At 43.9% G+C, this 144,179-nt stretch overlaps 1 protein-coding gene across 1 annotated transcript; it reads left to right on the forward strand.

Annotated features, from left to right (window-relative positions):
* The first annotated feature begins 23,584 nt into the window (after positions 1-23,584).
* On the forward strand, positions 23,585-113,179 carry LOC114910915 (transcription factor Maf-like). Its single transcript, XM_029253304.1, has 3 exons — positions 23,585-25,022; positions 32,615-32,683; positions 112,971-113,179. Exons 1-2 carry the CDS (start codon positions 24,049-24,051, stop codon positions 32,640-32,642), a joined length of 1,002 nt encoding a protein of 333 aa, XP_029109137.1. The 5' UTR covers positions 23,585-24,048; the 3' UTR covers positions 32,643-32,683; positions 112,971-113,179.
* Positions 113,180-144,179: the final 31,000 nt, after the last annotated feature.

Below are 144,179 nucleotides of genomic sequence, written 5' to 3' on the forward strand. Positions count from 1 at the left end.
GAAAGACTACAATTGTGCATCTCTGCACAAAAAAGGTGCAACATGGAAACACATCTGTTTTGTTTAGAAATATATGCTTGGAAATATATGCTTGCTCTTAGTCAGTTTCAAAATATAATTTGACAAGGATTTTGTTTTTCCATTCAATAGTCTCATCTTTAAACCGCCACTTGCCACAAGCATCTGGTTCATAATCGGAGCAGTGTTTAGACTTGTCTGTATCCTTCTGCACGAGTTTAACTCTCTTCTGTGAAGAATGCCCCCAGTTTGTCTTATAGAGACATTTAATCAAATAAAGAGTAATTGTCATGTAAGCCTACTATGGCAAACCCTATTTTGTCTTAGCAGACCAACCATACCTGTAAAGAATATCTTTCTGCGACAGTGTTTTTGCGCAATGAGCAGTTCATAATGACTTTTTAATATGCAAAGAAGACAGAATCTGTTCTGAACCTGGGTGAGGGAAAATCTTGAAGAGAATCTGCAATCTAATGGAAAACTAGCTTAATGTTGACTGTCTCAGCAGGTAATTGCGGTCGTAAAGAGACACAAATTGACTTAATTGTGTTACCGATGTTCTAATTACTCTGCATTAGATATATAGCGTTGGGTGTTTTCCAATTAACTCTCTGGCACTGTGCGAGGATTACTACGATGCTGATAAACAATGCTGAGACCCAAGTGGGTAGAGCATTATTTGAAAAAAACATGGCTTGTCAGTTAAGAAGCTGATTAAATTATAGTTATGGTAGAAAAAAAAGCTGAAAAACTGTATATTGAGACATGTGTTATGTGTCAAAACAATGGAACTCAGCACCTTCTATGTTTGATTTTTAATTTTCATTCTAAGATTGTTCTTACAGTTTTTCATTACTTATATGGCACTGTTATGTGCGTGAAGTCAGTAGTACTGTATACAGCCAATGATGCATTCATCTTAAATAGGGTTATTATTTTTATTTATTTTTTTTATTTATTATTATTTTTGTTAGGTTAACAGTTATAAAGGCACTCTTAATACTCTGGTGTGAAGTTCTGCCATATTGGTGTTTGAAAGTGAGTTTGCGTACAAGGTGTCATGAGAAATTGTAGCATTTCCTTTATGCATCTATTTTTAATTAACATTGGAAGTAGCTATGTATTTAGTCATACTTTCTAAAATTGTACACTATCAAAAAAAATGTTTTCCTATCGTGTCTGAACACAACCTTAAAAGCTGATCTTTCTCTGAATGGGATATGGGCCACCTATACAAAGCAGGTGAGTGAATTAGATTACAGTGTAAACAGTGTAGCTTTAGTTATAGTTTTAGATTTGAATGCTGTGTCTAAATAACCCTCTTACCCTCCCTATTTTTCCTAACAAGTAAAACTTAACCCCTGTGTCTTAAACACATGTTTTTCTTCAGTTTAACTGAGAAGAGTCTCAAAATGTGGGATGTCTCAGTAAGTCCGTAATGATTGCATAAGTGCCAAAATGATAACATACTACAGTGATTAGCTAACAGTATAATTATGAAGTTGTTCAGCTCATTTTCCCTCTGGCCCATGGGAAAATACTTGGGTCACTGTTTATTATTATTTTTTTCAGTGCAGTTTTGGCCTTATGGACCGTGGAACTCTCACTGCTGTCTTTGTCCGGCCTGGTCGCATTTCTCCAAGTGTCCACATTCTTCAGAGGCCTCTCTCCTGTGTTTTCTCAATTATGTATTTGTTTACTTTATAATGATCCATTTTCTGGTAACCCACAGCTCAATGGGAAATGTATGGACTTTGCCCTTCGCATATCTGCTGCTGCTGAATTGTGCTATTGAATTGTTTTCTCTCAGTGTCCCACAAGTAAATCTTAGAATATCAATGACTCTGAGTGCTGGGCTCACACCTCACACATAGCAGCTGCTCCCTTTGGTGAAGCTCTTCTGTTGCGTGATCACCCGTCATGTTTGGATTCACAGAACGCAATATCCCTAGAATGTTCTCACATGGATGATCCCATTCTCCCAGAATTTCTTGGCAGTACGTTAGGAAGTGTTTGTGAGGTCATGAGCTGTGCAAGCAGGTCGGATGACAACCCACTGCATTAAATGTGCATTATATCAAAGCTGGAGATAGCTATCACCAGACACTGCCAAACCCGATACAAACAAGGGTGCAGATAATCTGTTTTGATAAAACTAGTCTTTTCAATGAAGCCATTGAAGCCCCGTGAGCCTCCCTGCTAAAAATGGGCCATGTCTTTCCCCCTTCTGGCCTGTCATTTCCTCATGGAAAGAACGAGTATTCTGCTGGTTAAGCCCCCGTTTTGTGGCTGTAATCAGGTTGATCTGAGTCACCGCACGTCTGTCTCACTGCTAATTCACGTCCTGATGATGCTTAGTCAAGGGGAGATAGGGGATTAAAAAAAAAGAAAGAAAAAACAGGTATGCTCAATGGATTTATTGGAATGTTCAGACAAGACCATTACAACAACCCTGCATGGCAGTCTGGGTATCCATCTCTTACTGTTCAGAACTGGTTTTCTGTGGTCCAACACCCAACCAATTAGGACCCCAGAAAACTCATTTTCCCTTTATTTTTCCTGCATGCAATACTTTGCAGGCTCGTACAATAATCATTATGTTACCTAAAGGCTTTCAAAGAGCTTCCCAGATGGTTGACTGATAGAATTTTCCTTTTACTCATCTAAGCTTCCTTTAAGGTTCCTGCAAGTAACTGTGAGGCTAAAGCAAAGTTCTGTTTGCATGTTGGTTTCAGTGCATTGAACCGTTGCCCCATAATTTCCTTGCTCGGCTACCGGTACAGCAGTGTGGCCTCAGACAGCCTGATCATGTCATAGTTCTGGATGTCAGCAAGAGCTCTCTCTGTTTACCCCAGTGTCTATATACATACACCAGCTGTAATCCAAGGAAATGCACCTTCACCTGTGTCACCATTCAACAGAAATGTCCAGTTGTTCAGTTATGGCCGGAACAACCAACCAACATAAGCAACTGCTTGTCCCAAGCAGGGGTGCAGCAAGCTGGAGCCTATCCCGGAAAAACAGGGTACAAGGCTGAAGGGGGAGGGGAAACACCCTTGACGTGACTCCAGTCCACTGCAAGGCACCCCACGCATGGCCAAAACCACTGCGCCACGGTGGTAACAGTAACAAGCATTTTCTGCACCAAGGAATGTATCTTAGAGAAGACAAAATGGATATATTGCTGCTGTAATATTGCTCCATTTAACAAAAGAAGCAGGAATGTCTGAGGTGCTCTCCACTTTATGGTGGCACAACTGACTTTTAAAAGAACACACCACTTTTACACATGGGGGTTAGCACTAATAAATCCTTATTTAAAAACAACATAAACTGTAGATGATTAAAGACAAACTACAGACCTCCAAAGCAGTCAAGTCAGAAGCACAACCGCATCTATGGGCCTTGAACTAGTCCAGCTACCAAGCAAGGTGTCTGGTGCAAAGAGAGGTCTGGTCCCTCCTTTCTTTAAACATGAATGAGTACTTATCTGTAAACTGTTTTTGTAATTGTTTTTATTATTTCTTTAACTGCAGCTGTTATTATTGCCAAGATTACAGGTCACTTACTGTCCATGTGTTCAGTGATTTATATGATGTCCACCGTTTAATAACTGTATCCTTTTCAGTCATCTAATTGTCCAAAAATTATGACACCATGATTTGTAACATTCTATGGGCCTTGAACTACACACACACACACATTTTCAGAACCACTTGTCCCATACGGAGTCGCGGGAAACCAGAGCCTACCCAGTAACAGAGGGCATAAGGCCAGGGGGGGAGGGGACACACCCAGGGCAGGACGCCAGTCCATCACAAGGCACCCCAAGCAGGACTTGAACCCCAGACCCACTGGAGAGCAGGACTGTGGTCCAACCCACTGCACCACTGCACCCCCCTGGCCTTGAACTAGTCCAGTATATCCGTTTCTCGATATTTTGCATGCGCATGTTGATGAAGACATTTAGCCGAAGTGTGTTTGTGGACTGTGCTGATTAAAATAGTTTTTTTACATTCAGAGTGTGCTGCCTAATGTTTATCTCAGTATAAGCATATTGTACACCTTGCACATCCCTTCAACTAGGTTTTAATTTTTTAGAGCAAATATCAGTAAAACATTTAGGGACTCCAAGGTTTCTTCTGTACTCCACAGAGTTTCATTATCCCTTTGCTGTACTTTCCACCCTCTCTGCTATACCATAAAATTCCTCCCTGAGGACTTGAAAAACACAGGTGACTCAGACATCTGAATTTTGCTTCCTTAGCTGGTATTTGAGAAAAAAAAAAAACACTACCGGAACAAAAATAACGCAATATAAACCCCTGATAGTTTTTATTGACACTGTTATTTCGCCCAGCACTGTACACTCACTTGTTTAGCAATTATTCATCTACAAAAGGTACACATATCTTAATTATCACATTAGTGTAATTGACTTATGCATCAAAGAAAACAGAGCAAGATGAGCAGGTGAAACTATAAAAGCTAAATTAGATTTTCAGTATGATAATGACCCACATTTTCTTGGGTTTTCACTTAACAGCAACATGTTACATACTGTAATATGTACATCGCTTTGCAGAAAAGCATCTGCTAAATAAATGAACGCGTAAATGCAGAGGTTAGGGCCCCTAGTCAATATTTCAGTGGAATCCTTGTATCGGCCCTTCGTAAGTCATGCATCATTTATGTGTGTATGTGTAGTGGATCTTACATAAAACCCTCCTAAAGTTATCTACAACCTATGGTAGCTAAAATAATCAATAATCATCACTGTTTGTGTAATACTTACTTTATAATTACGTACTGGAATATCATGAGGGACTTTTGTTTCCATCTGTTCTTTATTAATCAAATGAATTAGTATTATTTTGTGTGCGTACATGTGTGCATGAATTCCCCACCCTCTCTTCACAAGTTCCTGTGAGTGCCTTTTTTCACTTTTTTACATGTATATACATAAGTTGTAACTGGCTAAACTCAGAATAAACTGTTTCATATTTATTCCACAATAATTTTAATTTGAATCATTCTGCCGATCTATAAGTTCTCTGAATGCATTTCGGCTCAGTTCTATGCTGCTAGAAAGCATTAGTCAAAGCAGTATGCTCAAGCGTTATTTCAGCATTTCCAAGAAAATCACACGACATTTATGGAGCCTGCTTGAAATTGTTGTACAGCCATATGTTGAAATTATAAGCACAACCATGTATCCTGTACCTTTACAGAAACAGGGCACTGTTTAATTACATTTGGCCATTGAATATTCTACATAATTATGCTCCTTTTAAAATATAGCAATGTAGATGCAGTTTAAGTATCCATGGGTGCTGGATAATTTTTTGCAGTACATATCTATTACAGTACCACTTATACTGTATTCATATAGTGTTAACAAAAAAGTGTAAGAGATTGCTTTTATTATCTTGGACAAGTCTTATCTCTTGTGAAACTGTGAAGCTGTTTTAGTTCAACACATTCTGCGTTTGGTGTAATTTCCCTTATGATATATGTTGTCAGCAGAAAATATAATTTTCTGTTGCAGTTATCATTTCTGATTTCAGCTTTTAAAAGCTTATTCACTCAACTATTGTTTCATATATGGTTTTTGCATTTATGGATTTATTTGACACAAAATACAAACTTTTTATTATTAGAACTTCTAATGGATAGCAGGGTCCATAATGTAGATTCCACAAAAAAGATTGTGTAAAATTTAAAGTTATTTAATTCTGAAGTTAATATGAGCTTTTTACATAGGATACCTTTTGTTAATGTTTACTTCAGTTTAGTGGGCACAGCAAATAGCGCTGCTGTCTCACAGTAGCTGGGTGGTGTGAGAGGAGGTGGGTTCGATCCCCACCCAGTCTGTGTGGAGTTTACATGTTCTCCCTGTGTCTCTGTAGGTTTCCGCCAGGTGCTCCAGTTTCCTCCCACAGTCCAAAGACATACTGTTCAGGTTCCCCCATAATGTGTGAGTGACAGCATGTGTTCCACTGATATATGGATGAGTGACCCATTGTAAGTAGTGTATCTAGCAGTGTAAGTCACCTTGGTGAATAAGGTGTGTGGGCTGATAACACTACATAGAGTTTGTTGGAAGTCACTTTGGAGGAAAGTGTCTGGTAAATAAATAAATGTAAATGTACTGTGAAAGAGATCCTTGTATCTGGTTAAGAACTTGCACTGAAAACTGCCAGTGCTCTGGAATGGTTAACTAATATGCAATATTACTGGTTGAACCTTCTCATTAAATATCTCAAGCAAAATTAAATTAGTTTTTCTCTGCCTTCATGATTTGCCCTGCATATGCTTTCATTTGCCATCGATACTTGTATGTATTTTTAAAACTTTGAAAATAAAAGAAGTAAAGGGTTATTCAGATGTTGATACTTACCTTTTCATTGACCGTTAAATATATATTGCTCTGGTTAAGTTGCTATACCTAATTGGGGAAAAAGGGGTAAAAAAAGATCCAATGGATGTTGTATGGAACAGATAACAGTAACCATTTGTTTTCATTGTCTCAAGAATCTTATATGCAGAAAATTACTTATACAAAGTTGAAGTCTCGGTGGAAAGCTCAGGTATGTCAGATACATTCAGCTGAATATCAGAAAAAAGTAAAGTTTGATATAGATAAATGCCATAAAAGCTTTGAATCACAGCTGTAATGATTGTGCTTCATGCCAAAGGGAAGCTGTGACACGTTATGAGCCTCTTGTGTTAGAGAGGATCAGCTGTGCGACACAAGTAGCACCAGTGCTTTGGAGCCACCTGGTCCCTCAGATGGAGGCCGCTGGGGTTCTCCGGTCAGACCATTCCCGCCATCACTCCATTCAGGCATGTCGGCTCCAAATGTGTGAATGCGCTGCACGTGGAGACTGTTAATTACTCACTTGTGACTGTGTGGATGCCAGCGCAACTTCAGTGGAGCCAAATGGGCCTGACTGTGGCCAAAAAAAGCAGGCGATACAACACAAGCAAAACATTTGACAATCACTTAGGCTATTAAATAATTTACAAGTACAACCCAGACCCTGAACTGTGTGAACTTGGTTAGTAGTACAGCGGCACAGCTATAGTGGTATAATGTCAAAACTCCTTTTTATATACAGTAAATTATTTGTCAGGCCTTTTTTTTTTGGTTGAGTTGGTCCTTTGGACTATACCATTGCTGCCTCTTCATTCTTTCCTTTTCTGAAGCAAAGCTTAAATCTTGCTCACATACAAATGTGCACAAACCCATCCAAAGTTAATTCAAAATAGTTTTTGGCAGCAGGTGGCGTAGTTTTTAGAGCCACTAGCTGTGGCCTGGGGGTGTGGTGGCGCAGTGGGCTTGACCGGGTCCTGCTCTCTAGTGGGTCTGGGGTTCGAGTCCCGCTTGGGGTGCCTTGTGACAGGCTGGCGTCCTGTCCTGGGTGTGTCTGCTGCCGGATTAGGATCCAGATCCCTGCAACCCCATATGGGACAAGCGCCTCAGATTGTCTGTGGGTGGGTGTGTGTGTGTGTGTGTGTGTGTGTGGGTGGGTGTGGTCTTGAAGGGCCTGGGTTTAAATCCCACTTTCTGCTGTAGTGTCCTTGATCAAAGTGCTTACCCTGATTGATACAATAAACTTTCCCAACTGTATAAATGGGTAAATCATTGTAGACAGCTTAATATTCTAAGTTGCTTTAGAGAAAAACATCAGCTGCATGAATAAAAGTAAATTATATAGTCTTGTCTCAGAACACAAGGGGTTAATAATAATAGTCAGTTTCTTGGCAGCCACACTTTGACTCAGATGATTATAAGAGATAAACTGTACCAATATGAAACATCTGTGCAGCAGGAGAGAAGCACACGGCAGCCGTGTCCTGGAAGCTTCTTTATCAACCTCGGTTTCAGTGTCTTTCGCCTGTGTTTGAAAAGCCGAGACAGCAGAAAGAAGAGCAGCTTGGCCAAAATTATTAAACCTTTCCGAGTGCCTGTGTCTGCTTTGCACAAGCAAAACACATGGTCTCATTAAAAGCTACACTTACAGCACCATCTTTTCCTTACTACAAAATGTGTTATGTAACTTCCTCTTGATGGTTAAAACAGCTGTATCCTACCAAAGCCATCCACCAACCATTAACTAATAATATTTTATGCTTCTCCTGGGGAGTTCAGTCTGGCTTAGGATGACATTGGAAGACAAAAAAGAGAGGCATCGTATGAGATGAAATATAGTAAAAATGAATTGAAAACCTTTTTGCAGATGTGCGAGACACTCAACACTGTGACATGCAACACAGAGATTACACATGTTCACCCTACATGGTTGGTGAAAAACAAAATCAGTCTGTCCCTCTGCTGCAAAGATTGAGCGTCTGGAACGCATATTGTGTTCCTGTTGGAAGACTCTGGGTAGTTACCAGTTAATTCCCCACCCGAAAGACTGAGGGTTTATCACAAAGGCCCATTGTGTTCGCCCTATGAGCCAGGCACATGAGCAAAGCGTGACTTCGGTCGGAACAATGTAAAGAGAGGGTGGGTGGCTGAGCCACACTGCGAAGCCTTTTACACCGCCCTACACCGGCTGCTGCGAGGACGCGGATAAAGCAGGGGCACCGGTTCCCTGCGGCCACCTGGAGCTTAGCACCACGTACGCTCTTGCACAAGCGCATGGCCGCAAATCCATTTGGCCGAGTTTAAAGAGACACCTGGTTAGTTGGTAAAAGGCAGAAAAGGCCCGGCTGTAGGCCATGGTGTCCGTTGTGACACAGGGATTTCCTTCTGCACGCTCTCTGACACACTGCGCTGCACTTGCGGTATGCTGACTTGAAGTTTGAGGTCAGCATGCTTTCTCACTTGACATAGTTGGTGAATTTAACCTGGTGGAACAATAACCAAAAGGAAATTTTATGCAGAGACACAGACGTATCATACATTTACATTTACAGTATTCATTTAGCAGACGCATTTCTCCAAAGCGACATACATCTCAGAGAAATACAATTTGTGCATTACATTAGGTGAAAGAGAGACGTAGTTACAGACACGTGATTCTTAAGTGATCATAAACTAATAAACTGAGTGAATATTTCAGGATTTAGTGTATTTAATGGATTTGGTGTGTCCAGGTTTATGATGTGCATATAGTTTTGGTCGCCTTATCTAGGATTAATGACCTTTTCTTGTTTGGGTCATTAAAGATTGTACTGGGAAACTCAGTGAAAATAGCTGTCTTGTGTGAAAACAGGAATAGTTGTCTTTCACTTGAGTGAAAAAGAAAAATAAAACAAACAGCAATGCGGTTCTGACTCACACATAATAAATAATACATGTGCCTGCTCTGCTTGGAAGGTAGCCATAATTGTATAGTTGTGTAATTTAAATTGAATGGTTGGTCCCAGTCAAAAAAATTATTTCCCTGCATTGTATGGACAGATTTAGATATTTATTTCCCCTTAGAGGAGCACGCAGAACATTGCATCATCTGTTACAGAAGTTTTCTGTTTATTTAGGAAAATATATATTTTTTAGAGATGTGGTTTGAAACAGTGCAGAAAACAGATGTTTCTCATTAGCTACAAAGTAAAGAAATGGGCAAATTTCTGCGTTCACTGGTTGAATGTGTCCAGGAGTCACTGAAGAAATCAGTGTTGTTATGGCATGAAGTGACATGGATGAAAACCATAATTACCCACCCTGCCTTCCAACACCGATCTTAAGCACTGAAATACTGTACAGCATGTGAGATGTGATGTATTTGGCCAGTTGATGTGAGACATGGGGTGCACTGTAGGTTTGTGACATTTCGCTCCTCTGAGCTTCTAACAATGCCTTCACTGTGGAGGCGTGAGGTGTCTTTTGTTCTTGGGGGATGGACAGAGGAGGCACGTTCAAAGCCAGAGTGATTATAGGGGAGCAGGGGGCGGAGAGGTGCCGCAGGCGGAGGGCATCTCACTTATTACCCACAGGTGTGTGCCCCTGCTGAGGCAGTCCTCACGGGAAGCAGCCATATTACCTGTAAGTTAGACCTGCTGGATAACTGTAAATCACCCCCGCTGGGATTTTTGGTGAACGGTTGGTGCTGAAGCATTCCATGTGTTTGTGAGAGTGGCTAAGCAAACTGGAGAGGCCTGCTATTTTTCTCAGTTCTCAGAAGAACGGTCCCTTATATACATGACATATCTTCTCAGCCACAGCAGTCAAAGTATATATTATACAAACTATTAACATCATTAAACAAAACATGCCAAAATGTTGTTATATCTGCTGAACTGAATCTGCTTGCAATATATAAAGAGGCAGAACATTAATAAAGTAACATTACATTTATGTTACAGTACCAGTCAGAAGTTTTGAGTACCCTTGTTGGAAACTAATTTATTCATAATTGACAAATTTTAAATCCAGGCCATTAGTTTGAGTAGTCCTTCATTTGCTTTTTACACACCTTCGATGTGTGTTGCAGGTAGCAACTTGAAGAATGAAGGGACTGCCAAACTAGCTGTAATCCTGATGGAAAGGCATACCTCTGAAATGATAGCTATGATAACTATGCTAGTTAGGATTGCCATAGGCTTGCTAAAGGTCACCAATTCTCGCACCAGAAAAATAGCCCCACGGCATGACCCTGCCACCTACACAATGGACAGCAGGAACCACACAGGCACAATTCATCCATGCACCCTTGCTGCATGCTAAAAATAGTCAACAACTGGACCAAAAGTACCATTTTGACACACTGGTCCAAAAGACCAACATTCATTCCTCAGACATCTATATTCTGTGTTTTCTGACTTATGCAAGTCTGGTTTCAGGCAGATTTAATCAAATGTTTCACTGGTGCTGTATATCACTGGAGAGATTTTGTGCTGCACATCAAAAATTTAGTCATTCCTGAGTACTAAAAAGTTTTTTTCAATGATGCCCGAGTGTCTTGAAGAACGAAATTAAGCGATCATTTACATGAAGTGTATAACTGGAATATATATTTATAACTTGCTCTATGAAACAAGAACCACAATGTATCACTGACTCACTTGTTGTCTTTCATTAGTTATATATCCAATATAATCTCCAAGTTTACTTAGATTTCATGCCGACAACATGTAATGAATGAAAAGCAGCAATTACCCTTACAGTGGGAAAATATGGTTAAATCGCATCTCTTCTCTCAGCTGAGCTTAGTGTACTATTGGATCATTTGGCATATACAGTAAAGCTGTTTCTGACAAATATTGAGGTTTTGTGGCCTAGGAAGCTGAGATGTTTATGTGGGATAATGTAGAACTGTCTCTAATGAATAAGAAAGTCATAATGAATGCAGTGGTATGTTACTGTGAGGAAGAATACAGTGACTAATGTAGGCCACCCAGGATGAAGAGTGGTTTTAGAGGACAGAGCTGAGCGACGCGCTGCCTTTGAGCTCTTATGATTGTGGCCAAGGATACGGCGCGGGAATCCCCAACGCCACTGCTGACTCTCGACTCTCAGTGTCAGAAATGATATCACATCCTTCTTTCCCCTCGCTGTGCAACTTCCTTGCAGAGGCCACAACCTCCTGTCCCGTCACTTTACGAAATGCAGAGTCACATTATCTTGCACGGATGGGTACCTAGCTCTGGAAATTCTTTGCTTCCCTCACAGATTTTCACACACATACATGTACCTCATTGCCAAGTCTTGTTTTTTCAGCTCTCACTGAATTTGTGTGCATGCTCATTTATAGTATTATTATATTATTTATTTTTTTTCATTTAGTTATTGCCAAGACAGCTTACAATTATTTACCTCTTTACACAGCAGGGTAATTTTTATTGTCACAATTTAGAGTACCGCGGGTCCTTTTGATTACAGGGGCATGGGAAGGCTCTAATCACTAGGCCACCTATTCTGTACTTTAAATGTATTTGCTGCAGGCCTCTGTTGCTTAAACGGAGGGCTCCTCAAATCTCAGATTTGAAGGCTGGTGTGTATATGAGTCTCCCAGTCCAAAGTAAAACCTGACAATGTTATGACTATTAATTCAGTGAGAAATGACTCAGTTCAATCAAGTCCTTAATTGTTGAGGCACCATCAATAGCCTGAATAAATTACCAGGCTGACATTAGCGAAGACCAATGATCATCTCAAACTTTGTGGCACTTTCCTGTGTTCTAGGTCTGGGTTCATTTTACTTAGCAACACTCATAACAGTACAGTGAGCTTTTTAAGGTAAACAACATAAGCTGTGCCTTGTTTCCCTCAAACGTCTATAGTCTGCGGGCTCTGGGTGCTCAGGATCATGTGCCACAGTCCACTATTTACCAGGGGATCAGAGCAGAATTTAAACACAAGCTGTGCCATCAGTTACACGGTTGCCAAAATGAAGAGGAAGTGAGGAATAATTTGTTCATGACAGACTTTGAAGGAGAGTTATCATTCACTTTGTCAGCTTAAAAACTTCTCCTCACCTATAATACATCCAAACACGATTTAACTCAATCCACAGAGAAACGGCAACATTGTGCAGTCGACTACTTGCTGATCACCCATGGAAAAAAAATCCTCTCCACTTCTCCTTCATTAGGCTACTTTTAATACTGACAATTGAGAGAGTGTGACTGTGACAAGAGATTAGTGCAATTTTAATCGCTGAAGGACTTTGTGTTGCTGCTGTAGTGCGCTGGTGGTGCGGTCAGGGATGTTTTTACCCTGGGAGCTGCCGAGTGGCAGTAGCAGAAGCCCCTTGTACAGCAATATGCAGAGCGGTGCACATCTACGCATGAATATATATGCTTTCTGCGCTTGGCCCCCAACCGGAGGCCTAATTTGATGATACTTGTAACTGTTCTAAAACGTAATTGGTGTCTGAACACAGCAACAGAAAAAGAAAATCCACTTGTTAAACCATTTTTAATTTTCCCGTGTGCCAAGTGCTTTACATGGGGAAAGGCTTTGATATACTGAGTAGATGGTAAATCCTGTTACTGATTACTCTCCAGCTTCAAGGTGAACCAATTTTCATTCAGTCTCCTGATGGGAAGAATAACATGCTGTGTAATAATTATTAAGGTGTGATTGGGTTCAGGATTTAAATCCCTCTCACTCATGTCTTTGCTGAGACAAGGAAGGGGAAAAAATAGACCAGACGTTTTAATTAAAGCAGCTCATTCATAATGTTTGTGGAAGTACTAATTATGTCCTCCCTGAAGATTAGGTTTCTTGCGAGAGTCTTCCAGATTGCATGTGGAATGATATAAAGTGCCGGCTAAAAGGTAGAACTACTGCCAGTATGGCAGAAATAATGATTATACAGTAAAGGCGGGTAAAGGTCAGTGTAGTGTGTGTGTGTGTGTGTGTGTGTGTGTGTGTGTGTGTGTGTGTGTGTAGCTGCTGCTGGCTGTAAGAATTCAGATTACGTTGTGATTGTATTAAACATTTTTTTGTTTGTTTATTATACTATTCTGTGCATTATTATCCCTGGTAAAATGCTTGGCCTTAAAAGTACCTCATTAAGTAATCTGAATTCACCTTCTGTCTTTCAATGACACTTTGACTTTTAACGGCTGCCCTACAGATGCTCTACTGTGGCTGTCCCTTGTGCTCTCTGTTCCATCACTGGTTAAACTGCAGACTAATGAACCAAATCACCTGACACTGTCTAGTTAATATGGATATCTTTTCACGTGGTCAGACTTTGGATGGCTCAGCTACTTATTAAAACACAGGGACTTGTCCAGATTTAAGTGTAATATGTTCCCCCCATTGACTTCTGGTAAATTCACTACTCATCTCAGTCCAGTGCCTGGAGCAAAGTTTAAACTCTTTATGTTGTTTCTTTGTCTGTTAAGGAAGTAGAGAAAAACTTGCTAGGTTAGTTTTTACACTTTGTTTAGAAGAGATGTGCATTTTAGAGGATGCTTGAGTGAGCCATCCTCATTTGCCTTAAAGAAGCATCTCCAGGTTTTGCCTGATTTTTCTCAAGCCAACATATGAGCTCATTAGACAGTTAAGTAATGTTGCTATGGTGTTCAGACCAAACAGATTTACCCACCTCTGATGCATGCCTTATCCGAAGCTGAACCTTGTCCGTTAGACAATGAAAAATACTAAGTTACGGTGCTAGAGAAAACAAAAATATACATGAATGTCAAAGTACTCTGTTTGACAGCTGTTCTCATAGCATCTTTCTCTGGTCCACATTTCTTCCAAACAAAGATTATTTTTCCTTTCCACAAATCCTTACCTAGATGTTTGAAAATAACTCCGGAAATGTGTGTACAAAAACCAGCACTACAGAGGTATCCAAATAAAAAAATAAATAACTTTTGGATTTTATACATATATAAATAATTATATAAAGGAATTTAGTACTAATATTATCAGTAAGGGCAAAAAGAATTACCACACTAGAAATTTTTCTGTGAAAAGCAAATGATTCATAGCAACTTCTTTTGGCATGTTTTGTAACACGCTGCACTTCCCTGTACTCTGCTGAGCTGACAAATGTTTATATAAGGCACTTTTCAGTTGTAACATGAGACATTGACATAGTATGTTGTTTACTTCTCATCTGTGCTTTGTAACTGACGGAAGAAGTAAAAAAATAAATACGTTTTCAGATTAAGCCGTGGAAGCATTTTGACACATTAGTAGTAGAGATGGCAGTTGAGCTAATGTAAGAAACACTTAGTGCTACCAGTGTTTCCAACTCATAAAGTCTCATAAGCATCATTTAGATTATACAGACAACATTCATTTCTATAAAGAGTGCTCGATGTTTATTAGTCTAGACTATCTCTTACTAAGCACTACTTATTATTTTGCATGGGAATCTGATAGGGGGGCGTGGTGGTGCAGTGGGTTGGACCACAGTCCTGCTCTCCAGTGGGCCTGGGGTTCGAGTCCCGCTTGGGGTGCCTTACGATGGACTGGCGTCCCGTCCTGGGTGTGTCCCCTCCCCCTCCGGCCTTACGCCCTGTGTTGCCGGGTAGGCTCCGGTTCCCCCGCGACCCCCTATGGGACAAGCGGTTCTGAAAATGTGTGTGTGTGTGTGTGAGAATCTGATATAAAACAGTTGACATTCAATTTTATTAACACTACCAACTGTGTCTTGTTCTTCCATAGAAGCTCATATAAGTGCAGTATTTTGCTGAACTTAAAACCCAAGATTTCTGGCTTGGCTCTCAGCACAATGGTGACTCATATTGTTTACTGTTTACATTTTTCTTATATCCCCATCGTCAAGGAGAAATATTGATTTGCTTTCAGTGCTTAGAAATCTTACAATGATTACAAATCCAGTCCAGGTTTTCAGATTTATACAATTCTCACAGCAGAATCGTCATAGTAGGACTAAAGAGCTTAACTAATTGTAACTATCTCTTTTCACTGAGCAAATGCAGTATTATCAAGCTTTCTATGCTTTGGAGGAGCTGAAAAAGCATAGGTCAGACTAAATCTGATTCATTCAAAATATTGAAAAGTTTTAAATCCTGTTCCAGACACACATGCTATACAGTTCTTGATGTCTCTGTTATTGTAAGCTACTCTATCAAAGGAAAAGGACAGTGAACTTTCTCCTCTTTGGACTTTTCTGGACTGCCAAGTAATTCTGCAGACTCCTCAGAAATGATTTACAGGGAGTTATAAATAAGAATTATCATCCTCTGACTTACAATCTGCTTTTGGAGAAAATGGCATAATTACCGACTGTACCTTTAAATTGTACAGCATAGAAAGACAGTCCTTTCAGAATTCAGGTACTGCATTAATTGGAAGAAAAACAAATAGTACGATGCAAACACAAGCCCTCAATAAATAAACAAACACGATAACACTGGTGGAATTCAATTTTACAGAATCAAGCCTGTGTTTTCTAGAACTGGAATTTTTAGCATAGACTCTTGTACGAAGTTATAATTGCAAAGGGGTAAATTAACCTAGCTGAGATTAGTGTTATCGGTTTTCCTGTTCCCGAACCTGTCTTTTTACATGTAATATAATAAATGCTCATGTCAGAAGTCGCTTGAGGCTCACACACAAAAGTACACTCTTGAGCCAGATGTCTCACTTGTATAACAGTCTCTTCAGACCCCTGCGCTTCATGCGGAGGGCAGCAGGGTCCCAAGCTTAGCTGTGCTGGGGTGCTTAATGGATATGCCTCCCTCCCCCCCACATATGGTGGAGCCTGGCTGACTTTGTGCCAGAAGAGCTGTAAACACCCCCTGCTCCTCACATACTGCTGTCAAACAGATCCTATTAGAGCTGCCTCCTCAGGAGCCTTTCCAAAACCACATTAAAGAGCCAGTTTTTCCTGCTCTTTTCATCACGCAGCCAGGCTGAGCAGTGGCTTTCGCTCGGGAGCTCAGCTTGAAAGGAGCAAGTCGCTGCCAGGAAGCTGGCCTGCTTCATGTGTGCACAAGCCTTCGGGTGCGAGGAGAGGACAAGGTGTTGACACTTGCGTCAACTCTCTGTTCCAGTCACGTCTTTGTTTTGGACGTTGCGCTAAATCCCGGGCAGGTAGTTATACAGCTGTTTTGTGGTCATGCTCTCCGACATGCCCCTCGAGACTCTGGATTGCCGTAACAAAATAGCTAGCAACTTAAGTGAAGTTGTTTTTTAGCCTAAGATTCGCTTCTCCCTAATGACGCTGACCCATTGTAACCAGGGAGCACTGTTCACTAGTTTTTCACACGCATTACACACATTGCACATAAATGAAGTCTAAGTTTAAACATGCATCGTTGATGTACTCCAACAGAACAAGTAATTTCTAATGCAGCATTACTGGTGTGTAAGTTATTAAGAACTCATTTTCACTTCTCAAAGAAGTATGTATGTATGCATGTAGATCACAATTTGTGATTATTTGGGTGCATGCAATTTCTGCCTTTAAAGATTATTTTTACATGATGCTGTATTGTTTACCCACATCTGAGACTAACTGAGGCCTAATTCATAAATCCGCTTTCTCATAAAAGCTCAGACAAGTGGAAACACAAGATAACAGTAAGAGAAGAGGCTGTTTTATGTGATTTGTCTAGTCAGCTCGTCTACTTGTGCGCTGCTCCCTCATTGCTAGAGCTGAACACACCTGATGCCTTGAGTCCTCAGATAATGATCAGCCTGTCCTCCTTTGCTTATTGTAGCTGTTGCTTTTGGAAAGCTCCTGATCTCACCTGTCCGAGCCTGAATTTACGAGGAGAGCTGAAAACAATATTAAGGTTTCCACATAGGGCGCCCTGAAGAGATTCTCCTTACTGCACCTATTGCCCAGAGACCTGGGGAACAGCCATTGTTGGGATTTCCTGCTAACAGACCTCTGGGACTGCAACATAATTTCTCATATGTAATATGCTGCAAAAACTAAACTGGAGAATTTTGCACATTGTATATAATAGCGGAGGGGCGCGGTGGCGCAGTGGGTTGGACCGCAGTCCTGCTCTCCGGTGGGTCTGGGGTTCAAGTCCCGCTTGGGGTGCCTTGCGACGGACTGGCGTCCCGTCCTGGGTGTGTCCCCTCCCTCTCTCCAGCCTTACGCCCTGTGTTGCCGGGTAGGCTCCGGTTCCCCGTGACCCCGTATGGGACAAGCGGTTCTGAAAATGTGTGTGTGTGTGTGTGTGTGTGTGTGTATAATAGCAAAAAATAAAAAGTTTAATACTAATTGCACAACTCAATTCACGAGGTACCTTTTAAATATGGCGGCTTGTTTGACTATTGTTGTTGTGATTATTACTTTCCTGGCGACATCTAAGATTATGAAAGAAAAATGTACGTCTAACATATACAGAAAGCAATGCCAGTAAAGCTTTACGACTCTCTGAGATAATTCCCAGTTTTGGAATTTAGCTTTTTTATAAGAAAATATTATCTATTGAAACATAGTGCATAAACATTAGCAAGGCTTTAGGGAAATGAATAACTGAAGACCTGAAAGCCCACTGGGAATATTGCTTCAAAAGTTCTTGATTGATGTTATCATAACTCAATGATCTTCAATGTATTAAACGAGTCAATTGAAACAATATTCATCAGGATTAATCCCAGGATTTGTTAAGTCTACTCACACACCCATATTGACTGATACCACTTGTCCTAATTGGGGGTGCGGTGAACCAGAGCCTAACCCAGCAACACAGGGCGCAAGGCTGGAGGGGGAGGGAACACGCACCCAGGACAGGACACCAGTCTATCACAAGGCACCCCAGGTTGGACTCGAACCCCAGACCTATCAGAGAGCAGGCACAGGGTAAACCCACTGCACTGCTGCACCACGGTGCCACCAAACCCCCCATTAGGTCTACGTAACATTACTATATTATACTGATTATACTGTAAAATAAAATTGAATAATTTTCACACTGGATTTTTCTTTAATTTAAAGCTACTAGAATACCGTAAAGCTTGTGATAGATTTTTAAATTTCATCTTCACACCACTGTAGTAATGCAGTTAGTACGTTGTGCAGGATGTTTGAATTTAGGCCTTGTACTACATAAATTGCATACCTTTACTGTTTAAATTAATCTAATAGAGCAGTCTCTAGTGCTACTATTTTACAGGGTCAAAAGTAACATGATTCACTGCTGTTCAGATAACTTGTGGCTGAAATGGAGTTGAACAGTCACACACACAAATACACAGAAAGCAGGATGTGCTTTATTTTTCTTTTTTATTCTTGGTAGTAAAATCACATTACCGTAATACCGTAACATATCAACCACCCAGAGCATCTTACAATGACTAAACTATCAAAATCGAGATTTGAGAATCGTTGGTGAAACTAGTGCAACATGAAAGGCTTTTTGTTACAACTATGAAATGGAAGAAGACAAAATTGTAGACAGAGGTAGATTTATGTAAATAATGAATTACTTTTCCCCTACATCATCGACAAAAATAGACAACACAATTGTAAAATGTGTTCAGATAAGAAGCTTGGAAATAATAAGAAATTTATGAGTTTTCACTGGATTACTTCACAGTGATTTTTATTGGTTTTCATATTTTACAATTAATTTTTTTCTGACACTAAATGGTGTTTGGGGGGGCGGGTGGCGCAGTGGGTTGTACTGGGTCCTGCTCTCTGGTGGGTCTGGGGTTCGAGTCCTGCTGTGGGTGCCTTGTGGTGGACTGGCGTCCCGTCCTGGGTGTGTCTCCTCCCCTTCCGGCCCTACGCCCTGAGTTACCGGATAGGCTCCGGTTCCCCGCGACCCCGTATGGGACAAGCGGTTTAGAAAATGTGTGTGTGTAAATGGTGTTGTTGCAGTGCAGTTGCCGTCGAGGTTTTAAGACTTGTTTTAATGGTGAATTAAGCAGGCAGGTGAGATTGCACTAGCCACTAATGGAAACAATTTATGACTATTACTGTGATGACATACTGTATTTTTGCATACTGTAAGACGCCGGGAACTACAATTACATAAGTCTTTCCAGTAACTTGAACTTTGCATGATAGTTAAATGTGTCTTGGCTAAGGACAAAGCGATAAGTGAAGTTGGATTGACCATTATACTTCTTTCAAAATAAATATGTAACTAGAGTTTCAAAGGGTTATGTGATGCAGTGAAATCCGAAATATGGCTGTGAGAACACATGATCAAGTCACTACTAATTATTGTACAGTATCAACAGCTGGTCATCGGGGGCACAGGACATAGGGGCCTAACTGCGTTATTGTGAAGGCTTTAGAAGGTGCATTGTAACATTGTGGGGATCTTTCCAGTGGAACTATACATTAAACAAAACAGTCTCATGAGACACAGAATTACATTAATGTTAAATGAACCTTAAATAAAAAATTAACCATAATCCACTTATTGTGCAGTTAAGTGTAAGCATTACTGCAGTTAACTTTCAGTATTACATGTACAAATTTACAAAAATATTTTCGAAATATCAAAAGTTAAAAGACACATTTCTTAGTTGCAAAATGCAATATCCATCTTCATTCATAGGCAGAATGGGCTTCAAATCAGTGTCATTTAAAAATAGTCTTCAAAACAAGAAATAAAGAGTCATTAAAGTGAAACTCGGAGAACAGTTGGGTATAGATGTAATCTTTCTATTTTACTGTAAATAAAGCATAGAGCAAGCAAACTTCTGTTCACAGTTACGTAAATTCACTTATCTCTAGAGCATTGAAAATGCCCATGAAAACCAGAGGTCTCTTTGCATTTACATCATTTTGTGTGATGGCAGTTTGCACCAGACATCATTATTGAATGATGTAACATGACTTCTTGCACTTAAATAAAGGAAATAACAAAAAAAAAAAAAACAATAAAAACTGAACTAATAATGAACAAGTACAGGGATATCGTATAAAAAAACTGCAATATTCATGTGATAAAAATAATAAAAAACTTCATATGCATATGATATTCTCAGTGGTTTTAAGTAAAATATAACTAGGTGCTATTAATTTGGCGTTTTAGCAACATGATTATCTGTCCTTATAAAATCCAGATGGCAATAAAAAACATTACAGAGAACTTTTGCTCTGTGACTTTACAATTTTACTTTGTTCAAGCCTTCCTCGTGGATGACTAATGTCTGACAGTAATTAAAACATAGTGCAGCCAGCAGTGTCATGCCTGGCTGGATGCTGCAAGCTTATTGCTGAACCTTCCCACCACAGAGCAGACAGCGCTTTAGTACAGAGCCATAGGTTGACTCTGTTCAGTGTGCAAGTGGCAATACCTTTGCTTATTCTTTTTATATTGCATGTACTGCGTAGCCTTAATTTGTAGTATGATCAACGTGGGTGACTAATTGCTGTATTACTTATGTCGTTGTGACACCACAGCATCTGAGTTGCTTATGGGACAGCTGGCTTTAGCTTTATTATCAACTATAACATGCCATTAAATACAACATGTGCCAGTTGGTTTAGTTCATAAATAACACTGCAACGTCTCAAGTAATATTTCAACAATTCGCCAGTAATTGTAATACAACGTTAATTCCCCTGCAAGTGTCAGATATACGGTTATCGCCTAATGTACAGATAAAACAGGTCCTGCGATATGATCCTCCTGCAGAACTGTTATGTAAATTCTTTATGACGATGCACAGAACAACAGTGGCTGCTGATATTCAGGAAAAAATCTGGCGACCCCTGGTCCAAAATTGGTGGAACCGCCCCATTTGTAGCATCACAGCGATGGCATGCTGTTGGTTACATGGAAAAGAATATGTTTATCGTTTAATATTCAATCACCAGGAAATGCAGCAGAAGGCCTTCCGATGATCATAACCCATTAGAAGATCTGCTAAGTACCTGGGAGAAACTGTCAGGACTGGCCAAGGACATGTCAGGGTAACTAAACTGCAAGCCCGACTCCCACACTACTGGATATGCCAGCTCTAGGTTCGGCTCCACGACCTTTGGCAGCAACCGGCTCCAGTGCATCACTTGCTTTCTTAGCCATTATTAATAGATTGACAGGTCTTTCTTGTTTGGTGGTATATTTAATGTCTTTTCAATTATTTTCTGCTGTTATTAATGCCATTGTAGTGAAGCAAGGGAAGGGCTGCCTTCTCGTTACTGATGCTACAGTAGTTGTGTCTAGAGGGATGTGCTCCACTCATTTCTCCAGTGCTCTTTTTTCACCTTGGTACAAGCCATTTAAACATCATACATGTGTCTTCTACCTCTACTGTCTGCACATTTAAATTATGCTTTTCCCATGTAATACACACACAATGTCTACAACTGCTTGTCCCAAGTGGGGTCACGGCAAGCCGGAGCCTAACCCGGCAACACAGGGCACAGCACCGAAGGGGAAGGGGTCACATCCCAGACGGGACCCCAGTCAGCTGCAGGACACCACAGAGCAGGCCCTGGCCAAACCCACTGCAACACCGCACCCCTCTCCCGTATAATAACCAGTGATAATATACATGAAATTTAACTGATGCTTTTCTCCAAAGCGGCTTACAGTGTTAAACTACTTACAATTATTCACCCATTTATGCAGCTGGGTAATTTTTTACTGGAGAAATCTAGGGTAAGTACCTTGTTTAAGGGTATTATAGCTAAAGGTGGGAATTGAGCATGCAACTTTTGGGTCAAAAGGCAGCAGTGCTAACTGCTGCACTACTAGTTGTTTTAATACTGAAAACTAATCAGAATATGAGTTATTTAATCTCTATCCCTGCGTACTAATCATTTGGCCTGATTCAGGTAACTAATACAGAAAATTGAAGGAAAAAATGATACTTCTGTGTACTTGGTGAGAGCTGGTTCTCAGTGGTTCTTGTTTATAACGTAATACACATATTTTTGCAGGACAAGAAATGTTAAATTGTGAAACTCTTAAGTTATCTCTCAGCCTTGCACTAGATAAATTAATAACAGATAAACAAGAAACTGATGTTCTGCCAGTTTCTGAGCAGGAAAATTTAAAATAAATTATTTTAGAGTCACTGCTATCTTATTAGTTTGTCCACTGCATGTAAACAGTTGATCCTAAATTTCTGAAAAACAGCCTACATACAAGTCTGAAAATGTGTCATTATTTAATAATTTCCATTATGTCTTTGCCCAGTGTAACTATTAATGTCAGATAATTGATTTTACGTTGATTTACCCACTTATACAACTGGGTATTCTTACTGGAGCATTTAAGGTAGTAAGTGCCTTCATCAAGGCAAGGGTACTAGAGCAGGAGGGGATTCGAATCTACAACCTTGGCTTGAGATTACAAAACAATTACCTTCTGTTATTGCATATACTGCCATGAACGAGTTATTTCTATTTTTTTACGCAACTTGGCGACTGCAAGTAAAGGTAAAATTCGAACTCACCACAGTAAGTATTACCAGACTGACAGCACGCACGCAGGACGAATCCGCGCTTTCATTTCAATAGCGAAATCGTGAGCTCGGGCTTCCAAAAGGTGGCGCTGTTGAGTTTTCCAAGCGGCTCGCGGCCGCAGCGCAGCTCAGCCTTCTTCCGAAAGCGGTGCGCTTACAGCTACTTCATACTGTACACATTTCGACGTTAATATTTTTACTGCTCTTGATTTTGCGGCGAACAAACGAGAACCGCGTCGACGTGTCCTTGTCAGACTTTTTTTTTTTTTTTTTTACACAAATTTACACAAAAAGGAAATCTTCTAAATGAAGAGTCCCAAAACAAAACGTACAGTATATGGTTGTTTCCAGTGAAAGTATTGCATATTATTGAAACCGTAGTTAATAGGAAGTTGAATGTTTCGATGTAAATGTGCAATAAACTAACTCGCAACAGACAGAGCCTAAACAGCAGCAGGTATGCAGGAGCTGGTAGTGCAGGTAATATGATAAACTCGTTTACATTAATATCCCGTCGGATACTGTACGAAGCAATTGGGGGGGGGGGGCGGTTGAAACGAACTAAACTGTGGCTCGAAACGGTTAAAGCGGAGAGCTCCAGCTGACAGTCAGCTGACGGCTCCTGACAGTTGAGCAAACTTTTTGTTTCTCCGCCATTATGCTAATTGGCTCGCGGGCCACGCGGAGCCCCATTGGCTGGGACTCTCGCTCAATTCGTCGTTTCGAACCTGACGTCAGGGCGCCTATAAAACTCTGCAATGCTTTTAAAACTCATCTGCTGGGGAACCTTTAAAATTCTTACAAGAAGCATAAGGTGTGTTTTTTTCTTACCAAGCTGTCTTTTGTTTCTTCCTTAAAAAGCAGCTCATCTGCTGAGACCCGCTCCGAAACATGTTTGCCGTTGTCATTATTTTTCAAAAAGCCACGAAGTGTTAGGTGTTTGATGCAGGAGCGGTGGCAGTGAGAGGCACAGAAGCGCGAGAGGAGAGCTGCACGCGCCGTGCGCTGCGCCTGTACTGCAGCATCTGCAAAGGACAAGTGATAATTTAGAAAAACTAAAAAACTCACCACTGCAAAGAGAAAAGCAGTATCTCCGTTTTTTTTTTTTTCCTTCTTCTTTGATTTCTTTTTCTTTTTTTTTTTTTGTTGACAATAAACATTAAGAGTTCAAGCTGGCGCACACTCTTCCAAACCAGAACAGTTTGACAGCTGCTCTTCACCCCCTTTGGAGGACTGTCAACAGCAAAAGGATGGCATCAGAACTGGCAATGAGCAGCTCCGACCTGCCCACCAGTCCCCTGGCCATGGAATATGTTAATGACTTCGATCTGATGAAGTTTGAAGTGAAAAAGGAGCCGGTGGAGCCCGATCGCAGCATCAGCCAGTGCAGCCGCCTGATCGCCGGGGGATCCCTGTCTTCCACGCCGATGAGCACGCCCTGCAGTTCGGTGCCTCCCTCCCCGAGCTTCTCGGCGCCCAGCCCGGGCTCCGGCAGCGAGCAGAAGGCGCACCTGGAGGATTTCTACTGGATGAGCGGCTACCAGCAGCAGCTCAACCCGGAGTCGCTGGGCTTCAGCCCCGAAGACGCCGTGGAGGCGCTCATCAACAGCACCCACCAGCTGCAGAGCTTCGACGGCTATGCCAGAGGGCAGCAGTTCGCCGGCGCGGCCGGGACAGGGGCCACCGCGCCCGGGGAGGAGATGGGGTCTGCCGCCGCCGTGGTGTCCGCAGTGATCGCGGCCGCCGCCGCCCAGAACGGGACTCCGCACCACCACCACCACCACCACCATCACCACCACGCCGGCGCTCACCACCCGGCGCCAGGCGGCCCCTCGAGCGGCGGCGCGGTGGGAAGCCACCCGCACACGCGCGTGGACGAGCGCTTCTCGGACGAGCAGCTCGTCACCATGTCCGTGCGCGAGCTGAACCGGCAGCTGCGGGGGGTCAGCAAGGAAGAGGTGATCCGGCTCAAACAGAAGCGGAGGACACTGAAAAACCGCGGCTACGCGCAGTCGTGCCGCTACAAGCGCGTGCAGCAGCGGCACGTCCTGGAGAGCGAGAAGAGCCAGCTGCTGCAGCAGGTGGAGCACCTCAAGCAGGAGATCGCGCGGCTGGCGCGCGAGCGCGACGCCTACAAGGAGAAGTACGAGAAGCTCGTGAGCAGCGGCTTCCGCGAGAACGGCTCGAGCAGCGACAACAACCCGTCCTCGCCGGAGTTCTTCATGTGAGTGCCAGCCAGGGGCAAACAAAAACAGTAGAACAGAAACGGGAAAACAAGAAGGCGAGCCTTTTGTGGGGCCCCTTTGCCAAAAAAAAAGGTCCTGCTCCGTAGCCGCTTTTTGTTTGTGGCTTCATAGAGCGGCAGAGAAGTTTCACAACTTTTTTTTTTTTTTTCCCTCGTTTTCTTTTTATAATTGATTTCGACTTAGTGTGAGAATCGGGGTTTGCTCAGTCCTTCCCGGTTTAACATTTTCCTTGAGTTTTTTTTTTTTTTTTTTTTTTTTTCTCCCTTCTTTTTTTTTTTTTTGCTGTGTTCTTCAGTGTGGAGATGATGATGTCTTTGAAACCTGCCATCAGTTTTGTGTTGCTGAACTTGCGGCAAGTATTAGAATTTATGTAACAATTACGTTTTACCTTCGTGACAGCTTTCCGTTTGTATGAAAATGTAGATAGAACACAGTTTGAAATATTTACACACACACACACACACGAGTTCTTTTCTGTGTGTGTCTGTGCGTTCATATGTGTGTATATCCCGTGACCGTTTTTATACTTCACTCTGCTTGAACGTGTAAGTATTAATTTGCAGAACCACCAGTTGTCAGAACTCAGCTTCTTTAGTAAGTTTTCAGGCTACTTTTTATAGAATGCCAGATGGACAGCACTGAGCCTTCCATTTTTACCCCATTCTCAGCTCATGCATTACAATTTGTTCTTTTTACTTTTCGCTGAACGTTGACTGCAAGAGTTCGGGATAATTACATCCATTATTTGTTCTTTTTTTCTTTTCTTTTTTTTTTGGTAAAGGGCTAAATATTATTGTACAACCCTGCATGCTGGACATGTACGGTTTTTTTTATTATTATTTTGTTGGTTTTTTTTTTTTTTTTTTTTCTCTTTTGTGCTTGAACATGAACTTTCATTCATACCTTAATTTTAGTACCTCCTTATCACTTTTTTGGGTTTGGAACAAAAAAGTGAGAAGGACACCCTGTGCCACCAGCTCCTGCATCTGCTTCCTTACAGGACCCGATACCCAGTTGTACACCGTCGAGACTCTCAGTCAGTGTATCATAATAACGCACCTCCTGAAAGATCTCAGTGTGGATTCAGAGTGTTGAAGAAGGAGAGGACTTAACATCACGCTGCAACCTTTCCCACTTCGGGACTTAACACTTTGTACGGCTTAAGCGCTTTTATTTCATGAATCCATACCCTTGTGCGTTGGGTACATCTTGAATGCAATGGAATCTTTGAATACAATTAAGAAAGATTTTTAGATTTATAGTCTGAAATCTGGAAGCCTGAACAGTAGTTCATGTGCTACAGGTTGATTTTCAAAGACATGAGAGTGAAGAATTAGGCGACCCTGCACTAAACTGATTTATTTGATTTCTTTTTCCTGTTTCATATGCTGATGGCAGAAGAGGTAATTTGTAAAATATACTGTTTTTTAATACCCTAGAGCTCTTTTATACTATGTCTTGCATTTGAAAGCAAAAGGCAAAAGTTTGACAGATGTAGCCTAGCTCTTGTTATACAGCTGACTGCATTTAAGCCAAAGTATTTAAATATAATTTTACCTAACGGCCATGCATTTTGAAATATAATTATGTTGGATTCAATTGCACTAAAACATCCTGAAATCATATGATACATAATGGAAAACTTTTAGATAATTAATATATGGATATAGATAAAATGAAATATGCATGACATTGCTGGACACTTAAATTATGGTACAGTATTTTGTGTTGTGTTATCATGCAGGACTAATTGTTTTGGGGACGAGAAACCAAGGCAATAATGGTAATACAGTATAACAAGTAATGTCTGGACATTGATAAATTTCAGGGATTTATACCCTGCTCGGGAAGAAAATATCATTTATCAATATAATAAAATAAAAATGTTAATGTTCTCTTTATATATATTTTGCTGTGCAAAAAATTTTACTTACTAACCGTATGTGATGTTCATATGTGATCACTTTCATTTCATACATTTAAACCATATTCAATAAATAATACATTACAATTTCGGCTTCATCTAATTGTTTTTTTTTTTTAAGAGCATGTACAAAAACGTGTTTAGTTGAGTAGATGCAGCTTGAAAACACCAAGATAATCTAATAAGGACTACTGGCATGTCTGTCATACCATGTTTATTTCGTTTGTGAAGCCAGTTATAAACGTTGTTTTCTGTTTATTTTTCCCACATTTTTCAGATCACCTGTTGAGAAAACGAACATTTAAAAGTTAATAGAAGACGTAATTTATATACATTTATGCATGCATAGATCATGTATATACGTTTGTAGTTCAATCACAGACGTGTTTCTTAGCGTCACATAGAAAATAAATTGAATAAACACCTTTTTTTCCGTTAGAGTCACGTGTGGCGCGTTAGATTTGGAGAAGTGCATGTGTCTGAAATGCAGGATGAAATAATATGATTTATTGCACGTCACAGAGGATCCGATTTCACGGTCACGTTTAATACGTCCAATCGACTGGGTGTCAACATTTTATTTAAACTATATAATGGGGCGTGTTCCTTTTTTTCAAATAACGAAAGTAACATAACGTATCATATGATCTACCAGAAAAACTTTGTAAATTTAGTCTAAGTAATAAATGATGGAGCAGTAAGTTGCGTATTTAACCTTTAACAAAAAGTATTTGCCATACGATGTTTCTAAATTTGTTCAGCCGAATCGATGCTAAATTTAGCTGTTTTATGAAATCCGTTTTTTCATCCTTCCTATCAATGTTTTTACCAGAAAGGAAATATTAAATAATCTCCTACACATTAGGTGCCGGTTAATCCACATCTAGTTCTTATTATTTTTATAGAGTTCAAAGTAATTGGTTTGTGGAATTAACTTAAGCAATATTTTCCAATGTGACTGCATTCTCACCATGTCTGTGAACGTGCATTATTATTCATGTCCGTAAATTGTTCTCGTTTTCATTTGTTCAGCTACGTTTGACATGTGGTAACTCAGGCTGAACTGATGTTGCTGGGGGTCTTTCTCAGTGACCTCTGCAGAGCAGCATGAAGATGCTGTCCTCTTCAGCGTGTCTCTGATCTGATGATGGAGTCAATCTCAGAGCAGAAATGTCCATGGACCTTCTTGCCGACTAGGATCTTCTGACACTTGTTTGTTGAAGCTGGGATCTTTATTGTAAACGTCTTACCAATTTAGTAGAAAAGCAGCCTACACACAAATGGAAGTCATTAGAAAGGAAGTGACATGGGTTTTCATTACACATCTGTGTCATCATCAACTACTAAAATTCATTTTTGAAAGCTTCTGTGACTTGCATGACATGCTCATCAGAGAAACTTTCACTACATTTGAGGCATTCTCCCACTTACAGAAGCTCAGATGTGTTTTAGAACACATGTTCAAGCTGTCAGGAGGTTTTCATTGCTCCTTTTATGCCTTGTTGGAGATCCATGCCTTTTTACTCTCCCTTTACCTTGTCTCTGTTCCACATGGACAGTATACTCATGAAGACTTGATTTACAGTGACATATTTACTCAGAATTGCTCTCTTGCCACTGGGCTCTGGCACGCTTCGCTAAGAGTTGTTCTGTACGGGCAGGATATGGGATTGAGGCGTGTAGAAGTTATCAGGCGGCCATCGCGAGCTGTCGGGACTGGAGTTATTTTCATAATGGCAACAGTTTTGCACAGATGGTAACGGAAGTGAATCTGAGTCAAAGAAGCTCGGAGTTTCACCAGGCAAGTGTGTCTCTTTGATTTGCAGCTACTATGTGCCACAGTGGCTGTATATTTGGCTAACCCTTTGTGACAGGCACACACCAGCTACGCGTAAAACCTATTACCCCTTACCTGGTTTGCGGTTACACACACGAAAATGAAGGAAATTGCTCCCCATCTCCATTTTCCTATGCAGTTATTCTTGTAATTGTCAAAGTGCAGTAAGCTATTGTTGCAAAATGTGACTTAATCATTTTCCGCCACCAAGGAAACGACGACTAGAAAGAAATCTCCATTAATTATAAATGTATTGAATATTTATAATTTTTGCCATTGAATGAATTTTTAACATTTTGAACATTTCTCTTGGCTAGAAGAGAACGAATCACTAATAAACAACGAGTGCCACAATATTTTGAGACAGCTCTCCCTCAGATTGTTACAGTTTAAAGAAAGAATGTATATTGTGCCTTGACCCCCAACTCAGTTTTTTTTTTTTTTTTTTTTCGCTGCATTGTTTTCTGTTTATTTCGAGAAGAAGCAAACTGGTAAAAAAGAGAAGCACCTGTACCGTGGACTATGCTAAATACCGTACATGCAAATACAGTGCTGTGCAGAGGAGGCCAAAGAACACACCGTAGAAAAGAGAGGTGATTGCTGAGCTGAGGATGTCCACAGAAGGTGTGGAGGCGCCCTTTCATTGAGCTGCAGCTACGGAGCTCGGGACTCGAGCTGCGTCACTCTCACCCACGGCAGCCTGGTTCCTCACGTCACCATCAATGGAAAAATGTAACCGCTTGGAAGGAAGTGCGCGTTTTACTTCGTCGGTTTGCACTATGTTCCTTCTGCAGGCCTCGGTGTCTCGCTGCACATGGCGTTCCACAGCCAGAGGCAGACTGAGCGACGTGTTCGTACAATCACGAGCGGGAAGGCTGAGGGTGTGAGGAATAGCACTGCAATAAGGGTCAACTCAGAGGCGGCATCTCTTCTTTGCAGTCTGATGCTTTGCAGCGATTTTAAAAGTTTTGTTAATTTGTTTGTTATTTGTTAATTCTGATTTTTGTTTTTGTCTAGGAATGAAGTAGTTTGACTTGCAGTGGTATCGCTGCTTTGTCTATGATTTCCTCAGCAATGTCGATGTGTCAAAGATGTTAAGGCACAAATTTGGGCCGTGCAGCTGGGCATTTACTCCCCATTTGCACATAGCTGATTAAAACTCTTACATTTAAACAGACAACCAGCATCTGGGACTTCAACATTCATCAAGCAACTTCATGAAAAAAGCATATTTTTAGCTTTTGCCTGATTGTGAATATCTACATCAAGTCAATATTATTATACGGAACTATTAAATGGGTGTAGGAAAGACTGTATTCCACAGGAAATAGGCTGAAGCGCAGAAATTCGGAAGATGATATTCAGAATTACAGTTTGGATTATCATGTGCTTAAATAGAGTCATTTGATGTCATACTAAATTCCCGAAAGGAATTCAGAGCCACATGGCTCTGTTCCTGGAGCTTCCCACAACTAAGACCTGTGGCATTTATTTGAAAATCGAATAATTTAACTCCTCTCTCTGGCTGATGCTAGGGTAGCACTGTGGTTTTTAAGATGCTTTCTTGTACTCGATACCTTATTTTTCACTTTCCACATCTTAAATTATATTCTTTTTATTGTTCTTCCTTTTTTCATTCTAAAATGAAATAAAAATACACCTTTTTTTCTTCGAAGATTGATATTTAAAGCAAAGGTATGCTTTGCCTTTGTAAATCGCATATGTGAAAAGTTCATATTTATTGATTTAGCAAGGATAACAGTTATTTTGTTTAAGATGATTATATAACACACATAGCAAACAAACTTTTAACATCATTGGCATCATGTAACAAAAATTTCTGACAGATACCCTAACTGCTAGCACATATTTTTGTGTTTATTTTTTTAACAAAGGAAGGGTGGATGATGTGCCATTAGAATCGTCCAGGCCTAGAAAATTGGCCGAGTCAGTGCGTGGTGTGTGCTGGACCAGACCCTTGGCTCTGCCTCACCTGGCTCTCTCCGCAGAGTCGGTGACCTCCCTGCCCAACAAAGTGACCCGCGGGACCCCCAACACCTCGCTCATGTGCCTTCTCCTTGGAAAGTGGCAGAGTTCCCCATAGTGATGTCGCATCAGGCACCTGTCTGCTGTGTGGATGTCTATGGATGCTTTTTATCCATTGGGCTGGGACATCCATAGAGGAACTTTTAAATAAATCATCAGCAGTAAAATGTGTGAGGATTGTCTGTTTTCTGTACATTTTCTTTTTTTGAGTATTTGTCATCATTGATGATATTTATAACAAACGAGCCATTGCTGTGATCATGAAGCTCACGGTGTCCTCTTAATGCAGGAAAAAGGTAATAGCTTTTAGTTTTTTAAAATGTTAATAAAATTGATTAATTTTGCTATCTCACTAGGAGGACTAAAAGTGAGACAGGTTCCCTCTATTGCCCTTGTTACATCTGTAGGTTTGTGCTGCACTTGTGTGGTCTACCACCCAGTGTCCCCTGACACATTACATCCCGAGGCTGAGGAACTTAAATGTATTTTAATGGAATGTGTCGCTATTTTATTGTCACATTTTAACTGACATTAAAGGGCAGCCAAATTAGGCACACTAAAAAAATGTACATAAGGATTCCTAAACAATTTCCACATTTTTTTCCTGCTTCGTTACAAGACAAAGACACCGGGCAGTCAAAATGCGTCTATGGGTTAAAGAAGCCAGTGGATTCTGTCGATTTTGTACTGTTGCAATTTTTCAGTGCTGATATTTAGTACTATGAAACATACCTTTTTTTTAGTTTTTTTGAACTAAAAAAGGAAGTGAGTGGACTTGGTTCAAATTCACAGTTTTACCACAGAATTGCTGTCTTGTTGAATGGTGAAAAAACATCGTTGTGGTAATTAAAACATGTAATTTTAATTGTTAACCTACATTTCTCCCTCCTCTGTGAGCATAAGTCAAGTGAATTCTTGATCAGAAGGATGCAAATGTTGTAATTCTCTTCATAAGCATATTCCTGTTAGCAAAATCTATATTATAAAAATCAAATTTAAGTAGCATGTTTAGTATCAAAGGAAAAAATCAGCACTTTTCCTGAGCACATGATCAAATATTTAACAGAAAATGCACAGATGGAGAGCTCTCATGTTCGGCACAGTCTTATGAGTGATCAGGATCTGTATACGTGCAGTGTGATGGTTTTCTTCCTGACCTCAGTTAAAGTGGAGTAAAATATGTAGTTTGCTGTCTTACATCAGAACAAACTGACAGTGCGTGATTGTAATAACAGCATCATTAAAGAGAAATCATCGAATAATCTTTCAAATTACCATGCTGAGGTTTGTAAAAGGAAATAAAAAATGTTATGAAATGAATAAACACAAATATCTTTAGTTAGCACATTTCAAAGACGTGAATATAGATTTATCATTACACTTTTTACTCTGATAAGCGTAATATGTACTGATGTAAACAAAGGTCGCACAACAGGTTTAATGGTGTATTTTTTACGAACACTGATCATTTTATTCATTTTAATTTGCACAGCACATTTTTGTGGTTCATAGTAATTAACATGAACTAGTCGGATGTGCATGCTTGCATGTTTTTGAACATCGGTGCTGTGTACATTCTGCATGATTCACTGTGTTCAGAGTATTTCTCTTAATGATCACTTGGCGTGTTCGCGCGCGATTATGGAGCCAATAATTTAAAATGTGACTTTGAACAGTGTTAGCGTGCAGCTGCAGGCATGCAGTTTGTGACCCTCTGCCTCTCTCTGTGTCTTCATCGCACCCTTTGTCGTCTACCATGTCAGGTCCTCCAGAAAATTTCTACATCTGTAACAGAGAAATAGGATCCCGTGCCCTCGGCCTCCAAGTCTGAGGTAAATACTTGTATTTTTTTTCTGCACATTAAGAAAACATGTATTCGGAAATATCGTGGTAATGTTGCAAAATCTCAGTTTTGTATTTTATGATGTTTTCGTGTAAATGGATAGATGTGCCTTCACTTAACATTAGAAGAGACACAAAAATGATCATTATATTAGTGCATTATTGTCATTATTGTGTCGAATGTCACCCATTATTACCTTAGTATCATAATGATGTGCTGGTGTGTTTTATTGCAGCTGCGTTTTAATTTATTTACACTATCTGTGTATTATGCCCGTAATTTGTCTCCATAAAATAAATGTTGAATGTTAAATGCTTTTTAAAAAATCCCTTCAGTTTCATTATGCGACTGGGCTCTTGGCTGCCATTAATGGAACTGTTGTATTTCCCCTTATTTTGATTTCTCAACTCAGAGTTTCTCAGTTCCACAATGGAACATTCAGTAATTTTATGGACATGTTTTATGTGAACTGATTCATTTGCTTTAGCACTTTGGGAAAATGTCTTTCTTGATTTGTTTTCAGTTCTCAGTTTACCTGTACGAGAATCCGGAGAATGTCTCTAACGGCGGAATAATTTATTGTTGCTCAGTAGCTTACATTTTGTATTCTTTTAAATTTAGCTGCACAGTATTTGTTATTCTGGTATGCAAAGTGAGGACATCCCTCTTTACCGCAGCTTCATTGTCTGTAAGAACATTTTTTCATCATGTAGTTTTCTCTTTCGTGAAATTCCTTTTGTTTGTATCTCTGCTGTTCGTAAATCAATTTGTGTCCGGACTTTATTGGAGCATGATGCTTCATTCTACTTCATCAGAGTGTTAATCTGGACATCGGCAGGTTTGTTTAATGTCGCTGGACCCGGAATATGGCTTCCACTTTGTCCGTCTTGGGATTGCATCTCAGCGAGTGTCCGTTGCTCTCCCTGCAGCAGGCCGCAGTAGGTTCTGCAGACATACACATTCACTAGAGATGAATAACTATATTTAGCTTAAACAAGGTCCTGCGCAATAATTTCCTTTCTGTCCTTTACTGTTCTAATTTCAGTAATTCTCTGTCGCTTTCTCTCCAAACGCCCGTGGTTTATTTCCTCCTCCTCTGTCTCCGAGAACCAGTCCGCACCAGTATGGAGAACAGGTCAAGTGCGCAGCTTGGGTGTGGGCAGGGCGTTGAGCTGGACCAGAGTGTGTCTTTGTACGTCTGCAATTACAGTACAAAAAAAATCCGCAAGCGTTTTTTGGCCTGCGAGTGTGTGTGAATGTATGCGTGAGTGTACGTGCGCGTGCGTATGGATCCTGGCCAGGACAGGGTTAAGCCATGTCCCTCGGCCGCACTGCCCTCCTCCCTCCCTGCTGAGGTGCTCCAGTTGGGAACTCACAGCTGCTCCACATCAGCAATTACACCCGACCAAAAATAACTTTGTGCCTAATTTTATACTTTCCCGTAGCAACCGTGCTTTGCATTTTTCATTTATATCATTATTTCAAACTGAAAAAGCTCTTTATTTGCTCGTGTCCAGTGAACCCACACCAAAAATAAACATTATTACTAGAAGCGAGCGAATGCATGCAATATTGGTTTAGATGAAAGTGGCTATTTTTAAAAAAGAAAAGAAAATTGAATGACCTTTTTTTCTGTGTCAGATTGTTCCATTTAGGCAGGGCAACGCTTTCTCTTTAAATTTGTATATGAAGCCATACTGCAGTTGAGCAAAGCTTCATTGTGCAGGAGTGCACCATTAATTTCACGTTCATCCGCTGCAAACCTGTGGCTCGGTGCCAGCACAGGTAGTCAGTGCAAGTAACCGGCATCCCCGGTTGCCTTTGTGCTCCAAATTTGCACCTTTGTGGGTGAGATTTCGATGTCTGCTGTTTGCTCCAGCAGGGATAGATATGCAATTTGACTGCCAGACACGAGTGACAGACAAGCCGAGGCTGGAGAGGGCTGCGGGTCCCGCCTATCGGATCAGACAGAGCGGCTGGGAAACTGGAAGCAAGAAGTGACCTTTTCCCCCTTGCGATCGAAGACTCGATCGTATCTGAAGGCTCTGGTCAATGAGCGGTAACAGAAGCACCTGGTGAAATACAATGCTCTGCTGCTGGGTCTGGACCTTTGCCTCTGTGCATCTAAGGCTGTGTGTCTAAAGATGGGATGGAGAGTCCTCCACTGGCTCTCTTAAAAAAGATTAATATGATATAGACGCTAGAGCATGCGTCCAAGTCACTTTAGCGCTTAGAAATTTGCTCAGTCATCACTTTGCAGCCAGGCCTTGTTATGGATGTAACGTGTGGAGCCGAGCCTGTGTCGGAGGAGATGCTGCGGGGCGCTTCCCCTCTTGCCTGGGAGGGCTGCCAGGCTGCAGGGGGGATTTGTCTGGAAATCAGCAGGAAGGGATGGAGAAAGTGCTGATGGAGGGAAGCAGCGGTGGAGCATGTGGAATCCTCGCTGTGGCTGACACGCCCTTGAGGTCGGACGGTATCAGCGCGACACCGTGTCTCCTCCGGCCCGTGTGACCGCGCGGCGGTGCGGCCGAGGCGCCGTGTTCTTCTTTGCAAAATAAGCAATGCGTCGAGCTACAGAAAGATCTATTTCGGTCCCGAACATAATAAGCGGGTGAGTCAATCTGTAGTCTGAGATGTTATGTAAAGAGAAAGTAATGGGAGAGGAAAGACAACCCGGAGGTGGGTCAGGAGGTCGGCGCGATTTATTTCCTCCAGGAAGAAACTTCCAACTCGTGTTTTTCTGCCGTTCAGAATAGACACTCAGGTCTCTGCTCTCTTAATTCTCCTTATGGCGCTCAGCTCAGTGAAACGCGGCACACGTCGGAGCACAATTTATTCAGTTCCAGGGCATGAAGATGCTCTGGCTTACATGTAAGGTGAAAAATATAGAAATCCATGTACGCTAACCCCAGTGCTGTTTCCGAAGATAGATTTGCTGCCCTATTTGGTGTGAAATTTTCTACTTTCCGTCTGTCTCCCTGTCTCCCCGTCTCTCTTATTTACACGGATTCAATTCAGATGTTCTTACAATAATATTCCCACTTTGCTTTTGTTTTTCATGTACATTTCATTTAAAAGGTTTGTTTTATGTGGCCGTGAGTGTGTGAACACACACACACCCACACACACTGGTACACACAATGGTCTCAGCACTGCTGGATGCACAGAGAGCTGCCAGCCCTTGTAACGAAGCAAAGCTCTCACCTGCCCCGCATGCCACTTAGCACCTTGTTAGCCCGGCGTTTGCAGCTCGAACCGCAGCCCATTCCCAGTCGTGCAAAGGAGTGAAAAGGAGACATACAGAGAACATGAAACCGCACCGGCTGCCACCACTATTTTGCCCCTGTTGTTCATTTTCTGTACTTATTATGTGCTTATGGAGCCGTGTGTGACTTTTTAAAACGAGAAATAGCGTAAGCTGTTAATTTTCATAATTTTATTCTCATCATTGTAAAGATCTGCGGTTGGTCGGTGTTCAGCGGCAGTGTTTGTCTTTTGAGGACGCTAGAAACAGCAGTAATGTCTTCAAAGTGTAATGTAGTCATTAAATACATGTGGGGACATGCAATGCAGGGGGCATCTATATCACAGAGTACCCTGTCGACTCCTTCTCGTAGGCTTTGAATGTAATTAGTTTTCACGTTAGATTTAAATTTGGTCCTTGAGGAGTTTATGACTCAGCCCTTTGTTATACGAGCTGAGGGAACCCGTGATAGCACAGTGCCAATTATTTTTACGATACTAAATATAAGCATTAACCTTTCTTTTTTTTTTTTTTTTTTGAAGGATGAGAGATGTAGAAAAGCGACTTCTGACTCTTTCGGGCCTGGCAGCAGCGGCTCAGGGCTTTGTCCTCAGAGCGTTAGAACAACCGTGTGCCGATAGAGCACGAGGAAAGGAGGCCGTGAGCGCGTCTCTCCCCGCCGGGAGACTCAAGAGCGGCTCCGATCCGGGCAGGCGCCGATGCCGCTCTGACGGCCGGGGAGGAGCTCCGCGTACGAACACTTAACGGTTGTAAGCAAGCCTCTCGACACAGTCATTTCAAGGTACATTAACGCCATTACTGCAGCGCACCTCCCGGCCCTGCCCTTGACACCGCGCACACGCAACCGCCGGAGACGTCCCGAAAGACACGTCCTCCTTGAAAGGAAGAACCAGCTGTGTGCCGTTCACCAGTATTAGAGAGCGTTTTGACAGCGTGAAGCTGAGCCGAGCGCGCGCATTACATTTAAAAAATGGCAAACGTCCTTAGGGGTCCGTTTTATTTCTCTTCAAACACTTCAGCACTGTATAATTAAATGGGTTTTGCTGACTAGCAGGAAATTAGCTTAATATATTCTCCCTCTAACACCTGGCTCTGCCTGGGCCCGGGGCCTCCCCTGTAACCTGGCCCCGCATCTCTGCTGCCTCGCCTCCTCCATTTGCTTGTTAGTATTATTCTGTGGGTATAATTAAATTTAGCCTCAGCTAAAGGGCTCTAAATCACGAGGTGGTTTCCGAGGAACGGGTTTGCTCTCGGCGCGCATGACGTTTCCGCGGTGTCGTTCACCGGGCCGTCTCCGCAAATAGCGAACGACAAGCTGGCACAAGAACGTACAAGAGCGGAATAATTCATGTCGTATTTATTGGGTTTGCTTAGAGCCATCCTGCAGTTTCAAAACGGTGCGACTGTTTGTCGGTACATGTGAACTGATGCCAGCGTTTAAAAAATTTGAGTTAAAATCTTTTTTGTGAGTTATTTTTCTGACCCAGTGTGCCGTTCCTTGCAGGTAAAACCACCTACTTGTCCAGAATACTGTGGTATGGGTTGTGTTTGACCTGCCATTGTGTTCCCATGTATGTCCCCTCCTCGCTTATTTCCACTGGCTTCGTGTAGTTGCCTGCATCAAGTTCAACACTCTTGGCATAACCTACAAGGCCATCGGTGGATCTGCTCCACAATTCCTTCAGGACCTGATAACTCCTTGCACCAGGGCATGAATGCTGCTCTCCACCCAGAGCTCACAAAAGGTCCAAAATCAAAAGCCCAGAGGTTTTTGGTTCTGGCTCCAGTGAAATGGTATGATTTCCCTACCTCCCTCAGAGCTGCTGAATCCCCTTCTCACTCATGAAGGATCAGAAAAACAAACATGTCTAAAAAACCCTCTCCTCTCTTAACCTTCTATCAGTTCCATAAATTTGAGTCACACCATCTGTCATGATCACCTTTGCATCCCATTTCATGTCTATATGCAGCTACTGTAGCGTTTGTGGACAAAAAATATGGTATTGGGCTAACTGTGCAGGAGTGCGCCATAAACTCAGTTGTGTCCGAACTGTGCTTCAACAATCAGGGGACTGTAACTACAGCACTTTGTCTTGCTGAAGCACTTTTACTTTCGTTGACACACATGTCCGCTAAATTAATAAATGTAAACATAAATGTCACGGATACCTAATTTAACACAATATGTTCAGTTTTCCTCTTTTTGTGAAGTCTTTCAGCTGACTCGGGACAAAAGATGTTCCATAACCATATCCTGCACCAGTTAATATTTCACTGGCACCACAGTAAATAAATGAACCAGCTGATCTGTGGCTGGCACGGTGGTAAATAAATGGACTAGTTGGTGTGTGATGTGCACTCCATCAGTTACTGTTGTCTGTAGTGCTTCTGTCAGGATGTTGCTTTACACTGCCCCCCCGCGCCACGTACCTGGGTCCACCGCTGAGTGGCACATATTTCCTCTCATCCAGACGGGAAGCCTCTCCTCCTTATTAGCTTGATAAATAACTTTGCTGGCAGGAAACTGCTGAATTTTAGGTCCCCTGTCTGTTTTCCGCTGGCCGACATTAATTTCAAGTGCTCCGACTAAGAAAATAAATAGATGAAGTGAAAGCGTGCAGTGTTTCACAGCTACACTGTCCGCTTCGTCTTACAGAACTACACCTGCTTTACTAATGCGCAGCTGACACTGTGAGGAATTTGGTTTTGTAAAATCTAAAGTGTATGTGTATTTTAATACGTTGTCTGATTTATGTTTTTTAGCATAATGCATCGTTATATATCGGAGGAATAAACGTCAGATGACGGTAAGGTACATGTATGGGTAGTGAGAGCAGAGCAGCCTTTTGTCTTCTCAATTCGCTTATTTATCTTTTACGCTGTAGCACAGTGCGAAACTGAGAATTACCTCAATGTATCATCAACCGTTGTAGCAGTTTATAGGCGCTCAATGACCTTGGAGAAGAAGCGCACAGAGTTTGGCTGCGCATTAAGCGTTCCTTCCCGCTGTACGTCTAAGTGCTCAGCGCTTATGGCCTACAGTAAATGTTCTGAGCTCAATCATGTATTTTTCATAACGAACACATAATGGACCTACAGACAGGGGGATGCTTCTCCAAGGTGCTGTGGGTCGGGGCGAAAGTTCAAGCAGATGAGTTCCTTGGTACGCCGCTCACAATCTGGTCCACGAGGACTCTTGCAGCTCAATATTTCCATTTTTAAGTCCTGGTCCCAGATGCCCCACTGTGCCCTGAAGCAGGTTCCCTGAAGACTGGTGCAGTTACCATCATATGCTCACTTTTGGATCACGTTCGCTAATTTTCACTTTAGGGGCCACACTCTTATGAACTTATTTGTTCATGTCCACGTCTATGACTTAACCTGCATATTATTTTAAAACATTTCAGATTCATTTTTATTTGTTTCTCAGCTCCGGTGCTTATTGTTCACGTGAAATATATTATTTCAACAAATGCATTCTAAAACTGCTTTGTACGGCCACATTCGCGAATACGTCGAAAACGGTATCATAGATTAATATGTCTAGAAAAAGAAAATACAAAAACCACTTGTTGGCGTGAGTGTTGATACAAGCTTGCCGAAACCACTCACCCCAAGCAGGGCCGCGGCAAACCGAAGCCCAACCTGGCAACACAGGGCGTGAGGATGGAGGGGACAAACCCAGGATGGGATGCCAATCCGTCACAAGGCACCCCAAGCAGGACTCAAACCCCAGACCCAGCAGAGAGCGGCACCTGGCCAAACCCGCTGCTCCACCACATCCCCTTGTTTCCATATTGTGCTGGTCAATTACAGGGACATCGAGTACTAAATTAATACAGATCCACATGGACAAAATGGGCTGATTCTACTCTGAACATTCCTGACAGTTGAGCTTTTCCAAAGCAGAACTAACTGACAGGGACATCTCTGGCCAGACTAGCTCCCCCCGCAGCCTCCAGTTCTGCCCCGGGGAGGACGGTCGACCTCTCTGAACCAGCCGCTCTGCCCTTATTAGTCATCGCTTTGGCGTGGCGTTCTGCCCGTCTGCTACATTAGAGCCATAACAAACGCCCAAACACACTGGCCACAATTACACTATAAAAATGCGGTCAAATAGCTCAGCTGAGCTACCTTGGAGCGGTGTGAGGCTGACCCCGGGTCACCGTGCTGCTCTGCGCAGTCACCGTGCATTGTGTTGTAACGCACACTTGTGTCACACCGACACACCTCCAGCATCTGCACTCCCGCATTAGCGGAAGGATGGAAACTTCCATAGGATGCTGCAGCGGCCACTGTCCACATCAGCCATCACTGTTACCAGGATACATCATGGGGACTTCTCTTGTGTGCTCGCTGGGACACAGCTGTCACACTGGGAGCTGTGCTGTGGGCCCGAGGACACGGTTCCACTCAGACTGGTTCGGTCCACTGGTCACAGATGCCTGGTTCGCGAGGCCCAGGGGGGCCACGGAGAACAGCTGGTAGTGTGCGTGGCGGGGACTCTCGCAGCAAGCAAACAGTCAATTGGATCTGGAGACGTCGCTCACGGTCACTCTTTCGCTCATGTTTTCCATAAAGTGTAGTAAAAAGGCAAAAGCACTTGAAAATTTGTAACACAAATTACAAATTTGGCAGGGACGGGAGAATTCGTTCCTGTTCTCATGGTTAAGGTTAACCAGAAAGAAGAATCCACTTAGTACAGGACATGTGAATCATTACTCAAAAAAGTTTGCATCTGGGGAAAAAACAGCCACGAGAGCATTGGGGGCAAAAAAAAAAAAATGAACCGTGGATGGCCTTTGATGCCAAAACAACCATCTTTTTTTTTAGTTTATTGGTTTATCTTTATTGGTGACTTGAAGAGTTGGTTGAAAAACAATGGATTTTACATGTATTTGTTACATAAAAAGTGAATTACAACTGTGGCCATGCAAGCATCCCCTTTACATGCTGTGCCTTGACCAAAAGAGCAATGTCTAGGCGTGTGAAAACGAACGCTGTTTTTAGCAGTGTTAAGAGTGGCTACATGTAGCGTAGTATAGCCCCCCACAGATACACACACACACACACACACACACAAGTTCTCAGACACAGTCACACATTTTTTTTCCCCCACATATGGACACCCACACAATAATTCTCACACGCAGTTCCCAAACACACGCATACACACAGATCCTCCTAGTTCTTGTATACAGTTCTGCAACACTAGTAGTTGTCTCAGATGCACACACCCACACACACTATAGTGATGTCATACACAGATGCACAACACAGAGTTCTGTCTGACACTTAACTTATTACTCAGAATGGTTAAAAAAAAAACAATCCATGACATGTTAACCATCCGTTTGTTTTTTTTTCCATCAGATCACATCCTAGCACTCTCCGTGTGGCCTTTCGCAGCCTAGACGCGCTTCCATTCGGGGACTCCATCGTCTCTTGTCACCCTGTTCACGTGTCGTGTTTTCATGAAACTTCTGCTGTCTCTTCTGGAACGCACAACTTGGCACTCGGCTTCTGTTCTCCCAAGTTTGCTCTTCCTCTTCTACTTTTTCGCTGTACACCTCGGCTCATGTCGCACGGTGCACGCACGCGGTGAACACACACTTACTTTACTGGTGTCCTATACAGTACCAACCTCTTACCAAGCCTTACAAAACACAGGCCAGTGAATGACTGTTTGTCTGAACAGCAGTGAGTGAATGATGGATGATGGTGCTCTTCAGCCTTCATTATGCCAGCAATGTTCCACGGCAGCTTCTAAAACTAGTGGGAGGCAATATGGACTCATGAAACCATATGTCTTTTACACCAGATGCATTGGCATGTTTGGCAGTGCTTGCTGCAGAGATGCCTGCGAAAATGAAGGCTTGACAGAAGCTGTGTTCGCTGCATTGCAGATGTCGAATCTGATAAGGGGCTCTTGAATTTCAAATGCCAACACCTCACTGTGACAATTGACAGGTATGTGTAAAAATATAAGCGGAAACTCTGTCTAAGCAGACTAGGTATCGCTGCTGATGGAAAAAGAAATTAAAATAAAACTTCTGTTTCTTTCGTAAGCTGGAAAAAATGGGGAGCTGTGCTTGCCGAATGCAAAACACACTCTGAGGCCGCGAACTCTGCGTATTTGTTAGCTTAACAATTTAATGAAGTAGTATTTTGAAAAGTTGAAATTATTCATAAAGAAATATTAGCGAAAATGACAAATCACCAGTTGGTTGGATCTAGGTCAGATTGCAGAATCTATTCATTATTAGTTATTTCAATTAAAACATGGAAAAGTTGAGAATTTCTCTGCTGTAACAGATTTATTACGTTTGATTTTTTCGTGGTAATTTTTCACAGGTGAAACCCTGGTAAAACTAACAAAGTGCAGGTCGCATCCAGTGATCCAGTGCTGTCTGTGGCTTACAGTGGTGCATGAAAGCTCGGCATAGCTTTATTTGATAGACAGACATACGTGTAACTCGCCTTGTTTAATGAGTGTCAAAACAGATGCTGAAAACTTGCTTGATGGTGACAGATGCTGGATATATGAGGGAGAAAAAAAAAGAGTTTTTTTTTTTATTTTTTTAAAAGAATTTCCCTTAAGTAACACTATTGCTGCTTTCATTTGTGTGCTTTGTTTATGTTTGGGGTTTCGTTGTGTCAATCAGCGAGCCCATCATTTGATCAACGGATCACTCTCTCTATATGCCGGCCTATCTGCCTGTGTGTTTATTGATGCAGATTTCAGCAAAATTGTTTGCTAAACAAAAATCATGTTGTGAAATATGCTGGTCACCCGTAAAGAGTACAGTAGCCAGTGAAGGGAAATAGATCACCTTTTTATGGATGCGGTAAAACAGCGGAACCATCTGTCTCTACCTGGATGCTTCTTGCTTATGAATGTTCGCAAGCTGAGAGACATTTTATGTATGTGAAATTTTTTAACAAATTACTAGAATATAAAAAGTGGACACACGATAAATCCATCCTGCCACCAGTTATAATAAGAGAAAAAACCGAGCCAGACTGTGAAACTATGTGCAATTAAACTGGGGTTAAATCAAGCTAATTATTCTGAAATTTAGGGTTAAATGTAAATAGCTTTTTAATGAGTAATGAAGTAGTAATGAGGTTGTTGACCTAGATATGTAGCAGCATAATATCATTATGATGTTAAACCCTAAATATTAAGCAGTCTGTATCACTGTGAAGGGGGGGGCACGGGGGCGCGGTGGCGCAATGGGTTGGACCGGGACCTGCTCTCTAGGGGGTCTGGGGTTCGAGTCTCTCTTGGGGTGCTTTGCGATGGACTGGCGTCCCGTCCTGGGTGCGTCCCCTCCCCCTCCAGCCTTAGGCCCTGTGTTGCTGGGTTAGGCTCCGGTTCCCCGCGACCCCATATGGGACAAGTGGTTCAGACTGTGTGTGTGTGTGTGTGTGTGTGTCTGTCACTGTGAAGTTAAACCTTCACCTTGAGGAAAAAGCCAAAGTAACTATGTGGAAACTGCTACAGTCTTAGGTGTTTCGTTCAGTCTTTTTTTCCATTGCTGTTTTTTGGACATTGTGCTTTCTACACCCAGTACGTTTACTATGATACAAGTACATTCCAGGCTTGCATTTTCCACCTTGTTTAGTTTCTCGAAGGCAGACGACTACAAGCTGGCAGCAGGCAGGTTCCCGCGCGGACTAGGTCTGAGGTGCTGCTCCGCGATGCGTAGGCCTTTTTACGATGACGACTTTAAAGAAGTGTACCGCGAGCCCTGTCTTTACCCCCCACCAAGCGAAGCGATGGCAGCGACGTCGCAGGCGCAGCTCCGGTGTCGCTGTGTGCGACCGCTGCGGACGCGTGCTGGAAATGACGAAAGTTTTAGTCGACCCCCCGTGTGTGCTACCCCTCACTGTTCGCTGATTAAAATGTCCAATAAACAATATGCTGTGTCAGCACAACAATATTATTTTCGCTTATTTCCTCTTTGGGCAGCATGGAAGTTTTACCGTAGTGAAGCTGGCTCTCTGCTGACCTATCACTTTCCTCAAACAAGCAGCTTTTGCATTGGATTAGGCACAGACACTGAGCAATGGCTATTCATTTTAAATGCCTGATTAAAATTTCATGACAACAGGAGGGGGAGGGTGGGGACAGCCAGCATCCAGAAAGAGAGAGAGAGAGAGTTGAGGCTTTGTAGATCTGGAGAGAATCCGCACATTGCTGCTGGATATTTTACCGACTGTAGTCATTGCAGATGCCTCGGATCTATGTGAAAGCAGCCCTACACCTGTCGTGTCGCAATAATGCCTGGATTATGTAGAGGAAGGCGCTGATAACAGCACCGCCAGCGTTCTAAGATGATCAGTATCAGGGCCTTAAAGCAAAGAAGAAAATATAAAAATAAACAGTGACGACTTTAAAATGGAAGTAATTGCAGAAATTACTTTGGTCATTAAAGTTCCTGCAAAGTTCTTTTACATTCTTCTAAAGCAGGAAAGTAAGCACATCCCGCGTTCCCCTTTAGCACGTTTGACAGGAAACATACACACAGTTGTGTCAATTCTTGTGTTTCTGGATGTTTGTGCCTGCTATGTTTTTATTTTTCTTCAACACAGAATAAAAGTGGAACGAACTCTGTGTGTGTGTGCGCGCGCATGGGGAAGGTTCTATGCGCGATCATTATTCACTTTCCTCAGGGGCCCCCTCCTCTGCGGGAGCGTGGCATCCCTCTTCTCCTGGGGCCCTCGTCTCGAACCTGCACTCAGCACCACCAAGCCCCAGTTACACTGTACCATGTGTAGGAATGAGGGGAAGATTAATTTCATACCCGCCGTTGAATGTGTGCCACTGCTTGCGTGGGGGTGCCAGTGGCCTTTGAAAGGAGATGGAAGTGTGAATGTGGTCCTGCTGCGAGACTTTTTACATAATTGGAAGTGACAGCCTGGTTTTGGAAGACACATCGCCGCTGAAGACCAGAGAGGCACGCTCGGAAGCTCCGAACTGCTCGCTGTGCTCATTACAGAAGCAGAACAGCAGAACGTTACAGCTCTGTGATAGCGTCTTTTCCTGTGTATCCGACACGGTCTGTACATGACTTGTGTTTAGTGTTGGGGGAGCAGGTGCTCTGGTTTCCTCCCACACTCCAAAGACTGCTGACTCTACACTGCCTTTATGGTGTGTGTGCATGAGCTGCTCCCTTTGGACCCAAAAAGTGTCTGGCTGTAGTACCGTTGAGCGCGGTACTTCCCCTAAATTGCTCCAGTAAAACCTACCCAGCTGTATAAATTGATAAGTAATTGTAAGCTTGTAACTGTAATAGTTGTAACCTTAACAGTGTAAGTTGCTTTGGACAAAAGAGTCACCTAAGTGAAGAATGTAAATGTGTGTAAGAGGGGTGTGGTATAGTAATGGATGCACCCTGGGATAGACTCCATGTCACTTGAATCCTGAGTTGGGCAAGCAGTTTCTGAAAATGGGTTGATGACTGTTTTGCGTATTTATTCTTCAAACTTTTCTATTTGTATGTAAATAAGGTAATTGAGGTAGCAGGTGGTATAATGGTTAGAGCTGCTCTTTTTTTTTCCTGAAGGACCCCGATTAAAATCCTACGTCCTGCCACAGGACCCTTGATCAAGATGTTTAACTCGTACGAATACGGTAAAAACTACCCCACTGTGTAAATGGATAAATCACTGTAGGTTGTTTTGGAGAAAAGCCTAACATGAATAAATCTAAATGTTGTAAGATAATGAGGCTGTAGACTAATAAACGAAAATTAACCCAGATTGAGTCCGAAATGTTTAACGGTGATCTTGTCTGTTGTCAGAAAAGAGTCGCTCCTTGAGCAACGACGGCAGAGATCAGCCACAGCAATGAGCATAATTCCAGCTTAATATGAATATTAGAAAGTGGGGCCGTGCAGTGAGTACGGTTTCCTGCCCTCGAATCAAACAACAAGTAAATCCCTCTTTGAGGCCATGTACAGTACAGCTGGCTTGCTGTCAGCAGTCAAGACGGGCGAGTCTTTTTTGTGGAGGTGATGGGTAATTTTTTTTTTTCAAATCTGCAAAGAGCTTTGGAGAGTGTATTGTTAATAAAATGTAAAGCATTCCCCATGCCAGGTCCACAAGGCTCACGTGCTCTCTCTCATGAGGATGTGTCACGCGGAGCGTGGCTCGTGGCCGTCTTGTGTATTCTGTCATTAAGTAGCTTTAAATCTGTGTTTTTTATTCAAATTGAGCTCTGCACACCTCAGGCAAGACATAAACAAGTATGCTGTGTTGTGGCATCTGCAACGTTAATGTACATAATATTTAGATACACGGGTTAATGTGGTTAAAACTTTACATTTCCCTAAAACTACTGCAAAATATCACATAGATATTGTCTCTCGCAGCTTTTTGGAATGTGGGTTATATACAGTGCAAAGATGTTTTTTCATATGGATTGGTGAATATTGCCTGAAGTGAATGAGTGCGTGCTGTGTGTGTGTGTGTGCGTGTGTGTGTGTGTGCGTGTGTGTGTGTGTGTGTGTGTGTGATTGCCCTGTGATGGACTGGTGCCCTGTCCAGACATGTCCCCTGTGTCACATCATGTTTCCCCAGGAGAGGCTCTGGACCACTGTGACTACGGACTTGGACAAGAAGTTACTGATATTGGATGTACCAATGCTGCCTTATTACATTTTGTGTTAATCGTTATTTATTAACATTTCCCGTCCCTGTTCCGCTTTGATGAAATATAGTTGCGAAAAAAAAAAAAAATCCAGTTTTTTTTCTTGTACACATACGGAAAGATTGCTTTACCTAAAACTAGCAGCATGACTCACAGTGGTTGTATTTCCCTGCAGAGATACACAAATCCTTTAATACACATCACATTTACCCAGTTTAGCAGAGAAAACTTCAAGGGATGAAAAAGGGGTTTTAATGATTGGGTTTGGATTCCCCAAAGTCCCATGCTCACATTTTCGGCGCGATCTTCCATTTCTGCAATAATGGTGTCAATTTTAACTTTTAACTCATAGGGAGGGAATAAAAAAAAATCTATTAGCGCTTGACTGCTCAGGAGTCCCCTGGTCCAGGAGCGCTACGGCTTTACACCACATTTACCTTTCCCCTTTACTCTTTACCCATTTACCTGCTTGTGTACTTGGTTGTCTTAAGACCGAAGTTAACCAAAGCTTTTGTACGAAAGCTTTTCTTTCTCAAAATGACAAACTAGAACGACAGTTATGTTGTATTCTAGGTGGTTTAAAATTAATTTTTAAACAACCAGAATCCAGCTGTTCTTGTCTTAAGATTGGGCTGTTCATAGTTACGTCATGGAAGCAAACATTGTTATAGAAATACGAATTGAGAAGACTAAAGAAGAAGTCCCCCAACTTGTAAAATACCAGTGTGACTGAGCTGGCCTTATATTTCCAGTGTTTTCATCCAAGACTGTAGACATCCCACAATGTAAGTGGCCCATAGTGCTCAATTGGCCTCATTTTCACGGGTCAGGGAATAGTTTCCAGTTTCTCCGACGTCGGCACACGTTCTCCCAGTTCGATTCCCTCTGGACAGGTCGCGACAGTTTGATTGTAAAAATGTGCTGTTCTGAATAAAATGTAATCGATTGAGCGATTTGAAGGAGAACTTTCTCTCATGCCCAGTAACGCACAGAAAAAGCTATTAAAACGTGGATGGGAGAGGCAGCAGATGCCTTTTGAGCACCTCTGAGCATCACACAGGGCACGTCACGTGGGCACTCGCTAAGCTGCATCATTGTCTTTTCTTCTTAAACTCGTGCTCTTGTTAATCATACATATTTTTTCATGACCCCCTTCAAGAATCCTAGTGGAAGGGAAATTTAGAGTCCGGTACCAGGAGCTGCACCACATTTATCTTCCTCTATGGGGCCATTTAAAAATGGACTGCTCTGTGGGAGCTCTGGGATTTTCTTATTAGTTTATGATATCATTCTGCCTTTGCACATGTGTTCAGATTATCTCTCACTATTTCTTACTCTTTTTCTTCTCGTAGTCAGCAAAAATGTACCTTGCACTTCCTCAGCTGTGCACCAGCCTGCTTTTCTTGTACAGAAATTACCTTTGAAACGTGAATGCATAATTCCGGATTTGTCCCGTACTACTACTGAGCCACATATATCAATATCGTATATCAGCAAGGGGGCGCGGTGGTGCAGTGGATTGGACCAGGTCCTGCTCTCTGGTGGGTCTGGGGTTCGAGTCCCGCTGGGGGTGCCTTGCGACTGACTGGCGTCCTGTCCTGGGTGTGTCCCCTCCCCCTCCAGCCTTACGCCCTCTGTTGCCAGGTTAGGCTCTGGCTCCCTGTGACCCCCCCCCCCCCTCCAACTGGGACAAGCAGTTCTGAAAATGTGTATGTATGTATGTATGTATGTATGTATATCAGCAAGTAGTGCTGCTGCCTTACAGCGCTTGGGTGGTGCAAGAGGACATGGGTTTGATCCCTGCTCAGTATGTGTGGAGTTTGCGTGTTCTCCCTGTGTCTGTGTGGGTTTCCTCCAGGTGCTCTGGTTTCCTCTCACAGTCCAAAGACATGCTGTTCAGGTTCACCCATAGTATGTGAGTGACAACAAATAAATAACATACATTTTTCAAGAGAAAAGTACAAACAGCAGTCAGTGAAAAAACAAACATTTTAGTTGCTCATTGCGATCGTAATATAGCGTCAAAGAAAAACCCCTGTGACTCCACACAACTTTGATGTCAGTGACAATACTGTAAGTGGCTATGAATGTGTTATGATGAATGAAGTCCTGTATTTGTACTTAACAGATTCTCGAATGTGAAGTGTTACTAAATGCATAATCACAATTTCAAATGAGCAGATTACCTCTTGAAAATATATTTTTTTTCTCACCATTGGGTGCGTGAAGTCTCCTGCACTCAATTAATATTTCAATACAGTATGGATTTGCTTCTGTAATTGCCCATGCAGCGATGTGTTTTTATATGCTGGTTCGCTGTGTGAAATTAACTGCTGAAAAGGAGCTTCAATTAACTGTGGCACATCTTGCTTTCTAGAGACACTCACAGGAAAATGACTTCCTCTCGTTTAATGAAAATAAATTAGTGCATAAGTTGAGGTCAAACAACTCCGGTTGTCATCACATTGCTCCGTTTCTCCCATTCGCAGACAAATCGTTCTGATCTTTCAGAATCCGTCACAGAGGGGAAGAAAAAATGAATGAGACAAAACGGTATTTTTTTCAAGAAGAAGTCACTGAGGTGTCAGCAGTAAGCGCCAGATTGTGCCGCGCGGTATTACGTGAAGCGCTCCATCAGCTGTAGCCGTGCAACCCGTTCGGTTAATGGCAATGAAGTCGGAGCCCTCGTGTCGCGCAAAATGCTGCTCAACATTATTCTTCGGAGTCTTTTTGAGTGATTATTCCGAGAAGAAATGCGTTCAATTATTAATTCGCAAGCTAAAGTCTTCGGCCTCTGGTTTCGGTTCTAGCTGAAGAAAGAAACGTCTGTGAAATATACGTTCAAGTACGGTTATATAAAGCCACGACGTAATATTTGCTCTCATTTTGCTGTATCTTCAACACTTTTAAACGGTGGAATGTCACACAGAAGTATTGGTTTGTTTAGCGCAGGGCAGATGATGGTTTGCGCACACACATTTTCAGAACTGCTTGTCCCATACGGGGTTGCAGGGAACCGGAGCCTACCCGGCAACACGGGGCGTAAGGCCGGAGGGGGAGGGGACACACCCAGGACGAGATGCCAGTCCATCGCAAGGCACCCCAAGCGGGACTCGAACCCCAGACCCACCGGAGAGCAGGACTGTGGTCCAACCCACTGTGCCACCACACCCCCTATAGTTTGCGCAATATATGGTTGAAGATAGTCGACTCTCCCCTCTAATCTTCCTATCACTTCTGCCTGTATAACTGGGACTCGACCCCCCCACTGCATCTCCCACCTTCTCCGCATTTAGGCTCTCTCCGTTTTTAATGTTTCCGCCTTGTTCGGGGCCCTGCGGGGCAAGCGATCATGGCGTGAGGTGACAGCGGCTCTCGGAGAAGCTGCATGGGAAATATTTGCTCGTAAAAGCCCGGAGGAGGCTCCCAAAGCCACGGCTGGAGCCACTTACAGGCATCTGACTTCCCTGCCAAATGGCACGGACCGCACGCCACGCGAATGTCGCTGCGCGTTGGGGCTGTTGCACTAGACGGCTGTTGTAGCCCCGAAGGTGCGAAAGACGTGTTAATCGGGATGTGATAAAAAGACTCAGGGCAGCGCAGGTACGTTTTTCAGTAGTTCTGACAAACAGCCGTGGAAACACGTACGAGGCGTACCCTTACTGAGTAAAGAGGCACGTCTGAGAAAAGAAGTGCAAAGGATCTCCGAATGGTTCTTTTGGGTGTATTTTTAATGGAAAGGACATTCTTATGATAGTGTTTGGCCTTTTATTTGTTCCACTTGGCTCCGCGGATCCCGCAAAGGTCTGTAAAGCAGCAATTAAGAAGGGACGTTTTCGCCGCAAACCACAACAAATGAAGAGCCGGTTCGAGTCGCAGTTTACATCTGTTATATATTTCTCTCTTCAGACTCTTAAACCAGGCCCGTTCTCAAATAATACTTAATTATAGATAAAAAAAAAAAGGAAGGAAAAAAGAAGAACGAGAAAAATAAAGCATTTTCTCTGAATAAATTTTAAGCCAACCATTAAATTTAGTGTTCGTGCAAAAAAAAAAAGAGAAAAACTTAAACAGCATAGTGTTTCTTTTTTTTTCCCCTTCAAATTCTGGTAGTTTTTCCTGTTGGTGAATTGTTTGCGAGGTGTCCGGGATACGGCACTGCAGCTGAATTCAGAGCATGCCGGACCCCGGATATGAAGGTATCACAGAGGGTCAAAAGCAACAGGTGGTGTAGTGGTTAGAGCTACCATCTTTGGCTTTGGAGCTGAATTACCCCGGTGGAAAAAAAATTACCCTTCTGTGTAAATGGCTAAATATTCAAACCCGCTGCGGCATCGTGTGCTCTTCTCTAACATCGCATGGTGAGCTCGACTCGGTGTCAAAAACAGCCGCATGTGCGGCAATCCGGCGTCCGACGCTGTCGCTCACGCGCTCGACGACACCTTTGCGCGCACCCCCTCACTTTGGGTCTGAGCGCGGCCGTCGCTTCCACCCAGGGATGCTCAGATGCTCCTCTAACCACTGCTAATGCTGAGGTTTGCACAAAGCTGTCGGGGCCACAGGCTCGTCATGGGAAGTACTTCTTGTGTTTGAAAGCAGCGCGGTAGAGCTTCATAAAGACTCCCTTTGTTTCGCCACTTCTAAGGCGACCGTAAGTTTGCTATTGAAATCTCTGTCTTGTGGCTCCGTACAATAATGATGACAGATTATAAAATAATTCATTATCCTTATTGATTACAAATATTTATTACTTTTCTGAAATGAAATTCCAGACTAGGGCTATGGTTCTGCTTTATTTTGGTGTGTGTGCCAAAGTTTACAGACGTCACCAGAGCTTTAACTTACAATAAAGGAATAGCTATGGGACGACTATTTGGAGCACGCATGCAGTCTCTCCTCCCTTCAGGCTTTTAAAAATGGTAATGACCCCTGGCCAAGCCAGGACACCATCAAATCTAGCATCTCGTCTGAAGATCAGGCACTATTTAAAGTCTCCGGTGAAATTATTTTTCTAATAAGTGATTAAAAAACAAGATTTTGCTCAGGCGGTCGTAAGCTAATAAAAGTACCTCTCGTTTTCATCTCTAATTTTGCATTCTGTAAAAAAGTACCTGTACAAGAGCTGCACAGCAACGTCATTGTGAGCTCAACACCAAGATTCTGCCTTTATTCTGATTGTTTATAGGAGCTGTGAAAAATATTAAAGCCACTTTGATAAACTCCTACCAGTGATTACAGTTATATCTCTACGTTGTGTCTATAGATGGCCGTATGTTTTAACTCATTAAGTGGTCATCTAGTTCTATCTATTTCTGAATAATAACATTCACAGGCTTTCACGCACATTTATGTTCATGCACAAGCATTCCCTGTTTGAAGGCCGAAGTATTTTCATCTATTTATGTTTCACATTGCAGGCAAAGTGTGACGACGTGCGTAATTGTCATTGATTTTTAAATGTACCGCATTGTTTTACGCCTCATGCAAAAGGAAGGAAAACATCAACGGACGCGGATGTTTGTTTCAGGAAAGCTGCTTTTGAAAATCAAAAAGAAAATAAACAATCTCCTCATTACAAATATAGTGAAGGGACTAAGCAGTCATCGCTTCTGTTTCTTGTACACAAACTCGGATGGAGCCAGTTTGACAGCGTGACATTGTACCAGGTCCCCCCCCCCCCCCCATTTTTACATTATATTGTAGGATATGAAATGTAACCAGGGATTTGTTTACCACTGAATGGATTTTCCCCAAAGCCCAGGTTTTCTTTATTAGCACTGAGACAATACTGTGCTCAGAGCTCCTTCCGAACGCCTCAACGCAATATGAGTTTATGTTTGGATGTATTTGCATACCAATGGCACGCAACGCGCGCCGGCCATCTCTTTCTGACAGGCTGCTTTATCGCTGCCATTCGCACGCCTTTATGTCTTGTTTCTTCCAAGAGAACTCTGCAGCCTACTTTATTTTTATTCTTTCTCCGCAAACTTGTCTCTGACTTCTGCTTTTCAGTTCAACATTTCAACGTGTCCGTTCTCTCACTCTGATGCCGACATCTTTTCTTTTCTCTTTCTGTTGCTTTTCTTTCCTTCCTGCTGAAAGGATGTGGTGGCTTTAATGGAAGGCGGCGGGTGGCACAGTGGTTAGGGCTGCCGCCGTGCGCTTGCGGGACCCAGGTACTGATCCCACATCCCGCTGTAGACCCCTTGAGCAGGGTACCACTCTGAACTGGTTGCTTTGGAGAAAAGCTTCATCCTTGAGAATGTTCAAAAAGTGTCATGCAGTTGTTCTTAAAATATTTGTCCATGCACACACACACACACACACACACACACACACACACACACACACACACACACACACACACACACACGCACACTGGAAGCAGTGAGCTCACAGCCCACAGACTCCAGTCAGAAGAACATGGAATGGAGAACCACGCTTCTGTGTGTGTGTGTGTGTGTGTGTGTGTGTGTGTGTGTGTCTGTGTGCGTATGCGATCCCTGGGCGCACTTACTGCACCGAGGCCAGACGGACCCCGGTGGATCAAGGGTCTCTCGCACAAGAGCCCCAGTGTGTCAGCTCTGTGGTTGGTTGCTGCCCTTAACGCCACCAGTAAAGAGGTTTAGCAAATCGTGCTGCTGGAATAATGTTGGATTGCAGCCCTTTAGTGCATAGTGATGGGTGGAGCCTGACTCGGTGGCGGGGGGAGAGTGCGTGGAGCATTAGGGAGTGGGGACCAGGACACGCGGCCAAGACTGGTCACACTGCATGGCGAGTGAGAATGTGCAGAGTGGCACTGGAAGCTGTGGGATTTTGGGATTTAGACTGGAAGCTGAGCTCTGGACATCGGATGGGGTGCGGACTCCTGGGAGGGGGGTGCACAGGGTACTCGGGGGATGCGGACGAAACTCTTCAGTGGCGGGAGGTACCGATGAATGTGGAGTGCCCTTCTCAGTGTGTTTTGTACCACGAACTGATAGTTGGTTCCAAGTTGAGTGGAAAACTAACGGCACGAGCGGTAATTCCTAACAGATGTGGCCGACAGCTCATAGCGCCGCGTGTGTTTTTTGGGAATGCTAAAAACAACATTGGCAGGGAGCGACACGAAAGTGTGTGTGTGTGAGGGGGCTTATCAAAAGGCTCTCTGTGTTGCCACTTTCCCCGGAGCCTCAGATGGGGCCGCTCTGTGGTTTAAACTTCAGTCACGCCGCACATCAAACTGCCACATGAAAACACGTATTAAAGCTAGCCACCGTTTAAAGGGCAGAGTGGGGGGGTGCGGCGGGGGGGGGGCGCGGCCAGGGGTGCGGCTGGCGGCGGCCCTCCTCACGGCCTTTAGTTGTGGCTCCCGGGGCGGAGGACCGGACGGAGGTGTCGGCACCCGATCTGCTCGCGTGCAGCCGAGGGCCGAGAAGCTGCAGTTTAGCGCCTCTCCTCCCGCTAGTGAGCGGGAACCTCATTGTCCTCCAGCGAGAGCGACGACGACAGCGTCATCCTTTCAAGCTTAGGTCGCAACTCAACCTGTGAGGAATTGCAGTTGTGCAGACGTTTACTTCAATTGCCCTTCGCTGGAGTGCTGTGCGAAGCACTGGAACGCAGCTGTGCTCTCGGGCCCCGCCCCCTCGACGTTCCGTACGCTCTGTTGCAGCTGCGCCACGGAGAGCCAGGCGCTCGAGTCCAGGCTAGCCTTCTTTCACGCACGGTCTCCACATTGCGCCTGCAGCGAGTGCCGTGTCCTTCCAAAGACGCGCCTTGTAATTGAATACATTAATATCCGGGGGCCGACGGCCGAGTGACACTTCAATCTCTGCTCGCTTTCTCACCCACAATAAACCCCCCCGCCACCACCGCTAATGAGACGCGTTGTATTTCTCCGTATTCCTATCCTTGTCGAGAACAATGTGTCCAAGTCGGCGTGCCGGCCACTTGCTGTAATGCCCTGCTTCCTGGCTGCGACCCCATCACCTCCTTAACTGTTTTGGAGGGCAGTGAATGAAGTGCCACTTGTGTTAGTATAACTCACTGTGTCCCCTTACAATGAAGATACCTAACAACAACAACAATAATAATAAGAATAAAACAAAATATGTAAATTTTTCTTCTTCTTATTATTATTATTATTATTATTATTATGTTAAAAAGCCTACTGTTGAGGATGAAAGCGCTCAGAAAAAAGCTCTAAATGGGTCAGATTTGACCAGAACACACCCAACGGATTGAGGTTTGTCCTGATTTTTTTGGTGTAATAGACTTCATATAGGGGAGGAGGAGTTCAACTGAACTGTGAAGTTACTGGGCATGAAGCTCGAACCCATGTACCCCATTGCTATGACACCCCCAGTTCCAGGAGAATATGGGTCCCAGCCTGAGCATGAGCCCGTACATGACCCCACACTGCTTAGGTGGGGAAGGATTCTACTCTGTCACACTTAATGAGTCCTTATTTGCCAGAACACGGTATAAAACGTGGTGTGACTTGGTTCGGCTTCAGAGCTACCCTCTGTGACACGGTCTCGGTGTAACGCCGGAGGAAAAAGACCCACACCTGTCCATGTGAGACAGCAGTGAAGTGCTGCGCATTACTGTGCACTCCATTGTCACACAGCAGAACACTGGTGTTAAATGGCAGTATGGAGGCATGAGGATGATGATCACGATGATGCTGATGATGTGCTACAGTGGAATCGACTGCACATTGTTAGTCGGTTCATCGCAGTATCTCGCAGCATGTGCTGCATCGATGTGAAACAGTCCAGTTCGCAAATTCCGAGCACGTTTGTAGATGAAAGTCCGTGTGTTTTTTCTCCGTTCGTCCGCAGGAGGAGTCTTTTTCCTTCTCATTTGGAGGGCGGTGCTTAGAGCCTCTTCCCTATCATTGGGACAGTATCTGATTCATATACCCATCCTCCCGGTATCATCCACCATCAGTAACCACTTGTCCAGTTCAGGGTCACGGTGGATCGGAGCCTATCCTAGAAGCACAGGACATGAGGCAGGGTGCACCGGGGTACACAGGATGCCAGTCCATCACAGTGCAGTCACACACAAATACACAAAAACACACGTTTACGCACCCGTGCACACACACACACACACACACACACACTGGGCAATTTAGAGTCACCGATACAGCTGAAATGCATGTCGTTGGAGTGCAGGAGAAAACCAGAGCACCGGTAGAAAGTCCACATGAACACAGAAACAGCACGCAGACTGATCAGGATTTGAGCCCACAGCCCATGAGCCGTGAGGCACTGACGCTACTGATGTCTCCTCTGCTCTTGATTTCATAGTGAAAGTGCTGGAACAAAAGCTCATGGTATTTTAAAGGGATATTTTGGCCTCGAAACAGTTATGGTTTCTCTCTAGTTGTTGACATCGGAAACGTGATGCAGAAGCTTTGTACGGAGACACATGTTTTATGTCAGGACGCCACTTCTGTTATTATGTATCGCTCAACACATTCAGATAACAGAAACAGTTAGAACTTCGAGGAATTTGGAAAGCCAATGTTTCCGCATTGTTTCAGTTAAAAAAGGGTGAAGCTGCAGCTCCTCAGTAGTCAGAGCTAGAAAAGCCCAGGAAACATTGCCCTGTTTTAGGGGGTGCAACCTGAAGGGGGGGGGGGGAGGGGGGCGTTGTGGCGCAATGGGTTGGACCGGGTCCTGCTCTCCAGTGAGCCTGGGGTTTGAGTCCCGCTTGGGGTGCCTTGCGACTGACTGGCGTCCCGTCCCGGCGTCTCGTCCTGGGTGTGTCCCCTCCCCCCCTCCAGCCTTATGCCCTGTGTTGCCGGGTTAGGTTCTGGCTCCCTGGACCCCATATGGGATAAGCGGTTCAGACAGTGTGTGCAACCTGAAGTTGGTTGGTGTGATTCCTCCTAAGGACCTAGACCAACAGCCAAGAACCTCCTGGCACCATCCCCGTTATCATCTTTCGGTCACCCAGCTGCAGTGAGGTTCACAGCCCCGCAGTCAGACGTCCTTCTGGGAGAGAAGCTGGTTGGACCAGCACAGTGTAAACACACACACACTCACACACACACACACACACACACACACACTCAAACACAATGCCAGGGCACATGACAATACTCTCCTCCCACAAGGGGCAGGCAGGGGGCTTTCAACAGTCACTCACAGGACCCTGTGACATAGCATCCTCAGTATTATCCACAACACATGTACTGTACATATTCATAAACCTGTGAATGGATGTAATACGAGCACATTTGAACAGTCAACTAAAACTGTATTTTAACAGTTTTTGTCAGATTCGGTTCCTCATGGCCCTAGTTCATTTACATTTCTGTGGGAATCTCTGCTGATGCCTTTTACATACGCACACTGGGTGAAACCGCTCGTCCCAAGCAGGGTCGTGGCAAACTGGAGCCTAACCCGGCAACACAGGGCGTCAGGTTGGAGAGGGAGGGGACACACCCAGGACGGGACGCCAGTCTGCTGCAAGGCACCCCGAGCGGGATCCGAACCCCAGACCCACCAGAGAGCGGGACTGGTCAAACCTGCTGCTCCGCTGCGCACCGCACCTATTACAGAGCTATGAACTTGCAATTTTCCACAATTAATATTGCAGCACATTTGTTTGTATGTATATACAGTCTAGATTTTTTAATCCCCTCATTTTGGTGATGGCGTGCTCACCCGCTCAGTATATTTACTGTGCTGTATACAGTATACTCTGTGTATACGGCGGTGTTCAATATGTAATGTGTGTACTGCATGCTTGTTGCACATAACCTCGAAGGATCCAGTGAATGAATGAAAACTTGATAAATCTCAGAAGGAGGCTGCACTTGGTTGCAGGAGCTCCCCATTAAAAATATATATGACAAAAAATACAAGGCATGATGGGAAAGTAAACAAATATTTAAACATAAACATAAATCGGACACAAAAAGATCACATGTACTGTTACCGTGCTTTTTCAGTACATTAATGTAAGATGTGAGTGTGGAATATTGTACTGGAGGATGGGCTTCCTGCTGGGCTGCTCTGTTTCTTGGTCGACTCCCTCGTGTTGCACAATGTTCACTGAAACTGCATGTAACAGCTTGAACTTGCTGTACATGTTGACATGTTTAGGATATTTTATTCTAATGCAGTTATTGCATCTGTGTTTACCTGTTTGTTTATTTGTGTTTGGTTACTTATGTGTGGATGTACATATATACGTATAATGTACAGTATGTAGGGGGGCACAGTGGTGCAGTGGGTTGGACCGGGTCCTGCTCCCCAGTGGGCCTGGGGTTCGAGTCCTGCTTGGGGTGCCTTGCGACGGACTGGCGTCCCATCCTGGGTGTGTCCCCTCCCCCTCCAGCTTTGCACCCTGTGTTGCCAGGTTAGGCTCTGGCTCCCTGCGACCCCGTATGGGGCAAGCGGTTCAGACAATGTGTGTGTGTGTATGTGTGTGTGTGTGTGTACAGTATATCGTGTATGTGTGTGAGTCCCTTCTACATTGTATGCTGCTCTAATTAAAGTGAATTTCCCTGTGAGATACTTTAATTCATTAGTTTCCTCATTCATTCATCTGTACTTGCTCAGCACTTCATAATAATTATATTACCATTCTGCACAACTTGCATTACATACTGTTGCACTACATACTGTTTTGATTTATTTATTTAAATATACTCATTTATTATTCCTGTAACTGAATGGGGGGTGCGGTGGCGCAGTGGGTTGGACTTTGCTCCTGCTCTCCGGTGGGTCTGGGGTTCGAGTCCCGCTTGGGGTGCCTTGCAATGGACTGGCGTCCCGTCCTGGGTGTCCCCCCTCCAGCCTTATGCCCTGAGTTACTGGGTTAGGCTCCGGTTCCCCACGACCCCGTGTGGGACAAGCGGTTCAGAAAATGTGTGTGTATGTAATTGTACATATTTTTATCTTGTATTTTGCCACTTGTTTTTATATTTTTTATTTTTTATATTGCAAGTATTTTCAGACTTGTATTCTGCTGCTGTAACATAATAATTTCCCTTGTGGGATCTGTGGGATCTATCTATCTATCTATCTATTAAAGCCTTAGTTTATTGAGGACAGGTGAGTTTCAAACGCAGCGTAAGTTCGCAGGTAAACTGTGCCGCACTCTGGTGAACCTCCTTCCTCGTGCCACACGCATGTCCAGCGTGTCCAGCTGTTTGGGGACAGTGAGGGATGGACACTGGCAAGTGGCGCTTGACACTCCCGCATCGAGAACGAGCGCTTAGGCGCAGGGACTGGCCGCGCTCCCAGCCGCAATCGCTCACGCAGATGTACTTGAAACGCTATTATTGCTGTTTCTTTCCAACACACGCTGGACACCGTGCGCTCACGTACCCTACGCCGATCACTGCTCTCCTTTGTAACTCCCTGAACTTTTTTTCCTCGTGTAAACTCAAATTTGTGCATGCACGCATAAAAAAAGTTGCCTGGTGAGCAGCTTGTTAAATAATAGTTGCAGACAAAGGAAGAGCGGCGCGGGGTCCTGCCTTCAGCGCCTCTGTGCCGGCTGCCCCAGGGCCACAGACGGTCCCGCGCTCTCCCAGAAGCGCCCCCCTGACAGCGCTCGCCCGCACCGCCAGGAAGACGCGACTAATTGGATCCTCTCTTAATGGCAGCCAGAAGTCAATGTCAGCACTTTTCTCTCTCTCTTTCTTTCTTTCTTCGGCTGGCAGCACCGCAGGTTTGCGACTCTTTGCAGGGGGCGGCCCCCCGATGCTTATTAGCAGCGCTAATGCGTGGGATGCCCTGCCACGGCACACCTTGCCCGTTTGGAGTCCATGTTGGTGTTTATATGGCACGCCATGGGTCTCCGCAGGTGAGTCGGGGCTCCACGGATCCTCGTCTTCATTATGGTTTTTACTGCACTGCGTATGGGGGATGCAAATGTTACTTTACTGTTATTTAATGGCGCTCAAATTGCCCCGCTGTCAGCAAATCGTCTCCCTCCAAGGCGCTGCCGCGATGCAGTCGGCGGACAGAGGGCCGGCCTTGGCTCCACGCACAAACTTTAGGCCGCTCACCCGATTATAAAGGTGAAAGGGTAAATTTGAAGCACTGAAGCTGATTTGGAAAATTATTTGTGCTTCTATATTTGGCTTAATTTATAGTTACGGCTTGACCGAGTTGCAAGGAATAACTAATAAGCTGCGTTTATAGATGATATTCTCTCTGCACGAGGAGCACATTTTCTCTGTGTTGGCAGGTGAAACCGTGTAGCCCAATCGCTTAAGTGTGCCGTGTGTGTGCCATGAGTGTTATTTTCTGTGATTAATTCTTCTGCATTTCATACCCCTGCTCTCCCTGCACTACTTTTATACATTTGTGTGGCGCAATATATGGAGCTGTAAATAGGGCATATCCTCCCATATTCAGAAATATATCAATTTAAATTTGTGTTGCACTTCATTTTTTACTCCAAAACTATTATTATTATTATTATTATTATTATTATTATTATGTTTACTTTTTTGTTCAAAGTGGCTTACAGTAGTATTCTCAATGAATTTCTTTCAGTTTAAAATCCAAAACACAAGTGTATCTGTTAGGTTTTTGTCTATGTGAACGCACATGAATCCCAACTGAAAAAAAACACAATTAAAAACCAAATATTTAATGTTTTTAAGTTATATGTTTTACCTTCCATGCATCCGTCAGTCCCTCCCTAACCAATTGTCTAATGCATAGTCACAGTGTTTACTATCATAGCTAATTGAATTAATATACATCTGCCTGCTTTGTTCACTCTTTTTTCATGAATATGCTGAATGGCATCTAGAATGCCCTTTGCACTTGGAATCAGCTTTCTTAATATTTCATACACCATCTAAAACCACTTGTCCCATTTGGGGTCACAGGGAGCCAGAGCCTAACCTGGCAACTCAGGGTATAAGGCTGGAGGGGGAGGGGACACACCCAGGACGGGACGCCAGTCTGTTGCAAGGCACCCCAAGCAGGACTCAAACCCCAGGTCCACTGGAGAGCAGGACCTGGTCCAACCAACTGTGCCACTGCGCCCCTGTGCCACCGCACCCCCTCTCTCAATGTTTCTTTGTGGCTGAAATCAGTTTTAAGGTTTGCAAGATGAAAGGTGTTTGCCACCGTGTTCTGTTCTTATGAAGTTTGCGTAAGTGACCATTTCATCCCCGCTCCTGAATTGGTACATTCCTCGCCTCTGTGTCACGCGTGACCCGAGGGTTGCGCACTGTTGGGAATGCGATGATGTGTGAGCGTGTGCAGAAAATGGACTTCAGGAGCAAGACATCCATGTGCTTTGATGTCAGTCATTGCCCTGGGCTTGTCAATACATGCATCAGTATATATCTGCATACATATAGTAGAGAGTGTACCGGTGGCACTCAGCTGCAGAGTGGGCACATTCTCATTGTCCTGTCAACCTCCTCAGCGGAAAAAAAAAAAAAAAAAAAAATATGTGCAGTTTTTCCCATCTGTTATTGTGAAGAGATGGGCAGTGTGCGTACGCTCCGCGCAGCCTCTCTTTCCGTTTTCCTCCCTTTGACTTGAATACATTTCACAAAACGCTGAAAGCTCTGCTGCCGTGAATTTCGGTGATGCCGACAAACTGAGAATACTTACTGGTCAGACTTGGAGGCGTTTCTTTCTTTCTTGCAAAGACGCACAGGGAAAAGCATACGCGGGATTCATAGACTGTCATCATTTGCTGCATAGCGAAGCCGCTAATATACAAGGGGCGGTTAATTTTAAGTGCTCCCGATTTTGCGTGACATAAAAGTCGGTGTTAGATGGTAAGTGTTGAGCCTGTGGTTGTAGTTTAAACTGTTCCCCGGGCTGCTAATTGGGACGAGAACTGACTCAAATACGTCTTACGGTCCCTCCCTCCTCGTAGGCCGGGAACAGGAGCGAAGGAAACACCCTGTCGGCCATCTACATGTGTGTGTCCTTGCCTCATGCAAGCGCTTTCTCTCACACTTAGAGGTTCTGCGTACAAGGTACGCTTTGGCTTTTACTCCTAAGTGTACGGAATAATGTGAGCCCTTTCAGATTATGCAGTACGACAGAAACTAAACGGAAGTTCTGTTGTGCGCGTGAAGCAATTATGCCGCTACTGTCGCTGCTCCTCCAGAAATTGGCAGTGGCACCTTCTCCTTGCAAGGATCGTCACCCAGGCGCTCCAGCGAAACGGGACCAGCACCTGGCAGCGGCGGCGGCAGCGGCTCCCTGTTCGACCCGGGAAGAACAATGAGCTTCCCGGTGCCGTGCACCCGTAAAATCGCCTCTGTTGAGGAGAACGTGCACAACCTTATTTAAAGTACCATTTCCCCTTTGCATCGGAGCCCCATGCGCTCCTCCGCTGCACCAGCCCAGCCGCTGTATGGCACACATCTTTACAAAGGTCGCGATTCCCTCTAAAACCCGTTTTCATGGTTCCGGACAAAAATAGAGATGGGAAACGCAGTAATACTTTATACGAATATTATTCAAATGCAAGTTTCTTATAGCTCAGGTGCAGAATAGTAGCAAAGTTAGGTAAAGTGGGGCATGCAGGGGAACTGTAAGGACATCTGCCTCGGTTTTTTTTCCCCCTGGTTTCTTGGAGATGTGATAGAACCTTTTGATTTGATCATTCATGTCCTGTGTTTTTCCCGCGATGGTCACCACTGCCTGTTTCTCGTCATTGTGTGGACGGTCCTGGAAGGCACCGACGCTCAGCCCTTTATGTGACCATGATGACCTGAGCACAGCTGTAGATGCAGTCGGGTACATCTACACCAATCTGCCCACCTTAACCCATCTTTGAAAGGTGTATTAGCAAGGCGACACATTCTACTGTGTTTCAGAGGGTTTCTTCGACAGCGCTATAATACTACTTGTACTATATTCTTAGGGTTCATACTTATACTATTTATACTGTCCTAAAAACTTGGCAAAGCAATAGGACATGAAATGAATTAATTTCTTTTGTTATTTATCTGGCAGTTTTCTCCAGAACAACTTTGGATTATTTATCTCTTTATTTAGCTGGGTAATTTTACGGTAGCAATTAAGGGTAATTAACTTGCTCAAGAGTATTAGAGGTAGAATGAGGATTTGAACTTGTGATATCAGGGTTTAAAAGCAGTAGGTCGAAGCACTACGCTACTAGCTTCCCTCTACTGTGTTTTTTGGATGCTGGCTCACTTTCTTTATTTCTTTATTTTCCTTATTCTTTATTTCTCTGTAACTCGGAGATGGATGGATCCAACTGTGTAAAGACCAAAGGACCATTTGTTCTTCCGCTTTGACCTCTCACCCCCGATTTGCCTGTCCCGCTGCAGGTGGCACCTTCATGTAGCGATCGTCTTCCTGAGCCGAGTCCTGCATCCTAAGGAGCGTGTGGCCCTCCGGGGGCCCCGTGCCATCTTTGTGCTCACCCTGCGTGACAGCTCTGCGCCGCTGCCTCAGGAGCCCCTGTCATCAGCGGTGTGGATGTCTCTCGTACCGCGCTGCTTCTGCTCAAACTCTGACCTTCCCCATCACAGATCTGGCCTGGCTTGTGCCTGAGGTGCCCCTCCCTGCCACCCCCACGGTCCCCAGGCATTAAAAATTCATGGGACAAAAAAAAAAAAAGAAAAAACAAGTGAGCCTACTCTTTTGCCAAAGCAGAAATGGATTCAGCTCACTGAGCCCCTTCCTCCCGCTGACCTGCTCGCATCCCGGTGCGCCTCCCCACGGCACCCGCGATTACAGGGGCTACAGGGGCGCGCTCCGCGGGGTGGTTCGCCTTGGTAATGTCTCTCACACGCAGCAATGGAAGCCCCGTGCAGACAATCCCCCGGACGGCACGCGGCCCGCTCCGCTCTGCAGCTCGGTCATTAAGCAAGGGGAGGGAAAAACATGGGCGCAATATAATAAGAGCAGCTCCTTGTCGGGGATTAAAGGAACTGACATTCATGTAACCTCATAATGAGGAGCCCGCACCAGTTTATTAAAGGCAGAGCTTTTCCCTCCCCACTCTTCACAGTATCTCCCACCGCGTCCCAGGGAAGGTGTAGAGCTGCCGCCTACTTTACCGCCCATAAAATTGTGTATTTACATCATTTCGATTCCCGGTAAAGTCCCACCTCTTGTGAAGCGAGGCGAGCACAGCGAACACACGGCGCTGTAAGCGGGAACATTTCTTCTCTCGTCAGACATTTGGTTCTGGAAATGAAAGTGCAAAGAATGGAGGAAAATCGGTTTGTTGTTTCCCTCCAAATAAACACATCAACGGGTCTTGGAATTCCCCGCGCAAACAGCGCCGTGCAAGACAATAGTCATAGCGCACAGATGTGGAACGACGTGATGGTCCAGGGACCCGACTGGCGGCGTAACTGTAATGAGAGGACACAAATTTTTCATTAAAGGTTCATCAGTTTCCTGCAGTCAGCACTGTGGGGACGCAGGAGCCCATCGAACCCGCCCTTTGCTGCCCTTATTGGCTTAGTCCTGCTTTATACGTTTGTTCTTTATGAGAAATGATGGTAACCTGAAGTGAGATATTCGGTTTCTGTTTCAGATACGAATGCGGAAATGTCTTCTTTTTTTTTTTTTCGTTATTGCTAAGCTGATACTGGAAGTCATCAGCTTTATTTTCAGAAAAACAAAGATTTTTTTTTTTTTTTTTCCTTGCTGCCTTTCCTTAATCTTATTCACTCTAAAGCAATAGGTGATCTTTATCCTTATCGTTGCCTCTAACAAACATCCTCTTCGGAGATCTTCCGGACTGGTTACTGCAAACCTGATTTTAAGTTTTCCACTTCTCCCACACTGTACTTTGCTGACTTATTTATTTTCCCCAGCACATTTTTCTGGTGTATGTGTTATTTATATGAATCATTAAAAGGTGAAGTAACATGAGAGAACATTCTATTCCTGTATTCTTACCCCCGGTTTCTTTGCTCAGTGTTCAAGGCACTGTGCCGAAGAAGTGCTGCGATGTGTAACTTTCTAAGAACGGTGCTTCTCATGTGCCTCTGCATGGTTTCCGTAAGGGTGTGAACTTCTGTGCTTTCAGCTCGCAGATCTTGGGCTCTTTTTCTTATCTATTTATTATTTCCAAAGTGGTTTCTTCTTTGCCAGAGCTGAAAAAGTAAACAGCCCATTGATAAAGGGTAACATTCCCTTTTAAAACATAACAAAACCGAACGAGATATGATGGTGAAGTAAGTGTGGTTGCGGGATGCTGAAATTACAAAGATATCAGGTTTTGCTCATACTAAGTGCTTTAATTAGACTACTTGTGGGAGAATACTGTGCGCAGCATGGTTTTATTTGGACGAGGAGGCCGTTTTTGTGCAGTGCTGCACTTCCCTCGGTCTTCGCCGTGGTACGAAGGTCTCCTGAGAAGTTTGGGAAGTGACTCTACTGCACTGTGCCGTTGCGGGTATTCGAGCTCTTGGACGTGTGCCTGCGCTCCGACAGCAGGATCTGTTTCTGTTAACTCCTTCAGTCGTCACCCCCAGTGGTTTAACCTCCGCTTTGTGATGGTGGCTGCGAATGATGTTTTTTCACGAAAATGTGACAGCAACAAAAGAGTGGGTGCCATTCGACGCCAGAGTCCGAGCGCTGCGGTTAATGATCCGATGAAGGGGTGAAAAAACATGCAGTGGCTGCCTTGAAGATGACGTCAAAAAATGTGCTGCTTCGCATCTTCAAGCTTTTGGAGCCCTGCAAGAGTGTTGAATCAAGGTACTTCAGAAATGAAAAGGTCCCCAACCCCAAGGGAACTTCAGGTGCTGAATGGCAGGTATAGTCTCAAAACTTTTCAGTCATCCCTGGTGGGAAATGCTGTGGGGAAAGAACGAAAAGCAGCGCACCAAGGCGGGTATTTTTTGGTGAAGGCTGTGTGCGCAGTGCCTCAGCCTCCGCTCGGTGGGACACTCTACTCTTCTTAGTGGGCAGTGGGTCAGAACTCAATCGATAACATCCTCTTTGCTGCTTACTGTTGGGTGGCAGCAACCCAAGAAAGAGAGCCAAAGCATTCTGGCTCTTTTAAAGGCCAAAAGGAAAGAGGAGAAAACCCGATGTGGTTTTAATCCCACTTTTCCGTGGTCTTATTCATCCTCCTTTCCTCCAAACTGTATCTTCTCTGATAGTATCTGTAGAGAGAGTAAAAATGCACACAAATCCCCATCTGGGATGACATTCCAGCACAGCTGTGTGTAGAAATAAATCAATTTCATCTTCATATGACACAAAATGCCTGTTTTTTTTTTTTTTACCTTCAGCGACTCTCAATGGTAAACCCAACACAGGTATTTGTGCTGTAGATTCTCTTTTTTGTTCTCTGGATTATTTATTTCTGAAGCCTCCTCTCTGCCTGACTACTTCACTGGCTCAGCAGCACAGTACATCTTATTGCCAGCAGTTTCTTTGCGTCTGCTCTACTGTACAGCTCACAGCTGGGATCTGGTCTCTGTACCGCATCATGAATTTTGAGTGATTTTGTGTAAATGTCCTTGTTTACAGTACACAGGTAGGTTTATGTCTCAGGCGGGTGGATTGGCCATGCTCCGTGTTTCCTTGTGCACTCCATTATCTCAGAAGATCAGCAATGATTCCACCCAGACAGTGTGGGATGTCATGGGCTGTAGTAGTAGTCCCAGCACCTCCATCATAGCATTCATCAGTCTCAGCACTTCGGAGGCATGGCCGTGTTCTTGCAGAGGAGTCCCAGTGAAGACCCCTGCCGTGGGCTTCATGGCTGGGCCTCTTTGGTGCAGAGCCCTACAGCATCTTACACTGCAGCTCCAGGCATCCCCAGGACTGAGGGCTATGTACACTGTCCACCCTTTTCCTCCATTAGCATGAGCTCTCATGGAGTTAACTCTAAACTTTTCCATTTTTCACATTTATGCTTCCACTGATGCCAATAATAATAGTAAAACAGGTGTAAAGTTGCATTAAGTCTGCCGCTATTTCGAATTGATCTGCAGAGCTCAAGGTGTGTGTGCTGTTGCTTGTTAGGAGCTGTATTGTGCCACAATCTGCTGTTTACATCCTTCCTTTACTGAGGAGTTCCTATATTCTGACAACTACATGAATGCTTGCCGGGTACCTCATTAATGCATTAATACATGATCAGTACATGCCGTGGGGATATCGGAGAAGATTTGAGTGATGCTTGCAAAGCGTCAGCAGGGACTCTTTCACCCCCACAAAAATGATGGCTCTGCTGCTAGAAAGAGTGACAAAGTAATGAACATATCCAGTTGCTCTATTGAAAAGGTTGTGGTAACCACTTGTATTTTTTTTTTTTTTTTATTTGTGGGAAGTCCACCTCCAGCGAACATAAAACCTTTGAACTATAAGCTGCCTCTGTATTTACATGCTGTATTTCCGTTGTTACATTTTTGCTGTAAAGGAATTTGTCACAGAACGGTGTACAGTATCTGGGGTTCAAGAGCTGTGTTTTTTGATTAGGTTGAAAGTAAAGCTACATAACGGTACCCTGTTTTCTTATCAAGATCATCTGCATTTCTCAGTAATTGTGCTTTGTCGTCAAAGCAGATATTGGTAATGAAAAAACAGCATTAAAATACATGCAGAAATCAGTGAAAACACACACTTTCTGAACCGCTTGTCCCATCCGGGGTCACGAAGCCTACCCGGCAACACGGGGCATAAGGCCGGAGGGGGAGGGGACACACCCAGGACGGGACGCCAGTCCGTCGCAAGGCAACCCCAGTGGGACTCGAACCCCAGACCCACTGGAGTGCAGAACCCAGTCCAACCCACTGTGCCACTGTGCCACTGCACCACCACGCCCCCTTAGTGAAAACAAGCATGCTTATTTTGGCAGCTGCTTTCCATGGGTGCATTGCTCAAACAGCTTGTTAAAATCTGCAATGAATGATATACGGTGTCATTATTTATTTTGGTATTAACTATGTGCTTTCAGCCTGAGAATTTTACATTCCTGCATTTTACCAGTTTATACAACTGTATATTTACTGAAACTCAGTTTGAGTCTTATTCATGGAGAGTAAAGTCAGTGCGAATAGGAAATATTGAAACTGGTTCTTCTGGGAACTGTTTCTGACTTCCAGGTGCCTGACTAAGAGCACAGGGTGTTAAAAGAATGTATTAAACAGTAGAAGATCAGAATTCCAACCAGCGGTCTGTTAGCTGTCAAAAAAGAGAGGAGACAACGTGCTTTGCGGTGCCGTCGGCCAGGGCTGACATACTGTGAACTTTGGCAGGTCCCGAACAGTGCATTTGGAAAACAACTGTAAACATGTGAGTATTAGGATGCCAATGACCATTACAGTACTGTACCGTATTTATGATCAGCAGAAGGTTTTGATCGAAGTATGTTTTGTAGTCATGGTAACGTTAAATAAGATATATACCTCTCGAAAAGCCTCATGCTCACATTTACATCCTGGTCGTCCAATATGATGACATACGAGCACTCTGGCCTTCTCAGCTAATCCTTTGCTCCAGGTCACCCCCGCGCTGACAGACAGTCTGTAATACAGTAAACATCCGCAAAGGCGGAAATGCAATATATTGTAAAGTGGGAGCTCGGAGAAATTAAACGATCATTGCTGCACTGAATAGAGCACTAAGGAGTCATTAGTGTCAGGAGGAGGTTTCAGCTGAAATCAGGTGGTTCAAAGTCAAAATATTTGAGCCCCATATGAAGTAAAAATATAAAGCAGCATGATGAAGTGCTGGTAAGCAAACACTTAATAAATGCAAATGAGTAGAAGCAAAAGGATCCCACTCCTTAACAGTCGTATGCATTGGTTTTTAATTAAGTCTCTTTCATCCCAAGATAATATTTGCACTGTTAATTTGAGTGGAGAAGCAGAAATTGTATAATTTAAAAAAGGGAGAGAAAAATCTAATATCTTCACAATATGGGCTGTAAGCCAAGCTTCCTGGATTACACAGAAAGCCTTCAGCTACCCCCAGCTGAGTAATGGTCTAAGCGGAAGAAAATGGGCTGGAAAGCCCTATTCTTCTTCCTACCTTCAATATTCAATGAAGGTGCTAATTGCATCGAGGGGAGAGGAGGGGGAATTGCGAGCTTGCTAATAGGCTGTAGGGGAATTGTAAAAAAATAAATAAAAAATAAAATAGGGGGAATAAGGACTTCCTCAGGGGGCTCCCGCTATATGTTTTTATCTGTGATTTAGCTCATTAACCAGGTCCTGTCACTGCCTTCTGTGGTCTGTAAGATACGCTGCTGTCTTGAATGCTTTTATTTGTTGTTGGTTTTATGTGTTTTCTTTATGTCGCCTTGTTTGTTGCTTTCTTATTAATAAATTCATTAATGGATTCATTCGCTAATCGCGGCTTCTATGGATGCTCACTACATCCACATCCACTGCCTGTGCACTAAGGATGTCAGAATCGTGCTTCGCAGCTACGCTCTTCCACACACTCAGGTGATTTGTGCTGGCAAAAATGCTGTGAAGCAATGAGGGCAAGGTAAGATAATCCTGCAAAACCAGGTCAAGGAGAGGCCGTCATGTTCCTTTCTTTTCCGCTTTGCGTTCTGACCTTGTATCACACTTTTTAAATTCTCGTGGATGACAAAACACTGCTAACATGTATACACCCACAAGTCACACAGCACAAAAGCTGCTTGCGAACAAGGATGACTGTTGAGTGTGCTGTAATGCACACATACGGTACATCCACAAAAGGTTTTTGGGTGTATTTCTAGGATTTCTAGGAAATTTTCCAATCCTCACTCTTAAACATCTGGTATCACGTGAAAGCATGGAATTTCCTCTGTTAGGTGTATTAGGACGCAGCACTATGTGTCCTGCTAGAGAAGCTACAAACGAAAACCTGGGCCTCAAGAGGAAATACATAAAAAGATGCCTTTACCTCTGAGAAACTCAAACACTGCCTGTATTCATCTTTCACTCTACGCGTGAATGTGAGCACACACGTGTGTGCATCTGATTGATTCAGAGTCCAATCCATTACAGGATGACATGACATGAGGGAATGCATTGCCCCGTTATTCATATGGAGCATCTGGGAAGACATGTGACCTCATGCTCTTATGCCGAGCAAGGAGTCAAAACTGTGGAAGGTTCTCAGAGGCAGCGGTGGCTATAAAGTTTTGCAGGAATATAAATCAAACTGCGCCTTAATGAATCCTGCACTAGGCGCTACTGTGCGTCCCACTCAGCCTAATTTGCATGAGGCCTCCCCGCATTTTCTGCCGTGCGGCTAATCGCTGTATGGATTTGTGTCAGACGCTCATCCATGTAGGCTTTGGCCACAGTGCTCTTCACTAAGAGGGTCCAAATGACCAACCTTACAACTGACTTACTCCTGGTACCTGTCATGTGTCACGCCGTACTTTTAAGATACACTTTTAAGTCACGGTTTCTAATATTTCACGAAAAAAAAAAGAAGTTTAAAGGCTACCTTGAGGTCAATAACTATTTTGAAATGAGATTGCACAGAGGGTGAAGTCCATGAGGTCCGACACCAACGCCCTGCACGAGAGCATCAACTGTATTTCTTTCTCTGTCCCTCAGTCAAGTGTGTTACCATCTGGGAGTGGGATTGAAACCCCTTGTTCTGGGTTTGCCTCACAGGAATCTGTCTCAAGGGGACAAACAGTGTTCAAGTCCCTGGGCTCTGTTCTGCTGTGAAAGCAGAGGTTTCACTGCTTCAGTGCATCAGTGAATCCTGAATAATTAAAGTGCGTAACTGTAGCACTACTGGGAGAAAACAGACCGTATGATTCGGCACCTGTACCGTTAGACAGTCTGCCAGTGATGTTTCTCAGTGACTGCTACACGGTCATAGTGTTACATTAGAGTAAATGTTATTTGGAAAAGACCAGACTCTTTTCATGGCCCCAGGATAAGAATCTCCTGGGAAGCTACACTTTGTGTGCCCTTTTGCCACTGAATTTTAGAACGAACGAGCCCAAGGTGACCGTGACGCCTCGGCCCCCCGGTGAAACCCAGCAGGCTCTTGGCAAAAGGAAGGTATGTTTCCCTGTGAGGTGGAGGGATGTTCGGAATAAATGACTTCCTGTCCTGCATACAGGGGCTACGAGGGGGAAACGGCACTGAGGCTATCTCCTCGACCAGCACTTAGCGCTGAAAGTGCATCAAAGACCGCGTATCTTGACTCTAATTGTTTCTTCAGAAGCGATGTTGGCTCGAGCAATGCGAGCGGTGCGGTCATGGAGACCTGGTATCCTGTGTCTAAGTGGCTCCACGTGTGCCAGGACAGGAAGTCAGACATAAAGTCCCACTTTATCAGACAAGGGCTCCACGCACATTGACATGTGGGCAGTCCTGATAAAGGCTCTACCAGTCAGAGGTGGACAGGAAGATGAGGAAGACCTTTGGAGGACTGTGTCTTTTCCTGCTCACCCCTGACCTGGCCTGCGACACCATGAACTCCCGAGGGGTGCCGCGACTCGGTTATACACGAAACACATTATCTTGTTAGCATATTATTAGCATGCTGTACACAAATCATATTACTTTATTATCAGCATGTAATACACAAAAACATATTACTTAGGAACTTTTCATTTTGAGGACTGAATTTTTCCCCATGTACGGTGGTGCAGCGGGTTTGGCCAGGTCCTGCTCTCAGGTGGGTCTGGGGTTCAAGTCCTGCTTGCGGTGCCTTGCGATGGACTGGCATCCTGTCCTAGGTGTGTCCCTTCCCCCTCCAGCCTCGCGCCCTGTGCTGTCGGGTTAGGCTTCAGTTCACTGTGACCCCTGCACGGGACAAGTGGTTTCAGAGAGTGTGTTTGATTTTTCCCCACTTTGATTTAACGGACTGTGTCTTTTGCTTTGGAAATAATCAGTCAATAAGAACAGATTGCAGAACATGCTAGAAAAAAGCAGACGCCTGAAGACACAAACAGAGCATTACGAGAAGCTCTCTACATCTGATGAAAGAGCATGTATAGGGTTAGAAGAAAGTAACAATGCAATAACATCTCTTTGGGTTTCTGAGACAAAATGGAAAGACTTGGAGTTTTAATCGCTTGGGCAGCGGTAAACAATGTCAGTAATGATCTTGGTTACTTGGCCTTAAGCAAGCTACAAATTATTTTTAGAGATAAAAATTAATGTTAAAATATGTATTATCACATTTTTTACTAAAAATATCATTACTGTAATACATCCAGAATTCATATATAAAATGTACATTTTTTATTCGCTGTTTTCGTTTACCCAGACTAAAATATTGCTAAAAATGTGAAATAATGCATGCATATTATTAAAAATTTCAATCCATTGGAAACAATAAAAATACACACACACACACACACACACACACACACACACACACACACACACACACACACACACACACTTCCGGAACCGCTTGTCCCATACAGGGTCACGGGGAACCGGAGCCTACCCAGTAACACAGGGCGTAAGGCCGGAGGGGGAGGGGACACACCCAGGACAGGACACCAGTCCATCACAAGGCACCCCAAGCAGGACTCAAACCCCAGACCCCCCAGAGAGCAGGACCAGGTCCAACCCACTGCGCCACCACGCCCCACAAAAAAAATATGTTAAGTGAAATTATGCTGTCTAGACACATTTCTCAGTACTGTTATGCATGTTTGAGTGCTTGTCACAGTTTAAATAAAAGGATACATCGATAAATAGTGTGTTTAAATTGTCTGATTTTTCCATGGTGCCCCATCAAGAAGTTAAGATGACGATTCAAGATTCAAGAGTTTATTGTCATGTGTACAGTAAACAGTTTGTTACACTATACAATGAAATTCTTACTCTGTGAATCCTCTCAGCAGTCTATGACATAAATTATAAGGATATAAGGAAAGAAAAACAGAAGAAAAACACAAGGAGTACAGAGGGCATATATCACAAATTTACAAAAATCAATATTAGTGCAATGTCACAAATTACTACAATTAGTGCAAAAATCCATGAATGAAACAAGAAGACAAAACGAGTTGATCTTTGTTTTTTGGTTTTTCATCCCAATCTTTCATCTTGTCATTATCATTATCCCCTCTGTAACCCCAGTGTACAACACCATGATACTCATTACTTTAACAGGATCCAACCAACCAACCAAAAGCATGAAACATTTTGGGAAAGAGCCCAAGATGGTGTGAGCAAAATTTTTGCTACATCATCATGGCTGTCACGACTGTGAGCGCAAATGTTGAGGATTCTCTTTACAGGAGCAGACTTTTGTCTCATTTGGTTTGGTTTAAAGTTCATGCTCTCTGTGTACAGAGTGAACCGAGAGGTAGCGTTTGTGGAGCTGTGTGCGCGCCACTCTTTCTCCATGGCCCTGTTATGGGCTTTCGTGGGCCGTTCCAGGGCAGGAAATGAGCGCGCTGTGATTCGACACTCCTCTCGTCACTTGTGCGCAGAGCCCCAGAGGGATGGACACCTTGCCCATTAACAGACCATTTTCCAGTAACTCACTGGTGCTGGAATCTACGACTGACACCAGGGCCTCATGGGTAATGGCAGCGCGCAGTCACTTTCCTCAGGTCTCTCCGTATCTACCTGTGTTACTGTATATGCATATGTCTGTGTTATTCTGTTTAACCTCAGTTATCTCATTATGAAAGGAAAATGATTTTAGAATAAAATCAACAAGATATCTGCTGCATGGTCCATACAGGGACTCAGAGTGTATAAGTGGAAGTGTGTATCCCTTGTTACATGACCTGTGTTTCTGTGGCATCGCTTGGCCGTGCCGTGGCACAGTGTGACTACATCAGGTGACACCTTGGCACACGGTTTTCCCAAAAGCGTGAGGTTTCTCGTAAAGAGAGAGCCCTGCGGCTCAGTTCATCATCACCTCGGCAGCACGGTAAGTGAGGGGAAAGACACAACCTTCTGAATATCGTAATTCTTCAAGGTTGGTTCAGAAAGCTCTGATGCAGTGTGGAAAAGCATCCCTAATGCTTTTGTTGGTCATTTCCTCTTATTCTCAATCTAAAAGTGCCTTTCTCCTCATCGCTGTCTGTGATTATGAATTGAGTTCAGATATTCAAGGTAGGGGGGTGCGGTGGCGCAGTGGGTTGGACCACAGTCCTGCTGTCCGGTGGGTCTGGGGTTCAAGTCCCGCTTGGGGTGCCTTGCGACGGACTGGCGTCCCGTCCTGGGTGTGTTCCCTCCCCCTCTGGCCTTACGCCCCTGTGTTCCCGGGTAGGCTCCGGTTCCCCGTGACCCCGTATGGGACAAGCGGTTCTGAAAATGTGTGTGTGTGTGTCTGTATTCAAGGTAGAATGTCAGTGCAACCCATGGGCAGTAGGTGATGTAGTGGTTAGAGCTGTTACCTGAGAACTTGCAGAGCACAGGCTTGAAACCCCCTTCCTGCTGTGGACCTCTTGGGTCTAGTACTTACAATAAATCTAATAAAAAATGTTCTTTGGCTGTATGAATCATTCTAAATAGCTTTGGAGAAAAATATCAACTGAGTAAATAAATGTAATGTCGCTCTGTTATGCTCACTGGTGTGATCCATTTGTGTTGTTGTACGTGCTCAGGTGTTAGATGTAACTGAATGCAGGCAAAAATGGAAACGCTTTTACGCGGGTGTCACCCTGGTAGTCGGTGGTAGTCATACCTTCGGAGGGCTCGAGTGCGCACGCTGAACACAATGTGGTGCTCGGCACGGCGCGCGGCGTCCGCATGTGTGATAACAGGAAGATTAATGTTTGTTGGGTTCCTCCATAACTGGACACCTCTACGCAAATGTGATTCTGGTTCTCTTTGTGGGCTTTCAGGAAAGAAAAATCTCTGCGAGTTTCTGCTGAGAAGAAGAAGGGCTGAACGCTGTGCTGCTGGTGTGACGGAAGCGACTGATCATTGTGAATAATGGCGCGTAATGATAATAACGGTGGTGGAAGCGTGCACCCAGTGTGGAACTCCTGGGGGACAACAGGCAGCAGGCCTTTAATTATGGCCCCCCGGCGGCAGGAAGCTCGCTGCGAGCGAGGGACCCGGCCGCACGACGCACGGCTCTCCCGGGACCGACTTGCGGGGCTCACAGCAAATATTAAGCGCTGTCTGGGATACCGGTTTAATTCCCTTATTCTTCCTTTTGTGTTCAGAGGGAACAATTTACAGATTGAACTTGAGGTTCCCATCTGAGGGGCTCGTCGCAGAGGACTTCTGTGATCTAGTGGCAGCAGATGTTGGGTTCTGCGTTACGGGATGAGCTCAGCTCTCAGATGGATGTAGTTACACTCAGGGCTTTGCCCGAGAGAGCTGTTAAAAGGCAACGATGCTGTAGTTGGATCCTGTTTGTTTTCAACCCCTGTACTCTGTGAAGATGTCTTCAGCCTTTATACACTTCTGTCCCTTTCCTTTGCACACTGCCAATACCTTTTACTCCATTTCTTTCCACTTATGCATTAACAGGGAAATTAACTGGGGCAGCAAGTAGTTGTTGCTGCTGCTTCCTTTGGACCTAAAGATCTGGAGTTTGAACCCCATCTCCTGCTGTAATACCCTCAAGCAAGGTATGGTATGGTATGTGCCGAGTCAAAGCCAACCCATAGCGACCACTCGCGTGGTTTTCAAGGCAAGTCAAGGGAGGAAACAGATGTGGGTTGCCAGGTCCTTCCTCTGCATGGCAGGGGAGGCAAACCCAGGGAGAAAGTCAGGGCCACCGCACCCCGAGCAGGACTCAAACCCCAGACCTGCCACACAGCAAGGCACCAGCCAAACCTATTGCGCAACCACGTCAAGCAAGGTACTTAACCTAAATTAATACAGAAAAACTACCCAAATATGTGAATGGGTAAATCACTGTAAGTTGCTTTGAGGAAGTGTCCGATACATATAATTTAATATTTACACTTTGTGTCCCTGTTACTGGCTTTCGTGGCTGTTTTAGTGTAGGAGATGAGCACTGAACTCTCATTGTCCTGTCATATTCTAATATCTTATCTGTCTCACAGCGCCTGGGTGGTGCGAGAGGATGGTGCGAGTTTGATCCTCGCTCAGTCTGTGTGGAGTCTGTACATTCTCAATGCGTCTGCGTGGGTTTTTTCCTGGTGCTCTGGTTTCCTCCCACACTCCAAAGACATGCCATTCACCTATAGTTAGTGAGTGACAGAGTGTGTGTGTTCCACTGATGTATGGATGAGTGACCTTTTATAAAGTAGTGTACCTAGCAGTGTGAGTCACCTTGGTGAATAAGGTGTGTGGGCTGGTAACACTTCATAGAGTTCATTGGAAGTTGCTTTGGAGAAAAGCGTCTGCTAAATAAATAAATATAAATGTAAATCTTTATGAAATAGCATGAAGTACACAAGTGAAGTATGAAAATGCATACCTAATAAAGTATGAAACAAAAGCGATCCTATTGCTAGGTAGAGGTTAAATGAGAATTTTGTGCCTTTTCATATTTGGGCTCTTTATAACACTTTTATGCCATTTTATAGAACCTCAAACAGATTTTTATTTTTTTTTCTTATTTAAATGCGATGCAAGCAAACAATCAAATAAAGAAAGAGTGCAGGTCAAATTCTTGCCAGTGCAGAGTGTTTCATACACTCTTTGTTGTTGTCCTTCCATACCGTCAGGAGGCAGGAAGCAGCAATGACATTTACTGTAGTTCTTCAAAAGCGGTAAACAAAGTGTTAGCTGGAGTGCAGTCACAGAAGGACATGGTCATAAATGTATTATTTACCAGCTCAGGTCATTGCCATCCACTTAAACTCGTAGCGACCGTTTGCATGGTTTTCAAGGTAGGGGAGGGTGAACATGTGGTTTACCACAGCCTTCCTTTGGTTGCAGGCACAGGGAGAACACGCAAACTCCACATGTCCGATGCGTTGGACTCGAACCCACAGCTGAGCCTTGTAGCGCTGGAGCTGCGAGGTACTGGCGTTACCTGCTCCTCTACAAATGATGCTGTGGTAGTCTGGGAGGAAATGCTTGTCATAGTTCTGGAAATGAATGCTATTGAAATCGAGAAATGCGTAGCTCTGTCAATCACCAGGACGAAATAAAGGATAGGTTCTGTCACACACTCACATACCGGTACCGAAATACTACTGCTCACCGCTCTACTCCGACTCTTATTGTAAATTCTGTCAACCACCCCCGCCCCCCACGCTGAGGGAAGCTCATAGAGCACCGCTGATTCCGCTGCCCAGAACCAGTCAAAAACTGCAGTCTGAAACCACTGGTGGCTGAAGAACTGACTTTTGAGTCATGCAAACATTAAACACAGCATTATCACATGTGTGTGAAATTCTGCAAAACAAAACCAACGAGAGCAAAATTTCACATTTGTTTCAAAATTAGAGTGTGAAACACGCACAATCGGTTCATTTCAAAAATACAAGAAAAAAGTGATTTTTATGACTTCGTTGTCTAATGGACTCTGGGCCGCACCTGGGGAAAGGCTGGCTAAGGAAAACCGGCTGCAGGTGCAGCCATTTATCATAACTGGAGTTCTTTCTTAAATGCAGGATGGCTGTTCAGTGGATCTTAGATGGGTGTGTTTCTTTCGATTGATGGTTGGGTTTTTTCTCGATGTAGTGTGTGTTCTGTGCTCCTTCCATTTGTTCCTGTAATTAAGGGCTGTAGCGTAGATGCAAACAAAGCCCGTAAGTGCGTCCCTCGCCGCCCTGGTCACTTACAGAACCAGATGTCCTGTGAGGGCAGATCTCTGTTAAGCAGGCGTAACGGTTTCCTGTGATGTACGCGAACTCCGCTTATTTCTCACTCTTTGCCAAAGGAATCTTGAATGTATTCTGGTCAGTTCAAATTTGAATTTGTTTCTTTAAAAATGCATGAAGTCTATGCTTAATAGTCAGCTAAAGACTTTAGTGTCGTATAATTACATATGTATTAGGGTCATTTACATATGCATGAAACTGAAGGCCCCTAGGAAGAAAAAAAAGAATCTTTTTTTCCCCGGCATTTAATTCACGCAACTACCATTGCGGACAATTAGCAAATGTTTTTCTTACGCACGGCTTGCAAACATTCAGAAAATACGGGCCTAGATGTTAACTTTCATACTGCCGCGCACTAAATCAAAGACACCCCTCTGCAGTGAGAGAAATTTAAAGTGAGAAAATGGTTAATGCACTATGTAAGTAATCTATGTCAACCTGGTTAAGTAAGTTTTAACAAATATTAATGACTTCCATTAACAGAGTGGTTTTAATGAGCGTCTCTTCACAGCACAGGAGGTTCTTCGCACCTGTGCATGGTCTCCTGCCCTCTGCCGCTCATCATCAGTTCTAAACAGCTGAGAATTTCATTACTTGGTCATCCTTGTGAGCAATTAGATCCTTTTGGAGGGTTAGATGACAGAGCAGAGAAGTCCCCATTAGAAGTTTGGGCATTTGTCCGGGTGCCAGTTTAGATAAATAGTACAAGACCCTATGTTTGCTCATTCACACCGATTTAACATCATAAACCTTCTGGGTTTGTCTCAGGGCTCCAGTGTGCACTTGGTCCAAGAGTACTAACACACCTTCCAGAGCTGTCATGCTTTTCCAGGAGTGATCTCTTCTGTTGAGTCCAACCCATCACTGACAGTGACTGACACATCCTAAAAGGCGCACTGTTCCATATCAGTCTTACCAGCAGAGCTATGAGTGATAAAAATCAGTAATTTAATATAGATCTTGGGAGGCGAGTCACAGATTTGTTTGTCTATGTTTGTTGCTTAGAATAAAACCACCTCTTTACTGATGATACCAACTTCTAACGTGGTGTAATCTTACTTTAGAGAATTCAGGATGTTTACCAGGTTTATTGTGTTTGCTTATTTAAGATATGTGTGTGTGTGTGTGTGGGGTGGCTGAAAAATTCTTATTCATAACATAATCCTGTTTTTATCTGTATTGCCATCGCATTGGGAGTCTGATGCACCCCCCACACTAACAAGCTGTGTCTTATCAGGGAAAGTTCATCCTCGTCTCCAGCTCACCTGCACTGCAGTCGTTCAAGTGTGTTACTGACCACAACAAGTATTTCAGAAACAGATACTCAGAAATTACTTCTCCTTTTGATAACATTGTCATGAAACTGCTGTTGTTCTAGGGGAAAATAATTCTTAACACAAGGAACATACCTTGCCTCATGAATGTACAGAGTTGCCACTCAAATGTTTAACTGATGTTCTACATGTGTAAATAATTTATATAATGTGTAAGACATTATGATAAAGAGATTTTATTTGTTAACTGTTCAGTTTCTTTATTTGTCTTCTTAAGGGGCTCTTCTGTACCCGACAAGTGTTGTGATTAATCAGGATTATCTGTAGAGAAAAATGCTAATCTTTGATATTGTCTGAGTTCTTCCATTTTTTTTTCTAAAAAGGTTGCTAGAGATTTAATAAATCAATGAGATATGATCTAATTTATGCTCAATTACTATAAACTTTATCAAGATTAAGTGACAAGTTATACGGTTTATTGGAAGAAATACTCCACATGTTTTTTTCCGATTTCCGGGGTGAAGTACTGTTGAATATAGCTGTACATGAATAGGAGTTTGAAATCTTCCATTTGATATAAATATGAATATATAAATATAAATAGGCAGGCATATGACACAGGCATACTAAGTGAATTCAAACTGGGGCCCTTAGTCTTATAAATTGTTACTGCTTGGTTCTGCTATGAGCTTATTATTCTAAACACAAATGAAAATGGATCATATTGTTTTTGTAACAGTAACTGAGGTCAGGGTAGCTTGAGCAGCTACAGGGATAGGCATACAAATTACTCAGAATTATCTGTCCTTGCCATATTTGATTGTGGAGTACATAATTTGCACACCCCTCCTTGCATATATTATTTTAATGTGCTGTTTAATTTACATTCCCAGAACAAAGAATCCTATTGGAATTAATAAATGGGATTTCTGGAAAAAGTGGCATTACAGCTACATTGCAAAGCATGTGAATGAGAGGTGTGTTTATAGTGCTCTAACCACATAGTCAGAGGTTCTTTACACTAATAATGGCCCTAGAAAGTCACATTTTGACAGGGAGGGCATTAAAAAGCCACTGATAATCTCTGAGCTGCACTCTAATATTTGCCAAGTAAGGCCAAGGTCTATTGCCATCTAGTAAATATTGATTTTATTGTAAAGCATTTATTACACTTGTGGGTGGACTTTTATTACTGTAATTTTCTCTTTTGTGACAATAAAAATAGCACTTGATATGATTTTGATGCGATCGGAGACGGTTACTTGCAAGGCGGAAAAATATGCTGTCCTGCCTGTGTGTTATTTCTGTTTGTGTGGGATCATCATGTGTGTTTTCTGAACTAGAAATCTGTGTTCTTTTCCTCTTTTCCAGAACTGTTTTGATCACAGTTTCTGCTTTATGGTTTGCCAATGTCATGTAAACACCTTATTGCATCCACCTTAGTTTAATCAATAGAAGATATTGTTCTAAATGTACATTTTAAAATTGTGAAAAATAAAAAAAATACATTTGTGTATGTTCTACATACATACATTTACATTTATCTCAGCAGAATAAAAAACTTTAATCAACATTTCTAAGATTCAGAATTTAGAATCGTAAACACTGGAAGAAATATTTCCATGTCTGTCCTAGAAACTTGGCCCATTTCTGTCAAGAATTTCTGTTCTGTTATCAAAATGATGTGAGTAAAATCGTACAAAACAGGACTTATATATGTGTAACATTATTATACTGCAAAAGTAAATAAATACATGGAATGAATTACATTTGACTGCATCCATTATTAGTCTACTGTACAGTGTTTAAACGTAAGCTTCTCAAAGAAGAATCCATATTTTTATTGTAAATACCAAGAAGAGAATTACCACCCTTAATGTTCACAATCTAACTGAGACACTAATTTGAATGAAGAGTCCTGCTAAGTGTTATTTATAGGAGCTTTTTAATTTACTGGGGCATCAGTAGGAATACAGTATCCCCTTTAAAATCCTTCTTTCAACAGTGATATAAACTATTTATAGGCACAGCATACCCAGTGTAAAACTTTCCTCATGAAAGGATATTATTCTATATATTTATATATACAGTATATTATTATATATATTTGCAGGTGAGTGCACTTAACAGTCATGTGCAGTGGCCTTAGCAGATACATGTTCATGCACAGCAAGGTCAAGAATGACCAATGATCTTTGCATTTCTTTACTACTGTGTGGTGGATTTTTTTTTTTACGCCTTATATCGCAATCAGGCAAAATATGTAGAGATATGTAAAATATACACCAATGAACAGCACATATGCAGTAGCTAACAAGTGCAGTACGGTTTCTTTGTGGAGAGGAAGATGATTATTCCTTCACAGGTTCCGGCACACATACTGGCTCAATGAGCCGACTGATTACACATGATCATTTACCGTATTTGTCGCTCCTAAGGAACAAACAGCGGCACACACTTTCAGAAATAAAACATTTGTGTTGAGTGAAGGAGGAACAGATTGCTTTTGCAAGGTAGCCTGCATATGGGAGACAGGTCTTTTCCTCTGTGTGCGCGTGTGTGTGTGTGTGTGTGTGTGTGTGCGCGTGTGTGTGTGTGTGTGTGTGTAAGCTGTTGAATCTTTTCTTACACCGAGTTCCAGGAAAGCCACTGAAACCTGAATGTTGCTCATGTCGTAAGCGGAGCTGATGTGTGGGCACGGCGGTGCGCGGCTGGGAATCACACCTCTGCTAACCGTGCCCGGTCGGCCCACTTCCCGAAACATGGCTTTCGCCTAAGCTCTTGCTGAGCATTTTCCTACAACCATTCAAGGAAGCGACAGCACGTGCGCCAAGCCTTGAAAGTCCGGGCCTTAGCGGTTGCCAAGTCAGCGGTGGACATGGTTGAATGATGAACCCGTGACCGGGGTTGGTGGGAATGGAGAGCCGCACTGGGACCGCAGGAAGAGGGCTGCTGTCTCTGGGCTTCAGCATAGTTTAGAGTTAAGTGCTTTCATTGATTAACACATTTCTCTGCGCACACCGTCTGAAGGAAAATGTTTAAAGTCCCTCTTGTTTGGCCATTTCGCCTTTCATGAGGTGCCTATTGACACACTTATAACCGGAATTCCACGCTACGGCTCAGGGCACTAAAGACACGAACAGCTGTAACCGCTGGCTGCGGTGTCACTCTCGGTCAGTTGGCATTCACGGTGAAGTGCGCCGGCCGGGCAAAATATGGATCTTAAGCGGAGTGAAAGCTTCATCAGTTTTTGCCATCCCTCAGCATGGCGTGCAGGTGATTGTGGGGTGTGCGGAAATGTTCGGCAGGGTTCGAGACAGGGATGCCCGCAAAAGGCACCTTCCCCAAAAGCTGCACTATGGCCTGAGGTGTAGCTTCAGTTACACTGGAGGTGTCAGAAAAGAGATAACTGCATCGACAGTCGTCCCCACACAGCTGCGGGGGCGCACAGGGCAGTGTCACAGCTGTATGCCGAACATCAAACTGCCATAAACACCGAATGAGCACTGGTCACACACTCACTAATGCTGTATTTGCACTTGTCACCTTTGTAGTCGTATGATTACAAACTCAGTTCCTCCTGTCATTCCATTTTTTTCTCAGCTAAACGGCACAGTTTGCCAGTTAATAATTTTATAAGAGAGTGGGATAGTAATGTGTTCATCAGTTTGGCAAAACATATATGGAATAGCCATTTTTGATGTATTTATTGATCAGCCTAGTAGCTTCAGGTATAGAAATATAATAAAAAGGTCTGATGATTGTAAACAGTACTTTTATTTTCCCAGTTCATCAAGCACTGAACCCTCAAAACACACACACACACACACACACACACACACATTTTCGGAACCGCTTGTCCCATATGGGGTTGCGGGGAACCGGAGCCTAAGCCAGCAACACAGGGCAAAGGGCTGGAGGGGGAGGGGACACACCTAAGATGGGACGTCAGTCCATCGCAAAGCACCCCAAGCGTGACACGAACCCCAGACCCACCGGAGAGCAGGACCCGGTCCAACCGACTGCGCCACCGTACCCCCCACCCCTCAAAACATCTTCCCTTAAAAAAATTTTTTTGAAGACAGAAAAAGCACATTTTGACTAGATGTATATAATCTTGGTATGGACGATACGATTTTTCTTGTGTAATTTTTGTTCTTTCTATAAGAAAAAGACATAGAGGCTGAAGGGGGCTCCTCTAAGCTGTTTTTGCTCTGCTAGACTCTGGGCTCGGAGCCCGTCTCTCTTCTCGTGGCCGAGGGTGACGCAGAGCAGCGTACAGGTGTTCCTTCCGTCTTGATTACTGCAGATAACGGAGGCAAAATATCACGCGTCTGCTTAATATTTAATTGTTTCCTTCAGGAGGCTTGACCCACTGTGCTGAGGTCCGCGGCTCCGTTTAGAGATTGCGCTCAGACTTCCCGTGCTTGCATCCTGGATGTGGGTAACGTTACGCCATGTTCCTCCGCATTATCGTCTCTATCTGCCAGGACATTGATTGCCACCAAAGGCACATGAGTGGAACTGCTCTGTGGGGAAGGACGCCTGGCCACCCCGATCTGAGTCGTCACGCCAGGAATCCTGGGGCAGGAAGTGGGGGGTGTCACCTTTTGCCGCTCTCAAGGGGTAAGATGCAGACAAACAGGCATGGAGTATGGAGTAGCATAAATATAAAAAATACATATATTATAACTGTAATACAAATTGTATATTCAATTACTGCTGAAAAAGGTGCACATTTTCTGAAGGGATCATTCTTTTCAGAAAAACGTGTAGCAAGTTTATATGTTTATGCTTTTAAAGAGTGTAATTTGAGTTTAGAGAGTATCCCTGCCAATTGGCATCTGAAGATGCCTCACGGTCAGGGAGCTTCTCCTTTTCAAAGAATGTTATCTCACACTCAGTGCGTATCACGTTGTGCTCGGACCCAGCGGCGCATTTTTTGCCACCGTCTTCAAGAAAGCAACCCTAGCTTGTGTTTTTTTTTAACATCTTCATCAGGTGAAACTTTCTTTTCCCCCAGAATTCTTTGTTCAACATGCTTCACTCAGTATTTTAAACCTCTCGACCACTTCTCCCACGTTTTACAATAAAGTAAGTCACACACCTTTTTTGTCCAGTTGGTGAAACATCACTTGCAGCCACCATCACAAAGCAGGGGTCCCGGGTGTGACGACTGAAGGACTGACCAGAACCAGTTCCTGCTACTGGTGTACAGACAGAAGGCCTTGAGTTTGGATTCCCCAGTGATGGAACATTGCAGTACAATCTCTCTGTAAAGCATTCAAACAAACCTCAGATTTAGGAATATGCTATGACGTTCTTATTTTATGACTAGCGTGACTTTTGAATTAATATTTGAATTTGTGTAATTACTTAGGCATTCCCCTTCCCCCTCCGGCCTTACGCCCTGTGTTGCCGGGTAGGCTCCGGTTCCCCGTGACCCTGTAAGGGACAAGCGGTTCTGATAATGTGTGTGTGTGTGTGTGTACTTAGGCATTCAGCATTAACTACGGACACCTCTCTACTTACGGAAATTCGCTTTACGTAAATCTGGATTCACGTAAAAAATTCCCAGCACGTACGTCATTTACAGATAGCGCTTGTATTTTACACAAAACATCTGAAATGTGTTAAGCGCAAGTCGGCATAACCAGACGAGATAGGAAGCTGCATCTTCCCGCTTCCAGCGTGTTTTGAGCGGTGAATGCTTCTCTTCTCTTTAGTGTAGTGCTTTCTTTCGCATGTTTTTTACCCATTTCATTATTCACGATGCCAGGTCTAAACGTGCACTTGAAGGAAAACGAGAACTGTCTCGCATGCAGTTTGAAGATGAAACTGAAAATAATAAGGAGGTATGAAGGTGGACGAAGATTCTCGCCTATAGGTTTTGCCATATCGACCATGAATACAATAGTGAAGGATGCCGCACGTATAAAAGGAGGGCATGAAAGGAACGGCTAGCTTAAAAACAACAGTAATAATGAAGAAACGACAAGGTGCAATAAGTTAGATGGAAAAATGTTATTATGCTGAATGGTGGGGGAGGAGGGGGAATCTGCCATATATAACTTTTGACTTACGTAAAGGGTTGAAGAACGGTCTATTTGTGTAAGTCGAGGAGGGTCTGTATATTAACTGTAATCAAGCATGAAAATGTTATTTAATACTTTTATTGTTAATAACAGTAAGCAATGATGCCAAGTCTTATTGCACCAAGGCCGCTGTGTGGGATTTTGGCACCACTGTGCTTCAGAACAGGGCGTGGCTGGTGTGCAGGGACGCAGCAAAGTTATTCACAATGTGCTGTGGCTGCACACATTTGCACTCCCACTGCTTGCTCTCTAAAGGCTGCAACACCGTTAAGGTACATAATTAGGAAATAAAGATCACCGTACTGCTAGAGGACAGCTACATGAGGCCAGAGCCGGTAGGATCCATTTCAGCTTCATGCTGGCCCTGGCAGAGAGCAAGAAGCAGGTGCAGAGCATGTTCTTGCCCTTATAAATATCCACTGTTTACTAATATTTCTGTTCCATGTTCACTTGCTGCTTTGTTTGCAGATCAGCTCGGTGCTTTGTGTTCCAGGTGTGTTTCCAGAGACGGTCGCGGTGTTGAAGTAAATTCAGAGCCTCGAGACTGAGACAGGTATTTTATCATTGTTTCAGAGGGACTCGCTAGTATCACAGTGGTCCTCTCCTTCATAGTCCCACCTGTTCAGTAACATATTTCGGATTCTGTCATTTGAGGCGGTCACGAGAAACACGAGCGTATGAACTCCCATCTGAGGAATGCCTTTCTAGTGGACTGATGTACCTATCGAATGCTATTTATCCAAGTGGAAAAAATGACAAACCACTTAGGTTTTAGCAGCAGCTAAGTAGACGCCTGTTCCGCTGCTGCAATGGCATTCCGACACCTGTGTTTCACCATTACAAGACCAGGAGATGTTAGGCGGCCTGTCCCGTGGACCCGTTCGCTCCACCGAAGCAAAGCACAGCAGAAACCTTGAGTCGTGCGCTTCTGGATCAGGCGTCGCTCGCACATCGGAGTCCTCTTTTGTGACTGCAGACCCCCGCGCGGCTGCCAGTGGTCGGAAGTCGAAAACACTGCAGGTCCGCCTCCGAACTGTGAATAGCTGGAGTTTGGTAAGAGCTCCGACAGTCCAGAAAGAGCACTCCGGGGAGCTCTGTGCTGAACGTTTGATGAAGATAAGAAATAGAAAAAGAGCGAGCTGCTGACATGGACAAAGCAGATGCTTCCCGAGTGACGTTTCACCGTGTTTCACCGTGTCGCACTGTGGCTCCAGCAGCGCTCTCGTTGACCTGTGCGGCGCACGATTCCCAGTTCCTCTTGGTGTCCCATCACTGCCGGGTTCTCAGTCACTGCTCTTTGATGTGAAGAGCTGGATAAAAGGGCTCACTAATATTTACACGGTTTGGAAAATTCTCATCGATTCATTTTAAACGTGTTATTTTATCCGAAGTGATTTCTCCAAATTTTGGGAGCTGCCGTGAACTGCAAAAGCATGTTGAGAAAATTTTGGAAGTTTGTTTGCACTGCGAAGTTGTTTTGCTTCATGGTGAATGACAAAGAAGGTCCAGCATCAGGAGTGTGATACCCCACAGCTCAATCTTTCAGATTTTTCTTCTCTTGTTCATACTGAGAATTCAAACTGTCAGCCACTGTAGCTTCTCCAAACGCTGTCAATATGTTGAAGTTGTGAATCATTGTCTACTGCATTTATGTACTCTGTTGTATTGTCCTGTACTGTACTCCCACACTGGAGCACCATTCAGACAGGTACTGATGATCTGTTTGAATGAATGGCATCTGCTGTTTTCCAAACCCCCGGGGAAAAGCGTTTTGGTAGCTGGGCACATAGGGTCTCCCCCCATATTTCCAGGGGAAGGATCCCTACGATAATTAATGGACTCATGATGATTATGATCATAGTCGTGGAATAATGTGTGAGGCATCAATGATTGATTGTTACTCATTAGAGGCTGCTGGGTGCTATCGATCATTATAAGTAAAGTGAAATGATCCTGTTTCAGAAAGGTCTGATTGTGTAGGAAACATCCTGTTCTGTACACAAAAAGTAAAGCGGGAAAAAACATTACGTTCACCGCAAATTATCGGATCATGTCAGTCTGCGGAAATTATCCAATTAAAAGTGTTTAGTCGAAGGGAGGGCGCATACACATTTTTTTACATTACTTCACACTGCTTTTACATGTAATGCCCAATGCAGCAATATATGAGTGCTTTACTTGCAGCGTATTTCAATTATATGCAGCACTGAAATGAGGGAGCCACGTGACTACGAAATAATACTCTGGTTGAATATGGATGGCTATTTACTATAGTATTAAACTGACCTTTGTATTAATAATTTAGTTTTATGAAATATTCAACAAAGTGCTTCTGTTTCAAGCTTTAAAACTGGGTTGCTCTTAAAATGCCATCCTCTTTCTTTATGATTTTGCTTACTCTGGTAAGGTTTCATTGTAAACTGGGCCAGAAATGTTCCTCTTTTTCTTCGGTGTCTGATCGCAGCAACTGCGGGGGTGAGCCGCACCGGCGTTTGAACAAACAGCGGAACTCTGTGACCTTATTCGCAACCAGTCTGGGAACTTCTGCACTTGGACCTTTGCGTTAGTTAGGGTTGGCACCGGGGCTCGGTCAGTCCACGAACTGTCGGAACCACGAAAGCGACACGGAAAGGAATGGTGTGCGTGCATTTGTGTGTGCGTGCGTGTGTGTACGTGTGTCCGTGCCTTGTCTGAGGATCACCCCTTCAAACCAGCCACTGTAGGCCACCATTACTTATTCTTTTTAATTAAAAGTGTTTAATTACAGTAATTTCTGTTAGTTGTGCCACTCTCATTTTTCTCGTTTCCAATGTATGCAAGCCGTGCAGCGGCACTGTTAGCGATGTGCTCCGATGTGCTCGGTGTCTTCCTAGCGTGCGGACTGAGGCCGCCCGGCACTAGTCCCCCAAGTGTTGTTTCTGGCTCGCGCAGAGCAGCCCCCCCAGGACCTGGAGGAATACAGTGCTGTAATAACTATGTTGTAATTACTGGAGCAGAAGGGAAGGATGTGTGGGGGTGTGACGGCGCGGAGAGGCTGCTGCTCACCAAATTAGCGCGTGCTACGATTGAAATAAATGGTTCTCCTCCTGCTGACGTAGGGGTATCTAGTGGAGGTGTGTCCGGATTCACGGCATCTGTCCCCATCCAGCACAGGCGTCCTCAAACACTGAGTGAAGGCCACGCAGAACAGGCAGCAAATGTGCTTTATGTCTGTTTAATATTCACCTGTGTGGAAACACAAATGGTACCATAGTGATCCGCACGACCCTGGTGCATGATGCTCGCAAGTGAATTACACCTTCTCAATACGAAATGAAAACGTTACATTTAGACAAAAATAGCAAATGGTTGAAACATTTGATATGATACACGACATTTATTTTTGATCGTAAATGAATCCTTCAACTCAAACTGGGAATACGGATTGAGTGGCAAATTTTTTGAAAATTTGGATAAGGACTGCTGATGGTTTAAGGGATTTGATGTGGAATGTGTTGCTGAACAAACACCATTGTGAGCGAGAGAGAGAGCGAGAGAGAGAGGGAGAGAGAAAGACAAAAGAACGGGCTGAGCAGGGATACCTGGGCCAGCAGGTGGTGCAGTGTTTAGACCTGCTGCCTTAAAACCTAGAGGAAACGGGTTTGAATCCTACCTCCTGCTGTAGTCCCCTTGATCAAGGTACTTGCCCTAAACTGATCCAGTAATAATTACCCAGCTGCATAAAGCTCAGTCGTTCAATGCTTTGGAAAATGACGTCTGAAAAGTGCGTAAATGCGTATATAACGCAGCGAGAGCACGTGCGAGTCTGAGACTGTGAACTACGTCCCCTCGCACCCCGTGGCTGTGATCAGTGACCCTGCCGCCGAGGCATGCGCTTCCTCAGATGCCCTTTACGTTAACCGCTCAGCTGAAAGGAGCCGTGGCCCCGCGCCAGCGGTAAAAATGCCTCAAAGGCGGCGCGGCCGCGGAAGGGCCCCGTGGTGCCGCGGCCGACTGCTCTGTGATTGGTGCGTCACATTCCAGGGGCGGCTGCCACGGATACCTGCTGCAGCCCGGCTTTGTTCGCAGCAGAAAGCGGGTAATCCGGCCGAGATTCGGCCACAGGTCACCGAGTAATCGGGCCAGAAATTCAACATATCTCGTATGTTTTACATCACCTTAACTGGGGGGGTTTGATCATGTTCCAAATGTGCTCCAACAAACTGAACGCTGGAACAATAAACAATGGCTTCCTGTCATTAGGTAAAGCGGTCCTGATGGAAGGGAAACGGAAACACAATGAGCAGATTTCTCACACGCATGTTCGCTCTGTAAACTGTAGCCATTCTGAGACTCCAACCTGGCGGCACAGTAGTTCGTGGTGCCTCCTTTGGTTCCAACCCCACCTCCACCCTACCTCGCCGCTTGATCAAGGTACTTACTCGGAACCGATAGCCGAACATTGTAAGCTGCTTTGGAGAAACGTGTCAGATGAACGAATAAATGTAAGAAGACAACAGTGCAGATGTTTGGATGGAGCGGAGGGAGAATGTTGAACGCAAGGAGTTTCCCCTGTTTGGATCCACAAGCCACGGGAGCACGGGGAAATATCTGCTCAGAGACTCTCACTGTAGCGCCTGTAACTCGGTTTAAGAACTAAATGACTGAGATGGAGCAAAAGGCTGGTGAAGACCAGCAGCTCCGTGTGTCTGAGGATAGCTATGAGGTGGTGGAGTCTCTGCTTCTGCTGCTTTACTGGCGTTTTAAATGTCACTGAATGTCACTGCATGATAAACCTGAAATCTGTTATCCTACTGTATGTCCTTGTGATCATCTCGTTTACTGAAGAATGATTGTTCCTCCCTGGCGTATTGGACCAGGAATAATAATAATGCTACTACTACTACTACTACTACTAATAATAATAATAATAATAATAATAACGGTCTTAAATGCTTTATCATTTATCAGGCACACAAATTTAAAACCAAAAAAACGAGGAAACAAAACACTTTGTGAAAATGTCACCAAATGCATGACCAGTGGAAGGCCCATGGTTTCTGGACTGTAGGTTCGAATGCTACTCAGTCTGTGTACAGTTTGTATGTTCTCCCTGTGTTCAAGTCAGTTTCTTCCAGGTGCTCTTGTTTCCTCCCGCAGTCTAAAGAAACGTTTTAGGTGAATTGGTGACTTGACAGGGGGTGCGGTGGCGCAGTGGGTTGGACCGCAGTCCTCCTCTTCGGTGGGTCTGGGGTTCGAGTCCCGCTTGGGGTGCCTTGCGACAGACTGGCGTCCCGTCCTGGGTGTGTCCCCTTCCCCCTCTGGCCTTACGCCCTGTGTTGCCGGGTAGGCTCCGGTTCCCCGTGACCCCGTATGGGACGAGCGGTTCTGAAAATGTGTGTGTGTGTGTGTGATGACTTGACATTGCATGAGCGAGCTTGCGTGTGTGTGACTACCGTGCGATGACCTGCTGTTTCATTCAGAGGAATAGAGAGACAGCAAGAGATTTTTTTTAACAGAGGAGAAGGTGATGTTTGAGTCTTCAGAGATTTCAGTAGTGCCACATCTTGGCCTGTAGCCCATCCACTGCGAGGGACAGCAGAGTGTGTTCCGGTCTCTCCGAGGGTTCGCTTCAGCTTCTGGTCTCTGTGATGTCAGCTGAGGGAGGGATACTGTCGACTCTCGGAGAGGCCATATTAGCACTCTGGCGATCTGTGGGTTTCGGGAAATTTGGCAGTATTTGAAGGAGGTAGTGGTTTGTCACAGGCGCAAACAGCATGGAGAGCAATGGAAAGCAGGAAAAAAGCACTTTTTCTTGTTAAAGCATTGTACGTTTAGCGACTCCCACTGTGGGTCCGGCCTGTGTTTTTACCTTGCTTTATCTTCACACGGCGGCCCATAGAAAATCACGATAGATTACGGAAATATAGCAGAGCCTCAGTGATGAAAAACGTTTTCTTTTAGAGCCATTAATTTGTTTGTGAGGGTTATTTTGTTGCACTTGTAAAGTGGATACAAATGACAATACATCTTTATATAACTGGTAACTATTTTTGTGACCTACAAAAGAGAACATCTATTTTTCCTGAATTGTGGGTTTAGATCTGTGTAGAGGATGCTTGTTCTGCTCATTTTTGAATGCGTTTCCTCCAGGGACTCCCGAAGTCCAGACGCATGATTCGGGTGAACTTGAGGACATTTGAGAGATGGACGAACGCATGGATGAGCGGATGAATGGCTGTTTCAAATCAACAAAGTCTAAATATGTTTTAACAAAGTGGCGCTGACCTCTCACAATGAAACACAATTCGTATGACTGTAACATCTATATTCTGTTGTTTTATAAATTCTGAACGAAAGGAATGTGTAATGAGCATAAATGCAAGCAATGCAAACGTACATTAATGTAATGCAAAAAATTGATCTTGTCCATTTAAAGGAAAGAATATTCTGGAAGCAGCTATGCTATTTATAGTGCTGTTGTGCTTGTGCAGGATGCTGTCACGTGCTTCTCAATGTGAAACACTCCCTAATCCCTTCCTGTTAAATTAAATCCCCTAGTTAGCCAGCAAACTGTCACCCCAAAAAGTCATAGAGACAATTCCGTGTAAATGCCACTGCCTTTAATGTTGAGCTGACAGAGTAATGGAGTAAAGTCACATGGAAAAAGTTCAAAATGACTAGACATTCTCTGAAACATGACTTATCAGTTGTATATCTATCACACTATTACAGTGGACACATTTAACTGCATGTTTATTTGCTGCAGTTATTTTAGTTTAAAATGGTATTGGTTGCTTGAAAAGAAAAGTGAGAACGAACGGCAAGCGTGAGATGAAGTACAAATTTTCAGAGTACAACAGTACAGATTGTTGCTCTGCTAGAAAAATGTGACTGTAAATTAATGAATTTATTAGTAGTTAGAGCTGCTGCCTTTGGATCCAAAGGTCACAGGTTCCATCCCCACCTCTGGCTGTAGTAGCCCTGAACAAGGTACTTACCCAAATATGGCTCCAGTAAAATTACCCAGCTGTATAAATGGATAAATAAATGTAACATTACCATGGAAGTCACTTTGGAGAAAAGTGTCAGACAAATGCCCTGCGGATGTCATGTTGATGTTACAAAAAATAAAACAAGGTAACCAGCAAGCTGTAATACTAACGGCAGACTTGTCAGCTATGTGCACAAACACTCAGTAAATGGCATTATAATTATTATGCCATTAATTATCATAACCTCTGTATGTGCACTGGTCATTTGCGAGTGTGATGAAGCCCAATGCCAGTTTGTGATCTGACGCGATTGTTTTTCCAAATTATTGTGATAGCCCTCAAAAAATAAGATGAACAAGTAATGTCTGTCTGAACCGCTTGTCCCATTCGGGGTCACGGGGAGCCGGAGCCTAACCCGGCAACACAGGCAGTAAGGCTGGAGGGGGAGGGGACACACCCAGGACGGGATGCCAGTCCGTCGCAAGGCACCCCAAGTGCGACTCGAACCCCAGACCCACCGGAGAGCAGGACCCGGTCCAACCCACGGAGCAAGTAATGTTCCATCTGTAATTCTACAAGCTGTAGCTGGGTTGCGAGGGGTCCCATATTATCGGACGGTCCTGTGGCAGCGCTGGGCACCTCCGTCAACACCTATAGGTGACACGGGACTGCAGCACGGGACTTCTCCCTCTCTCTGTGGGCACAGCAATTTGGACCAACACAGGGCCAACACAGCCACACTTCTCCTGGGAATGAAGGGTAATGAATTCCCCTTGGCACGCGGTGCAGCGGTCACACTTAAGCAAGTGGAGTGTGTGGGCACAAAGAGATCTGGCTGGGCTCTGTGCGTGTCTGCTCTATGTAGAAACAGTTAGCAGAGCCCTGAGTGCCGGGGAGGCTGTGGGAACATTCTTGTCTCGCGGTTATGCCGCTGACTCTCACCTTCACTGGGCAGCTCATCTCGGTCAAAGAAACGACTTCTTGGCACTTTGTGCTTGTACCCTCTGAACGCTCACTCACTTTTTCTTCTTATTTTTCCATCCCTTCACAGATAAGAAGCACCGCAAGAAATTTATGCTATACTGTATATTGTGTCGTTCTTGTGTTTCTCTTTCAATTGTGTAACCGGGTTCACCTGAGCCTGGATGTGCCGAAGCCGAAGTGAGCGAGTTAGACGGAACTAGAAGTAAAGTTCATATTAATTAAGCAGATTCCCTTTTAAAGTTCATTTCTATTACAGTGTCGTGGACGACGGTTCCCAGCTAGAGCAATTTGTCACTGCTGCTCCCTGGATTTTCAATACAAATGGGCTGTGTAAATACTCCTGCGAAAAATGGCTCTCCAATCCTGAGTTTTGTATCAGAATTGAGCTTCACTGTTACTCCACCTGTTTCTGCGAAAGTGGTTCAGTCGCACAGGTACACGCAAGTAAACTAGAGATACGAAGTGAAAAAGAGATGCTAGCATGGATTAACTGATTTTTTTTTTTTTTTTTTTTTTTTAGGCAAAGGTCAGTTTTTCTGTACTTTACTATTTAGAGACAAGTTTTTAAATGTTTACCGTTAGATTAAACACATGTTATTTTTTAAACCGGCTCAATCATGTGGTATGTTTACTTACCCCCCAAACAGTCCCTCCTCCCTTTTCCCACAACAAAACAGAAGGTGTTCTTTTCTCGGACAACTTTTGATTTAAAAAAAAAAAAAAAAAAAAAAAAGCCCAAATATGACAACAAAGACAGCAATAATATTTGAAGTGCATCTTTGTAGAGAAATTCTTTGAGCGGGTCAGACATACAGATATAACGGAGCTCCTACATGGATTGATACTTGGTCTCAAATTATGTCCATCAAGCCAGATTCTTTTTTGAGTGTAAAACAAAACTGCTATGATGGAGCATTCGCTATACTGTATTTAGATGGGCTATACGTTAAAATATGTCCGAAAATATGCAACGCTTCACACCACGGATTTTGCTGAGCTAACATGAAATGCGTATCAATATCAGCGTAAGCCTCTCCGCCAGGTCATTAAAAAGCCCCACGCTGCAGTATGCCGCGTGTTTCTTTTTTCATTTTAAAAGCAAGGACAAAATTGAAATAGAATGCATTAAAGTGCAATATGTAATTGCCAGTGTGCTTATTTCCAACCAGCTGCACTTATATTGCCATACATTGTAAAATTATCAAGAGTTTTGGACAGGGATATGCATCCAGTATGAAGGTGTGTAATCAACTTAAAGTGCTTTTCCAAATAAATAAAAAAACGGTCTTACAAGTAAACATCCTCTGTCATAGAGAAGATGAATGAAACCATAGTTGTGCATTTCTTTTAGGATATGGATGCTGCTTATTTCCTACTAAGCTATGTTTAAAAAAAATCTGGTTTGATCCCGATGCTAAATGAGAGCGGACGTGATTTGTGAAGGATGGCATCTTTCCCGTAAGTACATTTCATACTTGTTTTAAGTCTCCGGCTGGACTCTAAGACAGTCCAGCCCAGATCAGTGCGTTTGCACAGCTGCGGGCCTCTTTGCGTGTCGACGTGTCCCACTTACATGTTCTAAAGTGACATTTAGGACAGAAGCACGGCAGAAGCAAACGCCGAACTCATAGAGAGTTCTGCATCTCAAAGGACACAACAACCTTCTGTTTTTCCGGTACTTTTCCTCAGTGGTTATTTCTGTCCTCGGAGACGGTGTTTAAGTTGGACAAAACCGCTACCTGCCCGTGTGCTGTTTGCCAGCCTCATGTTTAATATGCAGTAGCTCGGCATCAAATAGAGCGGAAATAGTGGAATAGAGTCCGTACAGGAAATACGGCAAAACAGGGGGAAAGAAAGAAAGAAGTACAGCGGCTCCTGGCTTCGGTTTAGACCGTGTACACGTCCGTTCTGCTGATCGCAGCTGCCTGGACGCCACGGAGCAGAACGGCCCGGTGCGGCTCTATAGCACCTCTGGACTCTCGGAAGCTGCGGAGTAAAAAAAAAATAAACAAACACTGTACAGGATTTAAGTGGAAAGGCTCCCCAGGGGCGTCATTTAGGGCATGGTGTTCTGCCAGGTTTGCAGGTTGCAATGTCGGTCCAAGTGTCGGCGCCGATGCGCTCGCTCGCTGGCACTCGCACCAGCAGAACCCGAACGGCTTCTCGGTCCTGTCGCAGCAGGTCCGTTGTGTCGGCCCACGCCGTGTCCAACGGAAGCACGCGGGAATCGTGCTTCCAGAGATTTCCGCTTTGACTACGTGGCTCCGCAATGTGTGCAGTGATGAGTTGTTGCTGTTAGTTTATTCAAATGGCTCATTTAGCCATTTTCAGAACGTTTTAATGGAATAACATAATTCAGCAGTCGTCTTTGGTTGTTTTCGGTAATACGATAATGCATAATTAATTGTCTTTGCGGTAACTGCGTGGCGTGCAAGAACCTTGTAGATTTTAAAGTATGCAGTCACTTTTTCTGAAATGTGCACTTTGCTCTTTGTCAGAACAGGAGACCTGGTATCAGAGTGATAACAGATACATGGAGGGGGGAAATCTATTGTTTTTTGGCGGACATTGAACTGCATTGATATGGATGTATGCATGCATGCTTTTGGAAGTGGGGCATGGTGGCGCAGCGGGTTTGACCTGTGCCTGCTCTCCGGTGGGTCTGGGGTTTGAGTCCTGCTTGGGGTGCCTTGTGGCGGACTGGTGTCCCCTGTCCTGTACCCTGTGTTGCTGGGTTAGGTTCTGGTTTGCCACAAACTGTTTCTGACAATGTGTGTATCTTGAAGTTTAAGAGGAAAATAGTAGATTTTTCTTATTTTTTAAATTTAAAATTGACCCAAATGTTAAAACCATTAACCATTATTATATATCATGTATAACGAATTAAACCAAGAAACTGACAAAAGGAAACTTTTATTTTATTTTATTTTATTTTATTTTATTTTATTTTATGCATGCCAGATCTAAATCTTAGTTGTGGAATTGTCAGAAAGTTTTGTTAGTTTACACACATGCACCATTTGCAGTCATTTTGACCACAGACTAAAGTGATATTGAAAGTGTTTGTTATTTGTGCCAAGATGCAGCACGTATCATTATTTTATGGCAAAGTCTTTATGCCTTCTCTTATTTATTGATGTGTACAATGCTTGACCTTTGTTTTTAACTGTTTTTAGTTGTGTAGGGGGGCGTGGTGGTGCAGTGGGTTGGACCAGGTCCTGCTCTTTGGTGGGTCTAGGGTTCCAGTCCCGCTTGGGGTGCCTTGCAATGGACTGGTGTCCCGTCCTGGGTGTGTCCCCTCCTCCTCCAGCCTTACGCCCTGTGTTGTCGGGTTAGGCTCCACGCGACCCTGTATGGGACAAGCGGTGCGTGCGTGTGTGTAATTGTTTTTCTACTTTTCTCTATTACACAATTACACATTTGCAAAACACAGTTTATCGGAATATACTCCAAAGAAGGTCTCTTTAAGATGTGCAGTATTGCGGATTTGGCCCAGGGGTTTTTCACCTCAGGAATAATAATAATAATAATAATAATAATAATAATAATAATAATAATAATAATAATATTTTTATTATTATTATTAGTATTATTATTATTATTGTTATTATTATTATTCTTATTATTGTTATTATGTTTTATAATTCTTATTATTATTATAATAATAATACAGATTTAAACCCCAATATTTTTCATCATTTTATCTTTTTCCTCTTCTTTTTTTTTACCACTCAGTGATTATAAATAAGGGGGTGTGGTGGTGCAGCGGCTTTGGCCGGGGCCCCCTCTGTGGTGGACCTGGGGTTCAAATCCTGCTTGACGTGCCTTGCGGCGGATTGGCATCCCGTCCTGGATGTGTCCCCTTCTGCCTTGTGTCCTGTGTTGCTGGGCTAGGCCCCGCTTGGGACAAGCAGTTGTAGACATTGTGTGTGTGTGTGTGTGTGTGTGTGTGTGTGTGTGTGTGTGTGTGTGTTTCCAAACACAATTTGCAGTTTAGTTGTTCTTGAGATAATTTATGACATTACCGTAAAGAAATCACCCTATTTTAAAGAAAAAGAGTTACGGTTTTTATTGTTGCATGAAAGCCACAGGCTTATTATGCAGTTTTTTCCTGGCCACACCTCCGTCTCGCACACTGACCGATCACCTTTCAGGGCTTTCTTTAAGGATCTACTTCGCAGGAGTGTTTCTCTCTTGAAATGAAATTGCTCTGAGTAGGGATACAAACACACAAAACACACAGAGTCATTTCTGACACACAACCCCTGGGTAGGTTATTCTTTTCCTCTTCTGCGCTGCTATATTTAGAAATCACCAGTTCTCAGAAAACTGAACAAGCGTCCCATTTATTCACCGAGTCGGTTTCCATTGGCTTTTTAAAAGGGAATCATCTCCTTCACCGCACCTTGCTCGGCTCGCAGGTCTCAGTTTAACTACCTTAGGCAGACACGGTCGCACATCTTCGTCGCCAACCACGGGCATTTTGGTGGCTGCCGCTTGGGCGGTTTGCTGGCGGCTACAGGAACAGAAGACGGGCATCAAACGGAGCATAGGAAACACTTGGAGCTGCTTTTGGAAACAGCCGATGTCTCGTCACAGCGCCATGCCACGGGCCCTCCAAACGAAAAGCACATGGCGGAGAGAAAGTCTGGCTTCCGTAGATGAAAACATGCATCGGGTACATATGGAAGACACCATTAGGAGGAACTCCGAAGCTCTGGAATAAATCGAGTCGTTAGGCACCCATTTGTCGGAGAGGCTCTCCCACCTGACTGCTGCATGGCAGCTTTCCCACCAGCTTCTGTTCCTCGTTCCAATAAAATGACAAACAGATTGTCTCGTTTGCATTTCTGGTTCGGCAACAGCTTGTCCCGGCCTGGAAAACACAGAGCTGCTGCCGCACTTTTCAGAGCCCCCCCCCCCCCCCCGGAGCTCAGCGGAGCTCTTACACACTTTCGGAAACCCGTTTACCAAAATAAATGCTTTCTGGTCGGCCGGAATAATCACGCTGTGCATATTTGAGACTTTTCTTTCGGAAATATTCTGCCGGGTGCAAAAAGAACGCTTTATCTAAAGTGGAGGAAATTTGATGTGTATAAAAGCTAAAAAAAGATACCCAGCATTATGTAGTTAAGGCGATGCTGTCACCACGGTCGCATCATAAAAATCACATGCAGATTGCATAGAGAAATACTACGGAAACTTAGGGAAAAGTTTCCAAGTGCAACTGTTCTATTTTAATAAAGAATTGGGTTTTCTGCTGCTTACATCCTGTGTTTGGTGTTTGGACAATCGGTCTCTCTCACATACACTGGCGTCTTGAGTGTTCTGAGGCTGTAGGGTATTATGGCTGGAGCTGTTTAATAAAGGGTTCATGGGAATTGATTGAGAGGAGCAGAGTCGGCACAGTTGCGTTCCTGCCAGCTTTACTCCGTGGCGCTGCGAGCTGTAAGCAGCTTGAATCCACCGGGCACAGAAAGTGGAAACGCCACTAACTTTGTGCCCTAGAGAGAGGGTCCAGTGCTCTGGAGTGCAGGCATGTAAAGTGCATGCAGGGTGAGGCTGGGCACTATGCAAATCCTTCATAAGCCCTGTCCTGCGAGACTTCTCCGTGTGTTCTATGTGCAGAAGCATGTACGATCTGGTCTACATTTGCATACGTGACACTTTTCTCAAAAGGTAGCTTTCAATGTTAAAGTGCACTTACCCATTTATACACACAAACATTGTCTGAAACTGCATGTCATAAGCGTGGTTGCAGCGAGCCAGAGCCTAACCCGGCAACACAGGGCGTAGGGACGGAGGGAGAGAGAACATACCCAGGACGGGACGCCAGTCCATCAGATGGCACCCCAAGCGGAACTCGAACCCCAGACCTGCCAGAGAGTAGGACCCGGCCAAACCCGCTGCACCGCTGCACCCCCCTCCGTTCATACAGCAGAGTCATTTTTATTCTACCAGGTCTGTATAAGAACCTTGATCAAGGGTACAACAGCAGGATTTGCACTGGTGACCCTCAGACGCAAAGGCAGCAGCAGCTCTAACCACTGCTCTGCACACTGCCCTAGGTTGAAATGATGGTGTTGGGGGGCTATAACTCCTGGGTCTTGGTCGCTCAGAAAGCCTTACAGTAGATGGATTAGAGGTGTTCAATAAAGGGACACTGAAACCACGATGTTTACCTATCAGTCATGAGGATGCAACATACTGATGGCATGAAAAATGGCTCTATCCAGAACTGATCCATGTTACACCTGGGCATTACGTGCTGATGTAGCTGATGCATTACAATGCAGAATGACTTCTATCATAATATTTTCTTCTTGTCATGTACTGATCGGAGAAAAACCAGACCACCCATTCATGATGGCAAACGAGGCTCTTTTTAAGCACGTGAAACAAGTGTGTGAATCAGAAAGGCGTAAAGCTGTGTTCTGACTCCGTGTAGAATTTTATCAGCTTTTACTTAAAAGGCACAAAGGGTGTCTTGGTGTCATAGCAGCTTGCCACGCAGTGCCTGCCCTCTTCCTGAGTATTTCCTGCTGCCTGATTCTTGGCTTTGTAGTACCACAGGCAGTTAGAGAAAATTAACGCTCATGTGACTTCTTCACGGTTCCTCACAGCGCCCGAGAGGTACGAGAGAACATGGGTTCGATCCCTGCTCAGTCTTTGCGGAGTTTGCATGTAATTCTTCATCGAATTTGCTCCCACAGTCCAAAGACATGCATTTCGGTTGAACCGGTGATGCTAAGTTGACCGCAGCGAGTGCGTGAGAGTGGCTGCCCTCTGATGGACTTGGTGTCCTGGATAGGCTCTGGATCACTGTGATCCTGCTCCACAGATGCGGTAACCCTAGTCGCAGAAGGTCTAGGAGGTGTATAAACAGACAGATGGTTAAAATGAGTTCTCTGCTGGTAAAGAAGCTCAAGCGTCTCTTCATTTCCATGCCCTAAAATAATTACCGTTGATATTGCTGCAATGTAGTACGCACTGTAAAGTACTCTAGACAGTTTCTAATTGCTTATTGTCCATATCAATGAAACGTGCTAAATCACAATTGTATTGTTTCCAAATGCAGCGAAGTGTTGCATTGGCAGTGGAGTCACAAAGCCATTCACTAGGATCCAGCGCTGGCGTGCCTAGACGCTTTACCGTGTTACAGGAAATTAAAAGGCATTTCAAAGCCTGTCACTTTAAATTGAAGTTACAACAGCAGCTCGAGGGGAAAAAGGCAGAAGAAATGTTTACACATGAGTGACAGGCTCTCTTGGTACAAAGGAAGCGTTGCTTTGCTCCAGATGGTCCCGGTGCGAGCACAGACAAGAGGAGGAACAGATCCCTCCTGACACATCAACGGCTCCGCGTCCCATCCTATTACAGGAGCGCGAAAACTCCCTCTTTACCACGTGCAGCGCTGCTCTGTGATGAGACATTATCGCTCCTCACCAAAGCTGGCATTTAGGTGGAGAAAGAACCTGATGCCAATATATATACACATATATATATATACAGCCTGTCACGTTAAAAATGGCTGAACTTGGAGGAGAAGAAGCTGACAGTTGCTTGAAGATGCCTGATAAGCAGCAGGAATAAGTTGCTGAGGAGTGTTGCATTCGCATATTTATTTACAGTTCCATTTGGTAAAGACCAGAGGAGAGTTTGTGAATAAAATTATATCGCGCGAAATGTGCGCAGCTCTGCAGCTGTGTGTTCTCTGCAATATTACTATCCTTCTTTTTCCAAAGTCCCCTGGCCTGCACAGTAAGGTATTATGCAGCGGAGCGACCGTATGCCCTCCCCGTGTCATTAAACTGGGGACAAGCCGTTCTGACAATGTAGGTATGTATGTAATAATAATAATAACACACATACATTTTCTTAAAACGCTTGTCCCATGCAGGGTCGCAGGGAGCCAGAGCCTAACCCGGCAACACAGGGCGTAAGGCCGGAGTGGGAGGGGACACACCCAGGAAGGGACGCCAGTCCATAGCAAGGCACCCCAAGCGAGACTCGAACCCCAGACCCACTGGAGAGCAGGACCCGGCCAAACCCACTGCACCCCCCCAATAATAATAATAATAATAATAATAATAATAATAATAATAATAATAATAATAATAAATAAATAAATACACACCCTGCAACATCAGTTCCCTGGGAGGTTGATTTCCTGTATGCAGAAAGCAAAGCAGAAAATATCTGTTTAACAAGGTGGATTAAATCATCAGCTTTTTATCAGACGATGAAATATATATTTATGGAATAATTTTGATGGGTATTGATCTTCACATCAGTCCCTATTAAAAAGCAGAGTTAAAAAAATTAGCAGTGTAGGTCTCTCACGCAGCTTTTAATAGAGCCGATAATGAGATGAAATGTGATGTGAAGACACGGCGTTGCGGTGCAAAGGTTAAACCTGTCACTGTGACCTACAGCATAAAAAACTGCTGGATAAAGACCGACTCATGAGGGATGAAAAGGAGAGAAACAAACAGTAGAGAAGTCGCTCGGCTCTGTTGTCTCGCATGTTGGTTATAAACGGAACCCCTTTACGGGGGGCTTAATTAGCACAGAAATATGTTCATATTTCTTTTTTTATCTAAATAAAAGTGCTAGGGTTTAAAATAAGGGTTCATTTGAAAGTGCTATTTTAATGAAAACTATTGCACTGATTTATTCTTTTGATGTCCCGTCCCCCCCCCCCCCCCCCCACCATTTGTTCACGTGAGGCACGAACGAGACGCAAACAAACATTTTGGAGTCCTACATTCGTCACAAAACTTCCCGTAATTATTTCCCTCCTTCCTCTGACTCTCGGCCAGTGTTTCTTCATGCAAGGATGTTCTGCAGCTTGATTAACAGAGCTCCCGGTGAAGTCTGGCCCTCGCTACGCTTCCCGTTTCTCTGCCTCCCTCCATGCCGGGCGGCCTCCTTGTCCTCGTCTACCGCACGTGGGCTGGACGGGGCCCGTCTCACGCGCAGACACCCGGGGCCTTGCCGTGCTACACGGACGCATCGGCTCCCGCTTGCACTGCGGTATCTTTCACCTTGGAGCTACTCCGGGGGGTATAAGAGCACCTGCACGGATTATGAATGTCTCTCTCATCAGCGTGCTCCAGGATCAGACTGGCCAACATTCACACCGGTGGGCAGTACAAATTCTTTGCTTTGCCCCCCCGCCGCCACCTCCTCTCCCTCCGGCCGCTCCTTTATTGTCCCATGCTGTGTGACGGAGTCAAGCCGTTGCGCTGCGTCTCAACTGCTCGTTTCTCCGTGCGTTTGAGAGCTACGACAGGGGAAGTGGCGCTTGCCCCTCCCTCTTTCCCTTGCTCACCGTCTCCCTGCGCTTCCAGCCTTTTCGCACAGAGAGAGCGCAGCAATTCCAGGCTTGCAAGGTCATCTGGATGTTGTTCCTTGCTGTCGCCGGCGGAGAAAGATGTCGCGCCGTTTGACTTTCAACACAGCAGTTGAGAATGTGCTTTTACACACATCGGTAGCAAGAAGTGACTCACATTATATTACCCATGAAAACTGAACACAAGCAATCTGGAATATTCCCACAAAATATTTGTCAATATAGTGAATATTCAGCAATGCAGTGAACGTTTAATTATTCTCCAATCCCACTGATGACAAGATTTAGATTTTTTTTTTTTTTTTTCCAAAATATACATGTGGCTTACCAACTATATAAAAATAATAAATGATTCATTGATGCTAAAAGAAATTGGTTCTTCTTAATTCTGTCAACCTCACTTATACAGCAAAAAATGTTAAAAAGTTAACTGCCGCTAACAATTAGTAATGGTTTGGTTTTATGTCCATGGAGTAGTTTCTACGTACCCTTTTTAATATAGCTTATGGTCTGAAATTTCTGGAAAGTGGTTGCATACTTCAGTTGATATAGGTAACCTCAGATGAATCACATATTCTTATAACCACCCTGGAATATTACATATGCTAAGTGCCGCTTCAGATAAGAGAACAGCTGGCGTGGCGTCTTCTATTAATACTGTTATTGAGTAACTTCTGTCTTCACGCAGCTTCTCTTGTAGTGCATTTAGAGAAGCAGACTTTTCAAAACACATTCTTAAAATATCCTGAAATTAGGGAAGGTAAAGCCGGTGCAGTTTCCCTCATTCCCCAACCACACGCTTTTTTGTCTGTAAATATCAAGTGGAAATTTCCACAACGACAGGGTGAGCAGAACATGCGCCTGTTTGTGCACGTCTGTTTTTCCCATGTAGCACGGCTCAAAGGGCATCTCGTCTGGCCGAGAATCGCGCTGGATCTCGCCGGATCTCACCGGATCTCACCGGAGCTCACTGGAGCACAGTGGAGGTGTTACACTGATGCCTCTGGACACTGACATCCAGTTGGCCCATGCTATCTTGTTAAAGCGCAGGGCACTGAGCACCGTGTCCTCGCTGCACTTATCCTCAAGGACCTTTTGACTGTCCTGAGGATCAGAAGGAAGGTTTGTTTTCCGTGAGTTATTCACACTTGAGAGATGCATACATTTGCCAACACTTCTGACGGATGCATGAGTATTTTAGCTGCCAAATCGCATCCACCTGCACTTTTGCTATCGCAGTGTTGAGAGGTGGTGAGCTGGTCCATCTCGTGCACATACCTCACATGTGGGGTGTGATGCTGGACTCCAGGCTCACATGACATCTTCATATGAGGTGCAGAGCACCATTTTCTCTCGGTCAAATATTTCCCTGATTTTTTTTTAGCTTCAGTTCTATACGTATGATTCCCATGTGCATACGTGTTTATATCTGCAGCCAGGCATTCTCTCATATGGCTGGAACAGAATGGGAAATCAGAGAAGTGCAGAAAAACAGAAGTACACGGAATTGTGCCAACACTATTCAATCTCAGAAGTTCGCAGTTCTCATTTATTAGGAACTGATAGAAAAATAAAATTCTTCATCTAATTAACTTATTTTGAAAGTGGACTCGTTTAAAAATAAATCAGATATAATTTATGGCAGCTTGTTAAAGTATCAGTAGATCACACACACTGTCTGAAACCGCTTGACCCAAGTGGGGTCACAGCGAACCAGAGCCCAACCCAGCAACACAGGGCACAAGGCTGGAGAGGGCACACCCAGGATGAGACGCCAGTCCATCGCAAGGCACCCCAAGCAGGATCCAAACCCCCAGACCCACTAGAGAGCAGGCACGGGCCAAACCCACCGCACCCTCTTTGCATAAGTGGTAGTGAATGCTAATTTTACAATATAATTTCAGTTAGCTGAATTTGTTGAAACTCAATGAATTATGAAAGCCTTGTTTGAAATTTAAAATGGAATAGCTTCTCAAATATTAAGAAGTAGATGGTTTTTTTTAACACGACCATTCTGAATTAAAAATTGTCAGTTCAGTTTTATGCCTGTTGCCTATTGTTGTGCTTCTCTTTTATAATTTGTGTAGTGGAAATGTAGGCATAAAAATCAGCTAATTTTAACTGTTTTGGTTTTGTTTCCAGTGCTGGTTTGGAGACAGGTCTTGACGCTTTTCTTCCGCTGAACTGCAAGCATTTGCATTGCAGGAAGTGTGTCGCGTCTTCGCCGGCGTACGGGGCGTCCCCGTCCCAATGACTGTCAGCACCCCCCCACACACACACAAAGAGGCACGCACACCCGCACCAGCTCCCATCTCGCTCCTGCACATCACCAGTGCCTCATCAGATACCCCCAAACCTGAAACAGGCTCAATGAATCACGATAAGTGTGACTGACATGAAATTGCATTAACAGAAATCATTTGGCCAAGTTCTGACACTTAGAAATGTGCTATGACTATGAGTAGTATTTCATTTTGTTCTGCTGAGTGAAATTCTGTGAATTTGTTTACTTATTCACCTGAAGCTTTTCTCAAAGCAACTAACAAGATAATTACACTGATTTATGCATTCATTATACAGGAATATAAAATGTCATTTTTGTTGTATCGGTTTAGGGTAAGTTGCTCAATCAAGGGTGCTATGTCAAAAGGTGGGATTCAAACCTGCAACCTCCAAGTCCAAAGGTGGAAGCTCTAAGTATTACACCACTTCACACTGAAAAGAGGCAAAAAAAAACTTTTTTTAATGTAATTGACTTGTTTCGCTTGTGTTATCTAAAGTGCAATCTCTATGTATAGTGAAAGGTAGAAGTAGAATTTGATGTTGTAAAGTGAAAGCTGCAACTGCCACTTTATGGTGACCAGTGCTTCAGTTTTCACTGGGGGATCTGCTGTATGAGAGAAAACACTCATCCCAAGTAATAATAGTTGAGAGAAGTGGGAACACAAACTTTCGCTGCGGCTCAAAGAGGAAGAGAAGAAGAGAGGTCGAGTCAGGGGCAACCGCCATTGCCGAACATGCCCCCCCGCCCCCCCGCCCCCCCTTGTGCATCTTCTGATGCTATCTGAAAAGACCAAAATCTGAAATATGCCAGGAGTTTTTCTGTGCCTCTCGCTGAGACAGGTCTGGAGGATCTTTCCGCCGACCCCGATGTGTGTCTTGGCACCAGATGTGCTGCACAGGTGCTCATGTTATATGCCTGCATGCTTACAATATGTGCTTACTGATGTTCTAATACAAGCATCGAAGAATAAATCACCCATTTTTAGTTTTTCATTTTATTTATCCCATTATATTTAAAAATAAGATAACATAATTCATTATTAAGTGTTAAGAGTGTGTTATCATCAAGTATAATGTGTAACAAGTTAAACTCAATTTTACAATTCTTTCCATATTTTCAGGCATCACGTATATTAAGCACCTCAGCTGTGTTTTTTTATGATAGGAAAATATTTATGGAAAACTACGAATAGGAATAGCAAACTGATGTATATTTTAGATGGGTTAACATACCAGTGCTTACCCAGAAATTTTAAATGGTTTGATTTAATCAGTCATTAAATATTTTAATATTTATTCTTTTATCATAATTATTATATGTCTGATATACCTTATATATTCGTCTCTATTTTAAATTTTCATATGACAACAACAGAACATTTTTCCATATTTACTGTTTAATTAAAAGATGCTTTAATGTTTATTTGATGCTCTATATTATACTTGATATTATAAATTTATATTTGGCTTCTTTTTCACTGCTACATGCCTTCTCAGTACTTAATTATTTATTAATAAGCATCAATTTGTAATTATAATTTCATGTTAATTTCAAAATAATTACATTTTAGCTAGAGTTCGGATGATAAACTAATGTTTTCAAAATATCAAGTGTTTGAAATCAAGTGACTGCAGTGCAGTGCTTCATCAGTCAGAGTCAGCAAGACTTTGGGTATTGAAAAAGTCACGTTTTAAATGTGACAGAATGAATCATAATGCAAGATGAAAGAGACAGAAACTGAAATGACATGCACAGTTATTACATGTAGGACTAACGGAAGAAGAGGAGCGGTGCATTTTGCCCAGTTCAATGCTGTTTTTTAGTTGTATTCAGTATGCATTAAAAACGTATGCATAAAGTTTGAATATAAATGTAAATGAACATAAATGAAATGCTCGCCATTAGTGTGGGGAGGTCACCTGGACACAGTCCACCCATTAGCTGCACTATGGCTTCCGTGACAGTTTTGCTGCATTCGGATGTGGCTCTAATAATCTTATTTCTTTAAAAACAGATAAAAAGTAAATATTAAGTAGCATACAAATGAGGGTAGAATATAGGCTGGGGAGAGACTTCATAACACTGTTGTAAAACCACCCCTTAACAAATTGGAGAGTGTACATATAGATGACACATGGCTTTTTAGCTTTTTCAGAAATAATCATACATTATTTATTTTCAGGTGCCTTTGAATGAGAAGGACACAAGGCATTATTACTTTAGGCACTCAAATCATTTACATTTAGGGTGTTATTGCATCAGGCTTATTTCATTTAGTAATACCCTGACTAAAACTGGTCAGCGTGATGGCTTTTCAGTAGTACTTTCGCTAATCTGTGCTTGATATGTCTTAGATATTACTACGAAAGCTTTAAACACACAACCACACACAGAGGACAAAAGCTAGTCTGTATGGTGCGTGCATGTGCATCGGTGATTGTTGTGATTCATACGATCAGACCCAGGCCGGAGCAGGAAGTGAGAATATAACACACGCAATGGGGATGAGTGAAAATGCATGCCTAAAAGAACCAGCAGGTTGTTATGGTGGCCCTGCTCTGTCAGGCGCAATTAGATGCTGGTTGTGCCAGTTCCAGCAATTGCAGCTGAGGGAAGCGGGGATCTCTGAGGATTTACCCCGGAGCCACTTCCGTGGAGTTTTCCTTCACTGGAAGTAGCTGGAAGAGAGTGAATGCAAAGGATGTTTCAGCTTGCCTATGGATCTAAGTTCTTCTCTGCACTAAAAGACAACACTGTGATTATCTACGAGATGATTTTTATAGGCCGTTCCATGTGGCTTTGCACCAGGGCCTCTGGGGTTTTCAGCTCTCTTTCTGACAACGCTCATGGATCTCTGGACATCTTTGTAGTCCGTCGTTACGTGTTTTTTCCCATATCCCATGAGTAGCACTGGCTGCTTTGACGGGATCCCCAACGGAAAGATCAGTCTGGTTGGAACAGTAGCTGTACAGGAACTGAGTGATCCATACGAGCCCTCAAATCCCATGGTGAAGCTGACTGCCTCTGTAGTCCAACATTTCAGCTCATGTCCCGTTCATCATCACATACACTGTGCTGTGAGTCAGTCAGGGAGAGCACATAGCATGACAACTTCTGTTCTTTCTGACTTTTTAATCCTTTAAAATGCATTTGTAACATCAGACTTAATCCAGGGAGGTTTGATGTATTTGATTTTGCTCCAGAACATTTTTCTGTCGGTTGTACTAATCCATTATATTTGCACTTGTGTATTTACGCATAGGGGGCACGGTGGCGCAGTGGCGTGGTGGCGCAGTGGCGCGGTGGGTTGGACCGGGTCCTGCTCTCTGGTGGGTCTGGGGTTCGAGTCCTGCTTGGGGTGCCTTGCGGTGGACTGGCGTCCCGTCCTGGGTGTGTCCCCTCCCCCTCTGGCCTTACGCCCTGGGTTGCCGGGTAGGCTCTGGTTCCCTGCGACCTCATCTGGGACAAGCGGTTCAGAAAGTGTGTGTGTGTGTGTGTATTTATGCATACCCGGGACTAGAGTGGTGGCTTCACTCGTGTAATAATTGAGATGAAATCAGAAACCATGAGCACTGGTTCTTCATTGGCGCACATGGTGAAAAATGATCCACTAAGTATTGTTCTCACAAAGCATTGCCATGAGTGCTACCTTGACTGGGCCAAGCTTTCTGCTCATCAGCATCCACCGGTGGCTCTATGGCCTTTAGTAGAGCTGTTACTGAAAATGGGCAACGTTACTGTTATTGTCCTCCCACCCTGAGCACAGAAGGGGTGCAGTGGGGGTAATGAGATGTACCATATCTCACACATGGATGCACTTTGCTCCATGCGACATGGAAACGTGACACTCTGTCTCCTGCGCTCCCGGTCTCCTGGAGTCCATGTTCCCTCTATAGATTTAGGTCGACCCTGTTTTGCAGCCTTTGGCAACATATTTGGATTTGTGTTTCAGCTTTCATAAGTGAATCAATTGCACTCAATTAAGCAGGCAATCATTTTGCTCAAAATATTTTAAAAAAAGTACTTCTCATGTCCAGTGCCATTAAACTGATGACAGAAAACAGTCAGATTATTCATACTTTGAAGTCATAAAACTATCTGATTGAATTGAAGGATGTAGAAGATTTCATGAAAAGTCATGTACTCTATGGATGTGTGGACATATAGTGCATTCAGAAAGTATTCAGACGCTGTCACTTTTTTAAACGTTTTTTGTATTACAGCCATATGAAAATTGTTTACATTTATTTTTACCCTCATCAGCCTACACTCAATACCCCATAATGACAAAGGGAAAATAGGTTTTTAGAAATTTTTGCCAATTTATTAAAAATGAAAAACTGAAATATCACATTGAAATAAGTATTCAGACCCTTTCCTATGACATGTAATATACCTCATATGCATCCCATTTCTGTTGATCATCTTTGAGAGGCTTCTACACCATGTTTGGAGTCCACCAGTAGTAAATTTGAGTGATTTGACATGGTTTTGAAAGGCACACACTTGTCTATATAAGGTCTCACCACTGACAAAGTGTATCAGAGAAAAAGCCATGCCATGAGGTCAGAAGAATTGCTTGCAGAGTCTAAAGACAGGATTGTGTTGAGGCATGGATCTGGGGAAGGCTACAACACATTTCTGCAGCATAAAAGGTTCCCAGGAGCACAATGGCCTCCATAATTGTTAAATGGAAAAAGTTTGGAACAATCAGGACTCTTCCTAGAGCTGACTGCCTGCAAAAACTGACCAATTTGGGGAGAAGGGTGAACTGATGGTCACTCTGGCTGAGCTCCAGACATCATGAGTGGAGATGGGAGAAACTTCTAGAAGGACAACCATCACTGCAACAGTCCACCGATCTGGGCTTTATGGCAGGGTGGCCAGATAGAAGCTACTCTTCAGTAAAAGACACATAAAAGCCAGCTTGGAGTTTGCAAAAAGGCACCTAAAGGACTCCCAGACTCTAAGAAACAAGATTCTCTTGTCTGATTAAACTAAGTCTAAGCCTCATGTTTGGAACAAACCAGGCACCACTCATTGCCTGCATAATACTATCCCAACAGTGAAGCATGGTGGTAGCAGCATCATGCTGTGGGGTTGTTTTTCAATGGCAGGGACTGGGAAAATAGTCAGGGTCCAGGGAAAGTTGAATGGAGCAAAGCACAGTGATATCCTTATGAAAACCTGCTCCAGACCACTCTGGACCTTGGACTGAGCCAAAGGTTTACCTTACAACAGGACAATGACCCGATGCACAAAGCAAAGACAATGCAGGGATGGCTTAGGGAGAACGTTGTGAATGACCTGGAGTGGCCCAGCCAGAGCCCGGGCTTGAACCCAATATCTGGAGAAACCTGCAAACTGCTGTCCACCAATAGTCCCCATCGAACCTAACAGAGTTTAAAAAAACCTGGGGAGGAGAATGGCAGAAAATCCCAAATCCAGATGTACAAAGCTTGTCGCATCGTACCCAAGAAGACTTGCTTTAATCACTGTCAAAGGTGCTTCAGCTGAGTACAAAGTTAAGGCTCTGAACACTTAGCTGAATATTATATTTCAGTTTTTTATTTTTAATAAATTTGCAGACATTTCGAAAATCCTGTTTTCGCTGTGTCATTATAGGGTATTGAGTGTAGATTGATTGATTGATGAATTTAAACGATTTTAGCATAACGCCGCAACATAAAAAATGAGGAAGTGAAGGGGTCTGAACTTTTTGAATGCACTGTATATACTGTCAGAAGATAAGATGGACCCATTTGAGATAGAGGAATATAATGTTAAAAGGAGCTTAATGCCCTTTTTCTTCCCTATTACAAGGCATTTTTTTTCCAGTTGTGACAACTGAATTTGGGTTTTGTGTGCCTCCTGACAGCTGAGTAGCGTAAGACCAGAGCCACCATGCAGTCTTCTTCTCAGTTATGGTTTGGCTTGTGCTACATTAAGTTCTCAACTTCCATTAGCCCTTGTCTGCTTGTTTTACATGTTATAATCTCAGTATTCATGGCCGTTTGGACTATTTAGACCATGTCAAAGTGTTCACTAAGTGTGAATCATTTCCATTGTTTTCACTGATTTATTTTGTCTTAACTGTTGTTTTTTCTCCAGTTGAAGTTGAATACATAAACACTGAATATCATACGTATGTCTTGTTTGTAACTATCGTATGTAACAGCTATGAAAGAGCTGAATGAGCGCAGGTAGGCAGACATACAGTATTATAGAGTAATTAATGATGGGAAACTTCCTTGTTATGTTGTTATAACTGAAGTTAAGTACTGAAGTGACTATATTTTAATGGGATTAAGTGATATTTTAGCATAAATGGGTGTCAGTTTTTCTTACCATTAAAACGAAAGTCAAGTTTTCACAATTCATCTTGCCAAGTTTTTAGGAATGCAATACTAAAAAAAAGCAGGGAAAGGCTGTGAAGTTTTGCAGGATAACTATACTATATGTTACTACTCTTTCTGAATGAAATGATGCATAGGATTGGAAATTCTGCTGTTTTCATTGCACTGTCTAAAAATGGATTTGCTGCTTGGTTTGTTACTTTTTCCCCATTTTTAAAAATTTTTTTGTCAGTGTATACATTTATGGGCACACGGTCTCACTATATTTTTATCTTATACTTTCACATCTTGGGTCTGTAATAAAATGAGAAACAACATCAATACCAGTGGATTGAGGAAACACTGTTGCGACATCATCAATCTCTTTTATCGCTGCGTGCAGAACCTATGCAGAGTAGTGCGCTTCACGAATACTGCCGTAGTAAAGCTCACCACTTTCATTGTGATTTGTGTGTTCATATTTATGTTGGCAAGCAAGGATGAGATGGACCAACAGACGATAGTAAGGGACGCCCCCGCTGGTACTCACTGCCTACTGGAGCTCCCACCTCCACTGGGACACGGGGGGTTCATTGCAAGTCATGCCATTTGCAAACAATGGTGTAGCGGACATCTCCCCCTGAATGACTCCATCAGGGCTCTCACTTTGTCTCCACTTGTCCAAATCATTTCTCAGCACCCAAGCCCCACCCTGTACACACACACACACGGAGCCACCATCATCCGCCCCCCCCGGCCCCCTGTTTCCCCCCACAGGTCCCTCCACGCAGATGGATTAGAGCCACAACAGGTTTACACGCCGCACATCATTAGCCATCCTCCCTCAATATCCAGCAAATAACAAGAGGGGCTCTCCATCAGCAGAACATCCATTACGGGTTGACACTTTTACTGCTGCGCTGCTCTCTCCAGCCGCTCCCACGCTGCAATGCGAGGAGATCTACACCAGATCCAGAGGCAAGGGGCCAATGCACCACAGGCCCAGCTCTCATCCGTGTTGTTTTTTTCATCTCAATGCAAACTCACTTGTAACTAACAGCGAGCACATGGCATCAGATTCATGTGATTTCCTTAGAGTGCCTTATTGTGAAATATTATTCTCATTGTGGGGGGTGCGGTGGCGCAGTGGGTTGGACCACAGTCCTGCTCTCCGGTGGGTCTGGGGTTTGAGTCCCGCTTGGGGTGCCTTGCGATGGACTGGCGTCCCGTCCTGGGTGTGTCCCCTCCCTCTCTGGCCTTATGCCCTGTGTTACCGGGTAGGCTCCGGTTCCCTCGCGACCCCGTATGGGACAAGCGGTTCCAAAAATGTGTGTGTGTGTGTGTGTGTGTGTGTGTGTGTGTGTGTGTTCTCATTGTTTTGTTTGGTTGCATTTATAGTATGACTTTAGAGATAGTTACGTCCATCAAGTGTTTTGTTAGACCTTCCGGTGTGAACTATAAGTTGGATTGTAGAATTTTTTGTGGCATTTTCAAACCTTTTTTTGTTAGTCAAAATGATACTTTACTCCACATGGCTGCAGCAGATAAAACAGCTTTATCCATTTTGGCTTCGGAGTATTTAAAAATAATTCTTTAAATTCACACTGATCTAAGTGGTCCCGTCTCAGCTGCTGGCCAGTCAGAAGCGTGCTGGCTTTCATTTTAGTCAATTTTTTTTGGCTTTATTGGTCTAATTAGTAGTCATTTATGGTCACTATATTTACCAGTAAGGTCTGTTATTATTTGTTGTCACCGTAATTGCACACTTGAAAACTATGTTTTTTTTTTGTTTTTTTTTTTTAAATTACCAAAGTGATGGATACAGAGAATTAAGGAAGGGTGTTTAGGGCAAATAATCCATACTCATGGTCCATCAGGAACCCCTGATTTAAAAACCAGCAAATGTAATTAAGGAATGTTTGCAAAAATGGACTGGCGCACATTTTTTTCCCAGAAGCTCTTTGTTCTGTGCTGAATATTGTGCAAGTTCATGAAAGTTTAGCTCATCCTTCTGTAGAAAGAAGAGCGGTTTGGAAACCAGCATGCCGTGGAACAAATAACTCTTTTTCAAAAGTGTCATTAGCTGATGCCAGACAGCATTTGATCTGCTTGTCAGTTGTTTTATTCATGATTTTCTCCCTGGACAGATGTGCAGCTATAGGATGAATTATTTAGTCATTGCATTGTGTGTTTATTTACATCGGCTTCGGTTGTTATCTTGCTACATTGAGTGATGTAAATTTAACATGAATATGCATTTTGATTTAATATGTATATGGATATGAATGGAATGGTTGCCGAACCTCCACATGCAGTATTTTCATAAAGAAAAATGCGTAAAGAAGAACACAAACAGATGTGTGCGTAGTGTACATTAATGTTCCCCTTCCCTCTGCTCTCTCTCATTTTTACAGAAAACACAATGGCAGAAAGCAGCTGGTATAGAGTGTCTGACAGCACAGAGACTGGCACAAAGCACAAAACTGAGATGGAAAGTTACTCAAGAAGAAGCAAAATGCAGCGCAGTCCCAAAATGATGCTCCCAGAACTTCCATTTTCTTTGTACCCTCCTGAAAGATTCCTGCATTTGTTTGATTGTTTTTTTCCTGCTTTTTTCCCCCACATCTTCTCTTCAGGTGATAATATGAAGGCATGCTTGACTGAAAAAAAAAGAAAGAAAAAAAAAAAAAAAACAGATTTTTCATTCAGCAAGTCGAAAAATCCCACAGGACAGACTTTTCTGTGGTCTTTAGCTGTGGATACAAAGTGGACCCACTGTTGTGGAGGGGAACTGCTCCTCAGCTTCCTTGTAATTACCCGTACTTTTGAACAAAATCGAGGTTGGACATTCTTCATGTTGTCAGTTGGCGAAAGGAAATACGAACACACACAAAACCGTCTTCGTTGTAGAGACTCAGATACTGTCCGGCAGAGCTCATTAACCGAGCGCTGAGTCGTCTTGCAGCAGAGTGGAACTAGTGTTTGGAGGAGACACTTTTTCGTTTACTCGTACGGATCGGAACTCTTGGCGATGTATATACTGTCTATTCCAAAGTCCTTGTTTGCAAAATCATTCATGTTCTCTTCAGTGTGCGTGCGCCTGTAAAGGCATATGACTTATAGCAAAAGAGTTATATTCTTCATTGTGTTTTTCATGAATTTTCTCCTCCGAAATGTTTTGTTTTGCGGTATAACAAGGATATTATAAAATTAAGGGTAGAAGTAAGGGCGTACAGCGTTGCAGTGCTGTGCCGGAGGAGTCTGGGCTCTGGGGAATCTAGTGTTAATAACTTTGCGAGGGCTGTTTGTAAGGATAATGGAACAGCGGTGTGCAAAGCGAAACAATGCGGTGTGAAAACAAGACATGCTGCCGATGTATGCAGCGGGTGCGACTTCAGAGCCGTTTTGTTTGCCGTAGACCCCATTTCCTGCACACGGTTCCCGCTTCTTTCAGTGTGGCCTTGCAGCGATATTTGTTCAAGGGCAGCTGTTGCCATTTGCAACCAGTATGAAATTATGTTACGTCCGTGATTTTCATCCAGAAATGTCATGTTGTCTTTAATGGAAACGAGTTAATGGAGAAAGCCGCTGCAAGTCAGTTTATAGCTTTACTGTTGTTTCACTTTGTTCCATCACTCAAACTTCCAACCTGTTTTTGGACAATACGGGGTGTAATATCAGTGCTTGTGAATTTCATATATTTAGTGTGGTCTAAAGAACCAAGGCAATTTATTTGGTGCTGTTGCATCAAATTTGAATGGTTAAACCCTTCAGAAGTGGCTGCAGTAGCATTATTGACATAATATTGTTCGGTTGTAGGCAAGACTCCTTTTTTTTCCATTTTATGACTCTTGTCATCTTTTGACTGAGAGGATTCGATTTTTTTTCTTTAATTTTTATTTTTCCCAGAGTTGCATAAGTAGACCTATGCTACTCAAACCTGTGATTCTGAATTGCCAACAATGGCTACAGAAGTATTTGTGCACCACCCGACTTCTGTCCGAGGACAATGAAACCTTTCCGTCATGTTTCCTTCTGTTGTGTGACTTTACATGCATGGATTACAGTGTCAGAGGGCCTCCCTGCCACTTTGGTCCATCTTCAGCAAGCCCCCTTGGGACAGTCGGAGTGAAGAATAACCCCACCGTCAGCAGGCCTCACAGCAAAAGAGTCCCCTAAATCTTTCTTCCAGCATCTCTAGTCAGGGTGAAGAAATGAAGGTAGCAGGAGCCAGAGTGAACCTACTGGAGTTGAAGAGCTTCTGCTTGGTCTGGGTGCATGGAGGATGCAACCCTGATACCCCACCGGCCTGTGGAGGACATATGTGCGCTTCGCTGACACACACCGACTCTGGTCATAACCGCTCTATGTGTGCGACCAGTGTGAGTAGAAGATGTGATCTAGACCATGTTCCAGCCAGACTCCACATAAGCAATAAGAGCTGTCAATTACATGCAGACAGGACATTTTGCTCTCAGAGGACCTGCATGTTCAAACATCAGTAGCAAATATAGAATTATTCTGAAACAACAGGCCATGTTTTGGTTTGTCCAGAAGAACCGATTTAGCGGGATCTTTAAAGTTGACTTTGACAGCTTGTTCAGTACTGTGACTTCACACAGTACGTGTCCCGAAGCTTTGAGTATTTTTTTTTGACAAAGTTACACTTCCTGGAGGTAACAGAACGAATGACAATGAAACTACACTGTCTTACAGAAATGGCTGTACCGTACCCAGTGCTCCGTCTAATCTCAGGGTTTCATAGCTAGTGAGTCCTTTCATGGAAAGTGTCACGTGACATATCTGGAGTTTCACCGAGTTCTTCCAGCAAATGCAATATCGTGTTCTGCTAAAGGAATGCAGTGTAAGGTGCAGCAGGAACCTTTGCAAGGATGCACCGCGCGCTTGAACGCGGAGCGTCAGAGCCGCCTGTACACCTAAGCGATGTGAAGAACAGACCTTAGGCTTGAGGAGTATAGCAAGTGCCATGAAGCTGCTGAAGAAACAGTTTCGATTTCAGAGCATCGTCAGCGAACGTCGCCATGCTGTCTTCTATAGTGATCTTACAGGTTGGCCCTCTTCCTGCAGCGCCACCCGCTGCGACATATGTGAACTGCACTGGGGCAGTGATGGCAACCCAAGCAGTGGCAATGCCAAGGCCGGCGGATGGTGTGCAGTCAGTCACGCGTGCATGATGCATCATGGAACACTTCTGCCTGGTGTGGAGGTCTTGGGAGGCATCGCACACTAACCAAGATGAACCAGGTTTTTCACTACATATTAAACCCCCATTTCGCCACTATTTCTGCAGCTTCCATTGGCAGTTCATCTTTGAAATTATGGCATTATGTTTTAAATAATCTTTGCCGAGTTTTTTTTTACTTAATTTAGTTACGGCACTGCATAAAAATGCTTTTAAACTGTGATTCTGCACCACCATTCACATGTATTTTCGAGAAAATCCTTTGTTTCAGAGCTGAAACCATTTTTTCCTTCTGCTATACTCCTCTAAATTGTTCTTAAATAACAATGATATTTCAGTCTGGATAAAAATTTAATATTTTGGGAGGAAACTGTCAAAAAAAAATCAGCTGTGAGCTAAAATTAAAGGGACTTTTTCATTTCCTTTTGCTTTCAGAAAAAAAAAAAAAAAGCTCCTAAGACAGCTGCACATGAACAAGATATCATTGACTTCGACGGGATGCACATGAAATGAGCTTGTCCTTTATCTTCAGAAACACGGGCCAAGCGCTGATCTGAAAACCACAGGCCGGTATTGATGGTGTTCGTGTGGCGCACAGCAAGAGAGGCCGCTAATGAGAGCCTTTTTAGCAGGCCGTTACAAAGCCGGTGCGGCAAGGAGCGCAGCAGAGAGCAGCTGTGGCCCAAGCTGGTGTTCCCTGGACGGCGAGAAACATCGAGCCAGACACAGACACACATGCACAAACACACACACACACACACACACACACACACACACACACACACACACACAGTCTCATCAAAGGCACATTAAAGACACACCTTCTGAAGTCAGCGCCTTCAGCATCCATAAAGATGCCATAATTTTGTCAAAACATTTTCCTTACTTTACACAATCCTGAAAGAAAGAAAGAAAGAACCCAATAAAAACGTGCTCCTGGGTTCTCAGTAAAGTGAAGTAATAAGATATAGAAAGCTAACTCATAAGTCTATATGCTAGTTGAGTCTTTAACAGATAAGGAAAGAAAATATTGCTCAGAGAATTTCAGGTTGAGTAACTGAAGTAGATCGGCCTTTGTTTACCGTTTAATAAATGCAAAGCAGTGCCTGTGTTGAGTTATACTGGGATGTGACTTGCTGTGAGCGCCACCACTAATCTCACACGACAAAGTAAAGCCATAAAGCTGTGGAAAGGTGCTGGTGGCTCTGAAAGGCATTTCAAATTCTCCATACAAATCTTTGTGTAAATATTAAAATTATGACAAAACGCTGCAAAATGACATGGAATAACCCCAAAGGTTAGGCAAGTGGAAAATTGAAATTGTTTCTGTACCGGGAGAAAAAAAACAACCAAACAATTAAGGAAATAGTATTTTCATCATCTTGAATTGATTTGTTGAGTCAAACCAATATCATCACAGCCTTCCAGGAAAACATAAAGTAAAGTACATTGCAGTACAGGACAGTCCAGCACAGTATAATACCACGGAGTACACACCATCCTGCCGTTTGCCCGAGTTCCAGCATTGTCCTCCCTCCACAAAAATATTTGCAAACCGCCAGAGCACATCTGCGTCATCAGTCTTCTTAGTGAGTGAGGAGTTACTGCGGAGTGTTGTTTTTGGGGGAGACGGAGCCTCTGGGTAATAAGGGACCGTCCTGCGCCCTCGCAAGTCATTTGTCAGCTCATCCTGCAGAGTCTGGGCTGATTCATAAATTACCGCTCTCTTATTCAGAGGGCTGGTGTCCTTTTCTATTAGAGATGTCCTGAGACAAGTGCAGTGGTATTTATTGCCTGCCCTGCACTACATTCAGCCCCCTTCGGAAGTTCTGTCATATTGCAGACGTAACACAACAGTAGATGACACATTTCAAGAAACCTGCTTGCCATAAAGAGTCCAACACGATGTGAAGCATGATCAAAGCTGTTTAAAGTGTAATATTATTAATTTGACACCTACGCTATACATTAACTTAAGTAAAAGCCCTTTTGTTCATTTATGAAATCCTTTCTTAGCTCCAAGAACTTTGACGTTAGTGCAGCAGCATTATGAAGCAGTGCATTCAGTTTCTGGGCTGAAGAAGGCAGCATGTTAAGATAACACCATTGCCCACATGTCATGTTGAGGGAAGCAATTCATGAGACGATGCTCTGGTTGTGGAGAAACATTTCACACCGTGGAACAAGCGGTGGGATTCACGCCCTAACCCACTTGCGCTGGGTGGACGGAGAGCCGCGGCTCCTGTCCCAGAATGTCCGACGCGGGGCAGCCCTCTGGACTGGTGCACCGCGTCCCCTTTGCCCCCAGCCTAAAGGACGGAGCCGATTCCTATTCCCGTACATTTTGGCCGCGCTCCCCGCAGGAACGAACAGAAGTTGCTGTGTTCGAAGTTCATGACTGAAACAAACGTGCCGTTACACTGATGCTTTGAGACGGTTTGCAGAAACACACACAGCTACTCGTACCGGAGTGGATGTATACCCACAGATAATGCAAACATAATCCTTCATTCCAAATTGCATAATTACAGAAAATCGTTTAGTGAAATAATTCCAGGCCTGAATTTATTGACCTTTTATATCCACTGCATCTGCAGATACATCTAACTACATTAAGTGTAAAAATAAGAGATGGAAGAAAACATTTTCTTTGTATTATTGCACTTATCGTGGTTATGGTTCATTAACAAGTACAGTGTGATTAATGTGAGTGATTAATAATGTAACTGAGAAACCCAGTCTTAAGGTTTTGAACCCTTTCAAAAAAAAACAAAAAAAACAAACAAACTGGGAAAATTTTCAGGAAGATTTTAAAGACAAATTGCAAACTGTTAAATAACCCACTTGCACTGGAATTCATTAATTTGCTGGCATCGCTTCGCCTCCAAATCGGCTGCTTTGGCGACAGGACACGTCCCGAATTCGCAGCTCGTCATTAAAGGAATGAATCAGAAGAATTAATTGCCCACAGACAATGAGCAGGTGCTCGTTCGCTGTGTGCTCTCTAAGTGTGCAATCTGTTCACTGACAGCTTCATTTAAGCCGTCACACTGGAGTGTGTAAAGGAAACAGGGTCGAACCGCACTTTACCACATATGCCTACTTGGCTTTTGAACTTTTTTCAGTTTTTTTTTTTCTTTCTTCCTTTCTTTCACATTATTTAGTCCATGGGGCGTGTGAAACTGATGAGACTGTGCGCGAGTATGTTTTCCGCTTATTAGGACACCTGTGAAGTCGGTGTTTGTGTGAATTCGGCTCGCGGACCGGAGCTGAGTCACTCGCCAAGCTGTAAAGCGCATCAGCGAATGTGGCAGCAGGGAGGCAGGGTCAGGAACTGAGTCATCGGGGTCACCGTGGGCGTCCGGTCAGCGTGCAGGAGGTGCCACTCAGCCATTAATGCTGGGAAAAACACATTCCTTTCTCTCTGGAGACGTCTTACGTGAGACTCTCCATCCCAGCCTGGAGGGAGCGATTGTGCCATTCATCAGCTTCATCCCTCATCATTGGCATAAACTGCATATTGCACTCTTTTAAAACCATAGTGATGTCCTTATGGAAAACCTTCTTGGTAAAAAATGGGTTTATTATCAAAGGGACAATTGAGCGGTTTCGGCACGGTGTTTTTCACTTCTTCCACTGTCTGTTTCGTTCACATTTTTGTTGCTTCCTGTTGAAGATAGAAGTCAGTATTCAAATCCCAGAAATGTTTTAGGAGGGAAACTGAACATAATCTTGTTGGATTAAAGATGCCTGCCTTCTTTTGCCATTTAGCATGAATTCCGACCATTTGACCTTATCTGGCCAAAGGTTTGGATGAATGGTTATCAACCGCCGAACTGCTTGGACCCACACTCACCTACTCACTCATCTACTAACATTCTTAACGGACTACAGCAATGTAACACTTCGTTGTATTATTCAAACTTGCTCTCGGTTTTATGCTCATAATTTCATTTGACTTAAGGAGTCAATTTTTATACTTCTGCTTGCTAATGGTTAATTTGTAGAACAACGTGAAAAAATTATATTTCCCGTTAAGTCTAAGAGTTTACAAGCAAGGTTCAAATATCAGCAATGGCAGATAGCAGGATTATCCCCACACAGTGATGCACAACAATCCAGGTCCAGAACCAGGGTTAAATACAGATAAAAGATTCTTCAGGCTTCAGTCTTCAGCACTTTTAGGACAGATACCATAACGGTTTTTTTTTTTTTTTTAAATCAAAAGTTCACTTTCAGGTCCTTGTGTTAATTTTTTGACAAAAGAAAGGGCGTGAAGGGATTCTTCAAGAGGTACCATGGACCTGCTGTGTCATGTGCTTCTCACCTCCACCCAGATCCACTAATATTACATGACGCTAAACAGCTTCCACATCACCGAACCCCACAGTTCACCGGATGACTGAGATCCAGGTTCGTGTTCCTGCCCATCCCGGTACTCTGGCCTGTAGGTCTCCATGCTGTGCGCTCTTATTTAAATAGCAGAGTAGGGCGTTTGCAGCGTACACAAGAGCTTTTCCAGCTCTGCACTGCTTACGAAGGTGAGCACCATCACACTATAAACACTGACATGCTTTTTCGGTGGGGGGGGGGGGGGGAATCACAGACTATGAGTAGAGGATATTTAGATTTTTTTTTTATACTGCTTTTTTAGGTTGCTTTTAAACATGCAAATGTTATCTTCAGATGCATGTAATTAGTGTTCAGACATTTGTATGACATGCAGTTGTTTTGATCTTCTTGACTGGACAGGTAACTATAACAGGAAATGTAAATCCATATGGCAGAGGTCCATTTTTGTATATAAGTTGTAAATAGCAAACAGCGAACAGCTATGCATGCCAACGGTCTAGCGATTGTTCCAGGAACTTTTTTTTATTACATAATTCCCATTGCAGCATGTTATTAAAAATTCTAAACAAATGTAAATGCTTAAAAAGTGTGCTTCAAACACTTTAGAATGATGGATAAATGTTGTACTTATGTAATTTTCTATGGGTTAGGTTTTGTTGTAAAGGATTCTTTCTGTCACCTCCCAGCGTCGCGGTTTGTTAGTGTGCCTCGGTTACCTGTCTGCTTACAGGTACAGGTAGGGCTGGGGCAAAACACCCTGCATCCCCCCCGTACAGGGCATCCGCGCTGACTGTGGGCGAGCAGAGCCTTTGTCTCCCAACATTTCTCCTGTTGGTGTCTACACTTTATTCCTTTATGTATTTCTACTGTATGCATATGGATATTTCATACTGTTGTGCCCTGAACGTCTCTTCCTTTGAACATATTTCAAAATACAAATGCTTTATGTAGATGTTTGTGTGTGTGTGTACATATATATATATATATATCTAAAACGAACTTTTGACAGCTTTACATTGTAATATTTTTTTACTGAAACATAAAAAGTACACAAAAATGGCCATGTGGGAGGGTCTTTAATGAAGTCTTGTTTATTTTGTGGCTGAAGTAAAAGGTTCTTCATTGAATGTGTATATCCGGTGCATACAGTATATGCTTCTCCCCCTTTTGTCCTCCAAACAGACATCAGACTGAATGGTACCCTGGTGTTCGATCTTTTTACCACCGAGACTCTCCAGATTTGCCCCAGCCCTATCGATGCAGTGCTCTGGCAGTAGCGTGCAGGCGATGGACGTCACACCGAGAAGGCAAGGCTACAGTGTACAGAGACTGTTTTATAGAAATATTTATTTCAAATCATGTACCACCCATATTGATCATAATAGATGGAAGTGTCTGATTTTTAATCTGTACGAAAGATATTTTAAATTTAATAAATAATCATTGTAACAAGAGTGTCCTCATGTATTGTGTTTCTCTTTTCCGCCATAACCGTGCACAGCCGTACAATGTCCGAAGAAATAATTAGTGCCTTACATTGCTGTTACACTAATGACGTGCTTTTTAAAACATTTTCCTATCATGAATTAATAATCCCATGAAAAATAGGTGTATGAATCAGATGATTTTTCACCAGCTATGGTAACACATGGAAATGTACCCAACCAGTAAAGTCAAAAGCAGCACAGGGCCAAATGGAGGAGGCCAACAGTTTAAATGCACACGACGCATGTATCACTCGTCTGCTCCTCCCTTCCTGGAATACCTCACTCTGTCCCCGTGGTCCAGATTACTGCTTTGTCTATAGCGAAAGTCTGCGAACTGGTGTTTTCGCGCAACGTGCTTTTCTCGAGGTCCTTATGTCGGCGTCAAGAGGCGGTGATACTACAGCCGTCTGCTCACACTTTTCCTTCTCTTTGGCACTCGGAGGTCCAGGCTGCAGCAGCCGATGGACCGTGCAAGCTCCTACGACCGTGCGAAGGTCCGCACAAAGAGCCACGGTGAGAGGCTCTGGGCCACGGCGCCATTCAGAGCACCCAATGAACCAGGTGGGGAAGGATTTTGGTGACAAAACACCGCAAGCAACTGGAAAGCAGCAAAACAGATGAATAATGGTCGGAACGAACGGCCTTTGAGGGAGAGAGCTGCGCTACCCCGTGCTCCCCAGGGGCGCACAGCCGGTGCACGCAGGCACTCAGTAAACACGCCTGTACGCAAAGTCGGCAGTAAACAATATGGCTTTCAGCACTTCTCACCAAAGTGCAGGGCACAGCAGGAGGGAGTGCTGAGCTGGAGAATGCTGATGCTGAATGTGTGCGAAAACAGAATAAAGCTCCCGGAGGCTGTGGGCTCCCTGTTTACACCGTGCAGGATGTGTCCAGGTGTGCTTCGCGTGACCTGGACCTGGACCTGGACCTTCTAAGTGTAGCTTCAGGATTGCAAGTGATGGGTGCTGTAGCAGAAGGAAGGAAGACCACTCCTCAGTTAGATATATTGATTATTAATAATTATGGCACAAAGCACATTCTTACTTCCAGGAAGATAGATAGATAGATAGATAGATAGATCCCACAAGGGAAATTATTATGTTACAGCAGCAGAGCGCAAGTCAGATAAATACTTGCAATATATATATAAACATAGAACAAGTGGAAAAATACAAGATAAAATAAAAGATAAAAAAGAAATAATTAGTGCCTTACACTAAGGTAGTACATTAGGTAGTACATTTACATTTACATTCATTCACTTAGCAAACGCTTTTGTCCAAAGCGACTTACAACGGATACTATGTAGTGTTACTAGCCCACACACCTTATTCACCAAGGTGACTTACTCTGCTAGATACACTACTTACATTAGTACAGCAAAACTCATGGTTCAAACGTTTTTTATTCATATGGGGGCTTGATTTCCGCATTCAAGTTAACACTCACACACTCTCGCTTTCATTATTTCTTGTCCCTATGAGGATCGTAGTGGTCCGGAGCCTGTCCCAGAATCACCGGGCACTAGGCTAGGACAGATGCACCTTGGATTGCAGGGTATTGTCTTAGTACTGAAGGAGTAATTTTACCATCTAGGATACAGAAAAAGTGTTTTAAGAAATTCCACGCATGTTCTTCAAATTACAAGACTTTATAAATGGAAACACATTTTATTTCTTTGGTAGTTAACTAATTAATTAATTTTTTATTATTACACCGGGTCACAGCAAAACAGAGATAGAAACAGAACTCCAAGGATCTGCAAATTCAACCACCTACATAAACCAGGGCAAAAGGATGCAATATTTCGAAACCTTCGGAACGCATTTTATTGCCTGACAAAACGGGCTGTCTTACGATATAAAATGAAAAGAATGATTTAAAATCGCTATTCGGCGCTCCTGCTTCAACCGTTTTGTGAAGGTTATCAAAGACTCTGGCCATTAATTAAAAGCCATTGACTGTAGGGTTGACTTTAGATGTGTTTGTAAGTTTAACTAAATCCCTTAACGAAAGGACACACTCAATTAGTTATTTCGCAGCACCCCGAGGTGTAATCAATGTGGAGACTCAATAGGAAAGTCAAGGCATCCTGTCAGCAAATTCAGGCCCACATTTTTCCAAATGACCGAGAAGCAGCTTTCTGAGAGACAAATGACAGCCGGTGTGCGTCTCTGCTTTGGCTTGCTAATTTGCTTTGGTAATTAGAATCACGCACACACACACACACACACACACACACACACACACACACACACACACACACACACACACACATCTATACGGAAAACTTGTTTGCTGCTCGGTATGTCTGAACTCCAGGGCAGAGCAAAGACCGTATCGGTGTTCACCCCCCTTCATCTCCAACGTTCATACACAGTCAAAATGTCATTGTTTGTTTTGAAATACCTTCTACAATACTGAATTAAAGTTAGCAAGCAAAACAGCAACGTAAACAGCAGAATGAGCTGCACTAGTGATGACAAGATGATGACATTCGACTGTAGCAACGCACGGTAATGAAGACATACCTGTGTTTTAGTAGCGCTGACACGCCGCAGTTTATCGATTTCGCATTTGGCAAACTACACAACGAAGCAATAAAAGACAATAAGTGCAAACCTTGGATATTCTAGCAATGATACAATCACAAGTACACATTCGTGCAATTTTTTTGGGATCAGTGCAACTTTGGGTATTTAAGGACATGAAACGTGTCTCTGCCCAAACTGCATGAAAAGTAATACAACCGCAGCCCAGTAACTCAGTCGGTGAGATGTAGAAATAAGGAAAGAAATATTCCTGTATTTTTGTACTTCGGTGAGGAGTTAGTGATCTGAGATTTATATGTAAATGCAATTAGATATATATATTCACATCTTTGTCCGGCGCTTTCAGTCAGTGCTTGTAACGTTTGGCTCGTGCAAAATATAGTGAAACCAAAGCAGACATGTTTTGAAGAAACATATGCGTGGTGAAACAAAATATAAAGGGAATGAAGAACGTTGCAGAGACAGTCACTCATCAGTCGAGAGCTGAAAGGCGCCGGGGCCTGATAACATCTTGCGTGTTTCATTCGTCAAGCAAGTCCTGTCTCGCTCAGCGGGGTATATGCGTGTATGTGCGCGTGCGTGTGTGTGCGCGTGTGCGTCCGCACGCACGCTCATGGACACCTTCCCCGGGATGACCGGAGAGGAGGGGAGGGCCGGACGGGAATGCGACCAAGAGGAAAACGACCCGACTCAGAAGGACTTGCGCAGCCACTGTGAAACTATCTCAGCTTTATCTTCCGAAAGGACTTCTGATGTGATCCGTAGAACGTAATTATTTTCACCTAATAAAAGCAACATATGCTAAGACAATAAAAGCTCTTATTGGACATCCATTCATTAAAACGGGCTGTAAAAAAGAAGAGATCTTGGGGGTGAGATTTAAAAGGGCTTCTCTGCACGGCCTTTTCAGGGCGGCTCTGTCCATCCATGAGTAACAAGGAGAGGCTGATTAATCCTCGGCACGGCGCGGCGTTACTGCCCATATGGTGTTCTCACAAAGGTCCTCGATAAGGCAGGAATTCCGCTCGTCCGCTTCTCCCGACTTATTCATTACTTTCGTCAAAGGAGCCGCGCAAGAGGCAGAATATTACACCGGCCCGGAGCCGCAAGCAGGACAGAGCCGTGAAGGATGGAGGCCGACCTGCGGAGCCGAGTTTGAGGTCGGACGAGGATGGTCCGAACTGCTCTCGCCGCGTGTGGCTGCCGGCCGGCGCCCTCCCGCGGCACATCGACCCAACCCCCTCGAGCGCTTCCTTTTTCTTTTCCTGCGACTCCGCAAGGGCTTATGAATAATGCTAAATGTGAAGATAATTGTCTCTTGCTTCCAATTTGGCAGCGTGCATAAATAAAGTGCCTTTTTCTTTTATTAATGGTAAACCCATATTAGTTTTGAAAAGGCCCGAGTGCCGGGAGGCCCGCCTCACCGATGCGAGCTGGCTCGTCTCCGCAGGGGAGCCGAGGGAAAACCTCGCCGCCCTCGCCCATGGGTGGCCTACATTTATTAGGCGTGCGTGTGGAAAGTCGCTTCGAAGCAGCTCGCAGCACCGTGACACCAGGGCGCCTCGTGCAGGGCAGCCTGACACGTTTTGAACCCACGCAGGAGGCTCGCTGTTTCACAACACTGTACGCGGTTCAAAGCCCAGTTTCGGTGCAATTTTCACCTCGTCGGCATCTGAAAGTGTAGCGAGATCTTTATCTGCCGTGCGGAAAAGCACGAACGTGACGCCTCCACAAGATCATTATGCGCAAGAAGCACAGCTTTCCTCGCGGGTAAATATTTGTGACATTCAGCTCGGCCCGAACTGCCGCAACGGGTGTAGTCATAGACTCTTGGGCGTCTTGAACGTTGTGTTCGGCTGATGCGAAATGCAGCGAGACGCGCAAATGTGGAGGTAATAATGAAGCAAAAATGTACTGTACCAAGCGGTAAAACATGCAAGGAACGCAATCATTCTGAAGTCAGTAGGAGGAACAGAAAGGGCTCATATTTAACTTGATATTGTCAACCTTGAGTCATTCACCGATTCCTGAAAATCATGCCACTACTCTACGACACTTTTCTTTACTTTTGAACACCTCCGCTCTGTTTCAGCAGCCCTCCCGTTTCCTCGCTCGCCCATTCGCTCTCCGCTAATTCCTCTTTCAAAGAAGACATATAGCTACTCTATTAAATCTCTAATGGCGATGATGCTAATTGGCCAAGACCGTCATTTTCACGGGAGAACGGCTCGCACGAAACATTACGAAAATGTCCGAAAGGACCGGCAATTTGCTTGATTTGTGTGACCTTGATCGTGAAGGTAAGTGAACGAGTCGAGCCGTGATGGCGATCGAACTGCCTCCCTTCCTGCGGGACGGAAGGCATCTGGACAAGTTTGCTGGGAGTTTTACACTTTTGTATAACTGAACACTTGTACGGTTACACACACACTTTCTGTACATACTCTATATACACTTCTATCATTATCTACACACTTTCTATACTTATACTGAATATAGACACTTGTACAGTTATATACGTACTTTCTACATTTATAAATAGACCTCTACGGTTATATGTGAGTGAGCTCTGCTGGCCACTGGAGTGGTGGGACTCCTTCTGGTCAAAAAAGACGTCAGACACGGACATACTGGTCCTGAACTGAATTCCAGAAACAATTATCCCAAGGAAATATTCTGTCTAAGGTGAATTTTTCTTATCATTACCACACTGACTGCACGCATTAATACAAGGTATACAGAGTAATTGATATTATCAATATTTGCACTGCTTTTTATCTGTGTGTGCCCCTGTAGATGATTTGATGCTTTTGTCCATTGTCACAGTGATAAATTATGTACTTTTCAAGATATATTTGGAAGTAACGCGCTCGGTGGTTATTATTAAAATGGTTTCACATGTAGCTGCATTGCAGACCGCATGAGCTGCTCTCCACCAACCCAGACTGCCTGTGAACATTTCACATCACAGAAAAAAAACAGCATACAGTGCGGTACTGGATGTTTTACTGTGACCTTTTTTTTTGGAGCTGACAAGTTTTCAGTAATATATCACCATTTTTTCTGCAAAGAAATGGTGAGTCACCAGCTGGGTTGATGAGATGAATGACATCCATTTGTTAAGCTGGCACTTTTCGCCAAAGCAACTTACAATAGAAAGCCGTTTAAAATATGTAAGCTACATAAAATATTTAATAGAGAAGCTCCAATTTATATTAATCCATTAATACTAATAATTAAATTCTCAGGAGATCACTTTTCACCTGCCTTAAAGCGTTTTCCTGCTTTGAGATGGTCGCAGCAGCCTCTGCAGAATGGGCCCATCTGACCGGTGCGTTAATTTTGTGTGGGAGGCATGCAGTCGCCGTCAAGCAAAGAAGGTAAAATTCCATTCTCTCCTGGTGGTTTTATGTTCACAGATGTTCCCCCAAACACCTCCTACCGGCACAAATAACGGGCTGTTCCTCCCTTGCAAGGTGAACCTGATTTAGTGCCTTTACAAGCTGTTAAGCTGAAATGCCTCTGCCATCAGGTGCGATTAAGGGCCGTTCCATGTGCCCGGCAGCCCAGTGCCGGAACCATCGAACCCGCAGCGGCGCAGCGTCCCGTGTGTCGGAGCAGGGGGCCGCACACCTGTTTCTCCTCGGTGGCTCCTGCATGACCACTGATCCTTGCACCCTGCCGGCAGGCCTGACCACGGCAGAATAAATTAGTGCTGATGCTTCGATATTTAATTATGCTGCTGTCAGAGTCCCCCCCGCTCCTCAAATTCATTTTTATAAAACAGGACTCTTCTTCTTCAAGGTTACAGCCTGGGGAGTCACCTTCAGTGTCAGCTTGAGGGCTCCTCCACAGCGGAGCCTGATGGGAGGCCCGATAGTGGTGGAGCAGACGGTGGGGGGGGGCGGTGGAATCAGAGAGCGCAGATCACGCACACACAGCCACAACAGTCAATGCGTTCTGGCGCAACAGAACACTCAAACACGCCTGTTTCGCGAGCTGCCGCCGCACACCGTCTCTACCGTTCGCTGTGCACGTCCCCCCGTCCCAAGACACCTCGTGAATATTTCGAGGAATCGCCCGTGTCAACGCATCTTCCGTGAAAATGTGCGGGCAGTGCGATGTCCACTTTCCTTAGCGTTTCCCCCAGGAAGGATGATCCGAAGAAGGAGCATCTAATGCCCATGTTTCTCTTTCATCAGTAACATGTTAACCGGCAGCTGATGTTATGCTGCTGACTTGCAGCTCTGCATTTGCTCTTCTTAATAATTCGGACAGGGCTCTTCCCCCTTCCGAAGGCCCTGTCAGGGAGAGGGGATTAAGATGCATCAAGGTGTGCCGAGAACAGAATGTACCGCAGCCCTTTGACTTGCGAGATGCCGCCGCAGTGTGTGAGGTCTTCATTAGGCTCATCTGCATAGCCAAACAGGCAAAAAGCTGTAAACGCTGAGCCGCCTGCACGGTGTAGAGGTCAAAGTGATTTCGAGATCAGCGATGAGCTTAATTAGTTACACCCCGGAACATTCGCAGCCTCTGGACATGTTTCATTAAGCTCAGGTATGCAGATTAATTAAGATGAATTAAAAATCCCAGGGGAGCAGAACCCACTACATTACTGCGCCGTGTGTCCTACCCTCCTTTATATGTGCATATAAAAAAGATGTGAATGAGCTGAGCTGCAGAAGGAAGAGCCCAGAGCAAAGATGGGTTCGAGCGTCTGGTGGAAAAGACGCGCCGCTTGAACGTGAACGTGCGGGGCCGCGGTAAGGTTCCCACAAGCTGTCTTTCATAGCTCGGTGTGCACACGGAGTTCAGGGAATAGAGCCGGTGACAGGAACATGTGTTTTCTAGAGGCCATTTCTGTTACGGTTCGTTGAGCGGAATTGCGTTGTGTAATTTTTGGTTGCTCGTTTAGTGCTCTCAAGTGTTCGGGGGTGTATTTTCTAAGTCTCGGAAGGAGGATCCCGTGAGGATCTCTCCGGAATGGTGCAGATCAAGAAAGAAAACAATGATGATGGATCACAACCGTATTCAGACAAATGCTCCTGCTGAGTACAGTCAAGATTGTAACGTGAACCGAAATTTCACCTCCGTTTGTAACCCTCATTCTCTGTTGCGGTCGGAATAAACGTTTTATGGTCGGTTCAGTTCAGATTGGAAGTTATTCACGTATGTTTTATTTGTTAGCTATAACCATCAGTATGATGCAAACATAATTTCATATCTCGCAAGAATAATTAATAGAGCCACAGAGCGAATGTGCTTTTTGTCCTATTTAAATTAATAGGAAGTACATCTTGCAGATGAAGGGAAAAAGAAGCTGGAGTTGGTGAAACAGACAAGGATTCCTTCAAGGAGCACTTAATTCCCTTAATGATGCTTCGTCACCTCGTCTGTAACCTCATCCGAGCGGTCAGATGCGAGTAGTACGTGTCGGTAGCAGATGGTACATCCTGGTACCAGGGTGTGTGAGGTTTTCCAAACTTCCACTTAATGTTGTTCTACTGTATCATATCTCCCTTTTGCTCGTTTAATACTTACCTTTAAAGAACAGCATTAATTGGTTCGTCTCCCATCGACCAGAGAAAGCTTCACTCTGTGTGTATTTATAGAAATGGTTCCTCGGGACTGTAAATGTCATATATTTCTATTTTGGAAATTCGAAGTACAATGTTTGTCATACGGTACATTTATCATCTTTAAAATAGGCCATGCATCGCGGTGATCTTTCCTTCATGTTACAAAATGCTTGTATGCGATGATAAAACAATCATTGGCTGTTACATCACCGAGCAAAGTGGAAGTACACGTACAGTGTGGAAATAGGTCACGGTCGTGGCACTTTGCGCTTTTCACAACGGGTCGCCTGTCACAGATCCATTATTCAGCAGGAAAATTTCTCAGTGTATTTCGTATTTGACTTCGGAGTCCAGTCAGAAGGGAAATCTCGGTGCGATGACTGATCGCTTGTGGGAGGATATAATCTGAAGCGAGCTAAACTGACGATTAGTAATAGTTCTTTTGAAATATGTCATCCCGTGTTGCGGTAGGCGCTACTGGTCATCGGTTCCACTCCCGGCTTTCTTCGTTACAGTCACCCGTGTTCCAAAACCACAATCCCGCAAGGTTTCTCGCGAAATCTTTCATCTGCCAGCTTCAAAGAGCACCGAAGTGCCCGACGGTGGTTGTGAATGACACATTTTTTACCAACAGTGACCTAAATGCGTGTAGCGATTACAGAGGCAAACGTGACATTACGTTCATCCCACGGTGCCGAGCCGCGTGTCAACAGTCTTGTCACACATAGTCATAACGTGATGAAGCATTAAAGTCGAAATGTTCGCTGGCGTGAAAGAGCGGAGGACTGGTACTTTTGAGGGGGATTAAAAAGCGGTAACAGGAATAATCATGAGAATACCCCGTGCACAAGGTTGCCGGTGCCGCTCAAAGAGTCGCCGGCAGGTAAACGGCCCGTATCGAACCGCTTCTTAAATTGTTCGACTTTCACTCTTTAGCCTTGCAAATTACCTCCCCATTTGTATCAGTTTACCAAGCAATCGCAGCTGTCAATTCAGCTAGCTATTCTAATGCCTTAGTCGCGCTCTAATTCGACAAACGAATCCCGCGTGGTTCCTAAAACGGCTCGAGATCACGCTCCCGCACACCCGTACTACGGCACCTCTTTTCCTCTCTGTCATTCGTGGGTGACGAGAAAGCGGTGCGAGAACACACGGCAGCGAGGAGGCGCGAAGACTGACCTGGCGGATGAGCCAATTGCGCGGCCCACCGGTGAGGCCCATTAGCATGAACTGTGGTGCTCTTGTCCCCGGTCCCCTCCGGCACGGGCCGACCTCCCCGCCCGCTCACCCCGCCGCAGTTCTCCGCTCCTCAGACATTACTATTAATAATGAACTAATAATAATGAGCCGCTGTACATGTGAGCGCATTTGAAAGAGCTGCTGTACGGCTCCGGCTGCCGCTGCGGGGCCACGGGGACGGAGGACGGAGCTCTGGGGCCGTGCGTCCCCGTCCTGCAAGGGCAAGGTGACCTTTGGTCTTTTACCAAAACCCCTAGTGGATGAATGTCTTCACAACTTGGTTGTGACCTTTCTCCAGCTTTTCTTCCTTTTTTTCAGAATTAAATCCATATTTATGCCAGGCCGTATTTATCATCACATTTTACTATAGTTCAAGCAACTGCTACATTTTATGCTTCAAAGCTGATCAAAAAGGCCACACAATGTCAGTCACAGTAAAATGGAAGCCACTCTAAGCGGAAATATTGCCCAGGGTTTACTCAGGATGAATGACTCCTGAGAGATGTTAATTAATATCAGGTTATTAGAAAATGAGCAACGAGTTGCATGTTGAAAATATAATATGATTTAAAGAAAAAAAAAAAAAAACTGATGAAATGTTGTTTTATAAGTGTCTGTTATCCAGCCACTTGTAAATATTTAAATATACTTCAAAAGGGGGACACTAATGGGTTGGTAGGGGTTTGAGAGAAATATAGTAGCTGCTGTTTCCTCATTTAACTTTACATGTTACTTGCTGTGCCTTGTTCTCTTGTTCTCTTTTTTGGCTTTCCGGACCTGTATCTGGATCTGGATCCGTATGTGGACGTGGATGTGGAACTTGGTCTGTTCTGTTTGCTTTTCATTTGTTCCTGGAAAGGATGACATGGTGGTGCAGCAGGTCGCACCGGTGCATCACAGCTACTGAGCTGTGGGTTCGCTTATGGCCTTGAAACCATCTGTGCACAGTTTGCATGTTCTCGCCATCTTTTGAAACGTTTTCTTCAGGTGCTCTGGTTTCCTCTCGCAGTCCAAAGACACATTTCAGTCAAACTAGTGACTGAGTATATAAAAATTGCTTTTAGTGTTGGTGATTTCTGTGTGATAGACTAGAGAGTAAGTACCCTCCCTTATGCCCAGTACTTCTGGGGTACGCTCTGGACCACTGTTAACCTAAGATAAGCAAGTGGGTGCCGATAATGGACGGATGGATGGATGGATGGATGGATGGATGGATGGATGGATGGATGGATTATTCCTATAAAAAATACATGGAACGGCAGAAGAAAGATACAAGATAGATAGAGAGTAGGGAAACAGCATGTCTGTCCACAGCTCCTTCCTCTGCAGCTCACTAACCTTGATCCAGGGGTCATTGCTGAGAAACAAACAAGGGAAGCTGTGTGGACAGCTCTAGCGAGCCCCCTTCTGCTGGGGTCAAAGGTCATCTTTCCCAATATCAAGCAGACAGACAGCAAAAGCCACTGCGTTTACTGCAATTACCATGAGAAGAAGGAGGCTGCGGGGTTTTCTTCCAGATTAACCCTTTAATGTGTCTTTTTAATAGCAATAATAGTACTCTGTTTTAGCTTGACTCCCTGCCCTGGAGTGTAGTAACTTCAGCTGGATGTAGGGCAGTGAGTTGTGTAAATCACCACTGCGAGTGAAACTGCATGCAGTGGCAACCATACGTTACAGTAAAACACAGTGATTAACACATATTCCATAGCTCGTGAAATGCGATGTTCTTTTTGCCATTCAGTAGTTCTCACAAAATATCCTTTTTTCTTTAATTCTTAGCAGTACAAAAACAACAAAAAGGAATATTATACCAACAACAGAAAAGGAGCAAAAGCACAAACTACATAAAGAGCTTGAAAAAAGTGCAGCGCTCAATGGCCTTTCACACTTACTGTATTACTGCGCTGACATACTGCTTGAGGTCATCACGAGACACCACTAAGGGAGGTTTTTAGCTATTACATTTACTTTCATGAGTATGAAATTTTGCAGCTTATACAGAAGACTAATCAGAAGGTGTTCTTTATATCTTCTCCTATCGATGTCATGGAAACCAAGCAGCACATCTTAGAATAACGAAGAAGAGTCATTACAGAAAAGACCAGTGATGAAGATGCACAGCTCTTTCGGAACAGCTCAGTGTATGAAGTCCAGTTTGCAATCAAATGTAAAGTTTCAGAGCCAGCATTGCAAATACCACAGTTTGTTTGTCTTTACCTTTTTTGACACAGCTGGGTAAAGTTTGTGAAATAGCTTATACAGTACGAAACTTCCCTCTTCTTATTTACAGCAAAATCCTGAAGTGTCTCCTCTAAAGCCAGTGATTGTCTTTCAGTAACAGATTTTGAAGACTTTTAGGGGTATGTCTTTATTAAGCATGTGATTTTTTTTAAGTGCTCGTGGTTTCGGGACGAGTGTGGAGCGCTGCCGGTCAGCGCTGGACACGCATGTTGAGTCCCGGAGCCACCGGGAGCAGGGGGGCAGGGATCGGCCTGTTAGTGGAGCACAATGACGGCTGTCAAAGCTCCTCTTTTTCCTCTGCTTCATCTAGTAGAGGTCAGGAAACCGGACACATGGCGGCAACGTCCTCCGTGACAGGAAAGCTTTGTCCTCCCGAGCAGCCTGTCACTCTGGTGGCGGACATGGCACCGCAGCGCTCTCTATTCCCTACCTAGAGATGTGGGGGTGGGGTCAGCGCGTCCATGTGCTCTACTGACACTGCAGCTCAGGAGTTCACTCTTTGGGGTTCTTACATAACCTTTGTCAGAAGATTCACGAGATCTGAGTGTAAAACTCCACCTTTCCGAGCTCACTTGGGCATCAGTGCTAGAAGCAGTGAAATGAGCTCAGGACATATCATATGCTGTATCAGGGGTTGTGATTTGATGTTATGCACGCAATTTATTTTACTATTTATTTTCAAATGGACAAATTATTTGAATATTTGTTTATATTTATTTATTTTTTTTTTATTAATTTATTTTGGCAAACACAAGGGAAGAACTTCTTATAATAACGCCCCTCAAACATATTCATGTACCCAACACACACACACACAGACCAGATGCTTGAGCCATGATGACAGCCATAAAAGACAGCTAATCAAGTGCGTTGTGGTGTGTGACTTTTGACATGCCAACAAAGTGCGCATTTATTATGCAGTTAAAGCCAGTGTGACAGCAGCGCTTCCCTTTCCATGACTACATTATCTCAGTGTGCTTCCGAAGGTCGGGTTAAAGCACCACGAAGCGAGTGGCGTTTCCCAAAGCCAAGGCCAGAGCAGGACCGAAGCGCCCTGGAGAGATTCATCTGGAGACGTGAAGACGTAAGTAATGGATGGCAGATCTCTAAGTGCTGCGGTTGAGCATCACGCAGCAAACTCACCATTATTGCTTATCGAACAGGGTTACTGCTCTGTAATCTTCGTCATGCTCTCAATTAATGTTTGCAAAAATTAGCAATGCTCGTAAAAAGCGAATGCGTTATTTGTTGAGGTCAACGGATCGCGATTTATGTGGCAGACACCTCCATGTGAAGACAAACAAAAAAAACTCTCCGTCTGTTGTTGATGCACTTTGGAGAAAATGAGTAAATGTAAATGTAAATGCAAAAGTCCAGTTCCTCACAAACACAAAGGACCAGCCAGGGCCTCTGAATACAGATGAGCGTGTAAGAATAACTGCACCACATGCTGCTGGCAAACACAATCGCAATAGCTTTGTCTTTAAAGTAAACTCTCTCAAATTCGGCAAAATTAGACGTTTTCAAAGAATGAAAGTAGAGTGCGGTTCAATAAACCAGCGGAGGCTATTGGTTGCGGTCGCCGGCGTGTCTATTTCGGCGAGCTTGCGAGGTGATGTGGAGACTAATCCATCAACACATCAGAACTCGAGTCCAGCCCATCGAACCCGTCCACTGTGACGCCACGGAAGGGCAGCGCTCTCCAGAGCTCCAGCAACATTAATTATGACAAGGTTATCACTTCATAGACCGGCACCTACTGGATGATTTATGTGTTTCCGGGAGCCCTTTTCTCCTTTAACAATACTTTTTTTTTTTTTTTCAGTGTGAAATTACCTCACCTTCTGCTTCGCCGTGGTGTCCATTTGTTTGTGCAATTTAAAAATATTTTTTAAAAATGTCGTGTTCGTGAAAATCTCAGACGCACTAAGTCTTCCTCTGTTATATTATCTCCCATGACCATCGCGGACATATTTTCCGCCACGCGAAAATAAAGTCAGAAAAATTGTTTCATGCCATTTTAACCAAAATCACAGTAAAAACAGGCAGAAAATACACCTGAGATATAAAGACAGAGCATTACTTCATGGTGGAAATAATTTGTTTTTCTCCATGCTTTAAAAAAAGAAAAGAAAAAAGAAAAAAAGAAAAAAAATGTTTATAAGTACTTCAAGGTTTGTGGTTAAGGTGTTACTTCCAGACTGGAGATGAAAATAGTTCTTCTGTTTGTGCAAAAAATAAACAAATAAATCAACAAATAAATAAAAAACACACAACGCACTTCTGATTTCCAAAGCAATGTCATCTTGGCCTGTACCTCAAATCCGAGGCTGTCATCTTTTGATCCCAGAAACGGTCCATTTAATGCAGTAAAAAACATTCTTTCTGAGTGAATCTCATGCAGAAAGTTTGTTTGGTGCTTTTTCTAATTATCGAAGTACAGAGAAAGTAAAACACGTGACGCTGTCGTGTTACTGCTGGAAAGAAGGTAAAAGCACAAGTTTCAACGGAGCTTAAATGTTACATTTCCCGTATAACGTTGAAATCGGCAATTAATTGTATTTGCGCTGTGAATTTAATAAATTGGTCTAATTTCGTCTTTTGGGGTAAAAATTAAAAAAAATTAAAATGAAAAACAAAAAACACATATATACATTAAAAAAAAAGAAGAAAAAAAAAACAATGAGTGCAGCTGGTCTCTAAAACAAGTGTGGCCGTGCAGAATAAATGGGCCCTGTGTTTGTACTGCGGGCCACGTGGATCCCCCTGGAATCCAGGCCAGCGCTCCAGAGTTGCCGAGGATCTCGGGGGCAGGGAAGCAGGATGAGGAAAGACCCCTTCGCAAAACGCACCCAGGGAGGACAAGCTGACAAACAGCATCCTCCCGATACAACTAAATAAATACACCCGCCGTGTCTGCTTGCGCTCTGTAGCGAAGAGGAGCACCGGGTGGATTCAGGGTTCGAAAAGACAAGGGGAAGCTTCTCGCTTCCCCAAACACTACGCTTTACACGCTCATGCACCACCGCTCCCGGTGCGTAATGAGGTGTGACGTATCCAGCAAAGTGTCTAATGGGCTGTAAAGCCATTATTGAAAGGCCTCTCTGTCTTGGAATTTGGGCTCCTTTTTGAGCTCATTTGTTCATAAGACGGACGAAGAAGAGGGTCTCAAAATAAAAGCAGAGTATTTTGTTAAAATGTGGTAACTCTGGATAGAATTTAGCTCATTTTTATGCTATGACTATAGTGGATTGGGATGTTCTAAATAAATATGAGTGTGGGGAGGCGGCAAGCCCTAAAAATTAGGGTTCTGCACCGTTTGGAGTTGTCTTCTTGCACTTGCGAGAAAAAGGTTCAGACCCCACATTGAGCTGTAGTACCCATGGAAATAGTACTTATCTTACATTGATACAGTAAAAATCATGCAGTCCCTCTCATCTGTTACATGGGATGAAACGTTAGTATAAAATATCCAAATTACAGATGCATTCCGGGGTTTAGTGCGCTAAAATAAAGCCTTTGGAAATGGTGAGCCGCAGGTACAATGCTCTCCCACCTGGGGATCAAACCCCACACACTTCTCACTCACACCTGAGGATGGAACCATTACCGAGGAGCCCTTTAATGCAGCAAGCGAAAGGCATCAAGAACCAGGGGTGGCAATGATGATTTTACTCAACTGTCTTATAACATTGATGTTACGTATATTTAACATTTTATAATATAATATAGTATAATATAATCTAATATAATGTAAGGGGTTTGGGGAGCGCGGTGGCGCCGTGGGTTTGACTGGGTCCTGCTCTTCAGTGGGCCTGGGGTTTGAGTCCTGCTTGAGGTGCCTTGTGATGGACTGGCATCCTGTCCTGGGTGTGTCCCCTCCTCTCCAGCCTTATACCCTGTGTTGTCGGGTTAGGCTCCAGCTCCCTGCAGCCCCGTATGGGACAAGCGGTTTCAGATGATGTGTGTGCGCGATAATATAAGGGGGTGTAGTGGTGCAGTGGATTTTAACTGGGTCCTGCTGTCTGGGGTTCGAGTCCTGATTGTGGTGCCTTTCAATGGACTGGTGTCCCCTCCCTCTCCAGCCCTACACCCTGTGTTGCCAGGTTAGGCTCCAGTTCAATGCAACCGCACTTGGGACAAGCGGTTTCAGACAGTGTGTGTGTGTAATATAATGTGCCCCTAGTACTGGCTGGAGTATGAAGCAAAATGTCTTTCACAATTTCTACAATTTTAAGAGCACACCAGATGTTTTTCAACAGCTCTGTCCCTTGTTTCTGAGCTTTGGTGGCCTAATAGGGGGATAAGCAGGACCGTGATGCTCACATGTTGTCGGTGTCCTGCACACCTGATGGCGTGCTGCTGAATTCAGCTGCAGGGACGGAAACCCTTACTGTTTGAGGCGTGCAGGCGCCTCGCTTGATTAACGGCTGTGTTCGGGGGACACGTGGGCTGCCGAGAGAGGGTCAGGGGTCCCGTCAACAGCTGGACAGCCCTTGATGCTGTGCTGGCGGACAGCTGTGGACCCTCACCGGTCACTGGGGGCAGGGAAACCCGCTTGTGAGGACCGCTCTGGCTGACAGCAGCGAGACAGAGAGCTCTGTGTAAGGTCACTACGCCGGGCAGCACCCATCCATCTCGGCGACGGGGCACCGAGAGCAGGGCAAGCTCGCGCCCTTGGACACGGTGACACGGGGGTGGCGCTCAGGGCAAAGGACGAAACCAGAAAAACAACTGAAAAAAAACCACCTTGAGAGGATTTGGTGTTCGAACCGAACGGTGCTGATACGCATTTAAATATATTACCGGGAACTCATGCACAGTCATTCATACACGTGTTACTTTTCGCAACCATTACACTGTATATTCAAACACATTCATTTTATGGAGCAGTTTCTAATGGGTTACCCACAATGCCATTTTTTTATTGTCCACTAGTCGTGTTTAAACTGGATCTCCATTAAATTACGTTGTCCATTAATAAAGTGATGTATTTCTTTTCTTCTCAAGCAGATGAGTCGTCTGCTTAACAATAAACCGCGAGATTCACATTTATCAGATCCAAGTATGCTTTCACGGTATAAGCAGCTCCTCAGACCCCCCTTCATTAAATACCACTAAGATAAGAGAAGAGATGTTGCCATCATCCTGCTGTCTTTACAAAAATAAATTCTTGCTATAAGAGAAAAAAATGACATGTGTCCAACATGAACGCTGATTCAAAATTGTTCACATCTCAGAGAGCAGTGTGTGTTTCTCAGCGTTGCTCTCATTCCACCTCTGGGTCGAACCGCTGTCTGATTTCCAGCGCATCATTTGATTAACCTTTAAACAGCTAAGTGCATGTATAAATAATATATATGGCATCTCCTGCCTGGCGTGATCACACATGGCCCGCACATCTGCAAACATTTACACAAGAGCGTAAGAGCGAGAATTCCGCTGGAGAGCAGCCGCCGAGAGGAAGCTCCACGGCACTCTTCCCCAGGTCATCATTTGCCGTGAGTCCTGCGCTGGCTGGGCTCAAACTCCGGTGCAAAAAGAGCCCTCCTCCCGTCGCCGGTCACGTTGGAAAGGCAAATCGGGTGGGAAACAAGAGGACGTGAAGTCCAGCGGCAGGGGTCAGCGTGAGGTTTCCCTCCCTTCTCCTTGCTGGTTTGCCTGTGTGCGCGCGTGTGTGTGTGTTTGTGTGTGTGTGTGTGGGTGGGTGTCTGTGGTATAGAGAGCAGTCCAGCCCCCTTCATTACAGTAATTGTAGGACTTGTGCCAAGACTGACATCGTTCCCAGAATGCACTGGGGGGAGGGGGGCTTGCAAATGGGCCGGAGCAGCAACGCACAAATTATTGTGTGTCAACAGGAGACTGAGGTGTGACTGCACCCTTCAGCAATATTTCGTAAGAGGCCAGGGGGTGAGGGTCCAATAAGGGGAAGGTGTGAGCGGAGCTGAACCAGGGCTACATGGGGTTCGCACACACTTTTTCCCAGCATAACAGATGAGCTTTACACACATTTAGTTATTAATATGTTGTCCATGTTTGTATTAAGTTTTCCTTTACAGTGTTTGGGAAAAAAAAAAAAGTCTGTTCTGAAAAGGAATACTTTCTTGGGACAAAAACAAACCATGCGCTACAAAAAAAAAAAAAAAAATAAACAGGAAATTAAAAATGCGAAACCCTGAAGGATGCACAGTAATTCTGTACATTTCATCCTTAGGTATTTACTTACCAGCTTCTTATTCCAAACCGCTCATTTTCAACCAATTTCTGTGTGAATAAAATTAGTCTGTTTGTCTTGGAAGCTGAACTCCCCTCTTGTCTCAAAGAGGCGCCTGTTGGAAAAGTGCTGGGAACATCACGAAACCCCACAATCGTCCTTTTACAGAAAGTCTGAAATACGCTCTGCACACACCACTTATGAGGTGTCTCATTAAAGCTATTGATGGTTTAATTCCGCAGAGTGCGTCGAAGATTTCTGGAATCAGCCGTGTGGGGGGGGGGGGTCTTGGGTTTCCATACTTTACACCACATGCCGCAGCAGCTCAGAACTTACCTCCTTCTTCAGCTTCCTGCTATTAACCTGTTAGCTGCCAGCGTGCCTTCAAATGAAAATTAATTTCTGTGCCAGTTCTGAAGTTACAAATGAACGTCGCTGATCCTTCCATCTGTCCATTATCAATAACCCTTTGGCCAGTCCAGGGTTTATGGAGGTCCAGAGTGTATTCTCATCAGAGGATGACAGGGGTCATTAATAAAACTGCATTTCTATATTACAGCTGAAACTTTATGTATTTATTGAGGTTTTCATCAGCTTACTCTGGTTACGGTCTACAAGACCATGAAAGGATCTGCTCACTGGGACCTGATCACTTGTTACACTGCAGCTGGAGTGCTGCACTCCTTCTCGTCTGGCCGCTTGGAGGCTCAATGCAGAAGAGGTCCCAGATCAAAAGCTTGAAGGTTCTCGCTTCAGGCTGCAATGTTGTGGAATCAGGGCCCGCTTTCACTCAGAACTGCTGAATCCCTCCCAACATTCAAGAAGGGTCTCAAAACGCATCTCATTCAGGCGCAGTCTTTTCCAGATCCCCTAAGTGCTCTATAAACTTTCAGTATTGAAAATCACGCATCTGTGTCCGTCTACCTGTTGGTGAAGAGCACTTTCGTTTACTCTGAGTTGCACGTTGTTTTGGAAAAAAGCGTTTGCTCAATGAAAAAAGGTAAGACGCAAATAATGTGACTTATTACAACAAACCTGGATAGTACATTTGACAGAAAGATATGTACACGCTACATAAACAGAAATCTCATTGACTCACGCAGTACTTTATTTTTAACTCTGCGCAGTGAAATAATTACATGCCATGACTGTGCGGGTGTAGCTGCCAGGCACGGTTACTGCACGGTCCGGTAGGACCCACTTGGTGTCGATGTGTCCCCGCTGCCGTGTGCTGTGCCTCAGGCGTGGCCCTCTCCCCCGTGAGCGGCACCGTGTCGGTCTGAATGTACACAGACAGTACTCCCGCCGCAGGACGCCGTCCAGAGGAGCGGAAGATGTACGTTGAGGACAAATGGGCCGTACTTAGAGACGTGTCACCTGGCTGACTGGGCGAAACGAAGCTCTGATGGACGCACGCAGGGCGACGTGATGGGCAGCGAGGAGGTCCCAAACTGCTGCTTGAAAGGAGCTAAAGCAAGTGGGCAGAAATCATTTCCAAAGCATTACCTGCGTTTTGAAGCAACCCTGAGACGCCGCAGTGGAAAAGTGAGCTCGGGGAGGTCACTGGATGGTTCTCTGGGCCCAAGAGTGTGTGGTTTGTAAGGGATCCAACAGCACAGTGGCAGCTCAGTCCGGATAGGAAACATAGATCAGCTAGGTGAGATGAGAGCTTAATCGTAAAATACACAGTATTTTGTATGCAAACATGCCTCTCTGTGTAACGAATTTTCAATGTTCTGCATTGGACAGGGTCCTATACAATGTTTCACTGTGTTTGATAAAATGCAAAATGCCAATACGACTGATACGTCATAGTTTCTACACTTCTACACTTCTACACTCACTTCTGCCTCCACCAGACAACTGCTGCCAGTTGTTCCACAAGCACAGAATGAAATATCCATGTGTTTCTCTCAATAATATTTGGACCAGACTGTAACTTCCCAAGGGGGGTGCGGTGGCGCAGTGGGTTGGACCACAGTCCTGCTCTCCGGTGGGTCTGGGGTTCGAGTCCCGCTTGGAGTGCCTTGCGACGGACTGGCGTCCCGTCCTGGGTGTGTCCCCTCCCCCTCCGGCCTTACGCCCTGTGTTGCTGGGTTAGGCTCCGGTTCCCCGTGACCCCGTATGGGACAAGCGGTTCTGAAAATGTGTGTGTGTGTGTGTGTGTGTGTGTGTGTGTAACTTCCCAAGAGTTGGGGTACAGCAACACTGACTACAATGGAAATAATGGGCTGATTTAAAAAAAATATATTGTTTCTTAGGACTGATATGCAGAGATTCTGATGCTGATAATATAGATGATGCTGCTGCTGATGATAACACTTATTATTATTATTATTGTTGTTGTTCTTGGGAGGCAGGTGGCAGCTGGTAGGGTTGGTTGGAGCTGCGACCCTTCACTGAAATCACCCAGGTTTAAATCCCCCCTCCTGCTTCAGTTCCTTTAATCAAGGTACCTGCCTTAACGTGATACAGTAGAAATTACCGTGTTGTACAGAGGAGTAAATCAGTGTGAGCAGTTTAACACTGCGAGTCACCTTGCAGAAAAGTGTCACATAAATGAATAACTGTAAATGAATAAAGTCCAGAGAAGCACCAGGCTGGGACAGAAGGGTACAAGGAAGAGAACGCAGCACTGGGGCCGCGCCGCTTTGTGTTCTTCACCCCCTTGCTGTCCGTAGCGCTGCCTGCTCTGTGAAGCCTGCACATCAGATGTGTCAGGAACACGCTGATGGAGGATGCAGGCATCAGTCTAGCTGTCATCCGGTGCTGTTTGCCTGGAGGTCGTTTGAGCAGACAAATGATACTCGATTATAGCTCAGCCCATCTATTGGGACTATTTGTTTCTGTGGCATGGAGAAGCGTGCGCCGCCTTGATGCCTCGTTCGAGCGGGGGGGGGGGGGGGGGGGGGGGGGACGACATTCCAAACCCTCTCCAGTAAAAAAATGGATCTCATTTCCACTTCACAAAACAAAAATTCCCCAAGTGAAATCTCTTTTAGCAAGTACACTGACATACAGTAGAAACTGAGTGAAGTGGGGCTTTTTCAAGAGAACGATGAAACTCCTGCAAGCCTTCTGCCTGGGCCAGCGGAGCCTCCCAGCAGGTCCACGTTCCAGGGCAACGCTAATTTGTTATAGGGATTTAGCGTTATAAAACAGCCTGGACCCCAGTGGACTGGACTATTCATGTGAACAAAACGGACAGAGCAGAGAGGACACAACTGTAGAAAGTGCAGAAATGCATTTCCACTTTGTCATTAAACAGTTTTTTTTTTTTTTTTCTGCCAATCAGTTTGAAAGAATCCCAGTTAAATGAATTCAGGTTGTGAGTGAATATCTTCACAGGTGCTGTACATCACAGGCACTGCGCATGGCGTTCAACACGTATGCCAAGCACTGATACTGAGGTGTTCAACACAAGGCAGGTGCTTTGGAGTCCATACAGAACACTTGTTATAAATTTCCTACATGCACTTTTCACACAGGTGTGCCTTTAAAACGAAGGAACGCAGAAGAGCTATACAGCAGCAGTCGGACCTGGACAGCAGGGCTCACACCGTCAGCAGCGGGAATCCAGTGTCACTTCACTTGAGTCATTGCTCACAAAACGTTATTTCTCCGAGAGATGTCACACTGAGAAGTCCCACCGTCCCAAGACGTCAAACAGCAACATGTGAACTTTCATTGATCCAATTTACTTTCTGGCAAATAAAAAGTAGACATTCAAGCAACACGCGAGCGCGGTGATTTTGGATCGAAAGAACACGCAGCTCGGATGCGCGACGATCTCAGAAATGAGTCCACTCAGATGCGAGCCAATGAATGGCTTTGAGTAGCACAGGACGAAAGAAAGGCATGCAGAAATGGTGCAGATTAATGTCAAACAAGGCGCGGAAAAGGGAAACCCAAGATGAATAGGAGCCATTTTTACCAGTCAGGTTTTACAAATGATGCCGTTTCAGTTTTCAAAGCGCGCTTTACGTTCAATCACTCAGATGGCTCTCAGCAATCAGGAAGGGGTCTTGAGCGCTCCCGAGCCTCGAACAATCTCGCTTTCCTCCGTGTCACAGTGTAAGCATTTATCAGCGTGACAGCGCCCGAGGTGGGCCCCCCGTGCGATTCCGCTGGGTCCGAGCTGCTTGACGGAGAAACACTCGCGTTTAATTACGCCTGAAGACAGACCTGAATACGGTCATCTCGAGAAAATCGACCAGACAAGATTTTCATCACATTTTACTAATTTCTTTGCATAAATGTTCAGCACTTCCACATATATTGAGAGATTCGGCTGAATCGTTGAATTTGTGCTTACATATTTAGGGAAACTTCATTAGCAATATCAGTAAAAGCGAAGCGAAAACTTATTTCTTTTTAAAAACAAACCCAAGCATAATTGACCAAATTTAAGTTTGCTGTTCAAAAGGGATGGATACCATTCAGCACCTCAAGGATGGTAAAGCTTCGATCAAGGTCTAGGCCAAAGTGTGACTCTTTATCTCCAGAGTCAAAGCAATGCTGCTTTCGGGATCATAAGGGTTTCTGATAAGACTAGAATTCATAAAATGGATTTCAGGTGTTTATACCTGAGATGGATCACTCAGTGACACCGAGCTATGGAACTATGACGTCTATTCTATACTACTTCACACTGGATCATAGAAAACTCATTTCATTAAATAGAAGGCCCATATTTGTTCATTAAAAGGGACTTAAACCGGTGGTTCTTAATAAGTTTATAAAAGCAATACACTA

Source organism: Scleropages formosus, chromosome 7 (assembly GCF_900964775.1).
Source record: "Scleropages formosus chromosome 7, fSclFor1.1, whole genome shotgun sequence".
NCBI lineage: Eukaryota > Metazoa > Chordata > Actinopteri > Osteoglossiformes > Osteoglossidae > Scleropages > Scleropages formosus.

What these genes read in the sequence shown, in the direction of transcription:
- LOC114910915 (XM_029253304.1), top strand. Translation starts at nt 24,049, where the DNA reads ATGGCATCAGAACTGGCAATGAGCAGCTCCGACCTGCCCACCAGTCCC. An exon ending in TCCTCGCCGGAGTTCTTCAT is followed by an intron (nt 25,023 to 32,614) that starts GTGAGTGCCAGC and finishes CTACCATGTCAG; the next exon opens with GTCCTCCAGAAAATTTCTAC.